The following is a 144,179-nucleotide window of genomic DNA, read 5'->3' as shown; positions in this document are numbered from 1 at the left end:
TTTAGACTTTAAGAAACATATTTCTCTTTTTCACCCTGTAAATCAAACAAATATGGGCAAAAGAGAGGGACATTCAAACTCATATATTAAAAATAAACAGACAACGCCATTGCTAAAAGGGAAAAAAGACCAATTATAGACGAACAATAGTACACAAAACAAAATATAGAAAACTAAAGACTGAGTAACACGAACCCCACCAAAACTGGGGTGATCTCAGGTGCTCCGGAAGAGTGAGCAGATACTTCAAAACATGTGGCACCCGCCGTGGTGCTCATGTTATTACAAATCCGGTAATAAGTAATTTGGTAGGTCAAAAATTAGCCTATTGTTTATATAATTTTTATTATATTTACTTTTTCAGAAAATATTGTTTTCGTTTTGATTTGTTTTTGTTAAATTTCCTTTCCTTTCATTCAATTCTTATTCCGGTTCGCACTTTCAACAGGTATCCACTTTTTAGTCCTTTCCCCCTTTCCTATATTTTAATAAAAAAAATAAAATCATCTAACTTTCAAAAAGCAAAATGATAAGTTTGCTTAAATATCTTAACAGTTAGATTTTAAAACGAAGCTTATAATTTTATAATTTTGATTGTTTGTTGAAATTTTAATGATTAAAAACATATATATAATAAAGTTGAAATTTTTATAATTTAAAACTTTGACAAAAAATTACAAAAAAAGTAAAATTTAAAAACGTTTTGAAATTTTGAATTGATAAGTGTTACACGGACCATAAAATCTATGCGATGAAGATACTATATTGAAACAATATTTATATTTATATAGAGCCAAATTGTTTTCAAAGGAAAACTGACTTAACTCTCAGGGGTGTCATCATTACCCAACAAACAAAATAACGATAAGGTAATGTTATTCTGATTTGCACTTAATTACACCTCTCAAACAAATTTCAGGGAATTGGGTATATATATATGAATCAAAATGTCCATAGTTTGTTGTTCTGTTCTGCTTGGTTACCTTCTCCTTCCAAATACTGACAACATTCAAGATCATTCAACATGATGAATATTCTGGCAAGTTTCGCATGATTAAAAACAGGTTAACAAGATGTTAAATTCATTTTCATATGATTTTTATATTCTTACATCATGCAGGTGTTATCATCATGAGTCTGTCTGATGAGCTACTATTCAGTTTGGTACGCAAGACTGAGACTCATGAGACCTAGATGCATGACTACCCAATTTGAAGAATAAATCAATGGTAATCATCCCCCTCTTTGTGATCTAATTAATTCTTTGTCAATACATATAACAGTATAAACGTCTATTGCTCTTCTCATTGACTGTCACAAAAATGTTTCATCTACACCATGTCTTTCCATAAACATTGAAGTATTTGAGGCCAAGGTCAAGTTTTTGTCAGACTTGAGGGTCATCATACATTTTCAGTGAGTTTTGTTCCATGTCAAAGCCACGTTGTTATTTTAAATTTAACAGCAAAAGAGGGCTGTTTTTCTCGTGTTTTTTTTCCAGAATGGCATAGCGATCTCCAGTCATTAATTGATATGGTAGTTCCTTTCCTTTCAATTAATAGAAACACTTATTATCAACAAGAGGCAAACTATATTGAACCTAATATATACAGTAGCTTTTAATCAGACATCGAACCTATCTTAAAGAATAAACCATTATATAACAAAACTTACTACGCTAGCCATGAAACCTTTGCTACATGTACACATTTAACATTTTACCAATCACTGCTATCAGGTAAAAGTAATTTATGATATAGTTCCATTTTAGATATATTGGACAATTGAAAAAAATTATCCATGAATACATTTCTTGATTCTTCAATCCAAATTATGTTGTCAAAGAATATAAAAACAAGTCTGAATTAAAAACAACGTTCAAATCTATGATCGCGTTGGATAAAACTTATTTTTTATACGTGTGCATGCAAGATCAATTTCTTGGTAGAGGGGTCTGAATATAGTACAAAAAACATTTTCTAAAAGACCAAAAATGTGAAAAAGAATATTTCAATTAAACGCATTTGACTAGAAGGTCGAACAACGGATGTTCCTAAATCTAGTTGACTCTCCTATCGATTGCCAAACAAACGGATCACCAGTTGTAACAAAATTGATATTGATAATTAATTTAATACCAAACAGAAAATATTAAACTTGCGGAAAAGATTATATACCGCAAACATGAGGAGCAAAAATTGGTACACAATTTCCGGATTTCGACAATTAATGTCTCTTCAGGTGATTAAAACTGTATTTCGAAGGCCGTATATAATCAACTTCAATACATATATAACAACATAGCCTTACAATGGAAAACCTAACTATATATAGCTACTTAAAGAAAACTACTCATGCCACTTGATATTAAGTAGTGTTCAGTTATTCATACAATCCCCTAGTAACATTCTAATAAAAAATTGAAAAGTTCAGATTAATCATAAACTAATGAACTGATAATTGATGTTTCACTTGAGGTGAAATACCACCAAATCATAGTACGATAAGTTTATTCCGAAAACCTTTGTGGATACAATATGGTATAACAGTAAACAATAACAACAAAGTAACCCTTAGTCACAGCGATGGTGAAACAAGAGGTTTTCATAGAAAAATTTAAACATGTACCAGATTGTCATTAAAATTATTTAATAACAAAGCAAATTTAACGAAATAATGTTCCCTTTTCTCTTTGAAGTAGAATAACTTGGTTTCATGTTTAAAACACTGTTAATTGTTAGGATTTTCTTCCAGAGTCGTCTGCGTTCTTTATTGTTTGGTAGTCAAATCTTGTTTGAACACGTGGTTACCTTTCAAGCTGCGATAATTGAGGTTCATTTGTTGATATTTCGTATTATTGTGTTATATTTCTCCGCTGTATAAAACTCAAAACATCATGTACATTTTCGTTTCAAACTCCTTCAGTGTTTGGTTTGTACAAATCCCCATCAATGTACAATGTGTCTCTTACCATACGGACTTTTCGCTTTTCTTTTCTTGCCTGTTTTGCAATTGGGTATAAAATTTTCGTTGTTGTTCGATTTCGTTTGGAAATTGTTCTTTAACTCCAAAATGTGTCTCTTTTAATTTGTATCCGTATTTGAGCACACTTTCTTTGTCCTTAATTGATATAAATTTTGCTAATATCGGACGATTACCTCTGCGACCTCTATTTCCGAATCGATGGACGCATAGTTTTTACGAAGTTGAGTCTTTTGTCAATATTCAACGTTTGCTTGATAAAATAATTAAGTTTATCCTCAGTGTTTTCTTCTGGGTGAAATTGGATGCCAGTAAAGATGCGATTAGTTTTCATTGAGCGCCACTTGAGCTCTGTCGCATCATCTTCCATATTACGCAATTTAGAATCTATTTTTTCACTATGATCTTTATGTTGTAATAATTACATTAGATGTATGTTTCATTATAATACGTTATTCAGATTGGCTAACTACACACCACGTGTTATTCCTTAAGCAATTGCATTACTCAATGAAACTTATCATTCATGATAACAAGAGGTCCCACAATAAAGAGCACAGGTGAATTACATAAAAAAATGATAAAATTCGTGTTTTCATGGTCTTAGCTAAATAATGTAATTATAAGTATTGAATGCTTCTTTTTGCAACTTCATAGGGTTGTAAAAGACCGTGCGCACATTTTTAGAATGAAGCGCTTCCCCGCTTCATACAAAATGTACTTCGGTCAACGCTTTTACACCCCAATGAAGTTTCATTCTTAAATACTGTACGTTACATCCGTTTGCATTCGAAAAGGACTCGAAATTCGAAACTTTAGGTTACATGGTTACTAAAGCTTGTAGGCAGGTAAATAAAAGAGGTTAACATTTGATTGGTTAACTTCCAGTGAAGGTTATTTTCTTTTATGCATTGAAATGTTAAGTGAATTGTTGTCTCAGTATTGGACTGCAGGCCTAAGCTTTACTCGTGCCAAGTATTTTCTTTATTTGAAACAAAGATATAAATTCTGCACAATATTGTGTTGACAAGTGCAAATTTAACAAAGACTAAAAGGGGGAACCCTTACTTGTTTAATGAAAATAAAAAAAACAAAATTGGCTAAAAACAAAAAAGACCAACACACAAAAAAAGAACACAAAATAGAACATAGAAAACCAAGGACTGAGCAACACGAACCTCATCAAAAAGGGGGATGATCTTTGGTGCTCCGGAGGTGTAAGCAGATCCTAATCCATTAAGGCACCCGTCGGGTTGCTCATATTGGTACAAAACAGTTATAAGTCTAGTTCGGTAGGTCATATTCTGGGAAAAGGGGACGGGGTTATAGTCACGACAATGAGGAAAGTATCCGTTATCATCTGTAAAACGGTTATGCCATGACGGCCAACCAACGAGAGACGGCGTTCGTAAAGCTTTCGAAGGGATGATTTCAACTTGAAAGCTTCCTTGTGAGCAGCAACCTTCTATCAAGGATATCTTGATTGGAAAAACAAACCCTGGAATATCATATCAATCTGGATATATATACTCTATATGTAGGCGCTGCTTGAATTTTCCTACAGAGAAATGGAAAGTTCGCAATTGTAAAGCGTTAATTATCTCTTTTGTCATAAATTGTTGTTTTCAACTGACCCTCATTGTCAATTTCTAGATGCAGACTTAACTGTATCTGTTGTATCCTTAATTGTTATCTCTAAGTTCGACAGGAAAGATGCGTTCAACTTTATCACCGATTTTGAATTACTTAGTAAGAGATCAATATCTATATAGCAGAAAGTAACGTTAATTGCTACTGCAATCTTCTTTCTTTTCCTACTAAGATGTTCCTGTATTAAGTCAGACAAGAAGAGGGACACAGTTAACTATTGATAGCATGTTTCTGTAATGCCTGGATGACTACAAAAATACAAGGATACAAAAATATCAAAGTATCTTCAAACAGGAACTGGCCGACGACGCATTTGAACATTATTTAATTAATTAAGAGGTTTGAACAATGAAACTAAAAGTTCTATGCTCAGCACATATCATAAATGTTCATAGTATGGTAGTTCAGAAAGTGAGGGCAAATCTAAAATAGCTAATCACAGTAAAAATCCTCACAATAAAGGTTAAGCTAAACACTGAATCATTACTTCAAACAATTGCTGACAAATAAGCAATGAAAAAGTTATGCTGAAAAAGTGAAAAAGTAAAATAATGATAGAAAAAAAAAAATCAAAGAAAAATTCAAACCGGCAGTCCCATATCAAATTACAAAATCAAAAGCTAAAACAAATCATAAGAATGGAAAATAACTGTCATATTCTTGACTGCTTACATGCATATTCTTACGTACAAAAAGGTAAATGAAACCTGGCAAGACAAGAAGTTGGACAATTTATTTTGCTAACCACGAACCACTTTAATTCTAAAAGTAAAAAGGATGTCTAACAGATATTAGAAGCTCACACATTAGAACTCATTACTGTCATACTGTGGACTGATATAATGCCCATTGTTGAAGATTGTACGATGAACAGTAAAACACGAAAAGCCCTTCCCCATTCCTTAAAAGTAGCGTCAAAATGAAAGAAACTGCAAAAGTAGATTTTACCAGATATAAAATTATTCCATAATACAACAGTTAAGTGAAATTTAACATCATTTTTATTTTGATAGTGCAAAATATAAACAATATTTTAACTAATGATATATGCAACTGAATAAAAATAAGATAACATAATATCTATCATAAGTTTTAGTTCAAGAAGATAATAAAGTTTTTTCTGCAACCAAATTGTGGAAGTTTTCATATTTGCCATTATTTTGTAATGTTGAAACAATTCCTTTATTTTTTTAATTTGAAACACATTGGTTTGTTTTGTTTTTTCCTCGGATATATAATCGTTTATTGTTTATACATGCATAAGTGATATTATATGATGTACTAATTAAGGTTTATCAAGTAATAGTTTTATAGTGATCCCAAAATGAAGAGGAAATTTCTGAAATTTGCATGTCAAAAAAAGATTTTCATTGTGGAGTTGACGTCATTTTCCAAGAGAAAATTAAATGTTTGGTTGATATTTGTGATGCAGAAACTTCAATTTATTGTCTTGTATATATTTGTTAAGTATAGCATGTGTTGTATTTTGCTTGAATTATTTTCTAAAATAAACTGTTTTACCCATTCATGAATTATCGTTTTGTTTATTCTATATGTATTGTCTTACAGTTTACTATCGAAGGAGAGCTGGGTTTTTTAAATAGTGGCACCAAAATTAGATGAGTTTTTTATTTTACAGTGTACAGTATTTTTTAAGAAGGAAAAAAGTGAATAAATTGCAAAAGCAATGTGCAATGATGTTCAAGAAATTTACATTTACCTATTACACATTTAATTTCTGAAGGTAGTTCGGGGGTTTAAATTTTCGCACCGTCTGCGCATAAAGTTGCGCAATGATATCGTAAGTTATGTACATTGTCGTAATTTTCCATAACAATAAAATATGATCATTTAAAATTATTTTTTATTCAAATACATTGAGAAAGAGTTGAATAACTTCTAAATACAATTTTAAATCTTAATAAAGTTAATTGTTACAATTTTCATTGTCGAAATAGTACTTCCGTTCTAAAAAATAAATATGGAGCATGAGAAGAATGAAGAGAGAATAACTCATATTAACAAGGCACTGGCTACGGTTACATGGAACTGTAACAATAATAAAAATATTATTGTTACATTTGAGACTAAATGCCGGAATGCATGGTTGGGTAAGGACCTGATTAATTACGAATGTAACAATAATTATTGAGGCTACGGTTACATTGCGTTTTTGTTACATGGAAATCAGCAATGTACGATGGGACTAACTTAATAATAAAAGTTGAAGACATTTATTCTATATTTACAATACATACAGGTATTACATACAATTTTTTTAATTTTTTATATTACGTCCTCCATGGATACATAATTTGTAATTACTGCAATCATTCCGCATCCTGATCAGCTTTCTCTTCATCTTTATGATTATGCCGCATGCCAATGAGAATAAATGTGTATCTGTAAAAAAAAAAATACTGAAATATTTACTGAAACATTATTACTGGACTGTCTGTCCTTCTGTTACCACACTTGTAAACACGGTCGTGACTTTTTTTAAATGATCTAAACCTTACCCGATGTACATATTCAATTTTGGGAGGGGTAAAACATATTGATTTCAAATTAAAGGTCAAAGGAAAAGATCAAGATACCTTGTTAAAGTTGGTGTAATTCCTTCTTGAATAAAGGGAGATGTATCAACATATAAGCAGTACATACCTGCATATGGACTTTATAATTCAAAATACTAGTTACTATAGATCTGTGTCATTGTAAATTCTTTTTGGATAGTGCTAAGTAGGAGTTGGGAGTCCAATGACTTATTTTTCCCCTCATTTTATTATATGGTCGTCCCCACGAACTGATTGTCCAATATAAATGCCCGTGTTCCGAAAAAACAACAGACGTTGTTCTTTTTATCGTAGAGTCATTCCCCTGTTCTCAAAAATGACCCCTGAGTTTCTTGCAAAAAAAAACGGGAATTGCAAAGCAATAGATTTAATGGGGTCCGTGTTGATCAAGTATCGTTGGTTTTATACGTTACACTGTCATTGCTATATCTCATTTTGTTGTCAACGGGTCAGAAATTGTTTCGCTGGTGTTTTTTTCCTTGACAAATCTTTGCCGGTTTTATAATCTTTTAAATTTTTTTCGTACAAATGATTCTTATTCTGCAGTAAGGCCCCTTTTTGGCCCCAAAATATAGCAGTTTTACAAAATTGTTAAAATTTATACTTTTAGTTATTCATTGAAATTTAAAATGCTTCTGCTACATAAATATGGGCAGTTTTTTTACAATACAATGCACATATATCGGGTACTAGCATCATTAAGTCATGCTAAATTACTGAAATCTTCACAATTTTTAGCCTCTGTCACACCTTACCGGATAGCACGAACGGACGCCTAACGGATGAAAATAAAAGTTGTCCGTTGACAAAATTGTTATCCGTTGGGAGTCCGTTGGTGTACTGAACGAATAAAACGGACGTGTAACGGATGCATAACGGACACACACCGGATGTGCAACGTACGAGAAGCGGAAACGTACCGGACAGAACGGATGTCGAACGTACATCCAACGGACGAGTACCGCATAAAACGGACACCTAACGGAAGCGTACCGGATAAAACGGATGAACAAGATTTACGGAAAAATCAAAAGCGACAATAATAATACATGTAAATCGCATAAATATTCAAAATGTTTCTGTGTAACTGGTTTTGGTTTGTTCTTCAAAAAATCCGCCAAAGGGCAGTGTCTGGCCTGAATAAGAACTGCGTGATTGTGAAGACGTGCCTATACTCTAAGATTGATTATGAATAATAAGAATTCATGAACCTTAAGAAATCTGACATACCAATAATTGGCATTTCAGACGCGAAATTTTCAATTGGCATTTATCCGTTTCAGACCCGTTCATCATCCGTTTTATCCGTTATACGTCCGGTAGAAGTCCGTTTCTCATCCGTTTTATCCGTGAAACGTCCGTTGGTGAATTTATCTTCCAGACCTCCAACGGATGTATAATTAACGGACACGTAACGGATACAAAACGGAAACGAAACGGACGAGTACCGTACAAAACAGACGCCTAATGGACGTTAAACGGACATTTTATCCGTTGGACGTCCGTTCAAAATTTTCCACCGGACAGAACGGACGTCAACGGATAAAACGTACGCTCGTTAGGCGTCGTTCGAGCTATCCGGTAAGGTCATAACCGGATAAGGTCATACCTTACCGGATAGCTCGAACGACGCCTAACGAGCTAACGGATAACTTTTTTCAATCCGTTCATGTCCGTTAGACGTCCTTTCTTATCCGTTAGACGTCAGTCCATATCTGTTGCATGCCCGTTAAGCGTACGTTTATCCGTCGACGTCCGTTCTGTCCGGTGGAAAAATTTGAGCATTTTCAAAACTCTGACCGAGGCTTAAGTATTTTAGTTAAATTTTAGACGGTTTCCGTCTTAAATGAAAGTGGCCTCATTCGTTTTCATTCTTAATATTGAAATGCAAGTAGTAATTTATGATAAACATAATATATATAAAGGTTGTGGATGAACAAGGATACGGCCACTATCATTTTTGACAAAAACCATCTGAATAGTGACATTTTTGGCATATTTGATAGATTTTTCTTACTTAAGCTAGAATCGGAGCGTGTTAATGAGTAAATGTAAATCAGTTAAAAGCTTTCACATTAACGTATTGAATCAACTGAAATAGACACTTAGGTGTTTTAAAAAGTGTCTAAAATCATCCGTCAGATGAACTTCAAAATCGAGGCCAAAATCGGCCCTTACCGGAACTACTCCTTTCGTCTAAAACCATGAATAAGGGAGTTTTTTTTGTATCTAATTAGATTAGTAAAACCCCGTCGCATGTTTTGTGCGCCTGATCCAAGTCCTGAAAATGTTGATACTGTGTTCGGCCTTCACACCATGGAAATTATGCTTCGCCTTCATATTTGATTCCTTTTTAGTCGATCAGAGATCGCTGGGTTTTTGGGGTTTTTTTTATCCGTTTTTTTCTTCTGTTTTTTTCTTTCTTCACTGTACAGAAAATGAGTTGATCTTTTTACATCTTATTCTTATAATATGTAAATCAATAGGCTATTTGCCAATTCCCGTATTTGACCCTAAAATTAGAGAGCCCTCTTTCAGTTGTCTCCCTTATAGGGGACATTTATTTTCATTTATAATGGAGAGCTAGCAGAACGAGCAAATTTACTTGTGTGTAATGTGAGTAATCTTTAAGGTTTCCAAAACTTTTAATTACATTAAGTTGTTGTTAATCTAAATACTTTTGACATCAGAAATTATTTTTTATGAAAAATTAGTTAAACCGCCGATATATCATTTTCAATTCATCATGCTTTGCATTGGCAAAAGCCAATTTTGTCTGATATGGAACCAGTCTACGATTGACAAAGGGAAGAAATTTGTTTAAAAAGTGTGTAATAACAGAATCAAATCGGTAATTGGCAAATGGACTATTGCTGATGATATATTTTCAACATCATACATTGAAAATAGTGCGAAAACTAATCGTGTTTGATGCAGATTAAACAAATGGATTCGTAATAATGTATCAGTTTGTTTTGATAATCAGCGCTTATCCAAAAATGTGTATTCGACACGATCCTATATCAATATATTAATCGACAAAACTTCCGTTTGCAGTCAGGCTATCGACGTAAAGTTTGTGGCCGATAACGGAACCACAGGAACAGTATTTCTCAGAACACAGACATTGTCACTGCATTTACACTCAAGTTGTAATATTGAACGAAGACATGATATGTTATGTTGGGTGTGGATTTCTTCAGCATCAGCAATATATGTTGATGAGAAATATAGGACAAGAATTACCTTTCCCGACTGAGCTGTTTTTGCTAGGCGACAAAGTATATCCGTATAGAATTCCATTATTGACACCTTACATATAAGACAAACCCCAGAATATGCAGAGGAGGTGTAGAGAATTAAACAGACATATTAAACACTATAGAGTAGAGGTTGGTCACATCATCGGATAATTAAAAAAAAAAACAAAAAAAAACCCACAGAGTTATGGAGACTTCGTGGCAATTCACATCTATTGTGACCATACTTTTCTGCATTTGAGTGTCGTCGAAAAGACTTATTTACATGATAAAAACATATCTTTTAATTTTACTATGCATATAAAGGCTTATTTTTTTTATTTTAAGAGGATCCCTTGTTTTTCGTCAACTGTTATCGCTAGTTTCTGAAAATGTCTATTAGGCCGTGTTCACAGCGAACTTTGCATACGGTAAAACTGTTAACAATTAGTTTCATGTAATGAACCCTGGTTTCACATTCTCTTTTGAACATCGGTTTTGATTACCCGTAAACAACATGTACAGGTAATTTACTTGTACTTTACATAAAATTAAATTACAAATTCTCTGTAAAAGTGTGTATCAATAACGTACAGACAAATTCATACTTTTTTTAGAAAATCATTTGTTTTATTTTTTTATTTTTTTTGGAGGGGAGTGGGGGCGGGGGTTGATAAATTGTTTGGATTCAAATATCTTGTTAAGAAAAACATATATTTGTTTCCGGAAGGAAGTGAAACAAATCATTTGATTCCATTGATAAAGGAGGACTGTGGGTTTCAACGTTGAGTTTTAAAAAAAGTGCCTGTATGTTTTTGAAAACAAAATATAAAGCAATAAAAAAAAACGTTCCACGAAAATGAATGATTGGTATCTTATAAGAAGCAATACAATGCATGGGCTCTATAATATGTGTCAGCATTTTGTGTGTATTTAAATCAAGACGCCATTTAATTAACTATAGAGGTGACCTCCGAAGACTGCCGACAGTTATATAACCCGATATAAACATAAATATTAATATAAATTAGGGATGTCAACGAGTACTAGAGTATATCTGGGTAGTACCGAGTATCGAATACAAAAGGAGTATCGCTTCAGGTAGTACCAAGTATCGAATACTTACCTGATATTTTATTTGATACATTAGCGCATATGGTGTTCCTCCACATTCTGTATATTTGTTAAAATCATATCTATCTGACAGAAAACAGCAAATTAAGGTCAACAGTGTTCTGAGTATCTGGGCTATCATCCAAAAGGAGGGGGTACCCCAAGGTTCTATATTCTTTTGTTTAATGTCTTTATAAATGATATCTTTTTTTTATTTTGGTAAAACATAGTACCTTATACAATTATGCTGACGACAATACTGTCTTTTAGCAGTCCTAATTATGACCATCTTATATCTATATTAGAGTCTCTGCTGATTGATTGGTTCAAAGAAAATAAGATGCAGGCAAATCCTGATAAATTTCAAATTATTGCTGAAGGGAAAAGAACCTTTGCAAAAATTCCGCCTATCCAAATTCAGCAAAATATTTTATCATGTGAAAAAACTGTCAAGTTACTTGGAATTGATATTGATTACCAACTAAAATTTGATGCACATATAAGTAACTTGTGTAGAAAGGCATCACAACAGCTGAATGTTCTCAAGAGAATTGTATCATTTTTAACCAGATTGAATAATCTTACATTAAGATTCGTATGTGACGACTATTTATCATCCTCTGAAACTCTTTTTGAGAACACCAACCCTACAAGTGAGACGCATCAGGACAATGGGACTTGAGACTTATACAATTTTAAATAATTTGACTACTTTATGTTTACAAAATTTACTTCACATTAAACACACTGAATATTCTTTTAGATACTGTAACATTTTGGAAATACCACAGGTAAGATCTACCTCATATGGAAAGAAATCGTTTAGCTTTGCTGCTGCTTCTTAATGGAATAGTTTACCAAACCATTTCAGAACTGTTAACAGCTTCACACATTTTAGAAGTCTTGTTCAGTCCTGGAGTGCAACGGACTGGTTTTGCTCTGCCTGCAGGTAATTTGTGATACATTATTTATGCTGCAAACAGCTTGCATTGCAATTGAAATTTTGTTTTTACGTTTTAATAATTACAAGAGTTGAAGTTTTTACTTTAAATTATTTACTGAAAATTTTTAGCTGCAAATTTAAAAAAAATTTATTCATGTTTTAGTGCTTCATATATATGTTTTTAGTATTAGCAAGATACATGTATATGCTAGAGTTAAAAGTGGTGCTGTTTTATTACAATTTATTTGCATGGTGCATGCCTTGTTTTATTTGTTATTGCATATGTTTTTATATTCGGTAAAAAGCTCATTAGAGCTTATGTTGTAGTATGTTTGTCAATATAGCGAATCTAAATAAAGTTTTACTTACGTACTTACTTACTTACCCTTTGTTGATCATTTAATGTGTTTTTTTACGATTCACAAATACTCTGTTTGAGTAAACATTTTTCTATAGATATTTTTTTTATCAATTAATTAGATTATTGTCAGTCTACATGATTAGTACATGTAGTAAATGAACTTAATTATGGTATACAATTCCTAGGACTATTATCTAGCCCAAGGTAATAATGTTGAGGGTTTTAAGTCCATAAGACAACGACCCACAATACGTAAAAGGAGAATTTAATTTTGTATTTCCGTTTTGTAGAAATTTTTTCCACGAGTAAATCTCACGAGTACTCGATTAGTAAATCTTCACCGAGTTGACATCCCTAATATAAATAGATGGCGAACTCGTGCAATTGGCTTTTTCTAGGTCTATATATAAAAAGAAAAAATGTTTGATTCTATAAGATAGGTTAAAATATACGTTAGCCTTCGTTTTAACCTGTGTAAGAATGAGTTTTTGTGGATCGATCAGTCAATCAAATGGTTTACCATTGTTTCACTTTCAATGTTGACATTCTTTTTCTTTTAATAACTGAACACGCATAATTCATGCGTATAATTCATGCGTAACTAATTTCTGGTTAAGGAGTTAAATTGGGTCGAATTATTCACTTGCAAACGAATCATTCAATTCAGGGATAATTCTTATCTTATTTTGACTAAATTTAACCAAACTGGGTGCTAAAAGCTTATATCTCGAAGCTAATGCCCCTTTAAATATACATAATATTGTTAAACTCACGTTCTTAATAAATTAGTTTTGTGTACAAATAATCCCAAAAAAAACCTACATAGACTATTGACTGCATGTAGTCAAAACCTGTTTTAAACTACATGTAATCATTGATTTTTGTATCAATGGGAACGAAATAAAGGTTAGTTTAAGGGTTGAGTACACTAAAGTACACCACACACAGTTTAGCTCAATGTGAACACGGCCTTATTGTATCATACTGTTTAATAATATAATATACACATAGTTTAATAGATACATGATATTTCGTAATCGTGAAAGCAAATTGTATTCCCATTGGGTATTATAATGTGGGTCTTCTAGTTCAATTCTTGGTGGCCTATAAAACAGAACAGCTTTTATTTGGTAGTCGTCCGGCGCCGATTACACCAACAACAGTAGAATGTAAATTCTTTGGTAGGTCTTTAAGGTTACCTCGATTTGCTGGATCGTGGTTTTCGCCATTTACGTCTTCCCATATTTGACCTTTTTTTGCATTGCGCACATAGCAGTCCTGGGTTATAATTATTCAATGATCGAGTTTCAGCGGATGGTTTGCGCATATACACAGATTGTCATTATGATTCAATTTGATAGTAACATAACATATTTTTTTTTTAGCGTCGGGAAAAAATTGCATGTATGAATATCTATTCACGTAAGTATAACCCGTTTTATCAGGTAATTCCCATTCTTTTTCATTATTTACACGAAGGTTTGCTCCTCCAAGCATAACAGCATTTCCACCAATCTCAACCCCTTTTGCCGTCTTGTATGGTATGTCACTAGTTACTTGCACATATACATTGTGAGAGCTGGAATTTGCTATATTGATTGGCTTAACCATTTAAACTGAAATATGCAAAGTGAAACATATATACAAATCGATACTATATCTATTTATACATATATAAAAATTGCATGGAGAAACATCATCAAATGGGGATGTTATCAAAATGCATTTATTTTAGGAAATACATCAAAACAGTTAAGTCAGAAAAGATAAACCCTCTTAATTCATGTTAGAGCGAGTTGCAACTTTAAATGTAGCTCACTGACGCATTTTAATTGATTTGAAACTTAGGACATGCTCACACCAAACGTCGCGTATAGTAAACCTGCCTACGATTAGTTTCATGTAAAATATATCCAATTGTACATTTTTTATAACCTTTTGTTCACTTATTATAACCTATTGTACATTTTCGATTACCTTTTGTTCATTTTCTATAACATAATTTTCATTTTCTATAACCTATTGTACATTTTCTATAACATATTGCACATTTTCTATAACATATTGTACATTTTTTATAGCTAATTGTTCTTTTTTCATAACCTATTGTACATTTTCTAAAACCTATCGTATATTTTTTATAACCTATTGTACATACCATATATCCAATTGTACATTTTTTATAACCTTTTGTTCATTAATTATAACCTATTGTACATTTTCAATAAAGTTTTGTTCATTTTCTAATACATAATTTTCATTTTCTATAACCTATTGTACATTTTCTAAAACCTATTGTACATTTTCTTTAACATATTGTACATTTTTTATAGCTTAATGTTCATTTTCCATAACCTATTGTACATTTTCTATAACCTATTATGCATACCATATAACCAATTGTACATTTTCTATAACCTAGTTTCTATTTTCTATAACATATTGTTCATTTTCTATAACCTTTTGTACATTTTCTATAACCTATTATACATTTTCTATAACACATTGTTTATTTTCTATATCCTTTTGTTCATTTTCTATAACAGATTGTACATTTTTATTTTCTATAACACATTGTACATTTTCTATAACATATTGTTCATTTTCTATAACCTATTGTTCATTTTATAACCTATTTTACATTTTCTATAACATATTGTTCCTTTTCTATAACCTATTGTTCATTTTTTATAACCTATTATACATTTTCTATAACCTTTTGTTCATTTTCTATAACCTTTTGTTCATTTTCTATTACCTATTGTACATTTTCTATAACCTATTGTACATTTTTTATATCCAATTGTTCATTTTTTATAACCTATTGTACATTTTCTATAACCTTTTGTTCATTTTCTATTACCTATTGTACATTTTCTATAACCTATTGTACATTTTTAATATCCAATTGTTCATTTTTCATACCTTTTTGTTCATTTTCTATTACCTATTGTACATATTTTATATCCAATTGTTCATTTTCTATAACATTTTGTTCATTTATTATAACCTATTGTACATTTTCAATAACCTTTTGTTCATTTTCTATAACATAATTTTCATTTTCTATAACCTATTGTACATTTTCTATAACCTATTGTACATTTTCTTTAACAAATTGTACATTTTTTATAGCTGATTGTTAATTTTCCATAACCTTTTGTACATTTTCTATAACCTATTATGCATACCATATATCCAATTGTACATTTTCTATAACCTATTTTCTATTTTCTATAACATATTGTTCATTTTCTATAACATTTTGTACATTTTCTATAACCTATTATACATTTTCTATAACATATTGTTCATTTTCTATATCCTTTTGTTCATTTTCTATAACACATTGTACATTTTTATTTTCTATAACACATTGTACATTTTCTAATATGAGGCAGGCATTACCTGTGAATGGGGACGAAGTCTATGATTGTTTTTTTTTAAATCAACAATGTTAAAAAGAGAAACGGAAATACCGTAACGTTTCCGATTTTGGTTCTGTTATTAGGGATTTTAATTGTGACGTTATTAAAGTTATGACGTCATATTCAATGTAAACAAAGAAACGCTGTCATTAGGTAACGTTTTTTTAATAACAAACATTTTTTTAAATGAATTAGTATTAGTTCCTTTCTTAGACTGATAAATATACATTTTATTAAAAGTCTCATGTAAACAAGACCGGAAACGGAAGAAGATTTCTGCGCAGATCCGGAAATTCAAAAACGCGACAAAAAAATTTGAACGATTTTGAGTTCATTAGTACAATGAAAAATTCGGGAAATTTTCCCGATTTTTAGATTATTTTTTTTTTTTATTGAATTTTCTACTGTAATAGGGGACTTCGTCCCCATATAACCTATTTTATATTTTCTATAAAATATTGTTCATTTTCTATAACCTATTGTTCATTTTTTTTAACCTATTTTACATTTTCTATAATATATTGTTCCTTTTTTATAACCTATTGTTCATTTTTTTTTTAACCTATTATACATTTTCTATAACCTTTTGTTCATTTTTTATAACCTTTTGTTCATTTTCTATTACCTATTGTACATTTTCTATAACCTATTGTACATTTTGTATATCCAATTGTTCATTTTTCATAACCTATTGTACATTTTCTATAACCTTTTATTCATTTTCTATAACTTTTTGTTCATTTTCTATAACCTATTGTACATTTTTTATATCCAATTGTTCATTTTTCATAACCTTTTGTTCTTTTTCTATTACCTATTGTTCATTTTCTATAACCTATTGTACATTTTTTTATATCCAATTGTTTATTTTCTATAACCTATTGTACATTTTCTATAACATATTACCCATTTTTTATAGCTGATTGTTCATTTTTCATAACCTATTATACATTTTCTATAACCTATTGTATATTTTCTGTAACCCTTGTTCATACCATATATCCAATTTTACATTTTCTATAACCTTTTGTACATATTATATAACCTCTTCTACGTATTCTATCTATAATATATTGTACATATTCTATAAACTTATTGTACTTGTTATCTAATTAGGTATACCGCAAACTTGAGGTGCAAAAATGGGTACTCCATATTCGGATTTCGACAATTAATGTCTCTTCAGTGATTTTAGGATTCGAAACTGTACAATTTACCTCAATTTAGGATAGACTCTTGAATTTTGAAGAGTCGGTATAACTATATATATTATAGTTAAAGCAGGGGATAGAAGAAGTGTAAAGTAGAGGTTCCTACCCCGCTCTGGGATAAAACTGGCTTGTGGAGGATAGATATCATATAACACCGGCAGCTGATCAAATGAAGCGAATGAGTCTTTACCGGAAGTAGCAATCGGGCTTATCCTGGTAAATCTGCCGTAAAAATCTTCATAAGGGAAATGGTATTGCCCCTAAGGGAGCAACCATTTAACTTCAAGGGGCGGCGGCGGAGGGTTATGGTTTTTCTTTCTTAGTCAGATTTTTTTTTAGTTTTTGAACGTGATCAATCAGATTATTTTTTCAAAGTTAACACTATACATAAGGTATGGGAGAATTAAGTAAATAAGTAAGTAAGAAAGTAATGACTTTATTTACAGAGGGTGACTCAATTAGCTTTCGTTAATCTACCTTGAGGCCCTCACAAAGAACAAACAGTACAAATATTACAAAGCTTACAGTTTCTAACATATTATGTAAATGCACTATTCATACTAACTATAAACTGTCTGTAGAACAAAAGAAAAATAAATTCATTGATATATATACATAACATTCAAATCATTAGAATATTTGAGTAAGTTGTTATAAATCATTTATAGACAAGAAATCAACACATTTTTGTTTAAAAGTGTCCAGGTATTCACAACATTTTATTTCATTTGGTAGTTTATTCCAAAGTATAGATGAGCTATATGCAAAAGATTTCTTCATTGGATTTGTGTTCGGTCGTACAACAGCTAAATTATTATTTGCAGATGACCTTAGATTTCTACCATGTAGGTTAACAATTGGACAACAGAGTTCTTTTAAGTAATCAGGTGCTTTTTGTTTAGAATTTTATGAACAAGAATAAGTTTATGATATGAAATTCAAGATTTGAAATTCAACCACTTTAGCTCTTTAAATAAATTTATACTAGGTGTTAGTATTGGTGCATCAAGTATAATCCTTGCAGCTCTTTTCTGCATTTTAAGAATTTGTTTATATCCATCCTCATAGCAATTTCCCCATATTGAGCAACAAAAATCAAATATAGGCAGAATATAAGCATTATAAAACAGCTTTCTACTACTTATATCCAAAAATTTCTTAATTCTAGATAGCAGTGCGATACGAGAACTTAAGTTTTTACATACATAGTCAATTTGAAATTTCCAGTCCAAATTTTTGTCAATATATACACCCAAAAGTTTCTGTATTTCGACGGGTGTGATTGGGCTATTTTGTATACATATATTCATATCATTTCCTAGCAAAGTCCGTTTCTTATTTGTTCCAATCAACATAGAAATAGTTTTTAAGGGATTTATAACCATCCTATTGTTCAGACACCAATTATTTATGGTGTTGGCATCGTAATTTAGTTTCCTTTCTATCTCTTCCTTATTTGTTCCATATGTATGAAGTGTTGTATCATCAGCATACATATCAATGGCTGTATGAGTGGCTTCTAAAGTCATGTCATTTATGAATAAGACAAACAAAAGGGGACCTAAGATGGACCCTTGGGGAACCCCATATTTGATACATTTAGATTCTGAGGCTGTATTACCAGAGCACACTTTTTGTTTTCTATTAGACAGGTACGACTCGAACCATTTTATTGAATGATAAGATACTTTGTATAAATGTAATTTATGGCAGAGAATGGTGTGATTAACGAGATCAAAGGCCTTTTTTAAATCTAGAAAGACTGTTCCTACAACATTTACAGCATTACCATTATCAATACATTTGAGCCAGGTGTCAATTAATTTGGTAAGGGCTGTCTGACATGAGTGGTTAGATCGAAATCCAGATTGTGCCTCATGTAATACTTTATATTTTGACAGATATAGATAAAAATGTTTTGCGACATGTTTTTCAAATATTTTTGATAATGTAGGAAGTATTGATATAGGTCTGTAGTTTTCTGGCATATGTTTATCACCATTTTTAAATATTGGAGTTACTTTTGCTAATTTAAGATTTTTTGGGAAAACACCCTCTGGTATACTTAACTTTATTAAATACGTTATACTTGGGGCTAAAGCTTTCGATGACAGTTTAATGATAAACGGACCAACTTCATCAAGTCCAGTTGCTTTTGATGTTTCTAGTTTAGAAAGTAATTTCGTTGTTTCGTCTAGTTTAATAAACGGAATCGTAAATCTAACACCAGCGGGTATTTTATCTTGAACATAATCATTTAATTTATTTGTTTGATATTGCGTGCTATTAGTTACATATTTATCACCTATTGTTGTAAAGTGAGTGTTGAAATGATTTACTATATCTTGCACATTATCATACTCTTTATTGTCAAAATTCATGGTAGATGGAATTTAATTTTGGGTTTTGAGTTTTAAATCTTTGAGTAAAGCCCAAATTTCTTTAGGTTTTTTGTTATTTTCTATTACTTGCTTGAAAAAGGACTCTTCAGATTTTTCTATTAATTTAGTACATTTGTTGCGCCAATAACGGAATTTTTCCCAATCCCTCTTGCTTTGATAATAGTTTCTTTTCTTTTGAGCGTCTTTTATCTCATCTGTAAGCCAATCTGGTTGGCGTATATGTTTAATTCTTTTTACTTTGACAGGAGCGTGCCTGTTATCAACTGACAGAAATAGTTTATACCACATGTCAGTGGCAGATTGAGTATCACTTATTTGTTCAATTTGAGCAAAATTTGTCTTATTTAAATCCTCCAAAAACTTGTTTTCATTAAAGTTTTTAAAACATCGATACCTAATTTGTTTATGCTGTAAGCTTGGAATATCTTTTTGGTTTATTTTTCTCGTAATACATACTGGATAGTGATCACTAAGGGCTATTTTTGGGACATATGTTTCAACTATATTTTCAGGGTGGTTAGTATAAACATGATCAATGATAGTACTTGATGTTGATGTGATACGGGTAGGAGTATCAATTAATTGTACAATAGATTGTGTTAGTAAAAGATTTTCCCATTTATTGTTCAAGCACCCCCCTGTAAAATCGATATTGATATCGCCCATTATTATCATTTCTAGTTCTAATTCATTTGCCTTCTCGATTTCCTTTTCAAATTCAAGGAAGCCGTGTAATCTCTTGACTTAGATGGTCGATGTTTTTGAAGCTCAAACAAAAACTTAGTTTTGACAAGGATTTATACGTTTTTTGCAATTTTGGAATAGATGGTTTGCTTCCAATATAGTTCTTCTTTACAGTGAGTGTTGATTTTTGTTGTTTATCACAATATTATAAGACTTATATTATAACAAGTTTATTGAAAATTTGCATTGACATAACTGAAAACAACTCACTAACGTTACCAACCGGCCAGTAAAGTCAAACCTAGAATACCCAAAGGCTATTTGTTATTCAGTTGAATTGTGAACTGTGAACTTTGAACTTTTGCATTGAAATGGGTAAAAAGAATAACGGTAATGGTAATACCAGGAATAAATCTACTCAGGACAAAAGTAAAAGCAATGATGTCATTGATGGTAATACCTTAGATGATTCGGTGAGTGTAATTGGTGCCATCACAGAAGCCCATAATGTAATTTACAATGCTGACGAAACTATGTTTGGACATCTGTTCGACAATACGCAGTCCAAATCAAATAAGTTAAAAAGAAAACTTTCAACAGTCAGTGACAGTGAAAGTGAGTCAGATTCTGTAAAAACTACAAAACAACAAAAACGCACTAAAAACCTCCAGGCAACAGTAAGCGGTAGTGTTAGTAATGTAATTGCGGAAGCTGAAGTACATATGGACTCAAGTATATCTCCCGATGTGCGCGTTCTTAGTCAAATGATCAGTACCCTTTCGCATGATATGCGTAATATGTTTGGCGATATGAATACACGCATTAATGATCTTGAAAGAAATCTAAAGAGAGCGTAAAATAACTGTTAAGGTTAATCAAATCATTGATAAGCGTGTCAATTCCGAAATTAAAAAAGTCCGATCTGAAGTCAACGCCGTTGTAGATTCTTTGCGCCTAGATATTGATGAAGACTTGCAAGTGGTAGAGAAAAAACTTGAAGATTTTTCCAACCAAATAACCAATCAATCTACCAGCAATATTGATTGCAATCTAGTTATCAGGAACCTTCCGGAAAGTACAAATGAAAATATCGTATCAAAAGTTTCCGCCTTGTTCAGAGAAGGTCTAAAAGTGCAAATTACCCCAATAAACTGTGAACGTAAACAGAGCCGAAGTACGCATACGAGTGGTGTTGTTATAGTCTCGTGCAAGTCCAAAGCAGTTGTAAATGATGTAATGTCAGCTAAATACAAACTGAAATCCAGTCGTCAGTACAGTGATGTTTTTATACACAGAGATCAGACTGTTCAACAACGCATAGAACGTAAACACTTTCAGACAATCGTAGATGTGTTAAAGTCTGTTGATCCACATATCAATATGAAAGGCGCGGAAGTTTTTGCCAGTCGTTTTGTTAATAGCAAAAGATCTTCCGAGAACCGCAACGAACATGAGAGTAGGGGTACTTCTCATACACAACAAAATACATCACGACGTGGAACGAACAATTCAACAAGAAGTAACACTTCCAACTTACATAGTAACACTGGTCATAGTAACTACAACGCAAGAACAAGTCATCGGGAACAGAACAACGGACGCAGCAGTAGAAACCACCATCAACAGTCGAGAAAAGGTAGATGGTAGTTATCTGCAGGTTTTTGGAATGTAAATAACTGGAACAAAAACACTAGCTCTGATAATTGTATTATTCGCTCTACTTGTATAAATAAACTCGATTTAGATATTATATGTATTGGTGAAACTCATTTGAAAGGAGATGATGTATTATTTATTAATGGTTATAAATGGATAGGTCAAAATAGAAAAGTGTTACATAGAAATGCAAAAAATGGTTCTGGTGGTGTAGGTATTTTTATAAAAATGTATTTTTATGACTTATTCCATATTACTATATTAGACACTTCATTTGAATGTATTTTGTGGATAAACTTAATTGAAAAATCATCTGAATTTGAATTTAATATTTGCATTTGTTATTTACCTCCAGAAAATTCAACACGTCAAATCGATAAAGATACTTTCTTTGACACTTTAACTACACAAGTTTATGAACATCAAAATAAAGGGCCGTTTTTCATTTGCGGAGATTTTAACAGTAGATGTGGTAATGAAAGTGATTATATTGAGGGTGTTGACAATTTATGTCAAAGAAATGTCATTGATTTTAAGTGTAATTCATACTGTAATGCATTTATTGATTTCCTTATTAGTGCTAATTGTTGTATACTCAATGGTAGAAACTTTGTAAACAATGATTATACATGTGTATCGACGAAAGGTTGTTCAGTGGTTGATTATTGCATTGTACCTTATGATAATTTAAACTTGTTTAAAGATTTTTGTGTTATACGAGCGAATGATCTGGTCACGTCCGCAGGCTTCGACGTGAACGGGGTAGAGTTAAAACTAATACCTGATCATTCACTTATTAAATGGAGTATAGATTTAAATGCTTTTATGTCTAATGTACAACCAACAAATGATAAAGATGAGACATTTTCTACGAAGTTTGAGAAATTTGATTTTAATAACATTCCTGCAAATTTTATGAATACCAATAACGTTTATCAAAATATATGTTCATTAATAGAAAGCCTTAAGATTGTTGAACATCAACAAAATTGTGTAAATGGCATTTATGATGATTTTTGTAAAACGGTTGAATCAGAGATGTCTGATAAAATACCAAGTAAGACTATTTTTGTTGGTGGTAAGCAATCAAATAAAAAATATCGGAATAAGAAACCCTGGTGGAATGAATCTTTGAGTAAATTGTGGTATGAGATGTGTAATGCTGAAAAAGCATGGAATAAATGTAAAAACATGCACCAAAATCATCTAAAAGCTATGTACAAAAGAGGAAACATTTTGATAGTGAGGTTCAAAAAAGTAAGAGAAAGTATTGGTATGACATGCAGGAGCAATTACTCTCTGAATCTAGCAAAAATCAGCATATGTTTTGGAAAAAGATTGGTAAAATAGGTATTGCAGAAAGTCGTAAACATGTAATTCCTATGGAAGTAATCGATGATGATGGTAATGTAAGTTCTGAATTAACAGATGTTCTTGACAAATGGAAATCTGAATATTCAGAATTGCTTAATCAGCAAAACAGTTCGATTAGGGTTTCTGATTCTTGTGCCAGTTTAAATGAAGCGAGTACTTTTAATGATTTTTGTTGACGGAACCCATTTCGTATCAAGAAACAGTACATGTTATTGAAAAGACAAAAAGGGGTAAATCTGCTGGCATCGATAACTTACCGGGGGAGGTTTTTCTTAACCAAAGTTCAGCTCTATTTCTATACCATTTATTTGATATTTGTTTTAGATATGGTAATGTTCCTGATTTATGGAATAGAATTATTATTAATCCTATTCCTAAATCTAACATGTCAGACGCGAGAGACCCCCTTTGTTATAGAGGGATCGCCCTTGCAGCAGTGTCTTACAAATTGTACTGTAATATACTGAGCGATAGATTAGCTCATTGGGTAGATGATAACAATGTACTGGCGGACGATCAGAATGGTTTCCGGCAACAACGTAGTACAATTGACCAATTGTCTAGTCTTACTAATATGATTGATGTAAGAAAAAAACTTCGTAAATCAACCTTTTGCGCCTTTATTGATTTTAAAAAGGCTTACGACACTATACAAAGGGATATTTTGTGGTATAAATTAAATAAAATGGGTGTTGCACAGACTTTTTGTTCTGCTATTAAGTCAATTTATACAAATGTTTTATGTTCTGTAAGAATAAACGGTCATTTCACAGACTGGTTTGATGTTAACTGTGGCTTGAAACAAGGATGTCCCTTGTCGCCCATTTTGTTCAACTTGTATATTAATGATTTAGTTACATTTCTTAAGTCCTTTGACTGCGGAATAGAAATAGGTGATGAAAAACTGTGTATTTTATTATATGCTGATGACGTTGTAATTATAGCAAACGATGAAAAAGAGCTTCAACTTCTGTTAAATGCTTTATCTACATGGTGTAAAGACAACTGTATGAAAATTAATGCAAACAAGAGTAACGTTGTACATTTTAGACCGCCATCTATACCTAGATCTGATGTAATTTTTAATTGTAATGGTCATACTATTAAGTTTTCTAGTAATTATACTTATCTTGGTCTCGTTTTAAACGAGCATTTAGACTATAATGTTACTGCAAAAGCCGTTGCATCTTCAGGAAATAGGGCTTTAGGGTTGGTAATAGCCAAGTGTAAACTTTTAGGTGGTGTTTGTTTCGATGTATTTGTAAAATTATATGAAAGTTTGGTTTGTCCTATAATAGAATATGGAGCAGGTATATGGGGTGTAAAATCATATTCTTGTATTAACTCCATTCATAATAGGGCTTGTAGATTTTTTCTCGGTGTAGGAAAATATGCACCAAATGCTGCAGTTACTGGAGACTTAGGTATAACACCTATTTTTGATAAGCAGTGGAAAAGTATTATTCGTTTGTGGTGTAGATTAAATAACATGAGTTCACAAGTGGGCTGATAGTATGAGTATTAAGCATAAGTTTTTTAGTAAAGAAAACCTTCTGTGAACTAAATTTAAGTCATTTATCGTGTCCTGAAAATATGGACACTAACTATGTTATAAAATTTTTTATGTCAAAATTACATAGAAAACATGTCGATAATTGGCATGCTGTTTTGCATTCTGATAAATCTATATCGGGTAGAGGTGGCAATAAGCTACGAACTTACAGACTGTTTAAGGAAAATTTTGAACCAGAGGAATACTGCAAAATAGCTTTACCCTTCAGTCACAGAAGTGCTTTCGCCAAATTTAGATGTGGTGTTGCTCCCCTTAGAATTGAAACAGGGAGATATGAAAATATTGTTTTAGAAAATAGAGTGTGCCATATATGTGACGTTTTTATTGAAGATGAAGCGCATGTTTTATTAAGATGTCCTCTTTATGACGATTTTAGAAACCATTTATATCATGTTGCTGAAACTTTTAATGATAATTTTAATACTTTAGATGATAATCAAAAGTTAGTGTTTTTATTCTCAGATGTAAATATGATTCGTGTGTGTGCCAAAACCTGTCATTTAATTTTAAAAAGACGTAGAAATTTTATATATTGTACATAGTATTTTATTTCATATTATGTATTATTATTATTATCTATGCATTTTAATAGTCTCTTATAATTCTGTATAGAATGGCTCTCATTTTATTTAGTGTTATTTTACAATGTTACTATTGTATAAAGATTGATTGTACTTGTTGAGAGATGAGACTTTAATAAAACATTGAATTGAATTGAAATTCATCAATCCACGATTGTGGCATATCAGGAGGTCTGTAGATAAAACATATTAATAGGGATTTGGAGTTTTTGAAATGGATCTGAAGCCAGATACTTTCCAGTGAACTTATTTCTAAATTAGTTCTTTTTTTTTGTATTTTAAAGAGCTAGAAACGTAAGCAACTACACCCCCTCCCTTTTTCTCACTTGTTTCACATCGATCTTTGCGTTCAAGTTCAAATCCTTGAATACTAATAAAACTGTCTTCTGTGTTACTTGTGAGAAATGTTTCACATATTCCCATAATATGTGTGTTATTTTTTTTATTTATAAATAATTTCATCTCATCAAATTTAGATAGGACCCCTCTTATGTTTAAATGAGAAATTTTTAATCCATTTTTCTTAAGGCCAAAATATGTTTCTTCTAAACATTTTGTAGTTTTATTTTTATTATTTTGATATTTTTTTTGCTTTTATTGATTCTTTTCTGTTATTATTTAAAGATCTGGTTTTCTTTAAAGTTGTGTTCTGTAAGTGTAAAGTTTTTTCTGCACTTATGGAAGAATAGTATTGATCATTTTCCATTCCTTTACATTTACATTCCATATTATCACACAAGGTACATATGTTATTTAAACATTCAAATTTGTTCATTGCTTGTAAAAGAAAAGTTTCGGCATAACATGCATTGCCAGTGTCCTAATTTGATGAATACAAGCAGTTTTTCATTTTATGTCCATATTTTGAGCAGGTCCAACACAGTATTTTTGTCTCATGGCGTCAAAATCGAGAGTTGTGTCCCTCTTCGCCACAGAAAAAACAAACACCAACGTGAGAGTTGTTTTGATTTAAAGATGTTGTGTCCGACTTTTCTTTGGTGACTTTGACAAGTGTATCGTATAGTCTGAGAAGTGTTGCCGTTCCTCTGTCAATGAGGTGAATTCCGTCACGCCAGATTTGTTCGCTGTTGAGATGACAATTTTTTCTAATAAAGCTTTGGACAGTTTGTAGGCATTCCTCATCATAACTTTCGGCTACTTTCCCAATTATGTGGTTAACGATTTTTACGTTTGCATCTCTTCGTGGTGGACATTCGGCTAAAATAATTTTAGCATTCCTAGTTGTTTTACGAATTATGTCGATCATATTAACAAATTCACATTCAACGAGTTCAGGATCACGCTTGTTGCTAGCATCATTGCCTCCTACTTGTATGAAAAAAGTTTTAAAATCTTTTAAATCCATATTTTCTAGTTCGCGTCTAATGTGTGATGTATTAGCCCCACGAATTGTCTTTACGGCGGTGTTTTTCATGAGTCCTCGAGTCCGTATCCTTTGTAGGATCGAACTACCAATAATAAGGGTTTCTTTCGGGTCATCTCTAGCATGTCTAGGCTGCACATGTCTCTCTTGTTTTGAATTATTTATTTTTTTAATTAATAATTAGTAGAAACCGTATAAGTTTCAGTTTGAGTGTGGTTATCTACACTCAGTACACTTTCTTTAATTATTCTAATTGGTTGATTAGTATATTCAGGTTCCGTTTGTGTCCCCATGTGGTGTTTCATCCTGATGTTTATATTTGATTCATTTATATCTAGCATTGTTTGTGTTTCAATGGTGTTAGTGGATTTAATGTTCTGTAAACTTAATGCAGATAAATTTGTTACTTGATCTGCTAGAGTGTTACATTGTTCAGTGAGGTCATTGATTCTTGTAATTAGACTTTGGATTAATTCACTGTTTTCATGGTGACATAATCCAGATGTTGACCGATTTGTTTGCGGTGTAGACATAAATTTGCGTTTTCCATAACCACAGGACATTTCAATAGCACTTGTGTACATAACATCACTTAATATTGTATCTGATAAGAGACTTTCTGTGTTTTCCAACATCTGTTTTGGATCCGTTTCAGATTCATCCTGATCATCCCTTTGTAAATTGGGAGAATTGTTTTTGAATTTTTCATGAATTTCTTTTCCAATACTTTTGAATATGTTTTCAAACCACAAAATGCAACCTCCTCCCTGGATATGAAGTAATTTTGTAGATTCATGCAAATGAAGCACCACTTTTCTATTCTCAAATTTAGTTTCATGTACTAATCCATTTTTGTGACGATTTTCAAAGAGAGATTTTTCTATTTTATTAAATAAAGTTTGACTTAGTATCTGGAATACTTCAGCAGTTGCAAAAGTTATTGTAATAGATGATGTTTTGTCAGTATAATCAGTGATATCATAATACTCACAGTTTGAAATGTATATTTTTGTATCATCCATTGTTTATCATTTAATTAAATATCCATTATAATTAATCACTTCTAATGTTAGTCATTTGTTAAAATTAATCAAGCTGTTCAACGTAATACATATCCATTTTTTTTTTAAATTATGAACTTTAGTTAATTAGATACATAAATCCAAGAGCTTTGGAAAACACGTCTGCCTCCATTGCTAAGTAACGAATATTAGCATTCAGAATATTTGTTTTCATCAAATTGGGGATCAGAATATTTTTTTAGAAAAAAAAACATAACCCCCCCCCCCCCCCGCCCCTTGTTTCCTAAGGGATTAGTTGAAACCGGATTTGACTGTGATTAATTTTCAGCATGGGTTTTGATCAGGACATGTAATCATTTAAATCTTTGTCCTTTTGTCTTTGTTTTACACTGATCAGTGAGACATGTACTGTGTTTATGATATTATTTTTTCTATGTTACTCGGACTCCGTCATCTTAAGGATAATAATCAGATATTTGACTTACTATTCTGTTGTAGTATTATTCCTCCACTATTTTGAAATTACTGTTCTCACTGACACAACATTCCTTAATGACCTTGAATCTATCAACTTACTGCTATAAATCTAGGACATGACATACAATATGTGATATGTCAAAATTGTTTACTGTTATGTTTTATTGTTGTTTTGTTTTGTATTTGTTTTTATATATGTGTTCATGTGTTTCAGCGATGATCCTTTTCTACTGGATTTTATACTGAATAAAATTAGTTAGTTAGTTAGTTACTGACACAGCATAGATATAAATTTCGGAAAGCATTCTGTAACTTCCACTTTCACTGTCAATGGAGTTCTTTGAAAGTGAAACTAGCGGTTGGACTGGAAATTTCGATTTTATTTTTATTTTATTTTCCACTCTTAACCGCTAAAAAGACGTCGTAGTTGTTTGGGCTAAACCGCTAATTGATCAAAACAGACAGCTTTTAAGGATTGTAAGCTTTCCATAATTTTAATTACATGTTTTAGGAAAGTTATTTATAGTGTTTTATAGTGTCACTCATTTACTACACATTCCAGATAAATATAACTAACTGTTTTAATTACAAAGGATTTTGATTAATGTTGACTTAATTGAAATCTGTGTGATGATAAAAGTGAACCTTTATCAAATGGTCCGCGTAACACTTATCAATTCAAAATTTCAAAAAAAAATCAAATTTTATTTTTTTTTATTTTTGATCAAAGTTTTAAAATATCAAAACTCCAAATTTTCATTTTTTTTTAAATTTTGAAAATTTCACCAAATACTTCAAAATTTTAAATTATAAACTTTGTTTTAAAATTTAATTGTTTATATATTTAAGCAAAGTTTAAAAATAATAAAGTAAACGTACAGTTTTGATCATTTCGCTTTTCGAAAGTTTGAATTTTTGATTTTTTATAAAAATATGGGAAAGGGGAAAAGATTCAAACGTTTATCACCATACCTTATATGAAGTGTTAAATAAAAGTGTATACCTGTTAAAAGTGCGAACCGGAATTAGAATTAAAGGAAATGAAATGAAATTTACTAAAACAAATCAAAATGAAACAATATTTTCTAAAAAGTAAATATGATAAAAATTATAAAACAAGAGGCTAACTTGTGACCTACCGAATTATTTATTACCGGGTTTGTAATAACATGAGCAACACGATGGGTGCCACATGAAGAGCAGGATCTGCTTACCCTTCCGGAGCACTTGAGATCACCTCCAGTTTTTGGTGGGGTCCGTGTTGCTCAGTCTTTAGTTTTCAATGTTATGTTTTGTGTACTATTGTTCGTCTATTTGTCTTTCTTTCTTTTTGAGCCATGGCGTTGTCTGTTTATTTTCGACATATGAGTTTGAATGTCCCTCTGTTATCTTTCGCCCATATTTTGTTTGATCTACAGGGTGAAAAAGAGAAATATGTGTCTTAAAGTCTAAAAAATAATTAGTAAAACCTGATTTTGACACACTTTTATTCTCTAAATTAAAAAAAAACAATATTCTGAAATTACTTGTCGAATTTATGATAACTGTAAAAATTAGGAACTTTGATATTTGAAAAATTTGAAAAAAAATCCAAAATAACAAAAATTTGAAAACTTTTTGAAATTTTTCATTGATAAGTGTTACACGGACCATCAAATGTATGTGATGAACATACTATGTGATATTGATATTTTTATAGAGCCAGATTGTTTTTAAAGGAATACTGACTAAACTTTCAATGGTGTCAACCGTACTCAGCAAACAAAATAACGGTAACAGGGAATTTGGTATATAGGAATCACCATGTCGGTCTGTCAAGCTTTGTCTCCTTCTTTCAAATATTGCCCACATTTAATATGATGAATAATCTGGCAAGTTGCGCATGATTAAAAACAGGCTAAAACAGGTTAAAACAAATAGTTCTGTTGATTTAGTTTGACGTTTTGGTCACTTGAGACTTGACGATCTCTAAAGACTTTGCTGTGACGATATTTGGTGGCAGTCGGTTCCAATCCTTGACGGTGTTGATGAAGAAGGGCCATTTCTTACAGTCTTTGGTGGCTGGATGTATTAGAGAGGTATGGTGTCCTGTTTGGTTTGAGCTTCTTGTTGGTTTTTGTAGATATTTACTCTCGTCTATGGCTACAAGGTCGTGTGTTATTTTGTAACACATGATGAGTCGAGCTTCTTTTCGTCTTGTTTGTAAGCGTAATCTTAACTCAGTTATCATGTTGCTGACACTTGATCTATTTCTATGTATGCTGGTTTCATATCGTGCAGCTCGTCTTTGTACCTTTTCAATTCTATCTATGTAGTTTTACTGGTACGGGTCCCATACTATCGGGGCGTATTCCATTTAAGGTCTTACTAATATTTTATAGGCATGCTCTTTGATGGGTTTTGAGCTTATGTGGAGGTTTCGATGTAGGTAAGTAACCAATACTTCCTTCGGCTGGCTTTTCCTGTGATGTTGTTTACATGTTCTCCTTTGAAAAACTTTGGACCATAGATTTTCGGTTGATGATAATTGGTATGCAGATAAATCATGGGTTTTGGTGGAAAGAAAAAAGAGGGGTTGGGCGTATTAACAAAGTCATATCACTTTGACCTCGACTGTGATACCCCTATGACATAGTAAAACATTATCCAATTTATAAAGTAAAGATCCTAACGTTTGTAAAGTATAACTTACGTTGACCTAACTTGGTATGCAGTTGCATCACCATGATCTTGGCTGTGGTATACCAAAGTCAGGTCACTCAGACCTTTACGTTGCCCCCTATGATAGTAAAACATTTGTAACGTGCAGGGAGTCATACACGCCAGATGGTACTTTGTGTACCCGTAGATCCGTACCAGGGTTACTTCCCTGGATTTGTTGTGTATCGTTGGCTAACCCTTACATATGGTAACGTGTTTCCTGAACTAATTCAACCTTAGATATAAAAGCCTAACAACAAGTAACAAAAGATTACTTCCGGTAAGTATACAAAATGGAACCCTTAACCTAACAATGGAGTACAACACAAAAGGACGCTTAATTGGAGCTGTGACTTAACCTTACTTCAAAATAAGATTTATAACTATTTACCTATTTGCCTTTTTCACTCGCTGGGAGTTCCCCAAGGATACCCATAGCAATTCTCTCCATGGGATAACCTGACTCTTTAACTTGCAATGGGGCCTTTCTCTTAGGAATTGGTTTCTTTCTCTTATTACATGTAATAATGTAACTCCAAGAATCACCTCTAACACCTGGCCAATAAAAATTTTCCTTAATCCTAGCCAAAGTTTTATTAATGCCCAAAGGAGCAGCTGTCCTATTATCATGAGCAAACTCAAGAATTTTACGCCTTTCCTTCATTGGTATGACAACTTGTTTCAAATTTGTTTCCGGGTCTTCCCTAAACAATATACCATCTTGAACCTTCATAACATTCCATTGGGACCAAAGGGACTTAACAACATAACTGTGTTTGCCGGTTTGTGAGTATGAAGGTTTTGAGCCAGTAGTCAACCATCATATGACAGTCTGCAAGTCCTTGTCTGTTTCTTGCAATTGTCTTATATCTAGCTCAAGATCATCATCCTGGCCCCCCTGAAATTGTGCCATATTGACTAAGCCAGCTGCTTCCCAGTTTTCAACAAAGCCACACTGCTTACAAGGGATACGACTCAAAGCATCGGCATTGCGATGTTGGATATCTGGTCTTTGTTTAATAACCAATGAACTTATAACTTCCAGCCAACCGGCTAGTTGACCCTATAGGTTTTTGAATCTAATGAGCCATTGTAATGAGCTGTGATCTGTATTTATAATAAACCGCCTACCGTACAAGAAATGCCGAAAATGTTTAACAAAATGGACCACGGCTAGCAGTTCCTGCCTTGTAACACAATACCGGCGCTCTGTTTTTGACTGGGGCACTGACTAATTTGCCTTTCAGCTTTTCAAAGACCTCCTGACTATCATTTGTCCACAGAAATTCGCGACCCTTTTCGGTCATTTGGTGTAAGCTCTTAGTCGTATCTGAGAAATGTATTATGTACCGGCGATAATAACCACACAAACCCAAGAAGGATCTGAGCTCTGTCACGTTCTGGGGTACTGGCCATTCCTTTATACACTTAATTTTATCGGGGTCGGTAGCAACACCCGATTCTGAAACAACATGTCCGAGAAAAGTAACCTTTTAAGCAAACAAATGACACTTTTTGGGTTTGAGTTTGAGCCCTGCCCCTTGTAACTTTACAAAAACCTTGCGTAAATTATGTATCATTTCGTCAAAATTCTTAGCCATAACTATGATGTCATCTAGATATATGAGACAAATGTCCCATTGGAGCCCTGCCATAACATTCTCCATTAGACGCTCAAAGGTGGCAGGGGCGTTAACCAGACCAAATGGCATACAACGAAATTGATAAAGACCCTTCCGTGTGACAGGCTGTTTTAAAGCGATCTGATGGCTCAACTTCTACCTGCCAATATCCAGAACATAAATCCAAAGTTAAAAACCACTTGTTTCCTGACAACTGCTCAAGCAAATCATCAATTCGGGGCAAATGATATGCGTCTTTGATAGTACATGCGTTTAACTGTCTATAGTCTTCGCAAAACCTAGTGGTCCCATCTTTCTTTCTTACCAAAACTATTCCGGAGGACCATGGTCCTTCCGAGGGCTCAATAATGTTTCTTTCCAACATATCGTTAATATGTTGATCTACCTCTTCCCTAAGACCTATTGGGGTGCGCCGTGGTGGCTGCTTGATTGGCCTTGCAGCACCAGTGTCAATCCTGTGTTTAACAATATTTGTTTGTCCAAGATCCGAATCTGAAGCGGCAAAAAGATGCTTAAATTCCAATAACAACTCTGTGACCTTGTCTCTTTGTCCATGTCCAAGAATCTCACTAGACCTATCTAATAATTTTTCCAATTCATTATTAAGAGCATAACTCTTGTGATTGTCTACCTGACTAACCACTTCCGCTCCACTGAGATTTCCGACCACAGTACCGACATTTAATATTTGGACACTGTCACTTATATTCAACAGCCTAACAGGAACTGATTTATCAGACATTACAACAGACTTCCCTACAAGAGCATTTCCTCTATCAAGAAATTCTTCACTGGGTTCAATAATGCCAGTCACCTGAACAGCTGAATCTTAGTTCAGTTCTTCACCCTGGATTACTACCTCGGACCTTGGGGCTATGCTAACTTTATCTTTGACTGCCACCCGATAAACGCCTGATGTAACTGACGTATAATTAAAAATTAAACTTCTGCTGGTTTTTTGTATGTGTATAGTTCTGTCAGACTGACCTATCATTAACCATGCATGATCAAGTGTCAATCTAACACAGAAGCAATGATTATATTAATAAACTGAACGCCAAAAATCTCAAAAATGTCATTGTCACCACAAAAATGTTTCATCTGCATACTATCTTTTCACAAACATGAAAGCATTTGAAGTCAAGGTCAAATGTTCGTCAGACTTAAGGGTCATCATACACTTGCAGTGAGGTGAGTGTTTTGCTCCATGTCAAAGCCTCGCTGTAACTTTAAAATTAAAAACTGCTTTTCTGCAGTTTTATTCACTATTGCTTAGCGATTTTCTGTCATTAATTGATAATGACAGATTCTTTCTTTTCAATTAATGGAAAAACTTTATCACCAACAAGAGGCAAAATATATTGAACCTATTGTACATATAGTAACTGATAGACAAACATCGAACCTTTCAAAAAGAATAACCCAGAAATTGACTATCGTTGAAAATGTATTTACATTACTTAGTTACCTCATTAGCTATGAATCCTTTTAATAAATGTTCACATTTGATATTTATCACTTTTATTAATTAAAACAAGAACTTATCATGAAAACTGAATATGGCTGAGGAATTAAACCTACCTTATGATATGGTTCCATTTTGGATACAATGGACAAATGAAAAAAATATTCGTTGAAAACATTTCTTGATTGTTTAATCGAAATCATGTTGTCAAAGAACACACATATATATAACATCATAGCCTTAGAAATGGACAACCAATCCAACTACATGAAGAAATCTACATATGTCACTTGATATTAAGTAGTGTTTAGTTATTCAACCAATCCCCTAGTTACATTAGAATAAAAAGTTATAAAGTTTCAGATTAATTATAAACTAATGAACTGATCATTGATGTTATACTTAAGCTTACTCAAGACTTACAAAATGCCTGTACCAAGTCAGGAATATGACAGTTCTTGTCCATTCGTTTTTGATGCGTTTTGTTATTTGATTTTGCCATGTGAGTATGGACTTTCCCAATTGATCTTCCTCTAAGTTCAGTATTTTTGTGATTTTACTTTTCACTGATCTTCAAAAACCTAGATTTGGTAGCTGTGATAGCTAAGACAGGATGGTAATCAGTATTTCAAAACTGAGATTTCTTATTATTCTTGGTATGTATTGTACATAAAGGCAACAGTAGTATACCGCTGTTCAAAACTCATAAATCCATGGACAAAAAACAAAATCGGGGTAACAAACCAAAACCGAGCGAAACGCATTAAATATAAGAGGAGAACAACGACACAACACCGAAACGCAACACACACAGAAACAGACCAATCATCAGACAAAACACCACGAGAATAACAAATGTAACATGAAAACCAAATACATGAATTTGGGATAGACAAGTACCGTGCCACGTCTTATCTCAATATCTCAAAAATAAGAGAAAACACAAACGACTCAACGTTAAAATGCAACACAAAGAGAAACGAACAATATTATAACAATGACCATCTTCCTGACTTGGTACAGGACACTTTTAAAGGGGAATAAAAGTGGTGGGTTGAACCTGGTTTTAAGGCATGCCAAACCTCGCACTTTAATGGCAAAGTTAAATACAACACCGAAACGACAACACAACACCACAGGACCACAACACAAACAAACAGGAGAACATATTAGACACAGAAAAACATGATTAATAGATAACAAAAAGCATCAGGTCCAAAATTCAATACGCCAAAAACGCGCCTTGCCCACACAAGACTCACCAGTGACGCCCAGATATAAAAGATATACATGATGATATAATGAAAGTCATAAAGAATCAAAGGGCTCAACACGAAAATTGAAATCAGTCACTCAAGGTAGGAAATTTTTACATGTATACTAACACCAATTCACATGATTATATTTCCCTTTTTGTATATCTTAAAACTGATTGGCTAGAAACAAAAAAGTTAATAAACTGTACAATATGAGTCATTTGACCTTAATCTAAGATCACAAGATCATTTGCTCCAAGGCGCACCTGCGCACAAAAATATATAAATATAAGTCAATTGGTATACCCGTGAAACAACTGTGGAAACCGTTATACTTCATATATATTCTTAGTGATAAGGCTTCTTCCTCCACTGAATTCAACCCTAGATATGCAACCTCGTTACATCCGGGGTCTTCTAAAAAATTATATCATAATGTTAATGCAGAAAGTTTTTTTTTTGTTTTTATTATTGCATGAATTTTTATAGGGTAGGTAATCATAGGTTTCCCCTTAAAAATTTGAATTTTAAGCGCTATTTGTATGCAGCATTCCCTGAAATTGTATTAATGAATCTTACACTTATGTCGATTAAATTACAATTACGATAATAAATGCACCCACAATTTCAGATTTATGATTTATAATCACATAATCATTAAATATTTGCTTATCTTTAGTGATCAAATAATCATAAACTAAAAATACAGTCCTAGGTAATCAAATAATCATGAAATATTTGGCTTAATAATCAAATAATCATTAAAAAAACGGCCAAGTAATCACATAATCAAAAACCCCATGAGGGCCCTCATTTATAGTGCATTGTTTCTAATCACTTGTAAACAGTCAAATCATTAAATGACACTGACTATCTTCGTTTAAAGCAACTTTATTGCCCATTTTAATAGAATGAGTAAGTGGTCATAATAGGGTAGTTGATGAAAGTTGATGATGAAAAAATCTCATCAAAATGATAGAGTTGGAGCTAAAATAAGAACCCCCTTAAACTTACATACCTTTCTTGTTTAATGAAAATATTCTATCTTAAACTAATTAAGAATAACACAAATATCGAACTCAATGGCAATTTAAAAAAAGTGGAATTCCATGAAAACTGACAAAATTGAATGGCATCAATCAATGGAACAAGTGAAATACAAATATTCCGACTTGGTATAGACATTTTCCAAAGGAAAGGGTGGGTTGAACTTGGTTTTATAGATAGCTAAACCTAAACAAAAATAATAGGCAAATATGACAATAACTGGAATCCATAGAATATCTGTAGAAGAAAGGCGAAAGATACCATAGGAAAATTCAAACTCATACGTCGAAAATTAACTGACAACACCATGGCTAAAACGAAAAAGATCAACACACAAACAATAGAACATGAAAAAAAAAACATAAAAAATTAAAGATTGAGCAACACAAACCACACCAAAAAAGGTGATCTCAGGTGGCTCAGAAGTGTAATTATATCCTAATCCATATGCGTCACCCGTCGTATTGCTCGTGTTGGTAAAACCCCTGTTTTAGATCTAATTCGGTAGGTCACATTCGAGTAGAAGGGACGGGGTTATAGTTACGACATAAGGAACGTATCCGTTATCTTCTGTGAAACGGTTATCCCATAACGGTCAACCAACACGAGAAGGCGTCAATAAAACTTACGAAGGGATGATTTCTACTTCACCATTTGGAACTCCTGGTTTAGTTGCTTCCTTGTAAGCAGCAACCCTCTATCAAGAAAATCATGACTGGAAAATCAAACCCTAGAATAGTGTATCAACTTGGAGATATATACTCCATATGTAGGCGCTGCTGGAATGTTCCTACAGAGAGATTGCAATTTCACAATTAGGAAGCGTTAATCATCTCTTTTGTCCTAAAGTTTTGTTTGCAACTGACCCTGGTTGTCAATTTCTAGATTTAAGTCAAAAATCTAAGGCAAACTTAACTGTATCTGTTGTATCATGTATCTCAAGTTAAAAGAGATAGATGCGTTCAACTTAATCACCAAATTTTAAATTATTTAGTGAAAGATCATCATCTCCATATAGTAGAAAGTAAAGTGAAAAAATACTGCAATCTTCTTCTTTTCCTACTAAGATGTTCCTGTGTGAAGTCCGACTTATATGAAGGAAGGAACAAGTTGTCAAGAAGAGAGGCACAGTTTGACTGCTGATAGAATATTTCTTTAATGCTTTGAAGATTAAAAGTTAGTCCAAATGATTATATTCATTTTAGCTTGTGTACAATTACGACGTAATGATGACACCTTTTGCAAAGGATTTTCTGCCGCTTAATTTTATATTTTACAGATACTTTGGTACATTTTCTCATAAAACATGTCAAGTGCTTAAAATGGCAAGGAATTGTACTCCATGTCTTGCATGCAAAGTACTGTTTTAACTAATTTAAGTTACTTTCGCGAGTAATAAAATAACGATAATAAAATCCGTCACGCATATGCAATGAGATCTTTCCTTATAAAAAAAAACATCAAATAGTATACTCAATGAAACCCAATAGTTATAACATATTGGTAAACATTCAATACTTAGAGGGTACATAAATATCAAAGTGTCTTCAAACAGGAAATGATCGACGACGCATCTGAACATTATTTAATTGAGAGGTGAGAATAATGAAACTGAAAGTTTTATGCTCAGAAGATATCATAAATGTTCAGACTATGGTAGTTCAGAAAGTGAGGGCAAATCTAAAATAGCTAATCACAGTAAAAATCCTCACAATAAAGATGAAGCTAAATACTGAATCATTACTTCAAACAGAAGCTAACAAATAAGCAATGAAAAATGTATGCTAAAATGGTAACAAGTAAAATAACAAAACAACCGAACTCCGAGGAGAATTCAAATCGGAAAGTCACATATCAAATGACAAATCGAAAGCTCAAATGCATCAATCTAATTGAAAATAACTGTGGTCATAATCTTGACTTTTTACATGCATATTCTTATGTAGAAAATGGTGGATTAAACCTGGCACGACAAGAAGTTGGACAATTTATTTTGCTAACAACGAACCGCATTAATTCAAAGTATCTAAAAATCGAAATGATGTCTGACAGATATTAGAAGCTCACACATTAGAACTCATTACTGTCATTCTGTGGACTGATATAATGCCCATTGTTGAAGATTGTACGATGAACAGTAAAACAACAAAAGCCTTTCCCCATTCCTTAGAAGTAGCGTTAACATGGAAGAAACTGCCAAAGTAGATTTTACCAGATATAAAATTATTCCATAATACAAAAGTTGAGTGAAATTTTACATCATTTTTATTTTGATAGTGCACAATATATATAATATTTTAGCTAATGATATATGCAACTGAATAAAAATAAGATAACATGATATATATCATAAGTTTTAGTTCAAGAAGATAATACAGTTTTTTCTGCAACCAAATTTTGGAAGTTTTCATATTTGCCTTTTTTATTTGTCATTATTCTGTAATGTTGAAGAAATTTCTTTATTTTTTACTTTGAAACACATTGGTTTGTTTTGTTTTTTCCTCGGATATACAAATCGTTTATTTTGTATACATGCATAAGTGATATTATATGATGTCCTATTTAATGTTTATCAAGTAATAGTTTTATTTGATCCCAAATTGAAGAAGAAATTTCTGAAATATGCATGTCAAAAAATAATTTTCAATGTGGAGTTAACGTTATTTTCCAAGAGAACATTAATTGTTTGGTTGATATTTGTGATGCAGAAACTTCAATGTATTATCTTGTATATATTTGTTAAGTACAGCATGTGTTGTCTTTTGCTTGTATTATTTTCTAAAATAAATATTTTGTCCTATTTTGAAATCCTATTGGTTTTTCATAAAATATATATTTAGGGGGTAAATGCAAATGTCGTTTGATACCATTTTTCTTTTTCTATCTTTAAATTTGAATTTTTATCAGCAATAACCATAATTATAGAACTTGCGGGTCAACTTTGACGGATCCCGCGCTCAATGCTGAAGGGTTTTAAAACCCAGCCTTTATTTAATATGCTATAATTATCTTAATTAAATGGGTCGTTTTTTCTTGTAAATAAGGTTAACCCAGTTTCGGTGAATTTGTCAATTCTTTCTTCTCATGGCAATGATTATAGACATCTACAGAAAAGTTTTTGTAAGTCGTACCAGAAAGGTCTATAAATATCTTGTCTTGCTGATAAATGATGCTATGTTAAGTTAGACTTCTATCTACCTTTTATAGTTTCTAAATAATAGACAGACAACAAAGCATTGGCAGATTTCGTCTTTAAGATCAAAAACTCCACAAATGATTAAACTGACAATTTTGATCATTTGATTTATTTGTAAATCTTGTTATTTGCGCTTATTTATCTGTTTTGGTTTTGCAGATAATAGTAAAAACAAAATCTGCATTGAAGGCCAATGTCTTAATGAATATGATTTCAACCATGTTTGCTATGTAAAGTTCTTCTAGTATGATAGTATTTATGATGTTAGGAAAACACGTGAATATTTATAAAAATCGTCTATAAACAGCAAAAACTCCAATAATGAGTTGTTTGGCGAATTCAAATATGTTGAAAATATTGTATTGAACAGACTTTCAATCACCTATTCTTACTAATCAGACAATGTATCTCAAGGTTAAGCTATGGAAATTTATAATGCAAGATACAAAACAAATAGCGATCACATTCCATATATCTTAGCTAGGTCATATTGTAAACATTACGTTTTCAATAATAATTTCCCGGTTCGTAATCCTATGGATAATTCAAACTTTGCAGTGATTGACCATTTGACTGCCACACATATTTTTTACAAACTCGATAATATATCTCAATGTTCGGCTATTGAAATCTACAAAGAAAGATACAAAACAAATAAATAGGGATTATATTTCATATATCTTAGGTCTAATTGTAAACATGTTTTTTATAATAATTTCCCGGTTCTTCATCCTCACAACCAATACAACCTGGACAGGATGGTTTCTTCTCATACAAATAGAAGTGGTCAGGTAAAAAGAATTTTCTTGCCATTGCTATCTGTTCTTTTGTTGCCTTCTCTTCTTTTACAAATTCAATACCATCAGTTATAATATAAGAATCATCACCTCGCCTTACTGGTGATTCCTGGGTAGCGACAGAGGATTCAAGTTTTGCTTTGGCATCGTCAAATGCCTTTTTAAAACCAGTTGCTATTTCTTGATTTTTGAATTTTACAGCTAATTGTTGCATTGCAGGTTCAACATCAGAGAAATCCATGGCGAACCAAATCCATGCTTTTCCGTCAGTTTTTGGCATAGGTTTTAACTCTAATTCTTCGATTAAATAATGATTCAAACATATCTTATAAATTTGTGCTCGACGCATCAGAAGTCTAACTTTTCCATTTTCCGTATGTTTGGAAATTTTAATATCACCTAGTCCACGTTCTTTCCATTCGCCATCAGCAAATCTAAACAATTTAGAACGATGTTGAAATAATACTTCTTCGTCTTCTTCTCCAGTGACAACATCAACAGCACTCGGTAGTTCAATAATCGGTTCAAAATGAATGTGATCATCATCTCCGTCTTTATTTAGGTACATCCCCTCAGCATTGGTGGGTGGAGACTTTGGATCTGCATCTATTGATGGTGACAATGTAAAATTGAATCCACTGCTGCTCTTCTCTGGTGTTACAGTAGCAGATGGTTGTAATGTAAAGTTGAAACCTTTGGCTAGAGCATCTGCTTTATTTTTATCTGCGTTAGATTTTGTTCGTGTGAAATTAAAACCAGCTGTATAAGTTGTTTGAAAAGTGAATCCAGAACCAGCTGTATCAGTTGTTTGGAAAGTGAATCCAGAACCAGCTTTGATATCAGACTTCCCGGCTGTTCCAAAAGTGAATCCTCCTTTTCCACCGAAATTAAATCCCCCACCGGTACTACCAAAAGCTGAAGACTTTTCCCTTTCTTTCGGTAAGCCTTCTTTTGTAACTCCTGGCTTCAACGTACCACATGCAGGACATTTGGAGAACATCACCATTATTTGAAATAAGGCAGCCATCACATCTACAGACACCCTCTTTAGGTTTGAACAAATCGCCAAATCCTTTCTTTCCTTCCTTCTCTTCAGACTGATTAGAGGATTTAGCCTCCTCCTTAGTAACTCCAGGTTTAAGTGTTTGACAGGCTGGACATTTCAGGGCATCACTATTATTAGACATTAGACATCTATTACATTTCGATTGTTTAGTCTTAGATGCATGATTTTTTTATTAGTTGTTAGTGGCTTTGAACTAGCTGTCAGATAACTGCGAGTACACTCAGATCTGTTCATTGTATCTTTTTGTGTCGGGATGTATAAGTACCCGGCCACGTCCACTTGTATTTTTGTCTATCTGATGAGTTACGCCTTTTTCAACTGATTTTTATAGTTCGTTCTTATGTTGTACTGTTTTACCACCACTGTCCCAGGTTAGGGGGAGGGTTGGGATCTTTTCGGGGCCTTTTATAGCTGACTATGCGGTATGGGCTTTGCTTATTGTTGAAGGCCGTACGTACGGTTACCTATAGTTGTTAATGTTTGTGTCATTTTGGTCTTTTGTGGATAGATGTCTCACTGGCAATCATACCACATCTTCTTTTTTTATATTAAATTAAGTATTTATAAAAAAAATAACCACAAGATTTCCAAAATGTCAAATTAGAAATTTCGTAGTTAAGTTGGCAGTTATTTGGACTGGACTAGAGACTAGTGCACCCCTATGGAATAAAGCAATACCCCCTCAAATGCCTTTAAACAGTTTTGGTTATTATCTCAAGTGACAATCATCTGTTACGTTATAGATCATGCCCAACTATATATAACAACAGCTAGAACTTGATATTCGAGGGAAGCTAATGTGGCCTTTTAAACTTTTTTGGATTCGAGCGTCACTGATGTGTCTTTTGTAGACGAAACGCGCGTCTGGCGTATATATACAAAATTTAGTCCTGGTATCTATGACTGTATGATGAGTTTATTTATGATCGTTTATACCAGTGGCGGATCCAGAAATTTTGATAAGTGGGGGCCCACTGACTGACCTAAGAGGGGGCCCGCTCGTCACGCTTCAGTGATTCCCTATATAAGCAACCAAATTTTTTCCCAAAAAGGGGGGGGGGCCGGGCCCCTTGGGCCCCCCCTAAATCCGCCTCTGCATACGCCGGCTGCTGATTCTAAATCAAAAAAAGATATGTGCCGGAAGTACTTACCGAGCTAACCCGGATTAAGCCGTCTTTGCAAACAAGCTTCTCTATTAAGGGAATAGACCACTTTCGAGTTCATCCGTCACCGGGAAAAACTCGTCAATTATACGCGCTTTTATCACCGTCATTTGTGCGTTTTGGGGCGTCGTCACTTCCCTTACAATGTTGAGCGAGTGGTTGGAAAACTATAATTCTATATTATACGAATTGTTCGGCAAATTGAATTCTCAAAATTGACAATCAACACTGCTGTCATTAGGGAATTGTCAGTAAGTACCTACAGAGCAACCATTATTTCTAGTTTATCCTGCACAAAGACGATCACTAAGACGCTTGATGAACGTAAATAGTGCAGGGATACAGGCGACCCCTCTATCTGGTAAATGACGTCATAAAGGCGTGCATAATTGACGAGTTTTTGCCGGTGACGGATGAACTCGAAAGTGGTCTATTCTTATTGCCCCTTACATGACTCTAAGATTAAATATTTAGCATGAGTTTTGAAGGGACGGTCGTTGTTCACGTCTGTCCGTAAGGATTTTTAATACTGGTCAGTGTTACCCTGATTTCCGTAGAACTGTAAAACTGAAAGAACACAATATTGTTGTCATATTAATATAAAACATTTTTATTTTTTATGATAATGAACTTACTGTTTTCACACACTACAAGTCACTATACTGTTAGCAAAAACATGCAATGTCAATGATTGAATGAACATGATGACCTTTAATTTATCTATACTGCCATGAATATATATTCGGAAAGCATTTACTTTCACTTTCACTTCAGTTCTTTGAAAAAGAAACTAGCAGTTGAATCGGGTTCTGGAAATTTTCAACTTTTTGTTCCCTCTCCTTTTCGCTGATTGCTTAGCCTTTATAATACAGATTGCTTTTAAGCATTGTATACTTAATTGAACATCGCCGATTTTTCCTGATATTCAGCATTGTAAGTTATCACATTTTAATTTTGTTATCTGTTGTAGGAAATCTATTTATAGTATTTTGTGATGTAATTACTCTGTCACAGAGACTGATATAACAACTATCTGTAATTAATATACTATACCTTCCTTTAATTAATCAAAATAAGTCATATTATACACAAAATACAACACTATAGAGGGGGAGGACAGGGGTAAGGGAGACAGGGAGAAAGGGGGTATGAGAAAGGAGAGGAAGGCTGGGAGAAAGGAGAAAAAGTTGGAGAAAGGAGAAAAAATAAAATATCTCTCCTTTTAAAAAATGATCTAATATTTCAAGAAAAAATATCTCAAAAGGAGATGTTTTATTCTAATGGGAGAAAGGAGAACGGGGGTAGGAGAAAGGAGAAGAGGGGTGGGAGAAGGGAGAAGGGTACCCCCCTGTCCCCCCTCACTATAAACTAAATATATAAATATACACAATTACTGTAAAACCTATAAAATGCTGTCTACCACATAGACACATTGTATAAATTCTCAGCATAAATATATATATAACTTAATTATAACTACATTTGTACAAAACTACAAACTGAAGTCAATGTTAACTTCATTGAATACTGTTATGACAAAAGTGTAAATGTATGCAAATAACATGTTAAGTCCAGTCAAACTAAGATTTAACCTCAAGTAACTACCCGTACAGAAATTGCTAACAAAAGCACACAAGTTTCACATGTAAAGCACATGAGATGCAAGTAAGAATTGTATGCAAATCAGGTTGCTCATATGTGCAGTTTGGTAGTTCATATGTGCCCACAAAAATCTAACATAATGCTCACATGTGCAATTCAAACCTCAGGTGAGTTTTTATCATCCATGCTAGTTTTATGTTAGTTTTGTTTTTTGAAAAGTTTTTCCATTCTTCTAACCATTCAAAACTAACCTACATCATTGCTCATATGAGCTTTTTCAAAATGACATGCCCAGTCATGTACTTCCTGTAAATTCAAATTCATGAAAAGCATGCAATAAATGGAGGTAGATGGATATGGAAAATGTTAAGTCCTATATTGTGCTATTTGAAGAAAGGCATTGTTGAAATCTGATAAAACCAGTGTGGCTGTGGTTATTTATTTGTAAGTTATCATTTCTATTTCATTATTTTCATTTTTGTGTCAGATTTTGAAATATATTACAATTTTAAGTCCTTTATGGGAATATATATACAGGTAACTTGCTTCAAAATAAGTACTACATGTATAAAGATTTTTCCTTTTTAAACTTTTTGAAATACAGTACTTATTAATCAAAGACATTCATTGTGTACTAAACTTGCAAGTCCCTCTATTAGTTTTATAATGTAATGTTATGTTTTTAGTCATGATCATGATTATTGTTTAAAAAAAAAATGATATGAAAATCATAATTAACTGACAATAATTAAAGAATAACTCTTTTAACATGATGTATCAGTTATTTTATTTTCAACTGAATTATTTAAGATTTTCATTTAAATTTGAAAAATATTCCTTTTTTAAAGCAGCCATTTTGTTTTGGTCAACTATAATATTCACGTGTGCAACATGTGAGTAACTGCTCATATGAGCAATCTAATAAAATGCACATGTGAAACAAAAGCTCATATGAGCAGTTGCATGTGAGGTTTTTAACATGCAAACTAGGTTAGTTTCATATGTGCAATTTTTTTGCTCACAAAATGCTCACCTAATTTGCATGTTAAAAAACTTGTGTGCAATCATGTTAGTTTCTAACATGAGCATCTTATGTGCAACTTATGTGCAACATGTTAGCACTTTTTGGTAAGGGTATACAACAGAAAATGTTTTAGAGACAATATCTGAAAAAGTATAATTTCCATGTCCCATCTTTCAGCAGCAATTATTTTTTTATTCAGGCATCTATTGATCTTTTTGGAAAATTTTAAGTTTCAGTATTAACTAGAGTATATATATATAATGAACCAACTGCACCCAATTAAACATTCTTTCTAATATTTCTTCAAAAGAGGTATTATAATTTAAATAGTCACCCCCCCCCCCTAAAAATCATGTTGTCCCCTGTTATTTTCTGAAAATTAAATCATTCAAAGAATAGCTATATTAAGTAAACAGCCTTCCAATTTTCACAAATCTGATAGATTTTATAAAAAAAATTTCTCCATTACTTGTCTGATTTAGTTATAACTAAAGCATGTAAGAACATTTTGCATTTTTAAGGGTCTTTTAAATGTTGTCCCCAGGGGTAATATTTCCTCCTGTTTAAATACCGCTGGGTTTTTTTCCACCTATGGACACGTTTGAAAGAACAAATATTTATTTCTTGTAATGAAATGTGAAGAGCATCATTTCCTGAATGTATGAATCCATTTGTTTAGGTGAATAGCAGCCAGTTTAAAAAAAACTGAACTCCCCAAAGATCAGAAAAATAATTGTGTTGTTCTCTCCTGTTACAGCCTTTTTGTATACCTTCTGAGAATATTGCATTGTCAGCACTATAATGGTACATGTGTTTTTACATGTATAGTATCTTTCAAATTGATATGTAGATCTATGGAAGTAAACTTCTACACAATTCAAGTAATTTAACAAAAAGTACTGCGCTATTCCTTTCTGTTACATTCTGTCATGTTACCTGATAAAAAGTTACAGCATAACCACAATCAGTAACAGGAAGGATGTTCAAGACAATTTCGCTGATGAATCAAAAGGTTAATCTTCTATATGCCAACCACTTCAGTTAATATAAGTAATCATCACCATATTAGATAAATTTCCAAAAAATATACAGTATATTAAATGAAAAAATAGGTTTTTTGCTTTTGATAACAGCAGAGAACATTGTGCAATTCTAGTATAGTAGATAGTAACAGAAAGGAATTTATTTTATAATTTTTCATTACGTAGACATATTTTTCATCTTTTTTTTTTTTTTTCATCTTTTATTTGTTTTTCAATAGTCAGAATTTAACATACATGAACCCTACACTACCACCTGACAAGGGTATTAAGGGGTTACATATTATAGAAAATAATTCAGTATACAATTTTTATCACTGACAAATTGATTTTTACAATTATAATATTCAAGGTTACATATAAGTTTTATTTGGTAATATTCTCGCTCTCATATTTTTCATCTTGCAATTACAGTTTCAAAGGATAAATGACATTGTTTGCTGTTATCTTCCAATTGTTACCAATCTGAAATGATGTATTTTTCTTAAACTATAAAACAAATCCTTTCTGTTACCAACTCTGTCCTGTTACTCAAGATTCTTTCATGTTACCGACATATCTAACTATATTTTAGTATATTTCTAAACCTTTTGTATTGCAAATGCTTAAATCAATAATTGGCATTTGATAAACTATTGCAGGATATACTAGTAAACCACAAATAGTGTCTTAAACTTATTCCTTATTCCCATTAGAAACTTTTAAAAAATGATTCACTTTGGTGACAGGAAAGAACTGGATTTTTTTTGTACCATTTTTAAAATCACATTTAAGAATTGTTTGAATTACAGACAACAGTTCTTGGATCCTCAATGTGTGTTCTTCGATTTGTGCTATAGAAATACTGGGTCTAAAGAAATATTTTTTTGTTTTTTTCTTATTGCCAAAAATTAGACTTTTTTCAAATATTGTCTCTTTAGTTCTAATCTATTGCATAAAGCCCTTAATATATACAGAAAAAAGTCCCAATAAATCTAACTTGAGGAAAACTCAAAATCATCATTTTTAACTTCTTATGGAATTAACATTGCAGGGGAGATAACTCCGCAAAAATTAGGGTTTTTTTTTGTCAGTTTTTGGTTAATTTTCTTGAAATTTATGTAAAGTATGATACTTTGATGGGGTAATAAGTTTGTTTTTGACTAAATTATATAATTTTCTGCTCATGAAATGTACAAAACCAAAGTGTTATGGGTAGTTTTTTTTTATTTTTTGCATTTTTCATTTAAGAAATTGCAGATTTGACAATGTTTGAAGCTTTCTGACCATTTTGAAAAATAATGTGAAAATTTGGTATTGTTTATATCTGTATATTATATTTTTTCAGCATCTTACTTGTCTAAAGAAACTTTTAACCACAAAAAGTAGAATACATGTTTAATTATTTTTATTAAATTTGAGATTCTTTATCTTAACATGTTGAAAAATTTAATAAATGGTCAATTAATGAATAACAAAATCTAGATTATAGCTTGATAAAAGATATGAAAACCCCTTTAGAGTTGTTTGTTATACTCGTAAGACCACTACAAAATCAAAAATCAATACATTCTGATGAATAGAAGTTGTAAGGTTATAATTTTGTATCAAGTTTTATTGATATCTGTCTTTTTTTACAAGAGTTATCTCCCTTTTCAATGCAAACCTCCATAGGAATTTTAAATGGTGATTTTTTTAAGTCTTCCTCAAGTTAGATTTTATGGGACTTTTTACTGTGTATATTTGGGGTATTATATGCTAAAGATTAAAACTTAAAAATCTTCTGTATGCTAGATTGACTGGACTAGTTATATAATAATTTTTTTGAAAACAAATATTTATATTTTTAAGGAATGTACAAGATGTTCTACATGAGGGACTAACTCAACTCACATTGGTGTCATCTTTATCCAGAGAAGTCAAAATAACAGTAATGTAATGTTATTCTATTATAATTTTTACCTCTCCTGCAAACACAATTACAGGCTCCTGACTTTAGACAAGCACATACAGAATGTGGTGGTGTTAAACAAATTTGAAGGCACCAACCCTCCCCTAACCTGGAATAGTAGTGTAACAGTACCACTTAAAAACAAACTTTAAAAATCAGTTGAAAAGCCCTAGGGCAAAATACATCTAACAAAAACACAATATGGATGTGACAGGGTTCTGATACATGTACATCCCTTAAACTAAAAGAGCTTCAGACTTTGTTCCCAAGTCAGTATATTTTTGTCAGATTGACTTATCAGTAACCATGTGTCAACTTAAAGCAGAAGCAATGATTATATGAAAGGAAAATAGGAAAGCCTTAAATGTCAAAATGTCTTAATCTTAACACAGAATTTCACAGCAGCAACTAAAATGCATGCAAAGGGGTATTAAGTCTCTCTATGCCAACATCCATTTAACATATCTAGTTATACTTAAAGATGTGAACTTTATTATACCCAAGTTGTAACTTGTATTTTTACTTCATTTTGAATTGATGATAACATTCAAATGTTCCATGCAATGTTAAAGGTAACAGAATAATATCCCTGCTAACATTATTCATTTGCATTTTATTTAACTTATGTAAGAGTATGGGTACTGAACAGTTGTCATAACATTTTATATTAAAGTTGGAGTTACATTTCTTATAACATTGTGTATTAAAACAAGACTATCATTAGAGTACTAACATTTCTTATATTGTACATGTTGTAATTTAATGTATTGCCTAAGTATTTACACATACTAATTTTTTTTATACTTTTTTCAGATAATTGCTAGACTTAACCATCATTTTAATCTCCAATTATTGCTCGTAACATTTGTGACTTAATGAGATGGCAGCTTTAAAAAAAGATAGAAAGAAGACTTCAGGTATGTTTGATGTACATAATGTGGATTCATTCATTTTCATGGGTACCAATTTTTGTGGATTGAGAAAAACTTTAAAAAAAATTTTAGTGGATGTTTTATTTTGTAGTTTTGCCAATGTCTGCTTTAAACTAACTTATAGACATTTTAATTCGTCAAACATTTAAATTTGTAGTTTATCTCTACCCACGAAATCCACGACAATGGGTACCCCACAAATATTATGAATCCACAGATTCTAACTGACTATTTTCTTTTTTGAATTGAACAAGGAAATGTTGATTTCGCACATGTTTAGCCATGTTAGTCAATTAGGCTCTATTGTCACTACAGGACACAGCTAGATCATGGTCGCAATGTATCCCAAACTCTGTCTGACCGGCAAAATGTCAGACAAGAATCATTCTGTCAGACAGAACTTTGGTTGCATATAAAGTAGTAAAGTTCAAATTTCCTGATTTTCATGAAGTTTTATATCCATAGAAAATTACCTCCTCAAAAACAAATTTATCAATAATTTAAATACCCCTATACAGTATATATCTAAAATGAAATATGTACTCAGAATTTTAAAATGAAATATGAGGAGATAGTTCTTATGAGCTTTTGAAAAAATAAAGATGAAAATTGGGGTCACAGGACTCTGTTTCTACAAAATTAGATAGACATAAATTTATAACATGTTCTTTAAAAAAAAAAAGTAAGCGATAAAAATACAAATAGTATTCTTTATAGATTCTGATGACATTGAAATCATTAAAGTAGACGAGGCATCAACAGATGAGATTGATAAAGCCAGAAGATTACAATTACCTGATCATTTCTACCTCAACAAGGAGAATACACCTGATGAAGTGTGTATTGACTGTGACAATTATATACCTGAACAAACTAATCATGGTAATATGTTTATAAGTCAAGATTTTTTTTAATCAATGTTAGCATTTCTATCTATCATCTTGAAACATACATGTATAAACAGTGTTCTAGCATGTCTATATAATAAGCTGAAACGCCAAAACATTGCTCAAACATCATCTTTTCAGGAGAATAACTCCTATAAGGAGATCATTGAAATATTAATAGTTTTAATGGTGGTTTGTGTATCTTGTATTTCTGATGCAGTTTACATTGACTGTGGTATTAATATTCAAGATAATCATGATAATAGGCAAAATCCTTAAATATGACATAATAGGCAGTTTGAGCCATCTGTCTTATTTGTATATCTTATTTTAGAAGGCTTAAAACTATAATAAGCACAAATGAGTTATCTATATAAAAAAAAAGATGTGGTATGACACAGAAATTGACAACCATAAATGTCAGTACGGCCTTCAACAACAAGTAAAACCATACTTGTCAACTGACCCGTATTCTGCGGGTGTGACCCGAGATTTTCACAATTCTGAGGGTCACCCGGGACACCCGCCGGGTCATTGAAATAACCCGGGAATTCCGAAAATGACCTGATTTCACCCGTATTTCTTAGCCTTGAGATTGATTTTGATGAATATTCATAAATGTAATACCTCTACATGGTATGTTTAAAGGCTACATAGCCAGTAGTCTCATTTTAAAATTACATTTGAAAAATAAATTTAAATGATGACAAAAAGTAAAGAACATAAGACTGTGTTACACAAATTTATAAAAATCTTTAAAAGTGCAATGAAATAATAATAAATAAGATTTAAAATGACTTAACCAAGTGAACATGCATGGATGTTTTGGTATCTTTGATATACATTATAAGAAAATGTACCATAAATACTGAAATTCAGCTCGAAAAAGTTCGTACGCGTTATGACCTGAGATTTGATTCTTCAATGCAGGTCATGATCTGCATTTTCAATATCACAGGTTGACAGGTATGGTAAAACCCATACCTCATAGTCAGCTTTGAAAGGCCTAAAAATGATAAATGATTAATGTACAAATTAATAAATTAAAAACAAATATGATTTACAGCAACGCTCAACAACCACTGAATTACAGACTCCTGCCTTGGAGCAGGCAAATACAGAATGTGACAGGGTTAAACTAGTTTGAAAGTGCAAAGTAACCCTCCCCTAACCTGGAACAGTTGTGTAACAGTACCACTTAAGCACAAACTTAAAAAATCAGTTGAAAAGGGTTTAATATATCTAACTAAAACCCAAAATGGATGTGGCAGCAAAAAGATGCTTTGTACAGACCTGAGGGTACTCTCAGTTAGTGACCGCTAGTTCTAAGCCTATAACAACTAAAACAAAAAGTCGTACATCTAAGACTTTATTTTTTACTTTTTGAATCAAGTATGCGAAAAATACTTCACCAAAATTCAGCCCAATTATTTCTCAATCCATGCAATATATTTCAGATAAACATACTGATGAAGTTACATTTAAATATACAATTGAAGATATTGGAAAATTTAAAAGGAAACAGTTAAGCCCACCTTGTATGAAAGGGAATCTTTCATGGTAAGTACATATTTTATCAATCATTTTTGTAAGTTCTCTGTTTGTAGTTGTCATTTCCTATTTATGTCTCAATTGAACATTTTACAGGGACATAGAAATACTGGGTGTCCCTCCATCTGTTTGTCCTGTCTTGTAAGCGCTCTCACATGTATAATTTGCCAGAATTTAATGAAACTTATATCATAGTTATATATCCATGATATCAGCAATGTCTTGAATGAGTTCAAAAATTTGTGGTGAGCAATTATTTTTAGAAGAGTTATGGCCCTCGAAATTACTCTTTATATGAAAAATTACATAGCTGCGCCCGTGTGTACAATTTTTACCAGATTTTTATGAAACTTTTTTCATCACCAATTAATTATTTGTAAAAAAGTTTTATCCTTGGTTGTACTATTCTTGCCAGAATTTATGAATCTTTTATCGTAGGTTTATATCAGCAATGTCTTTGACACTTTCAAAAATCACTGCTGATCAAATATTTTAACTAGTAATATATAATGTCCCTTGGAATAAAAAAATATATAAATGGAAATCACATTGCATTTGCTCTGAAGCCTTCATTTCTCTAAGATATTTATATTTTCCCCCTTTGATAGATAAAATATGTGCAATACAGGGGGTATTTGAACTCGGTTATTGTTTTAAAAATGAATTTTGTACTTGAAAATATACCGAACATGTAGTAATTTGAAACTACCATTATCATCATTATGTGATGGTATTGACATTACAAGAGTACATTAACTTTTCTTTTTTTTGGGGGGGGGAAGGAGGGGCATGGGATTAGGCAAGAAAGGCGATAGAACACATGATTCTAAGGAGTTATTAAGTTCTGTAATCTTTGAATGTAAAAGGTAAATTTTTAATCAGTTGAACCAAATTTCAGGTATGAATGCAATTTATTTGTACAATGTTGTAAGTCAGACGTTTTACATTTATTGTAATTTTATCTTATTGTTATGAATCATTTTTCAAATACAGAATATATTTTGGTTGATTTAAAAATGTTTTACCCAGCTGTATAAGAGGAGATGACTTAACAACTAAAATTTATAAAGGAATTTATAGTAAAACATTTGTTTTATTGTGTTAAAGCAGAAATAACATAGGCATCAGGTGACTCAAAATTTTCTTTTTCTTTTTAAAAGTATTTTATTAAAGCTGTCTTAAGAGGTGAGACTCTGCTAAAGTATTTGTTTGTTTGTTTGTTGTCATCTCTTTGATTTCAAATTTCTGTCATTACATTTTCTCTCTGTTCAGATAGTAATTAACTTTTTTCCTATATAATGCTTACAAAATGTGTCAACTTTCACAACCTCTGCTTTGAAAACAGTATGGTGACTTATCTTTATATGATAATATATTTTTATGCCCCACTTATGGGCATTATGTTTTTCGGTCTGTACGTCCATTCACAAGTTTGTCTGTTCATCCGTCTATCCGCTTCAGGTTAAAGTTTTTAGTCAAGGTAGTTTTTGATGAAGTTGAAGTCCGATCAACTTGAAACTTAAAACTTAAAACTTAGTACAAATTTAATGTTCCCTATGATATGATTTTTATTATTTTTATGCCAAATTAGAGTTTAATCCCAATTTCCTGGTTTACTGAACATAGAAAATGATAGTGTGGGTGGGGCATCAATCAGTGTACTTGTTTATCATGCATGATATCTATATAAACTGCTTGTTATTTTTGTGCATACTCTTGGATGTACTTCAATCTTAAGGGTCAATGTGCTGATTACATATTTCTGGAAATGTTTGAAATTTATCTTTTGCAACTTAATTATACATTGTATGTATAATTACTTTTAACGGTACTGATTTTACTGCATCAGATGTACAAATAAAAAGCTCATGATGATGATTTGTAGACGCCAAAATTAAAAATTAAAAAAACCAACCATTAAATACCTGATTAAAGATGTACATTAATCTAGGAAAAACATAAGTATAGCCAAACCAAACATGAATGAGGGAGATATGCCATAATATCGATGTTAACAGAGTAAATTGTACTGAAAATCTAGATTTAAAAAGAAAATGTTTATTTTCAGGAGGCTTGTTGCTAAACCTCGATGGAAACACAACAAAAAAAGGAAGAAATCTTTGAGCTTATGTCTTCAGAACTATTTAGGTATATTTCTTCAGTGTGAGGGAGATGCTATTTCAAGGTAAAGTTATTTTATTGAATACCATTAAATTATTGTTTGTTTATATATAATTATTGTAATTAAAATTACGAAACTAGAAGCCTGTTAAGGTCAGTTGTTGTTTGTAAAGGTATATCACAATAGTTTTTGTTTTTTTGTTTTTTACATCATTCAGGCCATTGGTTTTCTTAATGAATTGTTTTGCATTTTGGTAAACTAGAGCCTTGTATAGCTTGCTGTTCCATATGGATTTTGCTCATAAGTGAAAGTTGTACAGCAACCAAAAGTCAACCTCATTTGGGTTCCTTGGGTTCCTGTACATAGTTAGTTGTCTCATATCATGCATATGACAATCAATTACCACATCACTTTATTTTGTATTTTGTTAAGATGTTTGTTTGTACTTATCACAACATTACCAATGTGTGATAATGGTATGTTTCTATTGGTCATTAATCCCTTTCAGTACTTTGTTCAATGCTATTTTGCAGAAGAGAATTAATTTAAATATACTTATATTTGTTAGATAAATAATTGTGTTTATTCTAAAGATTCAATGAGCTAATCTATATGAATTCAAACAAAAAGCCATCTTTAATAACTTAACCTATTATCATACCTATACGTTTCCCTTGTGAATAAGTCTGTTGAAAGATTTGGTAGTATTAAAGCTTCTTAGGTGAATGACAGAATTTTTGTGCTTTTTAAAGAACAATAGTCTAGTATACTGTATTTTCATGTCCCATTTATGGGCATTATGTTTTTCGGTCTGTGCGTCTGTTTGTTCGTCTGTTCTTCTGTCAGTCTGTCGGTCCCGCTTCAGGTTAAAGTTTTTGGTCAAGGTAGTTTTTTATGAAGTTGAAGTCCAATAAACTTGAAACTTAGTACACATGTAACCTATAATATAACCTTTCTAATTATAATGCCAAATTACAGTTTTTACCAAAATTTCACTGTCTACTGAACATAGAAAATGATAGTACCAGTGTTGCATCCATTTACTGTGGACACATTCTTGTTTTTATAATTTCACAAATTTCTTTTGTAGGACATGGAAATGTAAAGTTGAAGCAGCAATAAAAATTCTTAAACACAATAATGACAAACCCTTGATAAAAAGTAAGTTTAATACTGTGGATACATTTATTTTCATGAGTACCAATTTTCATGGATTAGGGAAAACTTGCGCGTTCGTGGATATTTAATTTCTTGGTTTTAATATCAAAGTCTGTTTACAAGCCTATACAAATTTAGTTATTCGTTGAACATTTAATTTCGTGGTTCACCTGTACCCACTAAATCGAAGAAAATTTTTATCCAACGAATGATAAGGAATCCGCAGTATTTTATTGTTGTAAAAGTCAGAATCTACCAGCAGCATGTACTCTTTATGGTTAAATGACCTGTGGAATTTGGGGTCAGGAGCTTAAAGGTCAAGGTCACAAAAACTTTTTGTAGATTTAAATTTTAGCAAATTTGTTTTCCCCAATGTTTATTATCTTTCAAACTGTATATCCAACTGTTATCAAAAAATTTTGGTTTGATAATGTCTCATGAGATGAGGGAGTCCCATATTGATTTATTGATCAATAGGTCAAATGTCAAAGTTATTATTTATTGATAGAATGAAATTTGGACAAATTTTGATTTCCAAATGTTTTACTTTTACAAAATTTGATTTTGTAATGTATCATGAGATGACAAACACCTTGTCTGGTTTTTAGATCATTAGGTCAAATGTCAAGGTTTCACCCAACAATTGATAATACTGAAATTTGGGCAATTTTATGTCTATTTTTTTTAACCATTTGTCCAACCTTTGCCAGTCTAAGCTGGATAATGCCAGATTGATAGAAGTCCTTTATAAATTTTAAGTCAGAAACACTACATAATTTTAAGGTTAGTGGGTTAAGTAAGTAGTTTAAAGGTCAAAGTCACTGCATGAGCCTGTAAATACAATGAAAGTTTGAGAAAAGTTTTGTTTCAGGATCATATCTTTTTGAACCGTAAATTACCTCTTTGTTAATCTGTGTTGGACAAAATATATTAACACCTTTCTGTGAAAAAGTTTTTAGTAGAGTTTTCATTCTTCAATGTGCTCAACACAAAAAATTGTTTCATTTGCTACACCAGACTCATTGCTTTGGTTTAAAACAAATTATAATTGAATGGTTTAAAGAAATATTTCAGGCTATTTTTCTATGTATTTTCCAGCAATTCACCACTTGTTTTGTAGTGCAAAGAATAGTGAAGGAAACAGTAAATTTATCCCATGGAATGTAAGTATAATGTGTAAGTCTCATACAAATACCATGTGATAAGACTTTGATAACAGTAGATGTCAATATTAGGTAATAGGATGAGTTGATTTGTGGAAAAACTATATTTCAGCATAGTATTTATATTTCTTGAATAATAATGCATGTATTTATAGATTATCATTGGTTATCTCAACGAGATTGATTTTCTAGCTTGAGCCAGTCGCGGTGAAAGCAAGAAAAGCAATCGAGCTGAGAGGACCTTTGATAATCTGTTTATCACTATTTTACCTATGACGACGTTGTCAATTTCATTAGCAATGCCACGTGGCTCCTTATTTTCTAGCGATAATTTTCCATCTCGAGCGAGTAAAATGATATGAAAAATTATCACAAAAAAAGATAAAGGAAAAATGCACAAAATAGCGATAAATAATATTATAATACTCTTGTAAGAAAACTTTTCAGTTTTCTTTTGTTAGAGTGTGAATGATTATAAATAAATAAGCTACTGACAAGCAGTAAATGTTTTAATGTAGATGAAATAAGCAAAGTCTTACAACTACATAGTACAACAACACTGTATTCAAAAGTGTAAGCTGTTAATGAAAGATATTTATTTTAAGGGGGCTCGCGGGTCTAAATCATTTTTCTTATTTTAATATAGGATTTCTCTATATTTTTCTATAAATGAACTTTATCTTATACTTAATAGAAAAATGAAATAAAAATGGGATCACTGTTCATTTACGCTCACAATCTGCCTTCGAAAGAATCATACATTTTTGTTAATGTCCTTTTTTCTGTTGAACTAATAGGAGAAATAGCGGTAATATCGAATAAAAAAAAAAAAAAATTACAGAAATCGCTTATATTTTACAATTATATAGTTTATGTACAGCTTATTCGAAAACAACAATAAAAAATATTGGTCACCGATAAGTCAAAAAAGATATTTCAATTTTAATGCCAAAACATGGCATTTTTGCACCAAAGGGAGATAATTTGGAGCTTTTTCAATGATATCTACATATTAAAAGTCACCTGGGGCCAACACGAATTGATTTTGTGGATTGATTTTTGTACCATATGATAAAGTAACAACTACTTAAGGTAATAAATAAATTTGTAATGAAAAATTAATGTTTATTTTTTTTCTGAAAATCTTATACCCGTGAGCCTCCTTAAGGGGGTACCCAACACTATACCCCAAAAAATTCCTGTCGTTTAATTTTTCTTAATTTTTTTTCATTGATAAACTAGGCCAACCTAAACATCTTGTAAAAATTTTAAAAGATTTGAACCATAGGTTTAAAAGATTTGGCAACTCAAATATAGCATCTTTAACATACTAGTATCGGCCAAAATTGGAAGTTTTTGAAATATGGGGTTAAATATGTTAAAAATTTAAAAACTTAATCCTAAATTGACAAAAGCATAGCTAATAATGATAGCTGAGGTGAATGTTAGTTCACTGATACCCTTTTCTTGTAAGTATTTTATTCTAGATATAAAATTTTGGCCGAAATTTAATAGGGGGTGTCAGAATCAGCCCCGAAAAGTGAATGCTCTGCTTCTAGTATTTGAAGAAGAATTTTTTTTTTGGAAAAAAAATGTGTCGTTTAATTTTTTCTAAAAACTAAGCATTTGGAGTGCTATACTAGTCGGTTGTTCTTGAAATTTTTTTTCAAGATTTAACCGTTAGATTTTTTGGTATTTAAGTTTAAAGTACCCCTCACCCTCAAATTGGTTCATTAAATAAGGGCAAAATTAGTTTAAAAAGTGCATAATGGCCATATTTTTTTTCGTCTATTGAACTAGGCCTTAGATATTTAGCATGTGGATGTATCATCACGGGGTTAAGTGTCTTGCATCATGATGACCTTATTGTGACCTTCAAATGTGACCTCAAGGTCAACTTTATGTTGGTTTTTTCATGAAAAACTTATTTAAAACACAACAATAGCTTATTTAAACACAACCATGTAGGCCATAACTTCTTCGCCTTTGACCTAGGTCTTACATCTTTGGCATGTGGATGTATCATCATGAGGTAGTGTGCCTTCTTAAAATTTTGACCTCCATGTGACCTTGAAGGTTGACCCCGATGATGATTATTGTGTTTTTTTGTAAGAAACACTTGTACGGGTCATGACTTTTATGTAGTTATGAATTCATATTTATTTAAAACAATCATATTACACCAGCTTTAATCGACCATACAACAATATAGACACATTTTATGACATGTCAACCCATTTTATGAACACGGAATACATTATGGACATGTAGTCACATAAAATTGTATGAAAAAGGAATAGTTTCTATTGAAGCGCGCACTGTATGTACTTAACTACTCAACAGACAGCAAGGTGAAAACTTCCTAGGAATCAGTAAGAGGAGTTATGCCAAATATATACCAATAATGGGACGGACAGAAGGACAGACGGACAGGGGTAAAACAATACCACCCCCCCTGACATTCAGTTGCAGGGGCAATAAAAGAATGTAACTGATTTTTGATTTGACACTTCAAAAAACATATGATACATAGGGAAAAGCTTTTAAGTTGGCAGATGCTTTACATGATCAAGATTTTCAATTTATTGGTCTACAGATTCAAAAATATACAATTCAAATCTTAAGAACAAAACTATTCGTGCAAAGAATGACGACTCATGAGAGATGAAATAGAGCTGACTGTGCAAAATCCTTATACTGTGAAATCAAGTTCGTTAAACATAGAACTTTTTTAGTATTTCTGCAGAGGTTGTGAAAATAAGATATAACTGGTTTTTAGTTAAAAGCACGACAGTTACAAGTTTCACATTATTTTTTGGGCCCCTTGTTATTATAGAGAACGATTACTCTATTCAGATTTATTAATGTTTCAAATTGATCATTGTCAGTTGATTATACCTTAAACTACAAGTTTCGTCTGCAACTAGCTAATACACTGTTATTAGAGTATGTAGCCATTAAAAAGTCACAAAGCCAAAGTTCAATATCTCTTTGTACACATGTTGTAAGACCCCAATGTCTACCGATTGAATATTCATAAACTTTGCTATGCTTATTTTATTTTAAAAAAAATCAGTGCATTTAGTTGCAAAAATAGTGCATTATAAGCATATGAATCTATCTGTTTTACCTATTCCTACAATTATAAATGAAACAATATAACTTCAACATAGCATATTGCCCAAATTTGTAGCAATACAACCACAATGCAGTTCACAACTTGCATGATGTAAAATGATAGAAATCATCTCAATCAGTTTGATTTGTTTTTCAACATAAGCATTTGCAGGATTAATTCATCAAAATTAAAATAATCTATTTTTTTTAATCCATGTGCATGTAATAGCACATTTTGTTATGATGTTATTTATTACTTTTACTGTTTGACAGGAGTTAGTAAATCCAGCTAATAATTATGTGAAAGACAATAAAGTAACAATTGAAGTGTGCATCAAGTCAGACATCACAACGAATGGAATATCAGGTAAACATTTACAGTATATGTTCATTCCTTACACACCTGGGTCATAGGGCAAGTGAGCTTTTGCATCTTTTGGTATCTGTCTTGATCCATCATCAAAACTTTTAACAAATCTTTTCCATGAACCAAATTCAATCAAGCTTTTAGTCTCTTGTTATTGGTTTATATAATAATACATGGTTTAAAAGAATTATCCCTTTGAAGTAACAAACATGTCAGGCATTGCTAATTATGCAAGATAAAGTGGAATACATGCAACTGATGTGAAAACCAGAATAGATAGTTCACATGGGTATAAATCCTTAGAAATTATCAAAATTGCCCTTGAACATGTTGAAAGACAACTTTTATCAATTTTTTGTTTGTTTGTTTGTTTGTAGATTCTATTATAGAGAAAAGGGAATTTTAGAAAGAGAAAATGTTCAGTAAAATAGATCTACAAATAAGGCAAATAGTTGCAATGGTTTATTAACCTTTATAGGAGTTATTGCCCTTGAATTAATTTTTTTAACATTTTTGGTTTTTGTCTTTTTGGCCGAAAATACAAAAGATAGAGAGAAATGTAAAAAGCAAAAAATCTTTAGCACAATAAATTTTTCTGACAAGTCCATGTGGTAGAAATTGTTAACTGACTTATAGGAGTTATTTCCCTTGAATGATGATTTTTGTTGTTGTTTTATTTACCAACTTTTATCATTTTGCCAATCCTTTCAAGAACTTCAATAGATAGGAATAAACTGTAAACAGTAAAATGATCTTCAATACAGGATAAATATCATATGCCACAAAATAAGAAAAAAAGCACACACAACTATTAACTAGCAATGTAAAACTAAATATCAAGATGGCACATATTTACCAGCATGACCAGGGGGCAATACTGACTTCTTGTAATGACGAGATGCAGGCCTATCTTCTTTAAAGTTTAAATTAAAAGGTTCAAATGAGTTGACTTATTAACTTGCAAGTCAATAATACACAAGTGATTTTTTTAGCTTATTATACCCCACGCAACGAAGTTGCGCAGGGTATAATGTTTTTGACCCGTCCGTCCGTCCGTCAGTCCGTCCGTCCGTCAGTCCGTCCGTCAGTCCGTCCGTCAGTCCGTCAGTCCTGTTTCTTGTCATCGCAACTCCTCTCAAACCACACAACAGAATTTCACGAAACCTTTTCAGATAATAAGGACATACTATGTAGTTGTGCATATCGACGGGAAATTGCGATTCAATTTTTTTTCTAGGAGTTACGCCCCTTTGAACTTATTTACTTTAATGTACTACTGCAACAGTTTGTCATCGCAACTCCTCTCAAACCACACAACAGAATTTCACGAAACCTTTTCAGATAATAAGGACATACTATGCAGTTGTGCATATCGACGGGAAATTGCGATTCAATTTTTTTTCTAGGAGTTACGCCCCTTTGAACTTATTTACTTTAATGTACTACTGCAACAGTTTGTCATCGCAACTCCTCTCAAACCACACAACAGAATTTCACGAAACCTTTTCAGATAATAAGGACATACTATGTAGTTGTGCATATCGACGGGAAATTGCGATTCAATTTTTTTTCTAGGAGTTACGCCCCTTTGAACTTATTTACTTTAATGTACTACTGCAACAGTTTGTCATCGCAACTCCTCTCAAACCACACAACAGAATTTCACGAAACCTTTTCAGATAATAAGGACATACTATGTAGTTGTGCATATCGACGGGAAATTGCGATTTAATTTTTTTTCTAGGAGTTACGCCCCTTTGAACTTATTTACTTTAATGTACTACTGCAACAGTTTGTCATCGCAACTCCTCTCAAACCACACAACAGAATTTCACGAAACCTTTTCAGATAATAAGGACATACTATGTAGTTGTGCATATCGACGGGAAATTGCGATTCAATTTTTTTTCTAGGAGTTACGCCCCTTTGAACTTATTTACTTTAATGTACTACTGCAACAGTTTGTCATCGCAACTCCTCTCAAACCACAAAACAGAATTTCACGAAACCTTTTCAGATAATAAGGACATACTATGTAGTTGTGCATATCGACGGGAAATTGCGATTCAATTTTTTTTCTAGGAGTTACGCCCCTTTGAACCTATTTACTTTAATGTACTACTGCAACAGTTTGTCATCGCAACTCCTCTCAAACCACACAACAGAATTTCATGAAACTTTGTAGATAATAAGGACATACTATGTATATTGACAGGAAATTATTATTCAATATTTTTTCTTATACTTAATTAATTTCTCCAATGACAATGTGGGGACGTGGGGTATGTGAGCGTGCTCACTAAGGTTCTTTAATTTTGACAAAATTGAACCACACTGACTGCTAAACGTGAAACATTATTTCTATCTTCAGCTTTTATTCATGTCTCAGGGGTGTGGAAATGCTATGCCCGACTCGCCCGACTCGTACATTTGAACAACCGGACAAGTAATTATTTGTGTCTCGGTTGCCCGTGGACAAGTAAAATAAATATACAAGACAATGTTCCAAACCAACAAAAATATGGAATTAATTTCAAAACGTATAAAGATGTTTTAATTGATGTAAAAGAAACCAATGGTCAGCGAGGAAAAACATCAATATTCATGACGATAAATATTATATAATACCGGAAATAGATCGATTACGAAAAAAGATAAAAATAAGTATGCGAACCCGAGTCGCGTAACATTGCATTGGCTTTGTCCATTGACCCGGGACCGCCGATAAGGTTTTATTCATTATTTACCGAAGTATCATTTCTTTAAATTTTGTATCGAGATTCAGATTGATAAATATTTAATTATTTAATTTAATTAAACAACGGTCAAGCACTAGACAAAAAGAGTTATGAGTCGTGTAGAAACCCTAAAACGCTAATGGAAAAGGGCACAATGTATTTTAAACAAGATACGGAAGCGAGAATTTTAGACATCGTGGATATCGAATTGCCCCTGGCTATCTTGGATGATGAAAATTCAGAAAATAAATTATTTTTTGTCTCATGATCTATAGAAGAAAGTTCAACATTATTTGATGTCAAAGTGGTAAATAGAAGGGTCAATTGAATTGCCCATCATGACAATTATCAAGAAGAAAATAACCCAAGTGTGTCAGTTGAGAGAAACACCAAAAAGCAATAGTTAATCCATTGCTTCACTCACTGTCCTCTTAATTTAGTATTTGTACCTACTGGATACAATTTTTATACAAAAACTGATGCAAAATCGTCCTCTGCATGTTATCTCATTGGTTGGTTTGCTGTTAGGTTTCTGTCCCATTGATGTTAACCCCTTTCCTAAATTTTTACACAATATAAACAAATGGATTTCATTTGTTTGTGATGCAAAAAAGTGCTTAGAATCATATATTAGCTAACAATGAAATACTTCAATATTTATTGGGACCATCAGGGCAAGTATTTTTTTTTCCGGACAAGTAAAATTTACAGTTTTACTTGCCCAGGGACAAGTGCCCACAACAAATATTTCCACACCCCTGTGTCTGAAAAAAATTAAAATCTACTATGATTGATTATTGGTTTTTTGCTTTTAAGACATCCAGTTACAAATAGGTCATGCTTATTCCAGCTCTCCCATCAGATGGGAGAATGTTATGAATAACTGAAACCAGGTCAAACATGAAGAACCTATATATGTTGGATTTTTTTCAAATTTCAATGCTTAGGTATAAGTTATCTGAAGTAATAAAACTAAGTACTGTAATGAATTATCACAGCCTTCCATTCAATATAGGTTGATTTAGAATACATTTTGAATTCCATTGTCTTTTTTCCTAAATTCACTTTGTTAGTTTTTGGATTTTTTCTACAAGTTTGTAATTTTGGTGCTAAAAATGAAATTTGCCAATCTACCAATATTTAACACAAGAATAGTGAATAGTTTTAGTGTTTTTCAGTATTATACAATATTATAGTTCATATAATGGAAACAATTTTTAACTAGTTGGTGTTTTTGTAGAAATTCTACAATAGAAAGTCTAATGCCACGAACTGGAAATTGGGCTTTGAATTCAAAGGATCAATGCATGGGAATTACAGTTTTATCATGAATTCATAATCAATATTTGGTTGAACATTGATATAAACTATTCAAAGTAGCCCTGAGGGATGATTAGTTGTGGGAGCCCTCAACAGAGATGTTAAAATTTAATTCATTAATTAATTAGCTCTGAAGAAACAATGGTTTACCTTTTAATTAATTACATAATTTAAATATGTCTATTATTACAGAATCACCTGAAGAAATTGGCTTGACTCCATCTACATTATCAAGTACCAACAATACCAGTAGGCCATTAATTCAAAACTGGAGTCTATTTCAACTACCGGGTTTAGTCCAATCAAGTCACACAAGTCTAAGCTTGATACAAACCATCCCCAGCTACAGTTCATACATACCACCACTAAACAGTATACCAAGGCCAAGATATCAAGGCAACATCTCAACAGGATATACAAGCTACATCCCAACAAGACCAAACTACAGACCAACCAGTTCTAGATATAGCCCACTTAGTCCAAGCTATCAACCTACAAGCCCAAGTTACAGTCCAACAAGCCCAAGTTATAGTCCAGCCAGTCCAAGCTACAGTCCAACTAGCCCCAGCTACTGCCCAACTAGCCCAAACTACAGTCCAACTAGCCCAAGTTACTGTCCAACAAGCCCGAGTTACAGTCCAACTAGCCCAAGTTACAGTCCAACTAGCCCGAGCTACAGTCCAACAAGCCCAAGTTATAGTCCAACAAGTCCAAGCTACTGTCCCACAAGCCCTAGTTACAGTCCAAGAAGCCCAAGGTACAGTCCATCAAGCCCAGACTACAGTTCAACATGCTCAATCTATAGACCAACAAGACTAAGATACTCCCCAGCATGGTCATCGTCAAGTTACTGTTCAGCTAATCCAAGTTATGGGCCAACAAGCCCAAGTTACTGTCCAAGTCCGAGCTATAGTCCAACAAGTCCAAGTTACTGCCCAACAAGCCCAAGTTACAGTCCAGCTAGTCCAAGTTATGGTCCAACAAGCCCAAGGTACTGTCCAAGTCCGAGCTATAGTCCAACAAGTCCAAGTTACTGCCCAACAAGCCCGAGCTATAGTCCAGATTATAACTTCTGGTGAAGGACAAGGTTCACTTATGGCACAAAATGGCCTAAAATATCAACTTTATCATAAAACACCAAAAAAGGTCACACAATTTGGTTCCTAAATGATTCTATTCAGAAGCCTTAATGTTAAATAAATCAGTTCTTTTCATAAAAGTACATAATATTATCCAAAGTAGGCCCATTTTGGACATTTTGTCAAAATATGATGATTTTTTGCAGTTTAAAGACCTAAAAGCTCTAGAAAAACCTTGGCTGTCACCTACAATCCAAAACGTTTTGTAACCAAAAGATTTGAATTTTGATATAGAAATCATTAATATAAAAAAAATTAGGATCGTGGATGGCAGTCAAGGTTAATTATGCCAAAAACAATTAAAATTATGGAATTTTTTTACCAAAATTGACCTAAAATACAAATAATGTTTATTTCAGGAGTCATAGCTTTATAAATTTTAGAGGAAGGTGCCAAAAAAACATATTTTGTCTTGATAGTATGATCACAAGTATTTATATGTGAAATTTGTATAATTTTGGCCCGATTTAAAAAAACATCAAAAATTTAGGGCCAATTTATATACCCTTCCTGAACCTTCTCTTTTTTCACAAATTTATTTTTTGACTCCAGGTGACTGTAAGGACACCTGTTATTAGATGAGTTCTGTGTTTCCATATTTTAACAAGGTCAAGCTACTTTCCAACAGATTATGTTATCAACATTTAGAGCTCAGCATAATCCATTCACATTCTTCTATATTCATATCGATCATCATCAGTTAGTTGATAAACAAACCTGTAACATGAACTAAACACAAAAAATGTTGAATGTTATAATAAATAGTTTTCTTAAAATGTATTGAATTCCAGGCAATGTTTGTCATGATTTGGATTTCAGTAGTGTCACTGTTATAGACTTAATTGATATAGATGTAATAGAATATTTGAATATTTGTTATAATTACTTTTACATTATATCTGTTTATGGTAGGTATGATGGCTAGCAGTAGCCGCTAGAACCTTTATTAATTGAATGAACAATAATAATATTTTTGAGGGAGTCATTGCACAACTGCATTTAAAAAAACAAAAAATTGTTTTAGACAAAAAAATTGTATGTGTTTAATTACTAGAAAACTGACATAGTCAGAAGACATTGACAGCAATATCATACACACCAATTCATGTGATGTTAATTTTTGTGTATAATTTTTATGCCCCATTTTTAAGCCCCATTTATGGGCATTATGTTTTCTAGTGTGTGCATCTGTCTGTTCGTCCGTCTTTTTGTTTGTTCGTCCGTCCGTCTGTCCTGTTTCAGGTTAAAGTTTTTGGTCGAGGTAGTTTTTGATGAAGTTAAAGTCCAATCAACTTGAAACTTAGTAAACATGTTCCCTATGATATGATCTTTCTAATTTAATTCCAAATTAGAGATTTTATCCAATTTTCACGGTCAACTGAACATAGAAAATGATAGTGTGGATGGGGCATTTGTGTACTTGGGACACATTCTTGTTTAAAAAAGTAATATGATACTAATAAATAACAGAGCTGAAAGAGTGATAGAGCAGAGAAATACCACAAAATAGTATTGTCATCCCATGGGCCAGGGGAAGCCAAAGTTGACAAATGTTTTGGGTAACCATCTGCTCCATTACCATTGATCTATGGTATTGCTTAATTCATTATACTGAATTATTCAAATTTTAATCATAATGTCTTTTAAGTTATAATTTTTTATTGCTTTTCAAGAGAGGGTGACATTAATAAGAATTAGTCACCCACTGAGCCATGTGCAAGGGTAAAACATCACCTTATAATATCATATTTTTAACTTGCATTTTAACGTAAGATATAATACAAAAAGATTATATTTACATTCGTTATTGATTGCATAGAATTTACAGGAAAAAGAGTTATAAAATTTTTATAATATTAAGATGGAATTTGAATTATATATTACATATCATTCTTATTTTTGAGAAACTATTAAGTTCTAGATATTATATGTATTTTCATAAAGGGGGCTAACTGAAGTAAACAATGGCATTGTTTTTTGGTGGTTGAGGATAGTTTAAATAAACATTGACTCCTAGATTATGATGTGCTTATAACAATAAGTTAATGTAGTTAATAGACAAATCATGTCTTCTGCTGTGGAGAGGCATTATTAGTGAAACCCTTGTCCTTTTGTCTTTACATACATCCCAAATCCATCCACAAACTTTAGTTTGTCTAAAAAAATCTCTTGAAACTTGTACACAATATATACTTAATTAACTATAATAATGTTTAAACAGAGATCAAGGTGGCACTTGGGTGGCATCACTGTTGTTGTTCTTGAGTTATGTCTCTTTATTAAGTTATAGGGAAAATTGCATCATTTGTGTACACGATATAATTTTGAAGGAAATAAGGACAATCAGTCTTAAACAGAGTTATATCGTAATCTGTGATGTCTATAATGAAGACATATACAAATATGAATAAAATAAGATGTAAAAATTAAAAACTGTCCAAATTATCATCAAAATCTTAATTGTCCCGATTATAGGCAGTTTGGAATAATTATTAATTCACAGGACTCTCAAAGATCTGATATTGAATACATGTTTATTGTACTGAAACTATCCTAGTTCTATATTATTGTAATCTGTCTGTTATTATTTCATATTGAAATATCTAATCATGATGATAGATCTTGTCTTGATCATTAATATCTAAAAAAAATGTTAATTATATACAAGAAAGTGACATAAAAAGACGCCATTGAAAGTTGTGTGTGTTTATTCACAAGGATTTATCCCATATAAGTTATCAACTCTTTATTCATTTAGAGAACTGATGTTTAAAAAAAATTACCTATATTGTTATGTTTGAAAGATTATATATGTATGTGAAATTTTAACTGCATGAATGAATATTGGAGAATGTACTCATTATGACTTATTTGGTCTTGTTTATATTTAAGGAATGACTGTAATATTTTTTCTGTCTATGAAGAAATAACATAAAAAATGTGGTGCACACTGAATAACGCGCGTAGCAGGTTATTTAACAGTGTGCAACACATTTTTTATGTTATTTCGAAAAGACAGAAAAAATATTACAGTCATTTCTTATAATTTAATTTTAAATTCCATTGTAAACCCTAGAAAACCATGAAAAAACGTTGATGACGTCACGGTCACATGACTAAATTATGTCTATGGGCTGATAACAAAATAATGTCAGCCAATCAGAAGACGTGTTTAATACGGGTACATCCAAAATTAAATTATTAGAAGATGAATGAAAAGTCTGAATTAAGGTTTTCAACCCATGAAAACAGGAGCCATTAGGCTTAATTATGGAAATAATTAGAGAAAAGATTTAGCTTGATTTTGGCATTTAATTGATGAAAAACAGTAGTTGACCTGTTTAAGGCCCATTTTTACTGCATCAGCATACATAAAAAGTGTTAGTCAAATATTTTTTTTGGTCAGCCTAAAGTTATTCTTAACTTGTGAAATATCATGTTAGGTGATTGTTGTGATTCATATTATTTTTTTGGCTAGTTTGAGTCGAGGTTTATAAAACATGTTGTAATAAGTACATAGACTCTACATATAAATGCTATATCAAGAAATTTTTTAATTCATTTGATTCAAAAACAATTTTATATAATATCAGGCTGCCACATGTAAAACCTTCTCCTTGTATTTATAATAATATGATATGTATTCTTGTGTACATTTATTTATTGTATTGTTTGTTATGTAGATGCAGATTATAATTTGATCAAATAAACATAGATATCTTAACTTAAGTTATTCATTCTTTGGAAGAAAGCATTATGGGCTTAATTAAAAGAAACTCTATTCCTCTATATTTTTTCCCTGCATTTTTGAGACTAATATTTTTCTCATATGAACCGGTCCTGACTTTTCAGTCACAAATTGTCAATTACTAATTGGCAAACCAAAGGTGGTGGAATTGGTCAGTCTGTATTTGAGAATTTAGAACTCTAACATATATCAGTGACATGAAGTAATCTGATGTCACAATGATATTTTATTTTATTTGTGTCCTGCTTTTGATCTCCCATGAAATAATGCATGAAGTAATACATGCTTTTATGGTTCAGATAACAATCTAGTTAATTTATCAAGTTCACTGTATGTGTGGGACAACATGTGTTTGTACAAAAAAGTTCCTGTGGAATTAATATTGGTTACAGGAAATATGTTTTGGAAGAACTTTTTTCAAAGATAGTTTCTATGTTCCATCTCTATAAAATAAGTTCCACATTTTACCTGGTGAAATATGTTATGGGTTTTTGAAATTTGTTTCTTACCTGGTGAAATTTGTTTTTTACCTGGTGAAATAAGTTCCTTGTCTGTGTAAAATGTTCCACTGGTTACACAAGTTATTAGTCCCCTACCTACGAAGTCAAAGGAGACTTTATGTTTGCACTCTGCCGGTTTGTCAGTTCGTCAGTCCATCCATTAGTCCGGCAAATTAGTTTTCTAGACTTTTTTTCTTCATGCTTGAGGATATTGATTAGATATTTGGTGTATATATTTAACATGACAACCCTTATGGAACTGAATTGTTTGCAACAAACTTGCTGCAAGCTTGCGGCAAACAAAAAGTTTGCAGGAACACATGAAATAGTGTTTGCAGATGTCTGCTGCTAGCTGCAAACTGCAGCAGAAAAGCTGCAAGTTTGCAGAAACATCGATGTTTGCCGTAAGATTGCGAGAAAGTTAAGATAATAAAGAATGTTTGCTGCAACATTGCAGAAAACTTTGAACATTCTATCTGTTTGCTAGAACATTGCAAGAATTACACACAATATTGACTGGACTAAGTTTAACATAGGACCATATGGACAATACATACACATGTTTCTATTAGAGAACCACTGAATATAATGAAACCAAACATGACATGGATATTTCTTATGAGGTGCTGACCAATTAGGTGTTATTTCTTTGATTCTGATCCATCTTCTAAGATGGCTGCCAGGGTTGTACTTTGTTTAACATAGAACCCTATAGACAATACATATTTATATAAGTGTCTTTTCGAGAACCACTTAATGGAATGAATGTTCCTTATGAGGTTCTGACCAATTGTTGTTACTGTGTTGCAATTAAACCCAACCAAGATGACCGCCAATATGGGACTTAATTTTATAATAAAGGACTATGGGAAATATATACAAATGTCTTCTTCTAGAAAACCGCTTTATAGGCTGAAACCAAACATGGTATGAATATTTCGTTTCCTTATGAGATGCTGACCAAGTTTTGTTACTTTGTAGCCGATTCATCATCCAAGATGGCCGCCAGCATCACATAAGAGCCTATGGGAAATACATACAAACGCTTCTCCTACAGGTGCACTAAATGGAATGAAACCGAACATAGCATGAATGTTCCCTATGATGTGCTGTAATGTGTTGCTACTCTGTTGCCGAATTACTGTCAAAGATGGCCACCTGGATTTACTAATAAATCATGGGGTTAATGTTAAACAAAATTTGGTTAAAAAAAAGAGCATAGGTGTAATTTCCAGCTTTTGGCTTTGATCTCTGAAACTTAAACATTTAGAACAGATCTGACATGGTCTAAAAATCTTTATCATGTCAAGATTGTCTGCCCTAAAATGTTTAGACGAATCAGACAATATGTTGCCCCTGAATAGGATTTTTTTGCAGTTTCTGGTTATTATCTTAAATATAATCATAAGAGATTTACTGTTAACAGCAGTTTAAATGTGTACAGCAAAGAATGATCTACAACTAAGTCAATAAGATCATTTGTTTTCAACAAAGTTTTGCATAAGATTGCCGTATTATTAAAAAAAACGTTTTCAACTACAAGTTCACACACAGAACAACAACTCCAATTGAAACAGTTTCCTAAAATCATTTTTTAGCTCGACTTGGCCAAATACAAAGGGCCAAGTGAGCCTTTCTCGCCACTTGGCGTCCGCCGCCCGAAAAATAGAGCATAGGGGTAAAATGCAGTTTTTTGGCTTATATCTCTGAAACCAATTTTAGAGCAAATCTGACAAAATGTTCATCAGGTTACGAACTATCTGCCCTGAAATTTTCAGATTAATCAGACAAGTCTTTGTTTGGTTGCTACCCCTGAATTAGTAATTCGTAAAGGAAATTTTGCGGTTTTGGGTTATTATCTTTAAAAATGTTATTCTAGATCGAAATAAACTGTAAACAGAAATAATGTTCAGCAAAGTAAGATCGACAAATAAGTTAACATGACCAAAATGGTCACTTGACCCCATAAGAAGTTATATTGCCCTTTAAAGACAGTTTATATTATTATATTTAACCATTTTTCGTAAATGTTTGTAATCATTTACAAAAGTCTTCTCCTGAAACAACTGAGACAAATTTAACCAAACTTGGCCACAATCCGCATTAGGGTATATAGTTAAAAAAAAAAAAAGTGTTCGATGATCCTGCCTGACATCCAACACGGATGACAAGGCTAGAATTAGAAATTAAGGGAAAATGCAGTTTTTGACTTATATCTCTCAGATACTACAGCAAAAGTATAACGGTTGCATTATTTAATGCATCAATTGTAAATAAAAATACCAGGTGAGCGAAACAGGCTCCTTGGAGCTTCTAGTTCTTTACCGTGTTCACATTGCAAATTAAAAGCAATATGTAGCATTTACGTAGTCGGCTCATAAACACTTTAACCAGTATGCCTACTCTTGACGTTTTAATGTTAAATAAGGAGGCAATGATCTACCAGAGACCAAAATGACGTAGGTGTGAGCAAATATAGCACAGTGTCGGACCACAAACTCACTAACTTCAATTTAGAACAGAGTAGCCCTAACCTTAACAAAAATGGTATTTGTGATATCATTTTGTACTTAAACTAACAAACAAATTTGCAGAAATGAAAACGTTTGGCGAAAGAGAAATATATGCAGACCATTTTGAGCGTACATGTGCTTCTCCATGAATTATTATTATTATATACTAGCATATAGAAAATTAAGAATATTGAGAATATTGAGAATAAAGCGCTTCATAGAATACTTTTTCAGAAAACCAGGGGTTATTTTCAGTGGTAGTTGACTTTCGAACAGTGGTATTGTTTACATACATGTGACAAATCAGAATATACCTCGACCAGTATCATATCTTATCTGTTAAAAGTGTATCTTAAAGTAGTCTTCGCCGGGATGATTAAAAGCCCTTAAAAGGACACTAGTTACGAGAAATATATAAAATGAATACATCACGATTTTTTTTTCGTGTTCAATCATTAATGAAAGTGAAATAGTGAAATAATAATTCCCTTTAAGCAGCCAGTATGGCCAAGTTCAATTTTGTCAAAACATGGAAGTAATATTTAAATATTACTTCCATGGTCAAAATAAGCTACTAGTATATAATATCGATGATGAATTATTCATTTGCAAGTGAACAATTCGACCTCATTTGATCCGTATTCATGTGAACTTCAATTTAACCCCTTAGCTAGAGATGGATTACGCATGATGTATGCGTGTTCAGTTATTAAAAGAAAAGAATGTCAATATTGAAAGTGAAACAAAGATTGACTTATTATAATTCGATCCACACAAAAAAATCATTCTTATACAGGTAAAATCGAAAATTAATCTTTTTTTTTTTTTACCAATAACATGAAATCTATTATAACTAAGCAATTAAACTAAGCAATAACACTCATATTACCCCTCATAGAGGAAAAGGTTGGTGTGGTGAATAAAACAAACCCATCAATCTAACAAATTTAACACACTACATGACTTCGGTGTCGTCAAAAACATACAGGTTCACTCAGTTTGTGGTTCAAGATCTTTAAGGCATGATTTAAAACGTTTCCAAACTTTCATGGATTGTTTGAAAATTGAAGCAGGGACACATAAATATTAGTTATGCTGTTCCCATGCAGCTTGAACAAGGCTTTTTCATAAATAATGACAGTGTCCAGAGCAATATTTTGAAAATATATTTTTAAACATTTCCTCTTATTTACTGGTAAATGGACCTAGTTTCTTTTGAAATTACTTATAGATGCAGTCTATTGTTAAAGTTTTCCGGACAGGCGTACTCAAAACTACAGGATTTTTTTCCAAATAATAGTTGAACAGAAGTTTTCAAATGACGGTTTCTGTAGTCATATTTTGAAAATAATTATACTGATAGATGGATTTTTTTTTCCAGTTCAGATTTACCTGAAGACCAAATAAACTTGGTTGGACAGAAGATTCTTCATAATAAATTAATATGACAGCCTCTTTATTTTGTGTAAATATAAATTGTAAAAGAAAGAGGCAGTATCAGTCTGAGACTGCTATGTTACATGTATATATTTTTATAACCATGTTTCCATACTTGTTCTAAATCACCTTTAATTATTAACAATCAGTTGCATGTGGTGTTTGTGTGGATATTGTATGAACTGTATGATTTGTGTTGACCTAACTAGTAAGTTCTATATGGGCCCTTTAATTTTTAGGAATATATAGCCAGACTATTTGTTGGGTATCAAATGAAGATTCAAGTCGGTATAAAGTTTAACAATTTGATAAACGATCCAACAAGAATATCCCTTATCGAAAAAAAAGCCCTGCGGCATGTTTGCTGCAAACGCAACCATTTTACCATGCAAATGAAGTTTGCGGCAAGCTTGCTGCAAACATAATTATGCAAACTAGATTTGCCGCAAGCTTGCGGCAAACATTTTTTATTATTTTAAACTTTCTGGCAATCTTACGGCAAACATAATCATTGATGTTTCTGCAAACTTGACGCAAGCTTGCAGTAATGTTTGCCGGAAGTTTGCAGCTAGCGGCAAACATCTGCAAACACCATTTTCTGTGTTTCTGCAAACTTTTTGTTTGCCGCAAGCTTTTTGCAAGTTTGCGGCAAACAATTCAGTTTCATAAGGGATATACGATGTTACAATATTACAATATTGAGTCTGGTCTTTACGGTTTAAGGACCTATCCAAAACTGAATATAAATTATTTCTCAGAAGTATATAAAACAGAATAATAAAGAAATACATGTAACTACGGATTAAGCAATTATTGTCCATTGTCCAGATAATCTGCTAAAACTGTCTTTGACACGTAGATACGAAGTCTATTATCGGATTAGTACACGGCCGACACTCGGCTAACCGAGAGATTGGTCGGTTAATCTATATTGAGTATGCGGCTATATCGGCGGTTGGTCTGTTAATAGGGTTGGCTAAAGTCTGTTAATCAGATGTTATCGAGAAAATCATTGCAAGGTCAGTATGTTTCATTGTATAACTTTTTAATTATATTTATATCATAAAAACTATTTATGTCTGACAAAACGATTTGGAGTACTGAATCCAGTGGTGTAATTATTTTTTTTCTAGCTTCAATAAACGATCTATAAAATGAAAAGGCGAGTTACTCATCAGTAAATTTATACACATTTTACACACACACAATGTACACAAAAATGACAAGTTGGTTGAGTTTACTTGCATGCAATATTTTGAACATCGAAAAAAGACAGGCATTATGTTTGTTTACCATATTAACATTAATATGTGAAAAATCTACACGAAAAACTGTATTTTGGTGACATAAATCAATTTTTGATAAAAATGTGGTCTGTTAATGGGTCGGATGTATAAAACCCGGTCTGTTAATTGGTCTGTTAAGAGTTATGAATGACATTACAAGTATAATTTAATTTTTTAAGTCATTATTTAAAATCAAGTGTGATCTAATCACTTCAAGTTGCTACTTGATCTTAATCTACAATAAACTATGGTGATATGTTGCCATTGATGCATCTGATATTACATGCATTGTATCATCACATTAAGTTCCCACACGTTTTCCTAAAGTACTGATAAATCGATTGGTAGTTACTTTGTAGTGATCATTCATCGCGGAAAACTCAAATTAAACGTTTAATATTATAAGACCATGTGTAACATATGCATAATGTAGTTTTCACTTTTATTTTTTTTTTATCAAATGAACTGAAATATGTTTATAATGCAAACAAATATAGACAAGACTTTCAACATCAACCTTTCTCTACACCACCGTGAAGTTCACTCAATAGAAAAAAACAAGCACGTTTGAGGACTGCGAGTCGGCTAAATGACCTACGATATCATACATGTAGGTATACATCATTACTCGAAAAATAAAATTAATATTATGCATTTATTATGATTTCCAGGAATATAAATTTTTCTTTTTGTTACACATTAAATCAGCACCCAACACAAATATATAAAAATCTTACTAATGTCAATTTCTTGTTTAGAACCACGTCTTACCAACGATTAGAAAACAACGGTGATTCCGTACTTGGTACAGACATTTCCTTAGGCGGCAGAAAATGAGAATGATGACTTGGTACAAAAGACAATACATACCGGAAATAAACTCCTTATAGATACCAGAATTGAAATTTTATATTTACGCCTTATATTTACGCCAGACACGCGTTTCGTCTACGAAAAACTCATCAGTGACGCTCGAAAAAAAATGTTTAAAAGGCCAAATAAAATACGAAGTTGAAAAGCATTGAGGAAACACTACTAATGCCGGCGTCACACATCAGCGTATAACTCCGGCGTGTTCAAAATCATTTACGCTGCCAATACGCTAGTAATTTTGGATGCATTTAACCTGTCAATCATATTTGTAACGTGTGCAAAACGAGCTTTAGGTGTGTATTGGGCGTACTAGAAGCGTACCTAAGCGTTTATCCGGCGTTCAAGAAACGTATGTTGGCGTATGTTGTATGCTGCATAAACATTTCCTCGGGTTGTAGCCTTCATCAAGCGTATTAAATTTCCTTCATTGGCTAGGGGTATAAGAGGATGGTTGATATCTCATAAACATGTTTATCCCCGCGGCAATTTTGCGCCTGTCCCAAGTCAGGAGCCTCTGGCCTTTGTCAGTCTTATATGATTTTTAATATTAGTGTCTTGTGTATAATTCGGAGTTTATTATGACGTCCATTATAACTGATCTTGTATACATATTTTTAAGGGGCCAGCTGAGGGACGCCTACGGGTGCGGGAGTTTCTCTCTACATTGAAGACCATTGGTGGCCTTTGTCTGTTGCCTGCTCTATGGTCGGGTTGTTGTCGCTTTGACACATTCCCCATTTCCTTTCTCAATTTTACCTTTGTATTTCGACGTACTTCAAACTTATGCAACGCACTTTGAACGATTGCTAAGCGTTCATATGACGTGCAACTAACGTAAACCGACTTTGTCAATTTTCTCTGTACGTTTGGTGCACGCCGGTCTATACGCCAATGTGTGTGCTGCCGGCATAAGGTAATCTATTCCTGAGGTAGAAAAGCCTTAGTATTTCAAAGAAAACGCATTGAATTTAACCAGCTGCATTGCAACACATTACAGATTCATAGAATTACAGACTTTGAACAGACAAAAAAAAGGCTGATTGATAACTTGGCGTAAATAATAAATTCGTGAGAATTCGAGATGCCAATCAGTCCATATAACGCTATATTGAAGTGACACACCCTTCAATGAAATGCAAAGAAATAAAATTAAAATAAAAGTTCTCTTTCTATAAGGATACTGTTGCACCGTATTGTAATTCTTTCGTCACAAGTACATCTCATTTTTTTCAATGTGAAAATATAAACTAAAGGTAGTAAGACTATTGTCGTGGCTAAATAACTCTTAACTGACACGATTTAAATTGTCCAACCCATTAACAGACTGTTTCCCCTAATATTCATTAAAATGTGGTATTACTCAACTTATATAACAATTATGAAATATTTATCAATGACAATTATTTTTTTAGAACCAAAGTAGTATTTTGTGTCCTTTAAATCATATCTAAAAATGTTTTTTTAGCCTTTTATCCAAAATATTGCTATGCGTACAAGCATAAAATTCACATACTTGCGCGACGCCTTTTCGTTTTACTTAAAACTGCGCAGGCTATGCATTTTGTTTACTGGTGGAAAATGTTCTATGATAGATATCATTTTGTCAGACACTTTTCTTTTTTTTAAGTGGTTCTCATAATATGCCAAAAATCTGTATATTTAACAGAGTTTAATATTAAATTGTGAGTTTTACTCTTAACAGACGTATAACCAACCCGATTAACAGACCAACCGCCGATATAGCCGCATACTCAATATAGATTAACAGACCAATCTCTCGGTTAGTCGAGTGTCGGCCGTGTAGTAGAAACATACATTTTTAACCAAAAGATAATTGTGTGGGAATACTTGAGTTCACAATGACAATTAAAAGATATGATAATTAGAGTCAGAAATATCATAGTCCAAACAGAGACATATAATTGTATTATATGTCTCTGGTCCAAATAATGATTATTTTTTCAGTTACATGATTTAATTTTTATTATTTTCCAGAATTTTTCGGAATAATGATGCACGAGTTAAGATTTTTAGGTTTTTTTTCTTAAATTTATAAAAAAAAATGTACAGAATTAATTGATAATATTACAAAAAATAGAGAAAACAAATTCTCTTTGACACTTTCCCCATTTCCATTCTCAATTTTATTAGTCCGTACCGAAAATTGCAAACCGAAACCGTCTTCGATATTTTAATCATTTTCAAACTTCCGGTTTGTAATTTCAACAGGGTATGTGGAAATTTTGCTGTTTTGCAAGCAGACACTTGACATGCACAATTTTCTTAAGGCTGGTATAATATAAAAGTAAGTCAACTATTACACATAAACAGACTCGAGGAAAACCCACTTGAAAATCACCCCACACTTAACACTGTTATTGTTAATCGCCCGACTTTTTCACCATCTCTCCCAAATTTTGTTTACCAACTCACTCACTTAATGAAAAAGGGTAAAATCTCGTTGAATATAGATCTGAAAAATTGCCCCACATATGAAAAGGGTTAAAATCCTGCAGAAAACAGGTCTGCCAACTCTGTCCACTTATAAAAAATTGAAAATGTCCAGATGAAATCAGTCATGCCAGTTCTCACTAATTTGGCAATTAGCGTTAAGAATAATAATTTAGTGACAAGAAGACTAATCTGCGACAAGAAAGTTAATAATCTATCAACATTGAGCAATAAATATAAATTTATACAAAAAGTCAATATTTATAGTACTAAACATGATAAACAATAAGCATGACACATTTTAGAATTATATATATAGCAAAATGTGAATTGTTACATTTATTCATCATATCAAAAGTCCATTACTAGACTTGTAATGAACTTCTGATCATATGCATTTATTCAAAAATTACTTTTCCTGTCATATTATATAATATGACTTGTGTTTTAGAACAATTATATATTCATACCACATTTTTCAAGTTCCTCAATTTTCAAATATCTAATACATAATTTTATTTTATTTTAAGTTCACGTCCTTTAATGATTGAAAGGGGAAGACATCTTTTAAAATATTCCTAGAGAGGAAAGATACTGTCCTGTCTAAAAAAACGGGGAAATTGAGATAGAACAACATTTCTTATTAAAATGTAATAGATATAGCTCAAAGCGAGAAATATTAGAAAATAAAATAAATGTTATATTTCAAATACAGCGTAACATTACCGTTGATGAAAAAATCTCTATTGGTCAATAATAGCTCAGCATTATTACTTAGACTGTCTTCCTCTTTCATATCAGAGTGTCTAAATATAAGAAATAGTGAACTTAAGTTATATATATGATACATCATTTTGTAACTTCATAATTTAGCATGATATGTTATCATGGAACCTTTCATTCTACCATGTCAATTATTATAGTTGTATGTAATGCCATAGGTCTTAACCATTTATTGTTAATGAGTTTGTGCCAATGAAAATATTTGTATTTGTATTTGTATTTGTATTTTTTATTTTCAGATTAACTAGTCATGAAGGATACAAGGATTTGTTAAGAGTTTATTCTAAAATACATTTAGTTAAACAATATAGAAAATATCACTGACTGACAATGAATGCCAAATATAGTCGTTTACCGAGTTCTGATCCCTTGGAGGAAGTAAAACTTGATTTTGGATCTGCATTTTCTTACAGTAATAATCAAATGTCTGACAATTATGGTTTGCCATCAACGGAAGAATATAAGTCAGCATTTACCTATAAAGATTGGACACCACAAAATAAAACGGATATTAGATATGTAAAAGGTACAAATACATTGTAGTATAAACAAATACAAGTATCAGTATTCATTAATTATGTCTCAGCTGGTTCAGCAGAGTTTGTAAGGCAATTATACATAAGTAAATAAACTCATCATAGATACCAGGATTGAAATTATATATTCGTCGAGACACCCACTTCGTCTGCGAAAGACTCATCAGTGACACTTGAAGAAATAAACCACATTAAATTGTTTGTTCACTCTGTATAATTCATGAATAATTTGGTCAACAAACCATGGTAGTGGGCATAGTTACCAATTTTTCCAGCAGATATGGAGTGTAAATTTTTGCCTATTGAAACATATTCATACCATGTTAAGGCTACTTAGCTGAAAAAAATATGTACAAAAACTTTCATACTTTGTAGGATTTTTGTTAATTTCATTATAGCATATTAATTTGTTTTGCTGATTTCAGTATTGTAGAGTTATATAGAAAGGACATCAATTTATAAGCAGATTTGTTTTGTTATTTACAGTAAAACCAAGTTGTTTTTCACAGACTTGTCATTGGATATTAACTGGCCTGGCAATAATTCTTGTCATATTAACCTGTCCTGTGTCGTTATGGTTTTGTATCAAGGTAAGTCGTACCTATGAATTATTCTCAATTTAATTAGTTTTGTGAAAGACCAATTACAATATTGTATAAAGAAAAAAAGATGTGGTATGCTTGCCAATAAGATAACTATCCACCAAAGTTCACATGTAGTTGATGTAAGTTATAATAGGCAACAGTACTGCTGTTAACAACTAGAAAAACTTTCACCCATACTGTTAAGTCAGCTTTAAAAGGTGGAACAAAAACATGAGAATCAATTCAATTGGGAAAACATTTTTAATACAAAACCATTTATCACCCCCCACCACCACCAAAAAATTATAACAGACGTAAACCAACTATAATGACTGAATAACAGGCTCCTTGAGTCCTTCTATGACCTAGAAAAGGCACAAAAATAAATATAAAAGTCCTTGTTTATAAGCTTTATACGGTTGCTTATTTAAGTAATTGTGTTAGGTAATCATGGTAATTGAAATTGAAAAAAACCCAAAGAATCAGGGATAGAATGTCGGTACTTGTTGCTGACCTGTATATTATTTATATATATAAGAATTTTGAAGCAAAATAATGCTGATTGATGTTTTGGTACAGGAACTTCCTTCTAATTTTTTAATACCAGTAGTTTAAATAAAGATGTAAAAAGTCATTAATCTGGCTAGTTTTGGTAAATGATTTTCTTTAATATAAATTTTTATTTCAGAAAGTATCACATTATGAAAGGATTGTTATTTTTAGACTTGGCAGGATGCGTCCTGTAAAACAGCAAGGTATGCATTATAGAAAACAATAATATTAGCATTTAGGATGTACTTAAGTGAGGTTTTGGAATAAGTGTCAGATGTTCGAACTCTTTGGCTTTTTCCATATTAATAGCTCATAAAAGGTCATTTACTAAAATTTAAGCAGATTCTTAATTTCTTTTCTTCGATTTGAGACCAAAATAGTACCAATGCAAATATAAGGTAAAAGTTTGAGTCAGCCTTTTCCAGCCATATATTAAAAATCAAATATCAAAAAGGAGCTCCATGACCTATCAATATTTTTAGCCTATTTTGTTCCTTAACTAATGCTCTTGTGACTTATAGTATCAATTTTAAGTTCTTGATTTTTTAGAAACATTTATTGTAACCAACTTGTACCCCATGATGTTTGCTGTTCCAATTTGTTTCCAAACATAACATTACAGTGTTTTACAGGAATCTAAAGACAGGCTTCACCTGACAACTGTTACATAGAATGTAAAACTTTTTACAATAATTAACATATTTTGAAACTCCTAAAATAATGGATAGATTAAGATTATATTAACAGATTATTGGCTGTTGAAGAACACAGATAAAATTGGTATTCCATGAATAAAGGTGAATCAACATTTAAGTGAAATTAAGTAAATTTTGTTTTTGTTTTAGGTATAGTGTTTATTTTACCATGTGTAGACAAAATAGAAAGAGTAGATTTACGCATCAGAGCATTTAATGTTCCACCTCAGCATGTAAGTTTTAATTATAGTTAAACCATGTATCATGTACAGAAAAATAAAAATAAGTCAGTCTTCATAACAGAACTTTGAATGTCCAGCCACATTAGTATGACTAGATTTAAATGAGACATTGATAAATTTCCTTCTTTTTTGTACAGATGTATTGGAATACATCTGTAACCACAAATCGAAGCTAGGGATGTTATTGGTTACATAGCGTGTAGGTGACCTAATACAATATATATGGTGACAATAAATTCCATATGGGGTGAGAGCGAAGTTTGAATCCTCATATGGAATTTTCTTACCCCACATACATAGTATTAGGTCACTAGCATGTTATGTAAAGAATTTATCTTACCGAATATCTTAACATGTGGTATTTGACTAGTGGCTATCAAAGGGATTAAGCCTTCAATATCTTTTGTATGAAGAACCTACTTCCATTGGTCTATACAAAAACAAATGCCAACAACAAAAACGTGTTAGCTTTAAATGTATTTTATGAATTTATTTCATTTGGTCATCAACAATATCTTTGTCTGTTGAAACCTTTTTTTCCTCAATACTGTGTTGTTTTTCAAAGGGACATAACACCACTACTAACTGTGTATTGAAATAAGCCCCGCCTACTTACTTATATGGACTTGAAATGTATAGGAGGTAAGATAAATACATTTACAGCAATGCTCATTGAGAATGGTGATGTAAATTGTTATACCTAGTCTAAAGTGACAGCCACCCACTCTGCACTTAAAAGAAGAACCATTGCAATAACTTGACGTTTACGTATGAATAGAATTATGTTAGATTGATTGAGCATATAATTATTTTTCAGCTAATAACCCATGACCGAGGACTGATAGAAGTTGGTGCAGATATTTATTATAAGATAACATCAGTGGAGAGATACATCACTGGTATACAAGACATGAATCATTCGCTCAGGATACTTGTTCAATCGTCCTTGAAAAATAATTTTGTTCAGAAAACACTGCATGACATAGAAACTGATAAATTAGGTATCACTGGTGAAATTTTGGTAAGTTTATTATTATTTATATTATTATTTTTCATTACTAGATAACTCAAACTGAAACAAACAAATTTAAATGTTTATTTTAAGTTTTAAAAACAAAAGAAAGTGAAAAATGACAAAATATGATATTGTGACAAGGGAGATAATTTAAGAGTATTGCAATAAGGGAGATAACATATTGGTAAGTAACACAACAAATGTAGACGAAACGTGCGTCTGGCGTACTAAATTATAATCCTGGTACCTTTGATAACTATTAACAACCTTGACTGGCTATACAGCCCTTGCACAGTCGGTAACTAAGTACAGAAGATGTGCAAAGTAGCTAAACTATTATAAAAAAGAGCACTTCACTTATGGGTCATAAGAAATTCAAACAATAATTGCAAGTTAGAATTTTGTATGATCAAAATATAAAAATATGGTTTTTATATTTGCTTGTTTTTTTAATTAATCAGAGGATAATTTTAGAGATGAGATATTTGGAAAAAGTTTAAAATATATTCACAAATTATCAAAATAAAAAGATTAAATGAAATGCATGTTAAAATGAATTCCTTTCTATATTTTTTTCTCAGGAAGGAAGCAACAAAACTTGTAAAAACTGGGGAGTTGTGATTCATGAGGTCAGAATGTAAGTGATTATTAAAGTTATATGTAAGATAAGATTGTAAAAGAGAGACAAAAGATACCAGAGGTACATTCAAACTCATAAGTCGAAAATAGACTGACAACGCCATGACTAAAAAAGAAAAAGACCAACAGACAAACAATTATACAGTGAACACAACATAGCAACACAAACCTCATAGAAAATTGGGTGTGATCTCAGGTGCTCCCCAAGGGTAAGCAGATCAGTAGGTCACATTCAAGAAAATGGGGTTGTGTTAGTGTTATTGGAATTTTTTTTGAAATGGTTATTTTGTAGAATTAAATATCAAGAGCAACCATACCTAAATCATTCAACAATATTTGACTGGCAAAAACATCTTTGCTTATCATCAATTTTGATAAGGTTTTTACTGATAACAAATAATATGGAAATTTCTTAAATGTATGATAGGAAAATGGCAATATTGTAAGACCAAATTCAAATATTTGTATGTCAATATCTGAAATACTTATAAAATCTATTCATGTGTTCAAAAAAAATCCTTTTCCATTTAAGATATAACATATCATTTATGGTGAGCTTACAAATAATATGATACATGAAATAGGGTAAATCTAGTTGTGTTATAGTAAATAAATATTTTTCAGACACTGTGGTATTCTCCAGTATCTCTGTTATCATTCTAGTCATGTTTTTCAAGAAACTAAAACAATCATGATTTGAATCTTTATTCCAGATCACCCATAAAAGTATTAAAGAGGCCAGAAAGCAATTCAGGAATGCCAGCTGGTCTTCCTCAAACTTTCCAACAGCTAGCCTCAGCATTTCTTCAGGCTTCAGCAAGTAAGTTTTAGATTTTCCTTATAGTCCTCAAAATATTATACAGTAGCATAGAAATGTTTCTTTTCAATTTGAATAAATGAGTACCAGTATACATCAGTGAATTAAAAAGCCAAAAATAAAATCAAAACCATTTAGTGGTCGACTATAGTCTTCAACGTTAACTATAGACAGGTGTCTATAAAATATGTTAAGATCTAAATCATCCAGAGTGTAACTGTCCTTTGATATATATAAAATTTTAACTTCTTATTATTTAACAAAAGTTTTTAATGATCATAGCCAAAATATTTGCCTGTGAAAACCTTTTTCTTTCCTAGATATAAATATTGTTTGGACATATAAACTAACTTGTCTTTTTGTATTTGTAAATGTGGTGTGTTGGCCAAAGAGAGAACTAAGCACTAAGGGTGATAGGACAAGAAACATAACTGCCTATTAAGTTTACTTTATTTGTGTTTGTGATAATATTAGGAGGTATGGTTTAGTTGTAAATAAGAAAACTATCAAACAAAGACCAAAGGACTAGGATGTAAACAAATACATGTAATTGAAAGAGCAAAACACATACCATCAAACAAGCAATTCTTTTAGATCAGATGTTACTAAGTTGCAAAACTTGTGTTCGATCCATTTGTCATATTTTTTAAATTAAACAAACTATTAAAGGCCTCCTGTAAAAAATGTGAAACAATTTAAAAGAGGAAACCAACTGCCTGCTTTTAGCTATTAATACAAAGCAAAACACAATATGACATAGGGCAACAACCACACTATAGCTTATAAAAAAGAAGATGTGGTATGATTGCCAATGAGACAACTCTCCACAAGAGACCAAATTGACACAGAAATTAACATGTATATGTCACCGTATGGCCTTCAACAATATGCAAAGCACATACCGCATAATCAGCTATCAGTGCTCTAGCTAGAAATCAAAGGGGCAGGGTGCCAGTGGAGGGCAGGGCACTTTTTATGATAAGAAAAGGCACTGCTCATTTTTTTGTCTACGTTTCTGTGTGTATCACGAGTTAACGAATCTCTTTTATTTTTTACTGTATAGGTTTTTTTTTTTAAATAATGATTGCTTTTCAACTATAGTCTTTATTTCATTGTTTGTGTAGTTATGATGTAGTTAGTACATCTTCATCAACATATTATGTTTTTACAGTTTAACTTCACTCTACCCATTATCAAAGAATATGTGTTTTTTTTTTTTTTTTTTTTATCTATATAGGAATTATAGCTTATAATGATCTGACTCTAAGAGCATTACTAATTTAACAATGTTTAGAACATGGATTGCTAAAAGTATAATTATCAAGTAGAAATTGCAATATATATTTTTTAATATGTTCAAAGACAGTTAATATCTTTAAGGTAACATTATTATGTTATTATATATTCAATTGGTAATTTATTCCTTTTTTTGATACTGGATAATATTTTTGTAATAAGCTAAAACAGGGGAAGTAACTCCAAAATCAATTTCCACCACGTTTGGGTCAATTAAAAACTGTGCTTGTCGCTAACAAGTTGAGATGGAAGGCATTTCTGTAAAGACATAGTTTTATTTTGATGACTTAAATTCAATTCTAAAGTCATGAAAGTCTTCATTTATACACTCTTCCATTGAGACTTGCCTACCCAAGCTAAACACACTCGCTGACACATTCATCAAAAGTATGACAAAAAGATACATTGTCCTAATTAAATTACCTAGTTATTAACACCTTTGAAGTCTTTATCATTGTAATTGATTGTAATGACATGATTAACCTGGGGGCAATCACATAGGTGTCATATATGTAATTAACTTGGAGATCAGAAATCGATGAAACAAAATTTTACCAAAACGGCACAAGATAATTTTGGAAAATGACGTCAGGGCAGAAGGGCGCGGATGAAGGCACCCAGGGCGCGACTGAGGGCACCAGGGCATGGCGCCCTTCTATTTTGGGCTAGCGAGACCACTGGCTATAAAAGGCCCCGAGATGACAAAGTAATTAGTTTATTTCTATCTATATAATCTTTGTAGGTGGAGATGCAACAAACGGGCCATTACCCATAATTCCAGAGGCTGTGACAATACTTCCTGACAGTGGGGCAGCTGGAGTTGATGATGCCCTACTCCACAATATCCCCACCCCCAGGGAATTTATAGGACTCATCAAAACAGTGCTATCAGAATCTATGGTCAGAAGTATCGGCTCTGTTTATATGTTCCAGCTCAGTGGACAGGAGGGTGGTGTCTATTATTTAGATTTGAAAAATGGTGAGGTTTTTATTTTTAAGAATAATACAAAAATAGCAAATGTCAAGACAGCATCAAAAAATCTTTTGTATAAGAAAAAAACAAACTTATTTAGTTACTATTTTTAATGCTATAAAATCTCCTTGTGTCAAAAATTTTATTTTTAGAAAACTATAATTAGTTAAGGTAATTTGTAAAGCCAAATATTACTATGTATTTCTTCCCATAACCTTTAAGTTGATTTGAAATAATAGTTTGATATATATTCTTATGCAACAAAGTTTGTAACATTCATTTTGATTGGATAAGGTCAATAATTTTCATGGAATCAATATTTATTAACGATGCTTTGGAACGTAAGTGTAAGCTCAGACGTTATATGACAGATTTTTAAAACATGTTTTAATGTTGTTTTTTGTCAGTTTCATTAAAATGGAGATAACAATATTTAATTTAAGTTTTGACAGTACCAGTTGATGATTTGATGGTCGCAAATACCCGTTTACTGTCTCCGGTAATGTGTCGCCAGTAAACTTAATTTGCACCATTCAATCACCAATTCATGTCGTTGGAGCTGAAAATAAAATACAGTTATCTCCTAATTTTAAACCTTTAAAAAAAAAGTTGAAGGTTAACCTAGTGTAGCAGATTCAAAGAAAGAAAATTATGAGATTGTGTAACTATGAGGGTCCTCTTTCAGACAAATACTCTTTACTTTTGAAAAAATGTACTCTTTTTTTTTTTGCCTGCCTTTATTGTCATGATTGTTGATAATTCTTTTTTATGTAGGTGGAGGAGATGCTGGCGAAGGCCTCCCACCTAATGGGGAACCAGACACTACACTAACATTAACAGTACCAGATATGCAAAGCATGTTTATTGGACAACTAAAACCATTACAGGCATACATGAGTGGTCGTCTCAAAGTGACAGGAGATCTGTCTGCTGCTACACAGCTAGGGGATGTTATCAAAACTGTGATGAAAAAAGTGAAAGAAGATAGAAAAGATGTTTTCATAGTTTAAGGACGAGGAGATAGTGTTTTTCTGTGATACCATGACAATCAAAGATGGCTTTGATAATAAAAAACAGAGATGCTTGGTTCAGTATATAGTGACAGCAAACCATTTGTGTGAAGATTAAGTGTGTTCCTTTATTCTATACTCTGTTATATCCTTGTTTTATCATCTCCATCATAGTTGAAATGTTATTAATTTTTATGTACAGTTTGGAATAAATCTATGTATGATCAGCTTTATGAAAACAGATATTTGACTTACAGCTTAGATCAGACATCTTGTGGCAAAATGTCTTATTGAAAATTTAAAATGTTATGATATCAGGATAAGGTAGTTTTGGCATTTATTGAAAGTTTATCCTTAATGCAGTCAATTTGAGGAAATGAAGTAAAGACACATTCAAATAAATGTTAACAATATTACTGATACATGTATCTGTCAGACTGCTAACTGTCTGGTCAAACCTTAAGTTTTATATATTTTATATGAGTGTATTTACAATACTTAATATTTTTGGGATTTTTATGCCCCACCTACGATAGTAGAGGGGCATTATGTTTTCTGGTCTGTGCGTCCGTTTGTCCGTCTGTCTGTCCGTTCGTTCGTCTGTCTGTCCGTTTGTTCGTCCGTCTGTCCCGCTTCAGGTTAAAGTTTTTGGTCAAGGTAGTTTTTGATGAAGTTGAAGTCCAATCAACTTGAAACTTAGTACACATGTTCCTTATGATATGATCTTTCTAATTTTAAAGCCAAATTAAACTTTTGACACCAATTTCACTGTCCACTGAACATAGAAAATGAATGTGCATGTTTCAGGTTAAAGTTTTTGGTCAAGGTAGTTTTTGATGAAGTTGAAGTCCAATCAACTTGAAACTTAGTACACATGTTCCCTATGATATTATCTTTCTAATTTTAATGCCTAATTATATTCACGGTCCACTGACCATAGAAAATGAAAGTGCATGTTTCAGGTTAAAGTTTTTGGTCAAGGTAGTTTTTGATGAAGTTGAAGTCCAATCAACTTGAAACTTAGTACACATGTTCCCTATGATATTATCTTTCTAATTTTAATGCCTAATTATATTTTTTATCCAATTTCATGGTCCATTGAACATGGAAAATGATAGTGCGAGTGGGGCATCCGTGTACTTTGGACACATTCTTGTTTCTGCATCTTTTGGGCTGATATATGTTATGTTTATATGATATAATTTGTGATTATAGATAATTGTTTACAGTGTTTGTTTATCACTAGGTGCACCAATGTTCGAGCTTGTTCTTAAAGTCTTAGAGTCTGTAGTTTTTCTCCTATTTGGATGATAATAAAGACTGATGCATCACACTAGTCATTATGTAAAAAGCGAATTTTTATTTTTTAAAGATGTTTGCTGGTTTTATTTCCAACAGTTTTTATAATAATTTTTTTTTAAATGTTTGTTAAGAAACCATTGTATTTTTCAATATATTTGATGCATCAAATACAATACTGAAGAAATATTTCATCCATCCATCCATCTGTTCGGCTTCAGGTTAAAGTTTTTGGTCAAGGTAGTGTTTGATTAGGTTTAAGTCCAATCAACTTACAACTTAGTACACATATTCTTTCCAAGTTTGTAAGATTTGCAAACTATTCTGTTGATAAATCATTGTTAAATAGATTTCCTTGTCTCAGAACAAACATAATTTTTTTGTTTTTGTTTTAAATATGAAAAGACTAATTAATTCAAACTTTAAGAACACATATCATCTGATGATTTTTTTTTAACCTAAATGAATAATGTTGAAATGTCATAAATGAAATAACAATTAATATCATTTCCATAATGTAGTTCTGAATTTTTTTTGTAATTTTATTTTATTATTGTTGAATCATTGGTTTTGTTTAACTGTGCCATAACCGAAAATAAAAATAAAAAAAATACCAGAACTCTTTTCACAAAAATCAGATGATTGAAATTGATCATAAGATCATACAGGTCTTTTTATAGTGATTGATTGTCTTTGTTCTCAAACACTTCTAGACTGATAAACTAGTCTTTTGTTGTTGACAAATCACTTTTATTTATCGTGTATGATGTTAGTAGTCTTTTATTTAGTTATTTAATGTTTTTTCTTTTTTTTATAAATAAAACTTATTATTTATTGTATTTTAGAGTTTGAATTTCTAGCCTTTATATTTAGCGGTATTAACTATTTTGAAATACTTTCAGCTTTTTTTCTTTTTTTTTTAAAAAGATACTTGTTTATTCCAAATATTTCCTGTTTACAATTTCCTCAGTTGCCCAGGATGCAAACCGTGGATTCCCGTTTACATTTAAACCAACTGTCCGGGAAGCAGGAGGCTTAAATCTTTAATTCCTTGTCTGCAAGTGTCAGTTTTTCCATGAACTTATCTATTCAACATAGTGTGCTGCATTTTCAGATCAATTACTAATCCACTTCCTGTGTACCAAAATAATATAATGGCCATGTACAAGTTTTCTGTTGCACTTAGGAACTACAATTCAAGTCTTTCTGAACTTTGCAATCAAGCTTCATATAAGTATGTTATACGGTTTTCACATCGATTTCTCATCAACTTTCTGTGTACTGAACTTATAAACAGGAGTATCGTTTAGGAGTAAGAGCTCACAGCCAACTTATAAACAGGAGTATCATTAAGAAGTAAGAGCTCACGGCCAACTTATAAACAGGAGTATCGTGTAGGAGTAAGAGCTCACGGCCAGCTTATAAATAGGAGTATCGTTTAGGAGTAAGAGCTCACAGTCAACTTATAAACAGGAGTATCGTTTAGGAGTAAGAGCTCACGGCCAACTTATAAACAGGAGTATCGTGTAGGAGTAAGAGCTCACGGCCAACTTATAAACAGGAGTATCGTGTAGGAGTAAGAGCTCACGGCCAGCTTATAAATAGGAGTATCGTTTAGGAGTAAGAGCTCACAGCCAACTTATAAACAGGAGTATCGTGTAGGAGTAAGAGCTCACGGCCAACTTATAAACAGGGGGTATCGTTTAGGAGTAAGAGCTTACGGCCAACTTATAAACAGGAGTATCGTTTAGGAGTAAGAGCTTACGGCCAACTTATAAACAGGAGTATCGTTTAGGAGTAAGAGCTCACAGTCCAACATTAATTTAATGAAAAACAAGAAACTTGAATTAGCATAAAACAAGAATTTGTCCAAAGTACACGGATGCCCAACTCGCACTATCCTTTTCCATGTTCCATGGACCGTGAAATTGAGTAATAATCTAATTTGGTATTAAAATTAGAAAGATTATACTATAGGGAACATATTTACTAAGTTTCAAAGTGAAAGGACTTCAGCTTCATCAAAATCTACCTTGACCAAAAACTTTAACCTGAAACTCCCACTTTCATTTTCTATGTGAAATTGGGGTCAAAAGTCTAATTTGGCTTTATAAATTAGAAAGATCATATCATAAGCAACAAGTGTACTAAGTTTCAAGTTGATTGGACTTCAGCTTCATCAAAAACTACCTTGACCAAAAACTTTAACCTGAAAGGACACATAGACGAACGAATGGACGGATGAACCAACGCACGAACGGAGGCACAGACCGGAAAACATAATGCCCCTCTACTATGGTAGGTGGGGTATAAAAGCAAGACTTGTCTCATTTAAGGAAACACATTTACCCATCTGTCCAAAACAATGTTTGTTAACTATGATAATTAGCGTAAAAGCTTAAACAAGTATTGAAACCAAAATGTCAAAGCAAAATAAACTGTAAGATGTCAAGCAAGAATACACAAAAAGATTAACAAGAATACCCAAAAGAATAACGAGAATACACAAAAGAATAACGAGAATACATCAAAGAATAACGAGAATACACCAAAGAATAACGAGAATACACCAAAGAATAACGAGAATACATCAAAGAATAACGAGAATACATCAAAGAATAACGAGAATACACCAAAAATAACGAGAATACATCAAAGAATAACGAGAATACACCAAAGAATAACAAGAATACACCAAAGAATAACGAGAATACACCAAAGAATAACGAGAATACACCAAAGAATAACGAGAATACATCAAAGAATAACAAGAATACACCAAAGAATAACGAGAATACACCAAAGAATAACGAGAATACATCAAAGAATAACAAGAATACACCAAAGAAAATCAAGAATCCTCAATGCAATATAACAGACCATACCAACCACCACAACATCAGAGCCAAAGAGCAGAATTTTTGAAATATTAGATGAACTTAAAATTCTCAGTCAACTAAAAATTCATGTCTGCTATGAGAAACTTTAAGATAAGAACTTTTATATTATTAATTGTTGGTCCTTGCTTTTTTGTTCAGTATTTATCTAGTAAGGAAACTTTCTGTTTGAAAATTACAGTGCCTTGGGTGTACCGTGTGAAACGCCATGTCTATTTGTTAAACCAAACTCAAACAATCTTTGACATTATGAATATTGAAACACAAGAATAAAGAAATATCTGGATAGTCATATTACAATGCTTTTGTCAGAGACACTTTACTATTAGTTTACATACTTTATTTAATAAAACATAGAATAATCACATTGTCAAAATATCTCTCATATAATATTACACATTTATATCAATGTAAACAACTCAATACAAAATTAATGACTATTAATAAATAAATAAAAATATTCAATTCCCAACATTTTTACCTGAATTGACTTGACCCTGGTAAAAAACAACTTAATAAGGTTGATATCTATCCAATACAGTTTACATATTTTCTAAAGGACAGATTAACATCTGAAGGACAGATTAACCATCAAATAAACCAGCATAATATTGTCAATCAACTTATTTTAGCAAGCAATTATTTTCGTTTTACTGTCATGATTTTCAAAAATATTGTGATATAATTCTTCATGAATATGTCTTAATCAACTTTTTTCTCTCTGCAATATTATAATATAACATGTAATTACACTCTCCAGTCACTGAGAATCAATGATATGAATAGATATACAAACTGACAAAAGTGCATATTTTATAAATTAAGCAATTCTTATTTAATAGCCTAGTATACAAAAAATAATCTCAAAGGCTTTATGTTGCTATGTTGCTATGGCAACACAATAATGTTGTAGTTATACACCTAATTTAAGAAATAATAAATTTTTAATACTTTTAACATATTAACCTTTAATAAAAACTATGCCCATCAATAACCAAAAGCACTACTTGTACAAAACACTTGTCTTTGTAGCTTCTTAAACTGAATCTTCCCACAGGACTATATTTTTATGTGTTTTAATCTATACTAAATATAAATGTGGCTTGAAATAGGACAATAGAGTTTTCATTGTTAAATGATTATGATTATTATTAAAAAACTAAGCCTGAGTGTGTACAACTCCAAGTTGTAAAGCACTTACATGTTTACAATAGTTCTATATTGAAGCCAATAGTTCATGTTGATAAGGGGGTCCTTTTAGCATGTAGTCCTTTCTATCAATGGAGTTATACCTTCAGAACTCATCAGTACTGTTACAGTGGCATCTTTGTAGATAACTACTGATGATATTACAATTAATACAACAAATTTATTCATTATGCTTAGATATCAAAATATAATTCAACAAAATTGACTAAATGACTGATTAACCACATTACAATTTTTTTTTATTATCATAAATAGATGAACATTTACCAATTTCAAGAAAACAAATGCTTTCAGACATTTAATAATTATGGCATTTTATATACTTTTCTGTATCAGTATAGAAGTAGAATGTGTCTACAGTACACAATTACCCCACTTACACTATCATTTTCTATGTTCAGTGGACCGTGAAATTGACCAAAAACTTTAACCTGAAGGGGGGTCAGATGGACCGTGACATGCCTACCAACAAACAAACAAATGGATGCACAGACCAAAACACATAATACACCTACTTGGGCATAAAAAGGTGTAATCTTGAGCACAATACATGAAATAGGAAAAGTTTTGATTTACAAATTATATTTTCTCAACAATTTACAAAGACGGTGGGTAGCCCTTCTATAAATAGGACATTTATTCCTTATCTCTGCACTTTCATTGAAAGAAAAAAAAAGCAAACATTAATGAAACTGAATGGTGAGTAGATTCTATATGACTTTGATCACATGTTAAAACACCCTAGAAAAGTTCAACCTATAAGTATTAAGAAAGAAATTAACAATTTACAGTTTCCCCTTCATTCAACTTTTGCTCAAGTAATAATTTAGCAAATATTAATTTGCTTTCAATTTGAAATGCTCCTGTTCAAAAGCTGTTTATTTGGCATAAATGTTATTGTATTTTAACAAATGTCATTAAATATTGTATCATATTCATTTATAGAGCCTTCTTTGTTCCATTCATACAGAAAAAAATATACTATAATGTCATTACTATATGCACACATTCTAATTTATTTTCTTTTGAAAAACCTTTTTACATTCATTGAATCATACTTCATTTTTATAAATATCCTGAAATCTCACTGAATAATTGTATTTTTGTATAAAAATTGGCAATGATGTTGGGGAAACAGTAACTATTTACAACCTGCAATTACAATTCATATTATATAGAAACAAAGACACAGAGCTTAACATAGTCTACATCAAACTGTATTTAACAACATTTTTAGTACAGAAATCACTATTTGTCTAGTATATTTCTCTGAAGAATATAAACAGGTAACATTTGTTTTTCAAATTTGGAACATTTTGTAATAAAAATTAATAATCATGATTTATTCCATTTTGTCAAAAAACAGAATATTATATAACAATTTTATTATGGTTCAGATAATGCAAAAAAAACCACCAGCACAAATGTTTACCCAATAAAAAAGGATAAGTAACTGGAATCAAACAGAAAACATACAAAATAATTTGGCAATTGTTTTTTTAGGAAATATTATTTAATCTTTTTAAGTTAAAAATAACAAGAAAGCACTTTTTCCAAGAATATTTAAATCAAAGATTCTGAAATAATAGTAATCAAATAAATAGATAACTGTCATATTCCTGATTTAGTACAGGCATTGTCTTATGTAGAAAATGGTCGATTAAAACTGGTTTTATAGCTAGCTGTAACCTCTCACTTGTATGCCAGTCGCATAAAACTACTGTATAAAAATCTACTATGTAGTTACAAATCTTAGTTCTGTTACACTTTTCTAGTTTGTTTGTCAACACAGAGAATAAATAATGAGTGTCACAATGAACACTTTTATCACTTGGTTCATAAAACTTTACTGCAACATCAACATGCAATTACAATTCATTTTAAATTGTTTAAATTTTTGTTTTGGTTCTGCCATTCTTACCAATAAAACAACATACTTTTTTCTTAACTTCTCATTGCTTTTACACAATCCATAAATATAGACAATAATAAATTAAAGTTAATTTTTCAAATAAATTATTGAAACTTCAATTTAAGAAAAATAGCCAATACAATCTATTGCAAAATATGAGTAAGTAATCCCAAGAAATCTATAGTTTTTCCCAAACTACAAATCTTGCATTCTTTTTTTTTTATGAAGTTGTCAGTCTTACTGTTACAGCATTTGTTTTGTACATATTAAAAAAATAGGAATGGTTGTAAAAATATTATTTAGTATCTAAGATTTTTTCATTATAATTCAACACAAATACAATAAATTTGATCACACAATAAAGTGTATATCTTTTTCTTCTTCATAAAGAGATCGTCCTCTTTTCCTGAATAAAAATTTTCTAATTTCTGATACAACACATACACTTGAGGTTAAAAGTATCAGGAAAACAAAATCTGGAAAAAAGAATTAAACACATTATTTTCAAAAGTCACTGGTTAATACTTTTCCTGGTGTTCAAAAAGTACAAATGTAAATTTATTAAAAATAGATGCAACTTTTGTTTGGTTTTGTTCTTCATTTGGAAAAAAATATGTTTTTAATTATTAGAAGCACAATTAATGTTGGGTGCCTTTTAAAGCTGACTTTATAGTATGGGTTTTGCTAATTGTTGAAGGTAGTTATGTGACCTATATTTTCTTACATCCATGTCATATGGAATCTGATGGATAGTTGTTTCATTGGCAACCATACCACATCTCCTGATTTATATATGAAACGATAAGCCATACCATTTACAACAGAAATCAAGGTCATAAAACACAATAAGTTTATTTCTGTCCTTAAACAAATTTGTTGTTGGATGTTTTTTCATTCACATATACTTCTATCATGAAAACATATTTTTTTATAGCAAAACTTATAGCTTATCCTTGGTCATCTCAAGGAGATGAATTTCTCGCTTGAGCTGGTAGGGCGAAAGTGAGAGAAGTAATTGAATTGAGATGACCAATGAAAAATTTGTTTATCGCTATTTTACCTATAACGATGTCATTAATTTCATTGACAACAGCAAATGTGCCCTTTATTTCTAGCAATCATTTTTCATATCACTCTACTGTGCTGAGTCAGTAAGATCAAAGGAATATTTCGTAAAATAGCGATAATAATAAATATTATTGAAATCAAATTCAATTTAGTGTACATTTACCTGATAAATGAAGAGCCTCTGTTTGAAAAACGGCCTGCAGAGGTGGAAAATATATAACAAGGAGCTGTCCAATGATAGATCCTCCGACAGCTATCACAAACATTTTATTGGTAAATAGTCCTACTTGAAACACTGACTTTGTCTGAAATAAAATAAAATTTATTTTAATGCACCATTATTTATTTTTATCAAGTCATATCACAAGATGACTCTTATCTATGAAGATTTGCATTGAAAGATCCAGATTAAGTTTCTTGGATTCTGGTTTGGTTAAGAGGAGTGTTTGTCCATTTACCTTTTACTCAATTTCACATATGTGTGGTCTCCTTACATTTTCAGAATTCTGTTCCTTCAATACATAAAGTATGTGGCTTTGTTGAAACATATCAAATGAGAGCGATAACCTTTTGTTTACTTCAGATGCAGATTTCGTAAAAATGTTTAATTTTATAAATTCTTCAAGTGAAGAATGTATCCTTTAATGATTAATGGTAACTTTTTAATACAAAAGACTAGTACAGGATCCAATTTAAGGAGATTATTCTGAAGTCATGACTGTAATATGTAATGGACAATCATCAGAAGTTTTAGTTTACCAATATAATTCCCTAACTGTCAATGAAGATAGCATATTTAAGATATCAATAATCTAACATGGTTATGTTCTTCAACTTACTGTCAAAAACCAATATCAAACAACTCAAAATTAAAAAAATAAAAATTGTCTATAGACTCGGAAGAAACCATGCCTCTTTTGCATTAGAACAATTTTGTTATTCAGTGATCCAGGAAATCTGGGTAAAAACTTTTACTGTAAATTCAGAATATACTGCAAGGTTTTTATTATTGCGATTAATACAAATGTGTCAGTACCCGATAATAAGAACTCACATTCAAATATCTGATAGAGATATCTGTATTTTTTGAAATTGCAATAAATAATCTTGCATTTTTTTCTATTCTTCAATAATTGCAATAATAAATGCAATCAATAATTTCTGAATTAACAGTATTTGGCAATTATTTTTAACAGATCACATCATTATTAGTTCATATCATAAGTATATGTACTAAACTCAAGTTGCTGTCATCACAAGGCCAATGTAAAGTACCTAGAACCAGTATTTTAACTTAATGCATTATACATTATTGGAAAAAAATAACACCCTTAACCTCCCTATCAGAATATAATCTGATCTGTAGAGGCATTCATTTTACTGTAGAATGAGGCCTGGAAAGTACTGGAATAATTCTGATACAAAAAATGCATTTCATGAGCAGCAAAATAAAATTCTAACAATTTAAGTATTCTTCATCCATAACTTTAATTTCGAACATTCAAATTTTAAGACAACATATAAAACTTTTAATAGAAAAAATGAATCACTTATATTAGGAAACACCTACCTGAGATCGACAACTTAAAGCATTAAACATATCAAAGAATACAAAACATGTAAACGTCATCGTCGTGTCTCGTGGCGTTATTTTATTGTCACTCAACTGAAAAAGAATTAATCTTGTGATTAATACACTTGTATCATCATCTTAAAGACTTAAAATATAGTATAAGCCAATACACATAATTAACAGGGTCTGGTGATGTTATCTCAAAGATATTTATAGCTCAGATAAATAAAGCTTTTGACAGTAAAATAACATATAACAAATCTTAACACTCTTTTGTTTTCTTGGTTCAGTTTGATCACAACTTATCTCAGTTCTGAACACCATACATTTGGTTGACTACAGTATTGGTAATTCTAGATAATTGTTTTGTGTAAAAATGTGTATGGCTTAGCTACTGTCTCATTGATTTGCGTAAAAATGTGTATGGCTTAGCTACTGTCTCATTGATTTGTGTAAAAATGTGTATGGCTTAGCTACTGTCTCATTGATTTGTGTAAAAATGTGTATGGCTTAGCTACTGTCTCATTGATTTGTATAAAAATGTGTAAGGCTTAGCTACTGTCTCATTGATTTGTGTAAAAATGTGTATGGCTTAGCTACTGACTCATTGATTTGTGTAAAAATGTGTATGGCTTAGCTACTGTCTCATTGATTTGTGTAAAAATGTGTATGGCTTAGCTACTGTCTCATTGATTTGTGTAAAAATGTGTATGGCTTAGCTACTGTCTCATTGATTTGTGTAAAAATGTGTATGGCTTAGCTACTGTCTCATTGATTTGTGTAAAAATGTGTATGGCTTAGCTACTGTCTCATTGATTTGTGTAAAAATGTGTATGGCTTAGCTACTGTCTCATTGATTTGTGTAAAAATGTGTATGGCTTAGCTACTGTCTCATTGATTTGTGTAAAAATGTGTATGGCTTAGCTACTGTCTCATTGATTTGTGTAAAAATGTGTATGGCTTAGCTACTGTCTCATTGATTTGTGTAAAAATGTGTATGGCTAAGCTACTGTCTCATTGATTTGTGTAAAAATGTGTATGGCTTAGCTACTGTCTCATTGATTTGTGTAAAAATGTGTATGGCTTAGCTACTGTCTCATTGATTTGTGTAAAAATGTGTATGGCTTAGCTACTGTCTCATTGATTTGTGTAAAAATGTGAATGGCTTAGCTACTGTCTCATTGATTTGTGTAAAAATGTGTATGGCTTAGCTACTGTCTCATTGATTTGTGTAAAAATGTGTATGGCTTAGCTACTGTCTCATTGATTTGTGTAAAAATGTGTATGGCTTAGCTACTGTCTCATTGATTTGTGTAAAAATGTGTATGGCTTAGCTACTGTCTCATTGATTTGTGTAAAAATGTGTATGGCTTAGCTACTGTCTCATTGATTTGTGTAAAAATGTGTATGGCTTAGCTACTGTCTCATTGATTTGTGTAAAAATGTGAATGGCTTAGCTACTGTCTCATTGATTTGTGTAAAAATGTGTATGGCTTAGCTACTGTCTCATTGATTTGTGTAAAAATGTGTATGGCTTAGCTACTGTCTCATTGATTTGTGTAAAAATGTGTATGGCTTAGCTACTGTCTCATTGATTTTTAAAAAATCCAAGAATTCAAATGTGGAATCAAACCACTGTATGTTCCTTCTTCATATCATTTGTGGCTTTCTGTGGCATGATTTTCTGTCTCACAGACACATATACTGTATCTCCTTTTATTTTTCAGAGATGGAACTTCGAATTTTTGATGTAGTAGTCAAGTCTTGTTATTTCAGATACAAATAGATATATTATTCATGATTTTCAGAATCAAAACAAAATTTTGGTGACCACGGACAACTGGGGATCTACTAATTTGAATAGTTCTTACTTCTCTCCAGAACACCCAAAGTGTTCCTGAGACTATTATAGTAGCAGATATAAGTATATTAACAATCAAACTTCTTGTTATTATAGGATCTTTGACCTTCCTTGGGGGTCTTTTAATTACATCATGGTCCACTGGTTCTACGCCAAGACTGAAATATAAACAAAAGACATCCTTACATCACAGTGAAACCACAAAAATAAAATCATAAAACTGTAAATAGTTTACTGCTGTTGTTAATAATAGGATAAAATTTCTGTGAAATTTTTTAAAAATACAACAGGAACTTACTGTAGATTAATGAATTAAATACAGTCGAACCTCTTTGTGTCGAACTAGGTTGTGTCGAAAACTCGGATGAGTCGAAGTTATTTCTCAGTCCGGGCATAATTCCCGTTTGATAAATGCATTTTAACTTCTGATGAGTCGAACTCGGATGATTCAAATTCTTGGTTAAAGACAAATCCCTCTATTGTTTTTGCGCATATACAAGCGCAACAGTACTATGGCGTCAGCGGTTTTTGACGTCACGATTTCCACAAACCCGAAACGTTAGTGAGAGTTATTCCTCTTTGACCCAATGGAGGGAGTGACAATTGTTTTGATAGGTAGATTTGCGGAAAAAAAAATTGTTTTCATATAATAGACATGTTCCAGAATTGGATAATTATATACATTAATTATGTGAATTTAGTGTAGCTTAAAAACAAAACAAAATAGCAAATAATGACATATATGAATAAAAAGAGAGTCAACTGCACAGCAATCTAACAACAAAAAACACACAAAACGACTGTCAAGAAACGAAACAAAATCTGGATACTGGACAAAAAGTTGAGCCAATTAAATTATAATATAATACTAATTTCCATAATTTGCTACGTGGATGGACTTATCTGTTCTTTAGAGTCAATCTCTTTGGTAGGTTTATAATTGTATTTATATTTCCACAAATCATGAAGAAAGTACGAAAATCATCAATCATGTCATCAAAATTCAATGTATCTATATCAATATGTACATTTCGTACATATATAACTATATATGGATATGGCAAATTGCACATATCTATTTTGAATGTGTACGGCGATTACATTTTTACACGAATATAATATTTAGATTTCTGATGGACGCATACGTGTAAAATAAAGTCCATCTAGAGAAGTTAACATATACGCTTCTAACATAATGATTGTAAGTTTTTGTATTTGACGACACCGAGTCTGATCCAATTTGCCAAGTTTTATATTTATGTACTAGGTGCACAATTTTTATATAAAAAACAACATAATTGTGCCTGTTTTTAAAAGTTGTCAGAATAAAGAATTAAAGAGGAATACATATGAAAAAAAAATCAATAGTTGATTTGAGAAAAAGAGGTCGGACTAGGTTCCATTCATAATAACGGTATGACAACTGTATGAGTATACTAAGACTGAATTTCTAGCAATATTACAGAATATTTCAATATGCATAGATGCATATGGATGCATGATCAAAACAGAAAGTATGTTAAATAGACCCTGTTAACACTTTCACAAAATTGAATAGATCTTTAAAGAGCACATCACGTTTACGATCTTTTTAGAACTTGTGCGTTTACATTTAGTATACATTGCAATGTTAAAATAATCGGTCTAATAATTTCGTTAAAAAAAATCATAGAAAATAGAATAAGCCGGGAAATATTTGGTTCATTAGATATGCTTCTACATTTATTAATTGTCTTTTTGATTAACATATCATAAGTCCTTAAAAACAAAAAAAATGTCGGAATAATTTTACTTATCACAGTTAAATGGTTTTAACATGTTTAAGATGAGGAATGTACAGAAAATAAAAATAAAAATAAAAATGAATGAATACAATTGAAAAAGATATTTTTTAAAATGTGCACCGATTAACTTTCGTATATTAAGTGAACAAGGAACGAATAAGTAACAGGACATTAGTCAAGTACTGAAACGAGTATTTACCAGACGCAAGAAAAAATGGAAAAATTTTGTTATAAGCGAATAAGTTACAGGGCATCGGTGTAGCGCTGAAATGGGTACTTACACACTTATAGAAATGTTTCACCTTTAAGAACCCATAGCTAACACCAGAGACAAGAAAACAATAAAAAAAAGATGTTTTTTTCTTAAAAGTTGCAATGCATTTCAACGTGTAATTAGCAAATACTGAACGAATAAGTAACGGTATCAGTTGAGCACTGAAACAGGTCCTGTCCCAAGTCAGGAGCTTGTTATAATGTGGTTGTTGATTCTTTTTTAAAAGTGTAACATATTTGATTTTTATTCATTTATTTTTTGATTCATAAATTAAGCTGTTATTTTCTCGTTTTACATTTGTCATTTCTGGACCTTTTATAGCTGTATATGCAGTATGAGATTTGCTCATTGTTGAAGGCCGTACTGTGATCTATATTTCCTGTGTCAATTGGTCTCTTGTGAAAAGTTGTGTTATTTGCAATCATACAACATCTCATTTTTTCTATTTATCTTTCAGAAGAATGATGCAAAAATATCGTATACATTTTATATTATTTTTATCTCCATGTTCTGCCAAATCATGTGAGATAATGGATGAAACACTGAAATCAGTTACTTATAAGAATATATTAAACTGACCATGCGCAGATTTATTTTCATATCTACATAAAACACTTTGAATTCAAGATCAGTCTATCACAATGTATCTAAGCGTTTACACTTAAACAACAAGAAGTAATTGTAACAGGATGCTGTTACGAAGTCTCCCAAACAAAGCTCCTATAACTCGCCATTCATATGGTCCCATATTCATTTGATTTGATTTTTTGTCCCATACAAGAATATATATGGCTTAGGGGTGAGGATCTCCACAATTTACAAGTATTTAAACAGGAAGGGGTGGTGGTGACCCTCAGGTACTTTACGTACATTTCATATGATTTGTTTTATTGTCCCATACAAGAATATATATGGTTTAGGGTTGATGATGTTAACCGTTTACAAGTTTTCAAACAAGAGGGGGTTGGGTGACCCCCTCAGGACTTCCCTTTTATTTCATTTCATTTGTTTTATTGTCCCCTACAAAAAAATATATGGTTTAGGGGTAGGGATGTTGACCGTTTACAAGTTTTCAAACAAGAGGGGGTGGGGTGACCCCCTCGGGACTTCCCTTTTATTTCATTTTATTTGTTTTATTGTTCCCTACAAGAATATATATGGTTTAGGGGTGGGGATCTGGACTGTTTACAAGATAATAGCACATTCTAAAATTGAACGGGGTAAGGGTGACCCCCAGGAACTCCCCTTTAATTTCATTTGATTAGTTTTATTGTCCCATACAAGAATATATATGGTTTAGGGGTGGGGATGTTGACCGTTTGCAAGTTTTCAAACAAGAGGGGGTGGCCTGACCCCCTAGGAACTTCCCTTTTATATCATTTCATTTGTTTTATTGTCCCCTACAAGAATATATATGATTTAGGGATGGGGATCTGGACCGTTTACAAGATAATAGCACATTCTCAAATTGAACGGGGGGGATGACCCCCAGAGAATTCCCTTTAATTTTATTTGATTTGTTTTATCGTCCCATTCAAGAATATATATGGTTTAGGGGTGGGGATGTTGACCGTTTACAAGTTTTCAAACAAGAGGGGGTGGGGTGACCCCCTAGGAACTTCTCTTTTATATCATTTCATTTGTTTTATTGTCCCCTACAAAAATATATATGGTTTAGGGGTGGGGATCTGGACCGTTTACAAGATAAAGCACATTCTCAAATTGAACGGGGTGGGGACATTTGTCATTTCTGGACCTTTTATAGCTGTATATGCAGTATGAGATTTGCTCATTGTTGAAGGCCATACTGTGATCTATATTTCCTGTGTCAATTGGTCTCTTGTGAAAAGTTGTGTTATTTGCAATCATACAACATCTCATTTTTTCTATTTATCTTTCAGAAGAATGATGCAAAAATATCGTATACATTTTATTTTATTTTTATCTCCATGTTCTGCCAAATCATGTGAGATAATGGATGAAACACTGAAATCAGTTACTTATAAGAATATATTAAACTGACCATGCGCAGATTTATTTTCATATCTACATAAAACACTTTGAATTCAAGATCAGTCTATCACAATGTATCTAAGCGTTTACACTTAAACAACAAGAAGTAATTGTAACAGGATGCTGTTACGAAGTCTCCCAAACAAAGCTCCTATAACTCGCCATTCATATGGTCCCATATTCATTTGATTTGATTTTTTGTCCCATACAAGAATATATATGGCTTAGGGGTGAGGATCTCCACAATTTACAAGTATTTAAACAGGAAGGGGTGGTGGTGACCCTCAGGTACTTTACGTACATTTCATATGATTTGTTTTATTGTCCCATACAAGAATATATATGGTTTAGGGTTGATGATGTTAACCGTTTACAAGTTTTCAAACAAGAGGGGGTTGGGTGACCCCCTCAGGACTTCCCTTTTATTTCATTTCATTTGTTTTATTGTCCCCTACAAAAAAATATATGGTTTAGGGGTAGGGATGTTGACCGTTTACAAGTTTTCAAACAAGAGGGGGTGGGGTGACCCCCTCGGGACTTCCCTTTTATTTCATTTTATTTGTTTTATTGTTCCCTACAAGAATATATATGGTTTAGGGGTGGGGATCTGGACTGTTTACAAGATAATAGCACATTCTAAAATTGAACGGGGTAAGGGTGACCCCCAGGAACTCCCCTTTAATTTCATTTGATTAGTTTTATTGTCCCATACAAGAATATATATGGTTTAGGGGTGGGGATGTTGACCGTTTGCAAGTTTTCAAACAAGAGGGGGTGGCCTGACCCCCTAGGAACTTCCCTTTTATATCATTTCATTTGTTTTATTGTCCCCTACAAGAATATATATGATTTAGGGATGGGGATCTGGACCGTTTACAAGATAATAGCACATTCTCAAATTGAACGGGGGGGGATGACCCCCAGAGAATTCCCTTTAATTTTATTTGATTTGTTTTATCGTCCCATTCAAGAATATATATGGTTTAGGGGTGGGGATGTTGACCGTTTACAAGTTTTCAAACAAGAGGGGGTGGGGTGACCCCCTAGGAACTTCTCTTTTATATCATTTCATTTGTTTTATTGTCCCCTACAAAAATATATATGGTTTAGGGGTGGGGATCTGGACCGTTTACAAGATAAAGCACATTCTCAAATTGAACGGGGTGGGGATGACCCCCGGAGACTTCCCTTTAATTTCATTTGATTTGTTTTTTCGTCCAATTCAAGAATATATATGGTTTAGGGGTGGGGATCTGGACCGTTTACAAGATAAAAGCATGTTCTCAAATTTAAGGGGGTGGGGATGACCCCTAGGGACTCCCCCTATATTTCATGTGATTTCTTTTATTGTCCTTTAATCATTTCTGAAGACTGCATGTGTCTATCACTTACAGTTTTCAAGTTATATTCATTTGAAAATTTTAGAAAATAAAATCCCATAGGGTTTTATAGTAAACCCCTCCCTCCTTTCTACCTCCCAAAATACCCCTTAATAGACCCCAATGCATAAACGAAAGATTGATGGCTCACCTAGACATATTAGTCTACCATACTGTGAAACCCTAAGTAAATCTGACAAGCGGTTTTAGAGAAACGCTGCGGACAAGTTCATTTTTAAAAGTGGCGGCAGAAGAAGAAGAAGAAGAAGAAGAAGAAGAAGAAGAAGAAGAAGAAGAAGAAGAAGAAGAAGAAAAATAATAAGAACTGAGCAAAAACAATAACTTAAATATCAGGGTTGCGTTTAATATCGTAGCGGCTACATTCGGCTACTTAGATTTTTGACTATTGAACGTGTAGCTAGCCTAGCTACTACATAGATATTGATAGAAGCTATACTACACAGCTACTTTTTCTTAGGTACTATTTCTGTACTAAAAAAATGTAGTAATGAAATTTTACTTTTAATATTTAGTACTATTTCTTTAATTTAAAATTATTGCAATATTTAGGTACTTGTATTTTACAGTACTTGATTTGTACTAAATGTTTTGGTACAGAAATAACACCAACAGTGATCACAATATTCCATGTTTTAAAATCATATCTGTAAGAAATTTGAAATAGAAAAACTTTCAAAATGCTGAAAATGTAACAGAAGTAACCAAAAATCTGTAGTATCTAAATGTCAAGTACAAATAAAGTATTGTAAATTACAGGTACCTAAATATTACGATAACTTTAAAGTAACGAAATACTTCTGAATATCATAAGTAGATTTCCAGTACTACAGATTTTTAGTACAGAAATAGTACCTATGAAAAAGTAGCTGTGTAGCTACTTGTTCAATAGTCATAAATCTACGTAGCCCTATGTAGCCAATACGATATTGAACACAATCCAGGAGGAGGTATTTTAAAGTCCCATAAGATCAATCTTTCTCATTTTTGCAATATTAAAGATTGGCGATCTTTATTGTTAGTGGAAGCAGGGTCTTAGATTTCTATTGATTTTAAGTAATTGTCATCAAAATAAAAAGGAACAGCATTCTTAACCGAAATTAAAATTCATGATATCAAAAGCATAGTTCTGCCTTGTCTTTCAGATATACTTTGACTGAACTATGAAATGATATAAAAATGTTTTCACTATTTTAAGAAGAATTTTTGTTCAACACAGACATGTAAGCACTATAAATAACCTAAATAGAAATGTTGTTAATAGAAGCATTTGTGACTACATTTGTAAAATGCATTGTTTTCCAACCACCGCATTGATATTACGTGTCTGTGAAACTGACAACCAATTACTATCATGCATAAATTAATGTGCATTTATTGAAGTTGAAAACAAACAAACAACCAATCAGCAAATACCGAGAACTGTGTTGTCCGTAATATGTAAGAATATCGCCGAAACAGGCCGAACGTCTTTCGACTTTGTTTAAGAATTGGCTCACTGTATTCCTGCCAATTCAAATTGTTAACCTTTTTTTTTTTTTTTTTAGAAATATCTCTTATTCCATTCCGTTGACCCCATCTTTTTATTTCATGATTTATTTAGTTATAAACAACGCTTATTCTGTTGAATACTCAAAGAGAAATTATTGGTCAATTTTTATTAAACTTAATTTTCTTTTTGTTATTTTACAATAAAAAAAGGCGGGAAAACTATTATAGCATCTTATCGTTATTATTTTCCACTCAGAAAAATGGTAATATTATTAAAATAGTTTGAATTAACAACTAGGTTAACAGAACAAACAAATTTCATAGAATACCAACTTTAAAAAAAATATTACACTGCTATTGACTAGAGTCCCGATTTCCAAATTCCATAAAAAAGATGGCGTTTTAATTCGAAAACGAGGTTGGTGACCCCATTTTTTTATTTGCTTATTTTGAAACTTTGGCCTAGCCTAAAGTAAAAACAAAATATAAAGAAGATATTATTGGTAGATCTGAATAGAAAGATTTGTCTTTAAGTCGAGGTAATTCTTAAGTCCCGTCGATGTAAAATTGATGTAAATTGTCCCCAATGTCTCGAAGTTCAAAATTTAAAAAAAAATCGAAAGAAATAAAAACTTTAAAAATAAAATTCATAACAGATGTTTTTCTTGTTTAACCTATTCATTTCCATAAGTGATTAAAGCTGTGTTAACATACTTGTTTGTAAAACAGTTAAAAATGGCATGTTTATGATGACCGCTAATCAAAACCTTTCTTGATCGTCCAAGCGGAACTTGAATGTGCTGAACCTATTTCACTTGGTATAAAAACGAAACAAATTCTAATGACCCAAGCTGAGATTAAATTAACCATTAGAATAAGAACAATAATTAAAAGGATTAAAATATTTTATTAATTATTATGAGTCTTCTTTTTAATCTATGAACACTGTTCACATTCTTTAAAGATTAGTTATGAAAATATTTTCGCAAGGGATTCCATAATTTATATTGACTTACCTTATTAAATATTTGTGTATTGATTTTATTTGTGACTTTTGTGTGTTGAATCTTTAAAAATACGGAACATAAATACACAATCATATATTATCATATCGAAAAAAGCACAATGATCAATAAACATGCATCTAGTTTACAGAAATCACATATTGGTATTTCATACATTTCAAATATATGACGTCACACTCGACCTCGGATGAGTCAAACCTGGGATACTTTCGTCTGATCCCTTCGACTTCAACACAACAAGGTTCGACTGTATTTTAAAAATAAACAGCAATAAATGTCCTTTCCTAGATTTAAATATTTCAGTTTTACCCAGGAAACTCAACAAACATTTACAACATAACTTTGTAGAAGAAATGACATAAAGGTTTAAAAGATATCCAAATAAGGAAACACTTCCCCCTATTTGAGTTGATCAATTTCCGTGCTATGACCTTAAACTTCTACTTAGGTAGTAGCGACCTCAAAATCAATAGGAATTTTTCTTCAAACATTTGAACATTATTAAAGTAATTCTAATTGCTGTCATGGAACTTTGATGGATAATTGTTTCATTGGCAATCATATACCACATCTCATTATTTTCATATTGGAAAAACTATTGTTTATAAATCAAAAGATTTTGTCCAGAAAACATAATTTGTAATCTAAGACAGAATCTTATATTACTCAATTTTCTTACAATTTGTCCAAATATTAATACGAATTTGTTAATTATAGTGATATTGTGTTTACATACAGTATAATAATAGTTTATGTCAATACAGTGTTTGTACACTGTTCTGACTGTACTTACCTCTGTGCAGGTGGCCCATCCATTATTATATTAATCCATAATATCTGCATAGCATTCAATGGATTAGGTAACTTAAACACAGTACACACCGCTATCAAAGACAAAGCTGCTATACTCCTGTCAAAATATAGCATTCAATGGATTAGGTATTTTGAACATAGTACAAACTGCTATCAAAGACAAGGCTGCTATACTCCTGTCAAAATTTAGCATTCAATGGATTAGGTAACTTAAACACAGTACAAACTGCTATCAAAGACAAAGCTGCTATACTCCTGTCAAAATTTAGCATTCAATGGATTAGGTAACTTAAACACAGTACAAACTGCTATCAAAGACAAGGCTGCTATACTCCTGTCAAAATTTAGCATTCAATGGATTAGGTAACTTAAACACAGTACAAACTGCTATCAAAGACAAGGCTGCTATACTCCTGTCAAAATATAGCATTCAATGGATTAGGTAACTTAAACACAGTACAAACTGCTATCAAAGACAAGGCTGCTATACTCCTGTCAAAATTTAGCATTCAATGGATTAGGTAACTTAAACACAGTACAAACTGCTATCAAAGACAAGGCTGCTATACTCCTGTCAAAGTATAGCATTCAATGGATTAGGTAACTTAAACACAGTACAAACTGCTATCAAAGACAAGGCTGCTATACTCCTGTCAAAATATAGCATTCAATGGATTAGGTAACTTAAACACAGTACAAATTGCTATACTCCTGTCAAAATATAACATTCAAAGGATTAGGTAACTTAAACACAGTACAAACTGCTATCAAAGACAAGGCTGCTATACTCCTGTCAAAATATAGCATTCAATGGATTAGGTAAATTAAACACAGTACAACCTCCTATCAAAGACAAAGCTGCTATACTCCTGTCAAAATATAGCATTCAGTGGATTAGGTAACTTAAACACAGTACAAACTGCTATCAAAGACAAGGCTGCTATACTCCTGTCAAAATATAGCATTCAATGGATTAGGTAACTTAAACACAGTACAACCTCCTATCAAAGACAAGGCTGCTATACTCCTGTCAAAATATAGCATTCAATGGATTAGGTAACTTAAACACAGTACAAATTGCTATACTCCTGTCAAAATATAACATTCAAAGGATTAGGTAACTTAAACACAGTACAAACTGCTATCAAAGACAAGGCTGCTATACTCCTGTCAAAATATAGCATTCAATGGATTAGGTAACTTAAACACAGTACAAACTGCTATACTCCTGTCAAAATCAAATCAATACAAATACAAAATTTTGCAGAGAGGAAACATAATGACACAGTAAGAAAGCCAGTAAACTAAATCAGATGCCTTTTAATAATTTAATAAATAAAAGAAGACCGCAAGACAATCATTGTCTTTATTTTGTGAATTATTTTTATCAAATCTTTCATCCTAAATATTTCCATGTAGTCTTAAAATAACACTTATACTTACGTGCTAAGCTGAAATCTGACAAAGTTTCTTATATTATAAAATATAGATTTTCCTTCCTCAATTGCTGACCTAAAAATGAAAGAATATTTTCGTTCTGAAATCTGTGTCATCAAACTATAAGTATAGAGTTAGAAAGCTATGGAGAAAATGTATCTAAATTTGAATCTCATTTAAACATTTCCTCTTGCATATATACAAGTTAATAAATCACCAAAATATCAAATTAGTTGTTATTATTCTTACAGCTCTAACACATTACCATTGGTAAAATTACTATAATAAAATGATGAAATGACGTTTGTGTGTTTTATAAAATAAAGTACTAACATGCATTCATTTGATTATATTTTACATATTTCCTACTGTGTTGACAAATAAGCTTTATTTTACAAAAACAATACATTTTATTGTATACTGTAAATTAAGAAATTATTGCAAGGTTTTTATTATTGTGAATAATGTGACTGGATGAGTATTGCAATCATGAGATCATTCTGATATTCTGATATCTGATACAAATGTATGTATGCATGTTTTCCTGAAATCGTGAATTATTAATCATGCATTTACGTCCATTCCTTCAAAATCGCAATAATAAATGCACACAATAATTTCTGAATTTACAGTACTTTAAGATATACTTACAGGGTAACAGAGAAATCATCATCCACTAGTATCATGTCTGCTGCCTCTTTAGATACATCTGTCCCTGAACCAACAGCTATACCAATGTCAGCACTTCTCAGAGCTACAGAATCATTAACACCATCACCAGTCATACCAACTACATGACCATTCCTCTTTAATGCCTGAAAATATAACAGAATTATCTCCCTTGTTATAAATATCTTCTTTTTTCAAAATTTCATTTTAATTGAAATACAGATCTATCTTAAACGATTTCATACAATAATAAGAAAAGTGTGTATACATATGGAGATCAACACACATGATCCAATGTCTTGCTTGAAATCAAAATAGTCATAAAGACTTATCATACTATTATATTGATGAAAGAAAATATTAAACCTTTTTAGACTTAAGGTTATTTAGAGATTCTTTTTTTTTAATCTTTTTGTTATCTAAATTGTTAGGATGGTGTCTCATTGAAGTATAACTCACATCTCCTTTATTATAAGACATAATTGATAGTTTTATAAAATTTGCCTTCCATTTAAGGACCATTTTCTAATATGTGGAAACTGTATGGCCTTGTTTTCTCATGATCAGTTTCAACTGATTTCTTTTATTTTGAATGTTTTAACCAAATGGTTTTAAAATGGATATAATACTGCATTGAGATATTTTATATGATTATAAATATAAAATTGTAATTTTACATACCCCCACAATTTTATTTTTATTTTTCGGTGTTGTCCTATATAAGACGGTAACACTGTCTATAACCCTGGACAACTCGTCAGGATCCATGTTCTCTATTTCTTTACCAGACAAACATTTGTTTCCAGTAGTATACAACCCCAGTCTAGCAGCTGTAATTGAAATTAAAAACTAAGAACAAAAGAAATCTTAGCATATTCACAAACATAGGGTCAAAGTCTTAAATGGCTGGGTTGTTATATTTCTGACTAAATTTTCCTTAAAAATTTTCAAAGTCTGGAAATATGAGCAGAAATTATCCCAACAATTCAATAACAGCAGGTAAACAACTTCAAAATATCTGACTGTTCCTTCCTGTTTCAGGATCTGCATTGTAAACTGTGGGAGAAGTTTCTTAATAACATTCAAAGAGTTTGTCAATCTCTCTTCACGAGATATCTAATTCAACATCCACATTCTGACCAACTTTATATAACTAACTATACATTAGTATGCATCAGCCAAACATAAACTCCACTTGGCAAGGGTTTACTGCTAGTCAGAAGAAGATCAGGAAGTGACAATATCTTTATACCCCAGTCAACCCTTAGAGACTATGATTCCATAATTGCAAATCCTACCAATTAAAATAAACAATTAAACTAACCAATAGCTTTAGCTGTTTCTTCTGCATCACCTGTCAACATCTTGACAGCCACGCCCCCTGATATTAATTCTTCAATGGCTTCCTTTACTCCAGCTCTAGGTGGATCAATAATACCAACCATACCAACAAACACCAAGTTGTTCATACTGGGTCCATAAGCCATGGCTAATACTGAAAGTAATTTACTATTAACAATTATTAATATTCATATTCTAATCTTTAAGAAACGATGCCTTCTGACAGAGTGTCTGAAGGACAAATATATATACTTTATTATGTTTACATTATTGTCCTTTGTCTCTGTTTGTCTTATTGGCAATCATACCTCGTTTCCTTATTTATATAAAGTAATTTCCCTTATTTTTGTAATGTCAATTCCGAATTATGTGATAATCAAAAGACTCAGAGAGCAAAGACCAAGAACAGTTTAGGCTATTATGTGTAACGCCAAATCAGTTTTCACATTCCCATTTATATATTCAGCTATCTAAACTTTTTGCCTTCATCATATTTGTAAACTCAAACATAGGCCTTTGATAGCTGACTATGCGGTATGGGCTTTGCTCATTGTTGAAGGCCATATGGTGACCTATAGTTGTTAATTTCTGTCATTTTGGTCTCTTGTGGAAAGATGTCTCATTGGCAATCATACCACATCTTCTTTTTTAAAGTTATCATTTCTTTCTATTACCTCGTAATCCAGAACTCCCCATGACTGATGCCTCATGGTTATATTCAAGAATACGCTTTTCTGTTAATGTTTCCAAATGTCCTTCATTGTAAAATTTACTGCAGTTATTGAGAATTCTTTCCAGGGCTCCTTTCACAAAGAACATGTACTCTTTTGTCTAAAATTACATTAATTAATTTAAAAAGCTGCAATTCAACACACATAAAAATATATATAGATAGATAAGCGAATCAAACTAATTTTTCCTAACAATCAGCTGAAAATAATTGGTATAGATTTCCCTTAATTTAGCAAATTTAGAGTAGAACTGGAATTTACTTATTTTTTAAATCTTTAAAAGATGCTTTGATTCCTAACTTTTTCCTTTATAAAGGAATGTACAGTACCCTAACATATTTTAAGGTGTATCAGTTTGTAGTAGAATGCTTCAGTTCCAAATTTGAATGCTGTCATTTCACTAAGTGCTGTAAATTTAGAAATTATTGCAAGGTTTGTATTATTGTGAAAAATGCAACAGAGTTGTAAACGTAATAATCTAATCTCGCATTTTGAAATATATTATATGGTTTAGTCAAGACTTTTCTCAAAATCATAAAAAATAAAATCACATTGAAGTCTAAAATGACAAAATCGTAATTATAAATGCACACAATAATTTCTGAATTTACAGTAGTATTTTTAAATTCAGTTTGAAAAATTAGCGTGTAAGTTTCTTTCAAAGAGCTTACAAAGAATGAGATTCATATACAGATTGGTTTAACTCTAGGGTGGTGCAAACTATCAACACTGGCTCTTTCTTTTAGAAATTCCTTTAGCTAAAATTGAATATTAATTGTTTGAGGAAACCAAGACAGTATCATGTGCTAAGGTAAAGGAAAAGCCAATAGGAAAGAGTGAAATTGCACATTTAAAAATTTATAGAAATTAATAGGTTTGAGATACGTTATGAAGCAAAGGAAGGAAGTTAATTACACTACAATCAAAGTAACAAAAACAAAAGATAATCAACATGAAATCAATTTGATACTTAAAAGAAAATATCAACAGGTTTAGAAAAATGATAGCTATGAAAATGTAAGGACTTATTTGTAACAGAACTTCTATAACTAATTGTCTCAATTTTTTTACCATTTTTTTCAGTTTTGTATATTTGGGGTCAATTTTGAAGTGAACAAAATAAACTGATAACACAGAGGCTTTCTTAGATACTATTCAGAGTATTCATTTGACAACTAAACATGTACACCAAAGATGGATTTTCCATTAAAATTTTAAAGTAGAAATGAACAAGTTTGTTTAAAACATTGAATGACATAATGGTATAGTATAGACATTCTAAATGGTCACTTGCCAAAATATTATTGCCACTATTCTGATGCATGCATAGTTTTCTTACAGAATTGAGTATCTTCGTCTTTTAGAAATTGGTAGAAAAAAAACAGTGATGATTAAAAGATACTTGAAATTTTCTTTGTTTCTTACTGACATTCCTGTGTAGAAACATTAAATACATTTCTATGAACCAACTAATTTTTGTTAGCAAATTTTCCCCCACTAAAGAAGAAATATTATGTGAATATAATTATAAGTAGATGCAATATGACAAACCTTACTATTCTCTTAAATGAGTACACTGTCAAAGTTAAAAATCTCAACAAAAAATAGTCTTAAAATATACAAGAAAGACAGAGAAACAAAAGTATCCTTTGAAATTTCTAAATAACAGTATATAATCTAAATGATACTTTCAATATTAAATTTAGTACTACCATGCAAATTGATGTTAGATTCCCTATAGTACATGTCACAGTGCATGCAGACAATAAGTGCAGAAAGGTAAAAAATTAAACCCATACCTCTATACCATGCTACAAGCACAGCATAATTGTCCATTAAAAACTGATCAAAAGTTTTATTTCAATTAATAAGAGACACGAGACTAAGAAGCCTGTATAACACCTAGTTGAAGTATCTGTAATTACCTTATTTAATAATGATTCAAGAATTCAAGATAAAAATCAGTATATGCTATGTGAATGGTTTAAATATGGCTGATATTTACCAAAATAGTTTCAGATGAAAAATTAAGACATGTAAGATATAATCAAAGAGCTGATAGCTCTGAAGTGGAAGAAGGTGAATAAAAGGTAACTTGAATTACCATAAAAGCAGCCCCACTTACCCAGGCTGCTTTGTTCCATTATCGTTAAAATGTATTTTTTTTCTTCAAACAAGAAAAGGTCATAAGTACATGGATTTCCCATCCGTACAATCATTTTCTATGTTCAGTTGACTATGAAAATTAGGTAAAATCTTTAATTTGGCAGTAATTAAGAAGATCATATCAAGAGGAACACATGTGTCCTAAGTTTCAAGTTGATTGGATTTCAACTTCATCAAAAACTACCTCGACCATAAACTTTATAACCAGAAGCAGGACGGACAGACAGACTAGAAAACATATTGCCCATAAATGGAGCATAAAAATAGTAAGACTTGTTACATACCTGCCAACTTTTGAAAGTTCCCATATGGGTTTTTAATGCACAACAACAAAATTAAAGGTTACAATTTTTAGTGATGTATTTTGCAAGATCTGGATTGTCTAGAAAAAGTGTCATATTTGTATGAACTTACATGACTTACATGCCTTTTCCTTAAGTCTGTTTGCATAATTCTAGTTATATATTAAATCGGTAGAAAAATTATACATGAAGCTAGCAGAAGCTAGACTATTAGCCTAGTTGCACATATTGTATGTTGACTTCTAACCAGTTATAAACAAATTTAATATATAAACTTCAATTTAATCCTTGAAGGGAGGTCTAAATTAATAAAATAATTTATAAATTTTAATTTTTTTATTTGTCCAAAATCATTTAAATTCATTTAATCAACATCCTTTTATGATTATTTGATTAAAATATTAATCATTTATAGTCTTTTTACCATTTACATTTTTAAAAGCAAAATAACTGAAAACAGGATAAAACAAAGGGAAGTAACAAAAAAGTATTTCAATATTCCCAATACACATCGTTTTGATAACACAACGGCAGTTAGCCGGAGGTAAACATCGTTGATTACCAGTATGTTTGACACCCAAGCTGTCAAGTGAAGCCATATAATTATACATCTTCTTTGATGTTCAGGTAAAATTTAACACAGGTGTCAATTACACCCGTGCAGTAGTAAGAAATGATCAAATATGGCGTCTGAAAAATTTCATACACGGGAGTTTTTTCTCCTAAATGGGAGGTTCACATGTATGTTACGAAGGGCATCTAATTCACATGACAAAGGAAACCCATGAATAAAGATAACACTTTATATATCCTTTTTATTTATATAAAAATAAAATCTTCTTGTCTGCAGGATTGCAAATTCGTAACTTCAAGGGCGAACTTGTAAACAGGGCGAGTTGTACCGATACCAAATTCACGCATGCGTAATACAAATATCTACAGTTAAAACATCCTGTTACAAGTAAACACATTACGTTCATGTGGATGAGATGATATCTAATAATTTACATAAATAAAAGGGTCATATTTACGATAGTGATTGTTTTACAATCATAATTTACAAATTAAATGATTCAGATGCCCAATCATGTGTAAAAATCGGTGTCAGGACTCTAAGTTGTTTTGAAATTGTAATACACGAAATGAATGCGGCATACGGAGACTCAAAGCCAATGGTCGGCCCCTTAAGTCTTCAGAAGACTTGACGTCTTCTTCCACTAAAAAATCAAAATAAGAAATTAATATTTTGAAACAATAATCAATAACTTTAGAAAATGTCAAATATATGCTTGTCTAGTCTGTCAAATGTTGTATAAAATTACCAAAATTGATATTTTGATCAAAATTTCTTTAGGAAAAAAACATGAATTTCATCACTTCTATATTGAATTTCAAATCTACTTGGGCTAGCAAATAGTAAAAGGTATTGGGATGTGCAATATTTCATGCCATCAGTATATTAATAACATGCATTTACTAAATAGATAAGTGAAATTTTTCATACAATAACAAGATATTTATCACAAGGTTAATCTAAATTTACATTTAATAGTTGCCTTGTTTCACAAATCGTCTTCTTAAAAACATTATAGCTGGTATCATAAATTGAGATACCTTCATATAAAGTTATATTATGGTTACACAGAATGGGTAAACTGAACTGACCATGCTCATATGAGCATTTCCAAATATGGTTTGCCACATTACATGAACTAAATTTTATCTCTATGATGAATTTAATAAACAAATAATATTACTGTATATAGGTCAATAATTTTCAAGATTTCTACATAGTGCAAAAACTTCACCAAAACCATAGTTTTAGCACTGATTGGCATAATTTTGGGCAAAAATTTCACAGACTCCTGGATAGATTCAAGAACCAAATTGAAATGACCATACTTCACAACACTTCACTGAAGTCAGCATAGCGTAATAAAATGAAGGTTATTACTTAGACTTTCTTAGATACATACCATTACCACATAATATTACTAAGTCACTTTTAAAAGAAAATGTAAAACTTAACTGGAATTAGTGAAGAGTACAAAATACTGTTTAAATAACTAGCTTTGATGGGGGTCTAGTGAAGTTTCCCAGATGTATCCAATACAATTTTACCAACTTCCTATCACAGCTTACCAACAACTTAAACCTTCTAATACCAAGATATATGACTGTAAGTCACTTAGAATCTGAGAACTTAACTCTGAAGTATTACACAATTAAGCAAAATGAAGCATGAAATGTGGGTCAGGGTAACATGTCTGTCATGAAATGCTGTCCAATATTGTCCCAAATGATTCAGGATATAAATTTACATAAATGTACCCAGTAGTCCACAAAATGCTTAAGATATCTCATGAAACTGGGAGGAGAAAAAATTACTTAATCGATTTTTTTGTTGTTGTATGGTTTGATTCTCCTAGATCTATCTGCACAAAAATGTATATGGAGCAATTAGTTTATAAGATCAAGGTAGAGATGTGGACATGCACATGAGACAAGATCAAATGTAAACAAATGCAAGGAATAGGAAACAAGGGACAAGGATGTGATAAAAATCTGATTTTGATGAAAAAAACAGACAAGACCGATCCAAAAAAACACCAAAAAAACACTGATCAACAAAACAATAAAGAGTAAATATAAAACATTAAGAAAATGATGTGCTTAATAATTAAATAAATAATTTAATAATAATATCAAAGAATAACGAACACTGTAACCTGATCATTTTAGTCAATTTACAGCTTTAACTATCCAACAAACATATACTGACCTAAGGCTTTATTCTGGCCAATCTTGGTCAATATATCAATATATTTTATTTCAATTTCAAAATAAAATCTTCAAATCTGTCATTACATTGTATTCAGTTTATGAATAATGCCAAAATAATCATGTATGGTCAATGTGTGATATTTTTATGTTTTCTGGTAGCATGATATTACAGAGAAAATACCAGGAAGCAAATTTGAAGGTAAACAAATGTTCAAGTTACAGATCAAAATTTATCATGTTCTTCATACATCTATGTGAATTTTATATATCAGTACTGTTATATAGAAACTCTCACCTCTCCATATTTTGGTGTACACTTAACTGCCATAAACTTGGTGTCAGAATTAAATGGCATTTCTTCAAGTCTTAAATACAAGTCTCTTATATGATGGATATTTAGCTGAAAATATAAAATATAAGGTGAGGTTCTAAAATAAACTCATCAGAGATACCATGATTGAAATTTTGTAGTGTTACCAGATGCATGTTTCCTCTACAAATGACAGTGACGCTAAAAAAAGTAGTTTAAAAGGGCATAAAGTACAATGTTGAAGAGCATTAAGTAACAAAAAGCTAAGGTAAGAAAGACAATCAAATTAACTCTAAATTTAAATTCAGAATGTCATGTGACTGAGCAACAAATACAACCTACCTTCCATGCAGCGGCTATAAGTGCTCCCTCTGTTGGCTGTCCATGTTATCCTTCTGGTAAAATTTCAGCATTGTTACATAAGGTCATGTGACTGAGCAACAAATACAACCTACCTTCCATGCAGCATCTATAACTGCTCCCTCAGTTGGCTGTCCATGTAATCATTCTGGAAAAATCTCAGCATCGTTACAAAAGGTCATGTGATTGAACAACATATACAACCTACCTTCCATGCAGCGGCTATAAGTGCTCCCTCTGTTGGCTGTCCGTGTAATCCTTCAGGTAAAATCTCAGCATCGTTACAGATAACACCCACTTCTATAACCTTACTAATGGAAGAATGGGAGTGTTCAGTTACAACCTCACCATTACAGATCACCTCTCCAACAGCAGTATAACCAACACCAGTTACCTGTAATAAATAGATATCAATAATCATGCAGTATAATGGAAAGATTTGACGGTTACTACATAACATCCAATTTATAAAACACTTTTAATCACAAAATTTTATAAAAAAAAATCTTTTCTTTTTTTCTTTTAGAATGCAGATATTTCAATGTATATTTATACATTATATATATATTCAATCTATAAGTGTACCAAGTCTACAACTGTTTTTAAGATTTATCAATAGCACAAGGTCATTTCGGAGTAAGTTTAAAATTAAAGGTACATGAACAGATAGACAGACAGGTTGATTCCTTATTACCCCAATAAGTGGATCCAGGGGGGGCCCTTTTGTGGGAAAAATTTGGTTGTTTATATAGGGAATCACTGAATCATGACTGAAGCAGAACCCCCCTTATGAAAAGTTCTAGATCCACCACTGACCCCCCTTACACAGTTTTCCTGTTCCTATAATTCAGTCATTCTCCCATATCAAGCAATGAATAAATCTGTGATCTTTGGTTACCTCTGCACGACTACCATCAGCTCCATAAATCCTGGTAACAGTCATTTCATTCTTAGTCAGAGTCCCTGTCTTATCAGAACATATTACTGTAGCACAGCCTGTAATTAAAGTATGAAGTAGAAAGATATTATTAACATGTAAATCAATTATTTTATTCTGTATGGTTGAATACACGAGTTGTGAAAATTGGTGTCCAGATAAATTAGTAATTTCGTAAAAATAATTTCCTTCGCACAATTATCATTAGTATAATGAATATCTAATAAGCCCAATTTAAAGTTTTTAATGACTTAAATCACATCAATAATCTCTATTCCAACTCATAATTATAACAAGAGGCTGTCACAACGACAGCAAACCGGATTTATTAACATTTATTTGTGTCCTGGCAATATCACAAGAACCATAACTGATGAATGCTGAAAGTGAAAATCGTCAATATCAAATTTGACCTCCATTTTGTAGTCAGTATCAACATATTAAAATTTGAAAAGCTTAGATTGAATGGTTCATTAGTAAATGCAACAACGTGAATGGAAACACCATTTTACGATCTTTCAAGAACCATAACTCCTGAACGGTAAAAGTCAAAATCGTCATTATTGAACTTGACCTCTATTTTGTCATCAGTAACAACATATAACAAGAATGTGTCCAAAGTACACGGATGCCCCACTCCCACTATCATTTTCCATGTTCAATGGACCGTGAAATTGGATAAAAAATATAATTAGGCATTAAAATTAGAAAGATAATATCATAGGGAACATTTGTACTAAGTTTCAAGTTGATTGGACTTCAACTTCATCAAAAACTACCTTGACCAAAAACTTTAACCTGAAACATGCACTTTCATTTTCTATGTTCAGTGGACCGTGAAATTGTGGTCAAAAGTTTAATTTGGCTTTAAAATTAGAAAGATCATATCATAAGGAACATGTGTACTAAGTTTCAAGTTGATTGGACTTCAACTTCATCAAAAACTACCTTGACCAAAAACTTTAACCTGAAGCTGGACAGACGGACGAACGAACAGACGAACGAACGAACAGACGGACGGACGAACGAACGAACGGACGCACAGACCAGAAAACATAATGCCCCTCTACTATCGTAGGTGGGGCATAAAAATTTCAAAAGCTATGGTTGGATGGTTTATGAGAAAATGCATGGACACGACTGGAAACACTATTTTTCAATTTTTCAAGAACCATAACTCCTGAACGGTAAAAGTCAAAATCGTCAATTTTGAACTTGACCTCCATTTTGTCATCAGTAACAATATATTTAAATTTTGGAAGCTTTGGTAGAACAGTTCATCGTAAATGCACAGACACGACTGGAAACTCCATTTTTCAATCTTTCAAGAACCATGACTCCTGAACGGTAAAAGTCAAAATCGTCATTATTGAACTTGACCTCCATTTTGTCATCAGTAACAACATATTAAAATTTGGGAAGCTTTGGTAGAACAGTTCATGCGTAAATGCACGGACACTACTGGAAACTCCATTTTTCAATCTTTCAAGAACCATAACTCCTGAACGGTAAAAGTCAAAATCGCCATTATTGAACTTGACCTTCATTTAGTTGTCAGTAACAACATATTTAAATTTTAAAAGCTTTGGTTGAACGGTTCATGAGTTAATGCACGGACAACATTTGATTGCCGCCCGCCCGCCCGCCGTACATCCCCAAATCAATTACCGACATTTTTGTCACAAAAATCCAGTAAGTAAAATTGAGAATAGAAATAGGGAATGTGTCAAAGCGACAACAACCCGACCATAGACCAGAGAACAGACAAAGGCCACCAATGGGTCTTCAATATAGCGAGAAACTTCCCCACCCAGAGGCGTCCTTCAGCTGACCCCTAAACAAATATGCATACTAGTTCAGTGATAATGGACTTCATACTGAACTCCAAATTATACACAGGAAACTAAAATTAAAATCCTACCAGACTAACAAAGGCCAGAGGCTCCTGACTTGGGACAGGCGCAAAAATGCGACGGGGTTAAACATGTTTTTTGAGATCTCAAAATGATATTGTAATTATTATATTTTATTATGTTGGCCTAATTTGTTTTGTGTGGCCTGATAGTTGTTTACAAAATAATCGTATAACTGTGCAGTTTAGAAATCACTGGAACAATCACAGATACTGATAGAATGATTGGAACTTTCTATTTGACTTATATAACGATTCCAGAATGATCCAAAGAAAAGATATATTATTTAAAACTTCTACATTTTTCTGGAAACTTCCGTTGTAGCTTTCTAGGACCTTCTTTGTCTAGAGTGTTCTAGAGATTTCCGTGACAACTATATATATACAGACACTAAAGTTAAACTCTTAGACTTAGACATCAATAGACATTAGTATTCACAGCATTTGGGTTGACACTTACAACATCCTACTGGATTGTGACCTTAGTAGTGAACGTAATATTCAGATTGGATTCCCAGAAGATTTCCAGATACAGATAAAGATAAAAGATTGGATTCATATTTTGACAGCTAAGTTGACAGTAATATTTGTGTAATACTTCTTGTAAACTTTTGTATAATAAATCTTGTTAAGATCAGCATGTATTCAATGTACGTTTTATTTGTGCTTTATTTATTATTTTGTACATAATCAGGTTGTTGTTTGCCTGGTTTGAAATGTTTTTTTAAATTTTGTGGTGATTATCCTTTTATAGCTTTCTAGGCTATTTTTTCTTATTACTGAAGGCTGTACAGTGATCTATATTTACTTACACGCATCTATCTCAATTAGTCTCTGCTGAATTATTGTCTCATTGGAAATCATATCAAATCTTCTTATACTTTTATACAGAATAATTAAAAAAAAATAATAATAAAATAATATATATTATCACTATTTTGTGCATTTTTCCTTTGATCTTTTTGTGAGATAATTTTTCATATCATGCTGCTCGCTTGAGATGACAAATCATCACTAGAAACCAAGAAACCAAGTGGTGTTGCTAATGAAATTGACATGAAATTAACAACGTCGTCAAAGGTAAAATAGCAATATATAGATTATCAGTGGTCATCTCAACTCGATTGCTTTTCTCGCTATCGCCGTACCGGCTCAAACGAGAAAATAAATATCGATGAGATGATCAACGATAATCTATAATTATACAGCTGTAACATTATGAAATTATGATGGAAGAACTACTATAAACTGAAAATGATATACAGTTCTTGAAGATTTAATATAAAGTAAAATGAGGTACAGATCATATGCCACATTTGATACTTTGTTTGTTAATCAATAATTGTACCTAATGTTTCAACAACTGGTAATTTCTTGACTATAGCTTTTCTTTTGGCCATTCTCATTACACCAAGAGCCAGCGTAACAGTCACTACAATGGGTAAACCCTCTGGTATGGCAGCCACAGCTAAACTGAAACAGAAAATAGATGTTTCATTTGATATATATGTTCAGTTAATCTCACAACAACTGTTAAATTTTCTGTCATTACAATCATTGACTGTGTTGAATACAGTTTTGCTGTATAAAGTGTTAAACAGACTGTAATAATAACATCTGGCATTGAAACTTATAAAATATATCTCTGATCTAAGATCAATAAACAACTGAAAATAATGTTTGCAAGTTTTCAGATGACCGAAACTTTTGATTTTTCAGTTAAGGCAAAGCATAAGAAATGAGGCATACTTTCCTTTCTTGATTAAATATTGCATACATTCAGAAGACCCATTTAACTGCATCTTATATTGAAAAATATATGCATGTATATTTTATTTTTTAAGAGATTCAATCCATTGACAACTTGTAAAATATATAGTATTTCACATAAACCTTTGAATGGATGCTTAAAACAAAAAAGCATTACAACAGCAATCTAAGAAGTGGGTAACCTTAACAGAGATGACATAAAGCAGGTTGGGAGATATATATATTCCCTGAGAACATCTCATGTCAACCAAAATAAAAATAACAAGAATGTGTCCCCAGTTCACGGATGCCCCACTCAAACTATCATTTTCTATGTTCAGTGGACCGTAAAATTGGGGCAAAAACTCGAATTTGGAATTAAGATTAGAAAGATCATATCATAGGTAACATGTGTACTAAGTTTCAAGTTGATTTGACTTCAACTTCAACAACAACTACCTTCTTCACAAAAAAATGTAACCTGAAGCGGGACAGACAGGAAAGGACGCAAAACCAGAAAACATAATGACCCTATCGTAGGTGGGGCATAAAAACATTAACATTTTTAATATTTTATACCTGACACTGATAGTAAACATTTCCAGTAAACCCCTGCCTTGTAGCCATCCTAACAGCATTATAACACCAATTATACAGAATGAATAAAATGACAGCTGCTTCCCTAGTAAGTCCATACTCTTCTGTAGGGGAGTTTTTGGAACCTGAAAATAGTTATATATGATATATATGTTGTACACGCTTGTAGCATTTCTTATGTCATCAACCATTTTTACATAACCAGTGAACATTTTTTTTTTTTTTTTTTTTTAAATTGTATCCAGGAGGATGAAATAAAAATAAGATAACAAGAATAAGAACCAGTTCACATTCACTGAACCTTTGTATAAGTAATTACATTCCTATACATGTATATGGTCAAAAAATATTGCAGCATTGATTTTGAGTGTGCAGTTTTATTAATTATAAAAATAATTTGCCATACCTCTTCTTCTTTCATCATTTTAAACAGCTGTCCAAACTTAGAATTTTCACCTGTACCAATTACTATACCCTGAAATAAAAGTAAAAATATTAAAACAAAATACACCAATTTTATGTTTTGAAAACAATATATGCAGAATATTAGACACCATCTCTAAACCATGTTCTGATATCACCCTATAATTTTCACATCAGCCTGAATCATTGAGTCAGATTTCTGCCCCTGCTTGAGGAGAAACATAAAGATGCCCTTTGGACCAGGTGAGCTAAAAATGAGAAATTTAAAAACAAAAATTGTAAGGGTTCTGCAGAACACACTGCCTCGCCTACTTTTGCTGTTAATCACAGGCTCAACAAAAAAGGGGAAAAAATCAATAAAAAAATTCCTCTTGATACTATCTATTGAATGTAAGAAGCTTCTGTCTAAGTTTGGTAAAAATCCAGGATAGTTTATGAGTCTAACAAATGTTTTAAAAAATTTAACTGCAAACTGTATGTAATGTTAAATGGAAGAAAAAAGTCCATTTAAAAGTAAAATATTGAATAAATCGATTTTTTTTTTTTTTAAATTTACTTCTGGATACTATCTCATGATCTTAAACAAGCTGTTGTTTAAGTTTGGTACAAACCCAGGATAGTTTAAGTAAGTTAATAAAATTTTGAAAACTTTGACCACAGAGTGAATGTTATGTTTCCCAGCAGAAAAAATAAGTCCATATATAAGTAAAATACAGAAAAAAATGGAATTTTATTTTTACAAAATTTACTTCTGGATACTATCATATGATTATAAACAAGCTTCTGTCTAAGTTTGGTAGAAATCCAGTATAGTCTAAGAAAGTTATTAAAATTTCAAAAACTTTAACCACAGAGTGAATATTTGTGGATACCGCCACCGCTGCCGACAAAAACGGAATGTAGGATCGCTATGTCTCGCCTTTTCATCTGAAGTCGAAGGCTGGACAAAAATGGTTCTTATTGTAGTAAAAATTTACATTTTTGCAGCTTCAACATTTATGCTGCAGAGCACATTTGATGCATAAAGTGAAAGTTATAATTCTTTTTAACAGCACATATCGGTATATATTTTCATATAATATAATTACCTTTCCTCTGCCAGCATTGACCATAGTTCCCATGAATGTTATGCAAGGGTATTCCTGGATCTCATTATCATTCTCATGTCCATTCTTCATTTCTTTTGTGGTCTTTAAGTTTGGCATACATTCACCTGTAAAGCTGGATTCATCTACCAATAAATTATTGGCCTGCAAAAAATAATGGTAAGATATGGTAGGAGTGTAGTTTTATATTATTATATATCTCTTGAATACAAAAAAGCACAGTATTTGAGACAGATGACTGTATATAAAGTGGAATTTTATAACTTCATTTTCAGAATTGAAAATTTTCCTAAAACAATCTAGTAAGGTTTAGACCAAAACAATTAATTTCTCTTGAAAAATGATTAACAAATACTGTAAAATAATGTTTTCTTATTTAAAATTAGCAACATTTATTTTAGAAGAGATGTGTGCTTGATACCAATGCTGCTACAACCTAATGACTGAAGCTGATCATTCAATAGATGTATCATTATCTTACCTCAAAAAGACAAAGATCTGCTACAACCTAATGACTGAAGCTGATCATTCAATAGATGTATCACTATCTTACCTCAAAAAGACAAAGATCTGCTACAACCTAATGACTGAAGCTGATCATTCAATAGATGTATCATTATCTTACCTCAAAAAGACAAAGATCTGCTGTAACCTAATGACTGAAGCTCATCATTCAATAGATGCATCATTATCTTACCTCAAAAAGACGAAGATCTGCTGCAACCTAATGACTGAAGCTCATCATTCAATAGATGCATCATTATCTTACCTCAAAAAGACGAAGATCTGCTGTAACCTAATGACTGAAGCTCATCATTCAATAGATGTATCATTATCTTACCTCAAAAAGACGAAGATCTGCTGTAACCTAATGACTGAAGCTCATCATTCAATAGATGTATCATTATCTTACCTCAAAAAGACGAAGATCTGCTGTAACCTAATGACTGAAGCTCATCATTCAATAGATGTATCATTATCTTACCTCAAAAAGACGAAGATCTGCTGTAACCTAATGACTGAAGCTCATCATTCAATAGATGTATCATTATCTTACCTCAAAAAGACGAAGATCTGCTGTAACCTAATGACTGAAGCTCATCATTCAATAGATGTATCATTATCTTACCTCAAAAAGACAAAGATCTGCTGCAACCTAATGCCTGAAGCTGATCATTCAATAGATGTATCACTATCTTACCTCAAAAAGACAAAGATCTGCTACAACCTAATGACTGAAGCTGATCATTCAATAGATGTATCATTATCTTACCTCAAAAGACAAAGATCTGCTGCAACCTAATGACTGAAGCTCATCATTCAATAGATGTATCATTATCTTACCTCAAAAAGACGAAGATCTGCTGCAACCTAATGACTGAAGCTCATCATTCAATAGATGTATCATTATCTTACCTCAAAAGGACAAAGATCTGCTGTAACCTAATGACTGAAGCTCATCATTCAATAGATGTATCATTATCTTACCTCAAAAGGACAAAGATCTGCTGCAACCTAATGACTGAAGCTCATCATTCAATAGATGTATCATTATCTTACCTCAAAAAGACGAAGATCTGCTGCAACCTAATGACTGAAGCTCATCATTCAATAGATGCATCATTATCTTACCTCAAAAAGACGAAGATCTGCTGCAACCTAATGACTGAAGCTCATCATTCAATAGATGCATCATTATCTTACCTCAAAAAGACGAAGATCTGCTGCAACCTAATGACTGAAGCTCATCATTCAATAGATGTATCATTATCTTACCTCAAAAAGACAAAGATCTGCTGTAACCTAATGACTGAAGCTCATCATTCAATAGATGCATCATTATCTTACCTCAAAAAGACGAAGATCTGCTGCAACCTAATGACTGAAGCTGATCATTCAATAGATGTATCATTATCTTACCTCAAAAAGACGAAGATCTGCTGTAACCTAATGACTGAAGCTCATCATTCAATAGATGCATCATTATCTTACCTCAAAAAGACGAAGATCTGCTGCAACCTAATGACTGAAGCTCATCATTCAATAGATGTATCATTATCTTACCTCAAAAAGACAAAGATCTGCTGTAACCTAATGACTGAAGCTCATCATTCAATAGATGCATCATTATCTTACCTCAAAAAGACGAAGATCTGCTGCAACCTAATGACTGAAGCTCATCATTCAATAGATGTATCATTATCTTACCTCAAAAAGACGAAGATCTGCTGTAACCTAATGACTGAAGCTCATCATTCAATAGATGTATCATTATCTTACCTCAAAAAGACGAAGATCTGCTGTAACCTAATGACTGAAGCTCATCATTCAATAGATGTATCATTATCTTACCTCAAAAAGACGAAGATCTGCTGTAACCTAATGACTGAAGCTCATCATTCAATAGATGTATCATTATCTTACCTCAAAAAGACGAAGATCTGCTGCAACCTAATGACTGAAGCTCATCATTCAATAGATGTATCATTATCTCACCTCAAAAAGACGAAGATCTGCTGTAACCTAATGACTGAAGCTCATCATTCAATAGATGCATCATTATCTTACCTCAAAAAGACGAAGATCTGCTGCAACCTAATGACTGAAGCTCATCATTCAATAGATGCATCATTATCTTACCTCAAAAAGACGAAGATCTGCTGCAACCTAATGACTGAAGCTCATCATTCAATAGATGTATCATTATCTTACCTCAAAAAGACGAAGATCTGCTGTAACCTAATGACTGAAGCTCATCATTCAATAGATGTATCATTATCTTACCTCAAAAAGACGAAGATCTGCTGCAACCTAATGACTGAAGCTCATCATTCAATAGATGCATCATTATCTTACCTCAAAAAGACGAAGATCTGCTGTAACCTAATGACTGAAGCTCATCATTCAATAGATGCATCATTATCTTACCTCAAAAAGACGAAGATCTGCTGTAACCTAATGACTGAAGCTCATCATTCAATAGATGCATCATTATCTTACCTCAAAAAGACGAAGATCTGCTGCAACCTAATGACTGAAGCTCATCATTCAATAGATGCATCATTATCTTACCTCAAAAAGACGAAGATCTGCTGCAACCTAATGACTGAAGCTCATCATTCAATAGATGTATCATTATCTTACCTTAAAAAGACGAAGATCTGCTGTAACCTAATGACTGAAGCTCATCATTCAATAGATGCATCATTATCTTACCTCAAAAAGACGAAGATCTGCTGCAACCTAATGACTGAAGCTCATCATTCAATAGATGCATCATTATCTTACCTCAAAAAGACGAAGATCTGCTGCAACCTAATGACTGAAGCTCATCATTCAATAGATGTATCATTATCTTACCTCAAAAAGACGAAGATCTGCTGTAACCTAATGACTGAAGCTCATCATTCAATAGATGTATCATTATCTTACCTCAAAAAGACGAAGATCTGCTGCAACCTAATGACTGAAGCTCATCATTCAATAGATGTATCATTATCTTACCTCAAAAAGACGAAGATCTGCTGTAACCTAATGACTGAAGCTCATCATTCAATAGATGCATCATTATCTTACCTCAAAAAGACGAAGATCTGCTGTAACCTAATGACTGAAGCTCATCATTCAATAGATGCATCATTATCTTACCTCAAAAAGACGAAGATCTGCTGTAACCTAATGACTGAAGCTCATCATTCAATAGATGTATCATTATCTTACCTCAAAAAGACGAAGATCTGCTGCAACCTAATGACTGAAGCTCATCATTCAATAGATGCATCATTATCTTACATCAAAAAGACGAAGATCTGCTGCAACCTAATGACTGAAGCTCATCATTCAATAGATGTATCATTATCTTACCTCAAAAAGACGAAGATCTGCTGGAACTCTATCTCCAACCATTAGATGTACTATATCACCAGGAACTAATTCTCTGGCTAAAAATGTCTCTATCTGACCATTTCTCAAACTGGTAAAGATAAAAAATAATTAAAGAACCTTAGTGAGCACGCTCACATACCCACATGTCCCAACATTGTCACTGGACAAATAAAATAACTCTTAGAAGAAAAAAAATTGAATCGTAATTTCCTGTCGTTATGCAGATCTACATAGTATGTCCTTCTAATCTAAAAGGTTTCATGAAATCCTGTTGAGTGGTTTGAGAGGAGTTTTGATTACAAACTGTTGCAGTAGTATATTGCGAGGAGATTACAAACTGTTGCAGTAGTATATTGCGAGGAGATTACAAACTGTTGCAGTAGTATATTGAGAGGAGATTACATAGTATGATCTACATAGTATGTCCTTCTAATCTAAAAGGTTTCATGAAATCCTGTTGAGTGGTTTGAGAGGAGTTTTGATTACAAACTGTTGCAGTAGTATATTGAGAGGAGATTACAAACTGTTGCAGTAGTATATTGAGAGGAGATTACAAACTGTTGCAGTAGTATATTGAGAGGAGATTTGATTACAAACTGTTGCAGTAGTATATTGAGAGGAGATTACAAACTGTTGCAGTAGTATATTGAGAGGAGATTTGATTACAAACTGTTGCAGTAGTATATTGAGAGGAGATTACAAACTGTTACAACTTGCAGTAGTATATTGAGACATTTTGAGTATGATTATAGTACTGAGACTCATAAATCAACCAATAAAATAACTGGATTCTGAGTTTAGGGCAAAAATTTGTACCCTAATTAGTATTGAGTAAAGTTTATGACCAAAAAGCCAGGATTGAAAAATTATTTCAAAATAAAATTAGAATCTTGGAACAGGAAATAAGAATTGTATCATTGTATTCATTTTAAAAGATAGCTAAATATACAATATACAATATAAGTTAGTGTTAAAAAATCAAATGTTTTCCAGTAAAAAAAAAATTGAGTGCTCCACAGGAAAATTCCTGCTGTTCCAAATAATACAGACAGAAAAGTTTTGGTCTTAGAAATTGAAAAAAAATACTCAAACTAAGAATTAAAATAGCTGGTGCACATTATAACATGTCATTTAGAAAAATATGTGCAAGTTTGATTGAATTCTGTTGAGTGCTTTTCACGGAATTAGTTTGAAACAATATGTACATATTTACACTAAGCAATTATTTGAAGAAAAAATCCAAACAGCATTTTATCTTCTATTAAGTTAAGGTCATTTACACATGTGACTTACCAATGACACTGAGGTGGAACAAGTTTAGCCAGAGCTTCTAGCGATTTCTCCGATCTGTACTCCTACAAAATTATAAAACAACTTATTTTATTATTTGTATTTAAATTCACGAATTTACCAAAGAATGCATATAAAGCTTGTACTCCATTGAACATTCAAATGAGCGGTTTTTACCCATGAAGTCCCATTAACTGACATCCCATTAACTGACATCCCATTAACTGATATCCCATTAACTGACATCCCATTAACTGACTTCCCATTAACTGACATCCCATTAACTGACATCCCATTAACTGATATCCCAATAACTGACATCCCATTAATTGACATCCCATTATCTGACATCCCATTAACTGACATCCCATTATCTGACATCCCATTAACTGACATCCCATTATCTGACATCCCATTAACTGACATCCCATTAACTGACATCCCATTAACTGATATCCCATTAACTGACATCCCATTATCTGACATCCCATTAACTGATACTGACCTGAATGGTCACTTATATTTACCATCAGAATTCAAAGTTAAAATACACTAACATACACATACCTGTACAAAAGCTACTGTCACCACAATTATGATAGCCTACAATGTAAAACAAATGTTTAAATCTTACAAAAAAAGAATACATAACTTGACTCATTTTTATATACATAAATATATATGTGTCACTGATAATTGGTAATAAGTTTATTTCGTGCAGGGAAATTTTGAATCTTGTTGACTATGACTTTTTTTATTATCCACTGACAAGACATAATGGAAAATATAAACTATTCCTTCTTATGCCTTTAATGTTTTCAATTACTTAGTATCACTTAAAATACATTTACTATGACAATATCGCAATTTATGCAACAAAACATACATGTTTTTAGGCTAAAAAATTTGGATAAGAAATAGGATTTGAGTAGCAAAATATTTTATATTACTTATTGTACCAGGTACATGTTTTAAGAAATTAATGGTGTAAACGGGAACAAAGTATGAAGTGTTTCATTCTTAAAATGTGTGCACAATGAACACTTTAATTTCCAGCTTAGTAAAATGACAAAAAGAAGCATTCATTTCTTTTAATTATATTTTAGTGCTAATAAGACTGTGAAAAGTTTTATCAATTTTTTTCTTTTTTTTACCTGAGGGTGCACTTTTTTGTGGAAGCACAAGCACATGTCATCATGAATCTAACATTTCATTTTGATATGAAGGTTAATTTTTGAATTGATGTGCAATTGTTGTTAGCCAATCAAACTAACAGATTCTTTAAAATAACATACATGTGATGTAATTATGACAACATTAGTAATAAATACCTACCACAGTTATACTAACAGCATCATCAAACTGTTTCATAATGAGGCTAATTAACGCTGAAGCTAGTAACAGCAATATCAATGGATTGTTGAACTGGAAAAAAATAAAAATAAACTGTTATCACAGAGATGTCTTGCTTTTTGGAAATTTTGATTATGCAAATGCTGAAATTAAAATAGCAATGCTTTAACATGTTTCATAAGTGAGGCAAATATTCACAATTGATGAACTATGACTGAAGGTACATGGTTGAACAATCTCCATGGAAGCAAGAAGTGCCAATGTTTATACAATTGCATACCAAATACCATTGACTTATCACGAGTCATTCTCCTTAAACAAACCACTTGTAAACTATGTAAATGTTTTAAAGTCAATGAACCATGATGACGGGAAGGGGCTTTACATGTATAATCTCCATGGAAATAAGACTTGCAAATACCAATAAATTCCATACCATATATCATTGACTTAACATTAGCAGTTCATCTAATCACAGACTAATACATACAAACTAAGCTAATGTTTCAAAGTCAATAGACCATGACTCACAGAGGGAGTGGGGCAAAATATTCTCTGTGAAAATGAATTGTGCAAATGTTTATACAACTGAATACCAATTAACATTGACCTACCACTAATGGTTCCCCTTGTACTGACCTAACCACAAACTATACCATTCATTTTGTAAACTACATGTAAGATAAATTCAAAGTCAATAAACCATGACTAAGGGGGTGGAGCAAATAATCTCCATGGAAATGAGATATGCCCATGCTTATACAACTACATACCAAATATCATTGACCTACCACTAGTGGTTTCCCATAAACTGACCTAATCACAAACTAATACATGTATTAAACTAAACAAAAGTTTCAAAGTTATTAGACCATGAATGAAGGGGCAGGGCTAAATAATCTCCATGGTAATGAGATGTGCCAATGCTTATACAACTGCATACAAAATACCATTGCCCTACCCCTTGTGGTTCACCATAAACAAGACCTTATCACAAACCAATACATTGTTGACGCAGCTGCCACAGCCGCTGGAAACAGCAATTACCTGTCTCAATTTTTGACTACGTCAAGCAGGACAAAAAATTATACAAAATGAATATTGTCTGTGTTTTGAGAGAGTGTCTGTTTTAACAGAATGGCAATACAACTGATTGTGTTTCTCATTCCAAAATCCAAATGCATTTACTGGCATTTACTGACATTTGTTTATTTATTTCCAGTATATATTGTACAATGCAGTTGTGACATCATTGAACTATGTTTATAATATAATGGATGCTAACTGGGTGTTGGGAAAACTGCAACACTTCAGATTCCAAATAATGTCATTTAATACATGAAAAATATATTTAACTTGCTTGGTTTGATAATATCCCATGATTTGTATAAAAAGATTCGTATAAATTTTGAGGTGACTTAGTCAAAGGTCAAGGTCATAGCAGCAATATTTGACTGTCTGAAATTATGACAAAATTGGTTTTTGGATGATATATTTTTAACCCTATGTCATGTATTTTTAATCTTCACAAATCTTATCTGGAAAATGCCCCATAGAAATTAGAAATAACAAGACCCATATTGGTTTTAGTGTTAGTAGGTAAAAGGTCAATTTTACAATGTCAATAAGCATGATAAATAGACTAACATTTTGAAGGGGAAAAAAATCTTGAGAATTTTTCTTTAAAAAGAGTTATAAACATTACAACACAATGCTATACCTACAGTGCTTCTGTAGTTTTCACATGATAAATTGATATACAATGTATATCTAGTTCAGTTTTATCATGTTTATAGAAGATTTTTATCTTATTTTAGGAATTTGTCCATTAAAAATTCCAAATGGATTTGTGCTGATTTCTGAAATAAATACATTGTATCTCAAAAACAATTGATCATTAATGATCCCTTAAAACGCTTGTAGCAGAAATGATCGAATATACATTAAAATGTACTCATTGGAAAAAATAAACTGCTGAACATAATGATTGATATGTCTATTTTGTTTATTCAAGCATGAAAAAATAAAAGCTTGACATTGTAAAAACATCTGTATATTTCTTACACTAAATGTTGACCTCAAAATGTCTATTTGTTTTTTGATTGTTGTGTTGCAGCACCATTTTACATTTGTTTAAGTATCCCACATCTCCATTCATTTCTATTCAAAATAAGCAGATGTGGTATTATTGACAATTAAGCAACTATCCACCAGAGTTCAAACATCACAAGACAAAAACTTCTATAGATCACATAACGTGTATACCGTATTTTATTTCTATTGTACCTCTCCTAAATATTTTTTCCATAGTGGTTCCTCTTTAGCAATCTCAAACTCATTGTAACCATGATAACTCCTCCTCTGACTAACTTCACTTCCATTCAGGCCAGTATCAACATTTGTCCTTGTTGTCTCAGTGACTTCATTCACTGTCATGTAACCTGCCTTTTCTGATGTTAGAATAGACATCATAGCTTCATTTGGTTATACCTATAACATATAAAAAGGAGGAAAAAATTGAAGACTGATATATTTAATTCTATCTTTGTTGAGCTAAAATCTGAAAATAGAGAATAAAAGGAATAAAGTTTACTAAAGATTTTTTTATCTTAAATAAAACAGGAAAAATACCAACCTTTTAAAGAATAAAACACCATAACTCGGAAATGTAAAATCTAAAATTTATAACAATCAAAGGGAGCTCGATCATGCCAATAGATATGAATGATTCACCAAAGATTCTAGCAAATTAGTAAAAGTGCTTTTGAGTTATTGAGGAAAACTGGAAAAATTCCAACTTTTAATGAATAAAACTCCCAATAACTCAGAACGGTAAAAGCTAAAATTTATGAAAATCTAAGGGAGGTCATGTCAATAAATATAAACAATTCACCATGAATGCGTGTGTCATAAGGCTAATTTGGACTTATATTTAAAATTATTATTTTATTCAAAAATTGGACATTTACAAAAATACTGTTTTTACAAATTTAATATTTTACATGTCAAAACAAAATGTGAGTTAATTAGGGACATTTGATATTTAAGGATTTGTGACAGATTGAGAATTAATGTGAGAGAATTAAGCATATAAGAGAATATGTGTTAATAAGATTATATGAGGAAATATAATTATCTTTTATATTAATTATGTGAAAAATGTTACTTATTGCTAGGTGTTATGAAATGTCATATTAATTTGAGTATTGTTACAAATGAAGTATTGTCTGATTAATAGTATAAATACTGTGTGAAAATAAATGTAAAAGAGTAGAGTAGTGAGTAGAGAGGATAAAGAGTAAAAACAGAGAGTCGAGATAGTTACAGTTAGGAGTCGTACATTTGATATTGACATTGTCCTATGTTTATTTCTTGGACTTGGAATTAAATGATAATCAAAAGTGAATCTGTTTGATCTTTGATAACTGCAACAACTAGTTCCTGTCATTGGTGTAAACGTTTTTCTAATGATTTTTCGCATAAAATTATGACCCCGTAACAAGGAGGCGTATCGACTGAGCCAGCAGCCCCCTTTGTTACATATGGTGGACGTGACCCAGGCAAGTTGACTTATCATCTCAACAAAGATACCAGATACCTTTTACTGCAACAAGTGAGTGTTTCCCCTTTAAAAGCAACAACTGACAATATGGAATTTAATTTAAGACCCCAATGGAGATTATCGAACTTTCGAAGTCAAAGACCAGTATGTGGTAAATGTGGAATTGGGCATAGCAGATTATGTTTTGCCACTTTCAAAAATTGTTATAAATGTGGAGAAAAGGGACATTATGCAAGAATGTGTAACATTCATAAACCATCAGTGGAAGTAAAAGGACATCAGAAGTTTAATGACATCAAAGTGAAAAGTAAGAAGAGAGCAGACAGGGACCGATCCAGATTCAATGAACATTTTGACAGAAAACGACAAATGTTTGAATTACCATTTACAAACACCAGAAATACAGCTTTTGTAAGTGCTTTGGACACAACGAATTCAGTTAAAGTCGAATTGAAAAGAATTAAAGAAAAATTAAAAGAGAAAAATATCAACAGTGGAAAATTTAAATTTCAACATACATGTAGCAAGAAAGATGAAGAAATAAGTGATCTGAAAGAAGAGCTAAACTCAATCAAGACAAGTTTAGATTCACATGTTATACAAATTAAGGAATTACAAGAGGAATTAGAAAAGTTTAAAGCCACACCAGAAGATCTAGATATGTTTAATCTACATTGGAGGAATGAATTTTTAAAAAGTGAAAATTTGAGGATCATGGAAGCGTGCAATAAGGAAAGAAGACAGCATCACTTAGTTAAGTGTAAATTTGATGAAGATTATGAGGAAATTGTTGCAAACCATCCAAAGTATGTGAATTTAGCATTTGATTATGAGCAATTGCAAAGAACAGTAGGCCAGCAATATACAGAATCACTAAAAAATTGGAAAGAAGAAATAGAGCAATTGAAAAAGAAAAATGAACAACAAGATTTAGTGATAAAACGGTACCAGCAACAACAACAGCTCCAAAACCAGCAAAAGTTGATTCAACAACCGCAACAATGGAATCAACAACCACAACATTGGAATCCACAACCGCAACAATGGACTCAACAACAAGATGAGTATCATCACGGACATTTTAACCATCGTCGAAACAATAGACATGATAGAAGAGAACATGGAGGAAGATTTTAATAAATTAACTTTTATAAACACGAGGACGTGTTTAGTGGAGGAGGAGCCATATGTCATAAGGCTAATTTGGACTTATATCTAAAATTATTATTTTATTCAAAAATTGGACATTTACAAAAATACTGTTTTTACAAATTTAATATTCTACATGTCAAAACAAAATGTGAGTTAATTAGGGACATTTGATATTTAAGGATTTGTGACAGATTGAGAATTAATGTGAGAGAATTAAGCATATAAGAGAATATGTGTTAATAAGATTATATGAGGAAATATAATTATCTTTTATATTAATTATGTGAAAAATGTTACTTATTGCTAGGTGTTATGAAATGTCATATTAATTTGAGTATTGTTACAAATGAAGTATTGTCTGATTAATAGTATAAATACTGTGTGAAAATAAATGTAAAAGAGTAGAGTAGTGAGTAGAGAGGATAAAGAGTAAAAACAGAGAGTCGAGATAGTTACAGTTAGGAGTCGTACATTTGATATTGACATTGTCCTATGTTTATTTCTTGGACTTGGAATTAAATGATAATCAAAAGTGAATCTGTTTGATCTTTGATAACTGCAACAACTAGTTCCTGTCATTGGTGTAAACGTTTTTCTAATGATTTTTCGCATAAAATTATGACCCCGTAACAAGGAGGCGTATCGACTGAGCCAGCAGCCCCTTTGTTACACGTGTATAAAAAAAGCATAACTACTTCCATAGTCATGATTGAAAATATAGTCCCTACTCCTCCATCATGTCCATCAAAGTATAACTTATTTCATAAACCGTTATTGAAGACCATGCATGTCAAAGAATCATTGTGTTTTGAGCACTGACACAGCTTTAAATTTGCAGTATGAACTTAAAATAAACATTGACCATAAAGGAAGGTATTTAGAGGTTATAATCAATTGAGATATTCACTGTTTTGGTAAATGTCCATATATATTCTGTCTGTAATTCATTTATATTTTCTGAATGTGCATCGATATCTCACACTTACTGTTTTGAGTACAAAAAAAATCTCCATCATGTCTATGTCCTCTGCATCATACCAGTTTTAAAGTTTTCAAATTGATTAATGTTGTGTTGTATACATGTGTATAATAAAGTTTGAAGATGATCACTACACCTGAAAGTCTCTATAATGTTAGTTGTCTTTAATAAATACAGATGTACATGTACATTGTATCATGTGTATTGTCAGTCACATATTTGAAACATCTATGTATTTACTTTTTGTTGACGGTATATATTCAATTATGGTAACATGTATTATATTCATTATCATGAAAAAATTGGAAGTCAAGAGTACATAAAATTCATCAATGATTTATTTTCTTAATTTAAAATATGATTCTTTATCTAATAAATTGACTCTTTTTTTGTATGAGTTTTAGATGATTACAAATTTCTGAAGTAGGAAAAAAGTCAAGTTTGATAATAATGAAGATTTATAATTACATAAGACAATGTAAGAATTGAACACAATCATACAAACATGTTGTCAACACCTGTCTATTTTTGTCATTTACAGCTTATAAATTTATAAATTAATTATTGATTAGTATATGCATGTAACATCTCCTTATATCTTTGTAATATGTATTAATACTAGTAAAAAGTATATCTAAAATGTATAAAACCACATTGAAATTTGAAGAATGCATTCCAGAAGTTGAAATTGTTAACTATTTATGTATAAATTAATCATGATTAACATGATAAAAAATACCATGCCCAGCATCAAGGAAGTTTACATGTACATATTTCAAGTGACATATTTGACAGAAAGTTTACAAGAAATGATTGTTTTATAAAACAGGTAATTTTTAATTGTATTTTTCTATCTGTTTTCAACCATGACTGCAATGACATAGGGAATTCCCTTACATCTATAACTGATAACTCTTCTAAACATTTGTTGTAATGTCGGTCATGTCAGTATATCAGGTAAAAAATACCTGTTTTTTTTTATTTACTGGTACAGATGAACAATATTGTACATGCTGTAGGTAGAGTTACAATAAAAATCCTTTATACATTTATCAAATACTGTTTACTTATATAAATAAAAAAAGTTGTATAATATTCTTCTTTCATTTCTCTTGACTCATATAACTTTGCTCTAAAAAAAGACCAAGAATAAATACGTTGCCATGATTGAACTATTAACTTAAATCAAATAAATACAACCCCCAATTTGTACCTCAGTGATTTTTATTATGTAAACAATTTAAAGGGAAAACAATTTATCTGTGGGTGATGATTTTACAATTAAGTATTCTATGACCAATTCTTAGTAAGGATGATAGTGTAAAGGGGCATAACTCTAGAACAGTAAATCTAGAACGTTAAAAAAGTGATGCTACCAAAATTCAACCTTGATCAGTTTTTGTTGTAATAAGCATTGTGTATAAGTTTCATACCAATTTTTTCAGGCAACTGCATTAAGAAAACTGAACTTAGTAATGCAACCATTTTTCATTTGTATAAGGGCATATCTGTAGAACAATAAAAGTGACGCCATCAAAATTCAAACTTGTTTTTTCAGGGATTTGCAGCAGGAACGATGATAAATTCCTGTATGAAAAATCATGGGAAAATAAATGGACTTCAACAACACCATAAACACATTTATTGACTCTATAATAAATCAGTCAGATAAATGTCAAATTTAACGGTGAAATGCTTGAATATATCCACTTAAAACATCTTCAACTCTGCTGTTTAAAGAGTTTTTGCAAAGAAAGTTGAGTTTTGAACAAAACATACAATGACATACGAAAAACAGAATGCAAGTAATTTTCTCTTGTAATTTAAGAATTTTTCAATTGGTGAATTTTTCGTCATTTAACAGAATGTGTGAAACTTTTAAATATAAATTCTAATACGCTTTGAATTTATTTTTTATGAAAAATAAAAAAAAAAAATATTTCGAAAGTTCTGTGAGGTACTTTATTTGTACAAAAATGTATAATATTTCCCCTAATATTGGAGTTTCAACCTCTACAAATTTACAATTTACTGCAAGTATTTAGTGTTCTAGTACTCTAAAACCTGAACACAAGCGTGACGAATATACACTGTGGATATGAACCCAGCAGTCACATATTCGATATGCACCCTTTGCCTGATCCTTAGAAAGAAAATTATATAAGTCAGACCTAGACCACTCTTTTGTGACTGACAGCCCCACAAAAAAACCCACAAAAAAATAAAAATGATTTAGTCGCTATAAAAGCCAGAAATATCTGTTTTTTCTACATGTTCTCTTTAATACAAAAAAAAATTGCCTTTATCCACATTCATCATGTTCATGACATTGTTAATGTATCTTTGTTGTTTTGTACATGTTGTATTTTTATGTAGATAATTTAAAAACATTACCCTGACATTTACGATATATTTGTGCAGCTGAACTTTACATGTACATGTCTACACTACAATGCACTAATCATGATGCCTTTAGAAATGATAGTGAATTTGGAATGTTCCGTTCTTGTGAGATCAGCTGAAAATGTTCTAACTTTGTTTGTTCTGTTCCAAGTTGTTTGAAAATGGTTATGTTATAATAATTTTCCAGTCATTGCTTTAAAAAGGTGATTCGGAGCAGATCTAAGGTCATTTGGAGGCAAAATATAGCTAAATACTAAAAGTGTAAATACATGTACATGTACGTTTATTCAATGGGACGTATAGATCTATGTACAGTATACAGACAGACAAGGGTAAAACTAATACGGCCCCTCCGCTTTCACAGGTAACTCCTGCCTTATAAGTCTTATAAGGAATGCAATACAATTGTCATCAAGTGGGTGTTAAGCTAGCTATATAACTAAGTTAAAGCTACTACATTTTAATCATCAGGAAATGTATGCACCAAGTCAGAAATTGACAGTTTCAGTTGTTTTCCTAGTCCAGATAATTATGACATCTTGAAAGGCTATTTAAAATTTTTGCTTTGATGCTTATGTAAGGCATCAAAGAAAAAAAAATATAATAGCCTTTCAAGACGTCATAATAGGGCTCTTTTTTTGAAAGTGGAGGAAATAGTATGAAAGTATGGGAAATCCTTTGCATGTTTCTAAGCAACTGCTCTGTTTAAATGATGTGTTCCTGTATTTTTCACACTAGTTTTACCTCCATTATGAAAATTTGCCCCTATCCAATATGGCCCAACTAGCCGTGAAGAGCCCTATTATTTGGACTATTGTTTTCCATTCATTTGCAGTGTTTGAGCTTTTTATTTTGACATTTGATAAGGGACTCTCCGTTTTGAATTTATCTTAAGAGTTCGGTGATAATTGTTATTTTACTTATCAATTTTGTTTTCATATCCTCTGATCTATGATTGATTCACGATGTAGAATCGAAATAAAGTTTGGTTGTCATGGTCGTAAAATAGATTTATCGTCTGAATTAAAAGAAAAAAAGACATATAACGGTATACCATAGATAAAGATAAATCGCAAAATACTCACCTTAAAATTCAGAATTGTATCCCATTCAGTTTCGGTAATTTTCTACCTAATGACTTATACAGACGGTGCGAAGTGCATATGTCAACTGTCAACACTTTTTCACCGGAAGTACACGAAGTATTGCGGTGCTGCGGCTTGAAAATGAGATGGTAGCTTTACTAATGTTTTTGATTTAATATATTGAATTGATATGTCAATGTTATAAATTAATTTAAAAGTGTAGAATGACCACTGAATTATAAATGTATGTTGTTTTCAAATGATTATTATACGAAACAAATGTCCCAGTACAACCAATTACCCCAAAATGTTTTATACCGATGAATCACAACCAAGAATGTTATTCTTATTAAATCTAGAATGGTTGGTTTCTGGCAACGTATCATGTGTGGTAAAAGAGAAAAACAATCATATACACTGTATTCTATATTGTATCAGCTTAGTAAACGGGGTATCTATCACTCTAAATGGTTGTTAGAAATTAAAAATACTTTATATGAATGTGGATTTAATTTGATGTGGGAGATCACTGAAATAACTGCTAAATCTGATAATATTAGTAAGAATGTCAAGAAATGTTTAAGTGATAAATTTATGTTGAACTGGAGTAATAATGTTATTAATTCTGCAAAATGTCTTAATTACAGAATATACAAATCTGATTTTTGTTTTGAGAAATATTTATCGGTGTTACCATCTGATCTAAGAATGTATAAATTATGTAAATTCCGTTGCCTTAGTAATAAATTGCCCATTGAAACGGGCAGATTTTTAAATATTGATAGAACTGAAAGACATTGTAATCTTTGTAATGCTAATGAACTTGGTGATGAGTTTCATTACTTATTCAAATGTACCTTTTTCAACAATGTAAGAGCTAAATTTTTACCTTTAAATATATGTAATAACCCAAATGTTTTAAAATTTAAAGAATTGATGAATACATCAGATGTATTTACACTTACTGGAATAGCAAAATTTTGCAAAAGTGTTATTAAAACCTTTTAAGAGGGTGGACTGGTAAAGGGTTATTTTCATGCAACGTGATCGCCGTTTTTTATTTCACGTTCAACGTGTTTTTACTTTTTTATTTGACGTTCAGTCGTGCAGGACGGGTGCCTCGTTCAACGTGTTCTGCTTGTTTAATTTTACGTGCATCGTGATTTTCATTCTTATTATGCGTGCTCGGTATTTTTCAAATAAAATTCAAACACTTTGCAGGGATCGTCAAGAAGTACTTTTTTAAAAGCCGTAAACCAATTATATCATAAATGTGTATACTAAATCGGGAATATCAAGTAGAACAAAGAGTTTATATATACAAGAAGACAGTGACTCAGTCACAAAAGGTGCAAAAGAAGGTATTTATTTCTCGTGCAACGTTCATTACAGAAATTATTTCACGTTCAACGTGAAATTATGTCTTATTTCACGTTTTTTTCGTGCAAGCACCCCCCTTTACCACCCTCTTTTAATACATGTGCTTTTAAAATCATGTTACTATAATTTGTACTTCCTGTCAAATATCTGCATTAAAGGGAAATCACACTATTTATACTACTAATAATAATTTATTGAAATTTTGCATGCAGACAGATCATACTTATAACAACATTTTAGGCGGAAACAAAATTGGGGTCACCGATGTTGTTTTCGAGATATGACGTCATCAAAAAGTAAAGAATCGCGTTATACCGAAATATAGAAATAGCGCTTTAAGTTGCTAATTGAAGGCGACATTATTGAAAAACGATCTATAACTGGTATAACTAACACATTCAATTGTAACTTCTACCTTATGCACATTTATTTTTCTCAGTTTCCTTATTTTTCAAGGCCTTTGAACAATTCCCGCCATTTTTAATTCCTATTTATTATAGATTTTTCTTGAAATAAAAAAAATCTACTAATGTTTTCTCCTTCAAACTTTTGCAGAAGTTGCAGCTTCAGGCGAGATTTTAAAAGCATAAATAAAAAAAAGGGGGGTCACCGATGTTTTAAATCCGCTAAAACGGAAATAATCTTATTATCGATTTTTGGCGGGAACTTTATAACTAACGCTCAGAGAACGACGTTGCTAACATAGGAGCATTTCTTGCAATGCTGGGAACTATTGGGTTGACTTAAACCTTTTCACTTCAAACTATAATAACATTTTTTCAAGGTATTTCGATTATTAATGGACATTTTTATCAATCTATAGAAACGTTTTAACATAAGTTGAAGTCATCTGAATTTTTAAATTGCATTTGTTGTATAGGGAAAACGTATGTCTGCCTCATGCCGTATTTAAAATAATTTACGGATCCGGATTTACAGATTTAGAATCTTCTACTTCGGAATACTGAGGGTATCCGGGCTGAAAAGTAGCACGTTCCATTAAGACTACAAACAGAATAAATTCACTAACTTGTCCATTCGCACGGGGAAGATAAAACCTAAAATGCCGTTTTAAAAAGCCACAAACTCGGCACTTTTTAAAAAAGCCCTTAACGACACCATTTTCGGAAGAAATTTAAAATTGGTTAACATTTCCGTAATTACATAACGCTCCATAATCGCACCAACGTAAGTTCGACTTTCAGTGAAATTTTGAGTTAAAGTTCGAGTTTTATTTTGATTTCGAACATTTATTCCAGTACGAGTTCTAGTCAAAGCTCGAATTAAACTTAGAAATTCCGAGTTATACTGTAAGATAGAGTAAAAGTTCTGGTAAGAGTTAAAATTTTGAGATCAGATGAAATTAAGAGTAAGATTGCAGTTTCTATTTTCTGTGGGTGCACCTCTTTTTCTTTAAATGTATATTCTTTTATTATATTTATCTTTTATTACGGTATATGTACTTTTGTTGGCCAATACTGATTAATGATAGTTAATTTGAAAATAACTGATTGAATCTGTGTGCCAATTTAAGCACTCTCTGCTATATCATATTGGCAATTTTTTCTCTCTCAAAAGAACCAAAGAATCAAGAGCTAATCAGCTACCTTTGTATTAAAAACACTGGTTGACCTTTTCAGCCATGGTCGGAATCCAACATTCTCACTGTATCATTGTCTAAAGCCAAGTGATCACATTGAGTGATCTGAACACGAACCTACATCGGAACTATTATTACTTGTTTTTGGGTTTTTTTTCTCCATTGTTTTCTTGAATTTTGCAAAACTTTCAGTGGCAAATATTACATAAACATCAGCACAAAACATTTGTCTATAGGAGTGGAATATTCTTTCACTAGACGGACCATTAATGTGTTGGTTACTACTTAGCAGTACTCTTAAGACATGTAACTCTACATAAACACATGTGTGTGTGTGTTAAATATTTCTATTGATGTAGACTTTTAAAGCCAAATGTATACTACGTTTGTTTACAGGACGTATTATTGTATTTCGTTGTCCGTCTGTCCGTCCGCCGTCATCATGTCGGACGCTTTAACCAATTGACATAAAACTTTGGTGAATTGTTTATATCTATTGACGTGAGCTCCCTTTCGTTTTTTATGAATTTTAGATTATATGTTTCCGAGTTATAGGGTTCCATTCATTATAAAAGGGGGATTTTTCCGTTTTCGGACAAAAACTCAATATTGCTTTCAGCAGTTCTCATGAAACTTTGGTGAATTGTTCATATCTATTGATGTAAGCTCCCTATAGAACTTTATAGATTTTGATTTTACGTTTCCGAGATATGGGATTTTATTCATTAAAAAAGGGGGTATTTTCAAGTTTTTGTATGTTACCTCTAAAATGCGTTCACCAATTATCATACAACTTTGATGAATTATTTATATCTGTTGATGTAAATTCCGTTTTGATTTTCATAAATGTCCAATATGACATTGAGAAGTAATGAATCTCTCTGAAATTGTACCACACGATTTCATATCACAAATGAAAGGCTGAAACTGAGTTTGGGGTACATGTAATTGCTCCAAACGTTCAGGAATTAGGGGCCAAAAACAAGCATTTTACTAGTTTTACTATTTGACAATTACTTGT

At 31.8% G+C, this 144,179-nt stretch overlaps 5 protein-coding genes and 1 long non-coding RNA gene across 9 annotated transcripts; 3 read left to right on the top strand and 3 right to left on the bottom strand.

The window, feature by feature from the left end:
* Nucleotides 1-13,835: 13,835 nt before the first annotated feature.
* On the bottom strand, nt 13,836-28,974 carry LOC139522990 (uncharacterized). The gene is made up of 2 exons (XR_011664544.1): nt 28,665-28,974; nt 13,836-14,480 (listed from the first exon to the last, which is right to left on the bottom strand). It is a non-coding gene; the product is annotated as an uncharacterized lncRNA (long non-coding RNA).
* A 10,040-nt stretch (nt 28,975-39,014) lies between these two features.
* On the bottom strand, nt 39,015-41,998 carry LOC139522989 (uncharacterized). The gene has a single exon (XM_071316693.1). The coding sequence runs from the start codon at nt 41,785-41,787 to the stop codon at nt 40,651-40,653; it is 1,137 nt and encodes a 378-aa protein (XP_071172794.1). The 5' UTR covers nt 41,788-41,998; the 3' UTR covers nt 39,015-40,650.
* A 1,771-nt stretch (nt 41,999-43,769) lies between these two features.
* Nucleotides 43,770-65,148, top strand: LOC139522986 (DNA-directed RNA polymerase II subunit RPB1-like). Its single transcript, XM_071316684.1, has 10 exons — nt 43,770-43,922; nt 48,486-48,569; nt 49,399-49,502; nt 50,235-50,399; nt 51,862-51,964; nt 54,024-54,140; nt 55,168-55,238; nt 56,334-56,398; nt 59,789-59,882; nt 64,133-65,148. Exons 3-10 carry the CDS (start codon nt 49,466-49,468, stop codon nt 65,017-65,019), a joined length of 1,539 nt encoding a protein of 512 aa, XP_071172785.1. The 5' UTR covers nt 43,770-43,922; nt 48,486-48,569; nt 49,399-49,465; the 3' UTR covers nt 65,020-65,148.
* A 12,481-nt stretch (nt 65,149-77,629) lies between these two features.
* Nucleotides 77,630-89,167, top strand: LOC139522964 (stomatin-like protein 1). Its single transcript, XM_071316651.1, has 10 exons — nt 77,630-77,741; nt 78,910-79,196; nt 79,693-79,796; nt 80,479-80,545; nt 81,188-81,270; nt 82,097-82,300; nt 82,876-82,931; nt 83,647-83,753; nt 85,789-86,025; nt 86,794-89,167. Exons 2-10 carry the CDS (start codon nt 79,001-79,003, stop codon nt 87,027-87,029), a joined length of 1,290 nt encoding a protein of 429 aa, XP_071172752.1. The 5' UTR covers nt 77,630-77,741; nt 78,910-79,000; the 3' UTR covers nt 87,030-89,167.
* A 2,383-nt stretch (nt 89,168-91,550) lies between these two features.
* LOC139522985 (calcium-transporting ATPase type 2C member 1-like) lies at nt 91,551-140,302 on the bottom strand. 4 transcript variants are annotated; one of them, XM_071316680.1, is made up of 25 exons: nt 140,179-140,302; nt 133,284-133,487; nt 130,980-131,069; nt 130,212-130,247; nt 129,648-129,709; nt 128,334-128,442; nt 124,452-124,613; nt 123,347-123,415; nt 122,923-123,065; nt 121,943-122,067; nt 118,644-118,741; nt 117,954-118,139; nt 117,371-117,475; nt 113,623-113,634; nt 111,767-111,923; nt 111,076-111,246; nt 110,433-110,581; nt 109,734-109,897; nt 109,089-109,157; nt 107,626-107,742; nt 106,824-106,874; nt 98,859-99,006; nt 96,985-97,080; nt 95,578-95,719; nt 91,551-94,822 (listed from the first exon to the last, which is right to left on the bottom strand). In XM_071316680.1, exons 2-25 carry the CDS (start codon nt 133,467-133,469, stop codon nt 94,698-94,700), a joined length of 2,772 nt encoding a protein of 923 aa, XP_071172781.1. In that variant the 5' UTR covers nt 133,470-133,487; nt 140,179-140,302; the 3' UTR covers nt 91,551-94,697. The 4 variants fall into 4 exon arrangements, with proteins under 4 accessions (XP_071172781.1, XP_071172783.1, XP_071172782.1 ...); XM_071316682.1 differs by lacking the exon at nt 106,824-106,874; XM_071316681.1 differs by lacking the exon at nt 113,623-113,634.
* Nucleotides 134,647-135,696, top strand: LOC139524931 (mRNA export factor GLE1-like). The gene has a single exon (XM_071320105.1). The coding sequence runs from the start codon at nt 134,647-134,649 to the stop codon at nt 135,694-135,696; it is 1,050 nt and encodes a 349-aa protein (XP_071176206.1).
* Nucleotides 140,303-144,179: the final 3,877 nt, after the last annotated feature.

This window comes from Mytilus edulis, chromosome 5 (genome assembly GCF_963676685.1).
Source record: "Mytilus edulis chromosome 5, xbMytEdul2.2, whole genome shotgun sequence".
NCBI lineage: Eukaryota > Metazoa > Mollusca > Bivalvia > Mytilida > Mytilidae > Mytilus > Mytilus edulis.
Note: the sequence above shows the minus strand (reverse complement) of the source record. Positions and strands in the feature narration are given on the sequence as shown.

Excerpts from the sequence above, each read along its gene's own strand:
- LOC139522986 (XM_071316684.1), top strand. The coding sequence starts at position 49,466 with ATGGCAGCTTTAAAAAAAGATAGAAAGAAGACTTCAG. Across the intron at positions 50,400-51,861 it reads ACCTGAACAAACTAATCATG|ATAAACATACTGATGAAGTT; the intron begins GTAATATGTTTA and ends AATATATTTCAG. Across the intron at positions 54,141-55,167 it reads GAGGGAGATGCTATTTCAAG|GACATGGAAATGTAAAGTTG; the intron begins GTAAAGTTATTT and ends TTTCTTTTGTAG.
- LOC139522989 (XM_071316693.1), bottom strand. The coding sequence starts at position 41,787 with ATGGCTGCCTTATTTCAAATAATGGTGATGTTCTCCAAATGTCCTGCA.
- LOC139524931 (XM_071320105.1), top strand. The coding sequence starts at position 134,647 with ATGGAATTTAATTTAAGACCCCAATGGAGATTATCGAACTTTCGAAGT.
- LOC139522964 (XM_071316651.1), top strand. The coding sequence starts at position 79,001 with ATGAATGCCAAATATAGTCGTTTACCGAGTTCTGATCCCTTGGAGGAA. Across the intron at positions 80,546-81,187 it reads GCGTCCTGTAAAACAGCAAG|GTATAGTGTTTATTTTACCA; the intron begins GTATGCATTATA and ends TTTTTGTTTTAG. Across the intron at positions 81,271-82,096 it reads TTAATGTTCCACCTCAGCAT|CTAATAACCCATGACCGAGG; the intron begins GTAAGTTTTAAT and ends ATTATTTTTCAG.
- LOC139522985 (XM_071316680.1), bottom strand. The coding sequence starts at position 133,469 with ATGATGTCTATTCTAACATCAGAAAAGGCAGGTTACATGACAGTGAAT. Across the intron at positions 129,710-130,211 it reads TGACAGTAGCTTTTGTACAG|GAGTACAGATCGGAGAAATC; the intron begins GTATGTGTATGT and ends ATAATTTTGTAG. Across the intron at positions 128,443-129,647 it reads GTTCCACCTCAGTGTCATTG|TTTGAGAAATGGTCAGATAG; the intron begins GTAAGTCACATG and ends TATCTTTACCAG.